General features: G+C 38.7%; 2 long non-coding RNA genes and 15 other non-coding genes across 22 annotated transcripts; 1 reads left to right on the plus strand and 16 right to left on the minus strand.

The window, feature by feature from the left end:
• The first annotated feature begins 7013 nt into the window (after window positions 1-7013).
• On the plus strand, window positions 7014-97860 carry LOC105373347 (periphilin-1). 6 transcript variants are annotated; one of them, XR_938514.3, is made up of 5 exons: window positions 7075-7206; window positions 44185-44259; window positions 54366-54523; window positions 94974-95074; window positions 96866-97860. It is a non-coding gene; the product is annotated as a periphilin-1 (long non-coding RNA). The 6 variants fall into 6 exon arrangements; XR_005647087.2 differs by lacking the exon at window positions 54366-54523 and having other exon boundaries at window positions 96848-97123; window positions 97419-97860; XR_005647084.2 differs by lacking the exon at window positions 54366-54523 and having other exon boundaries at window positions 7014-7095; window positions 96848-97860.
• Window positions 15669-15752, minus strand: MIR513C (microRNA 513c). Its single transcript, NR_031709.1, has one exon. It is a non-coding gene; the product is annotated as a microRNA 513c (primary transcript).
• Window positions 25009-25092, minus strand: MIR513B (microRNA 513b). The gene has a single exon (NR_031708.1). It is a non-coding gene; the product is annotated as a microRNA 513b (primary transcript).
• On the minus strand, window positions 39428-39556 carry MIR513A1 (microRNA 513a-1). The gene has a single exon (NR_030231.1). It is a non-coding gene; the product is annotated as a microRNA 513a-1 (primary transcript).
• Window positions 51791-51917, minus strand: MIR513A2 (microRNA 513a-2). Its single transcript, NR_030232.1, has one exon. It is a non-coding gene; the product is annotated as a microRNA 513a-2 (primary transcript).
• On the minus strand, window positions 56685-56808 carry MIR506 (microRNA 506). Its single transcript, NR_030233.1, has one exon. It is a non-coding gene; the product is annotated as a microRNA 506 (primary transcript).
• MIR507 (microRNA 507) lies at window positions 56949-57042 on the minus strand. Its single transcript, NR_030234.1, has one exon. It is a non-coding gene; the product is annotated as a microRNA 507 (primary transcript).
• On the minus strand, window positions 62878-62992 carry MIR508 (microRNA 508). The gene has a single exon (NR_030235.1). It is a non-coding gene; the product is annotated as a microRNA 508 (primary transcript).
• Window positions 76116-76195, minus strand: MIR514B (microRNA 514b). Its single transcript, NR_036173.1, has one exon. It is a non-coding gene; the product is annotated as a microRNA 514b (primary transcript).
• Window positions 84725-84815, minus strand: MIR509-2 (microRNA 509-2). Its single transcript, NR_030586.1, has one exon. It is a non-coding gene; the product is annotated as a microRNA 509-2 (primary transcript).
• On the minus strand, window positions 85617-85691 carry MIR509-3 (microRNA 509-3). The gene has a single exon (NR_030629.1). It is a non-coding gene; the product is annotated as a microRNA 509-3 (primary transcript).
• On the minus strand, window positions 86497-86590 carry MIR509-1 (microRNA 509-1). Its single transcript, NR_030236.1, has one exon. It is a non-coding gene; the product is annotated as a microRNA 509-1 (primary transcript).
• Window positions 97861-98299: 439 nt separating the features above from the next.
• MIR510 (microRNA 510) lies at window positions 98300-98373 on the minus strand. Its single transcript, NR_030237.1, has one exon. It is a non-coding gene; the product is annotated as a microRNA 510 (primary transcript).
• A 6838-nt stretch (window positions 98374-105211) lies between these two features.
• MIR514A1 (microRNA 514a-1) lies at window positions 105212-105309 on the minus strand. The gene has a single exon (NR_030238.1). It is a non-coding gene; the product is annotated as a microRNA 514a-1 (primary transcript).
• Window positions 105310-107907: 2598 nt separating this feature from the next.
• On the minus strand, window positions 107908-107995 carry MIR514A2 (microRNA 514a-2). The gene has a single exon (NR_030239.1). It is a non-coding gene; the product is annotated as a microRNA 514a-2 (primary transcript).
• A 354-nt stretch (window positions 107996-108349) lies between these two features.
• On the minus strand, window positions 108350-112567 carry LOC101928863 (uncharacterized). The gene is made up of 4 exons (XR_001755997.2): window positions 112339-112567; window positions 111049-111093; window positions 109640-109745; window positions 108350-108394 (listed from the first exon to the last, which is right to left on the minus strand). It is a non-coding gene; the product is annotated as an uncharacterized LOC101928863 (long non-coding RNA).
• MIR514A3 (microRNA 514a-3) lies at window positions 110606-110693 on the minus strand. Its single transcript, NR_030240.1, has one exon. It is a non-coding gene; the product is annotated as a microRNA 514a-3 (primary transcript).
• Window positions 112568-144179: the final 31612 nt, after the last annotated feature.

A 144179-nucleotide genomic window follows, 5' to 3' on the forward strand; every position in this document is an offset into this window, starting at 1 on the left:
TTTGGCTTCCCCATTTCCTCGTTTCCCACAACACTCTGACCTTAGCCCCCAAGTATCTATGATTACAGACATGTGCCACCTCACTTGGCTAATTTTATTTATTTATTTATTTTTGATATGGAGTCTCACTCTGTTGGCCAGGCTGGAGTGCAGTGACACAATCTTGGCTCACTGCAACCTCCGCCTCCCGGGCTTAAGTGACTTTCCTGCCTCAGCCTCCTAAGTAGCTGGGACCACAGGCGCCCGCCACTACATCCAGCTAATTTTTTGTATTTAGTAGAGACAGGGTTTCACCATGTTAGTCAGGCTGGTCTCGAAATACTGACCTTGTGATTTGCCTGCCTCAGCCTCCCAAAGTGCTGGGATTACAGGCATGAGCCACCATGCCCAGCCTATTTATTTATTTTTGTAGAGATGGGACCTCCCAATGTTGCCTATGCAGATCTCAAACTCCTGGCGTCAAATGATCCTCCCTCATCACTCTGCACCTTGTGATTTAGTGTTTAATTCTGTAATAATGTTGTAGGAAAATACAGGTTCTTGTCACATGACAAAAAAAAGATTAGGTATGCAGACAGTTTGAATGGGGAGCAGGGCAGGGTTTATTGGATGAAAAGGAAAAAAAAAAAAAAAAAAAGGAAACAGGGACTGTCAGCAAAAACGACAGTCCTGCCAGTAGGATTCCTGCCTCACATACTGAATTCCTGGTTACCACCCAAGAACAGGAGAAGCCAGGCTCCTCCCCACTGCAAGTGGCAGGAACTTCCCAAGGCTCCACCCCATCCTCCCAGTGAACAGGCCAGTTTGAGATTCTCTGGTACTGGCAGTCTGGTTTTTCAGCCTTCAGGCTGTTTTAGGCTTAAAGGAGGAGTTTTGCTGGGGGACCTTTGGCTGCCTCTTGTCTCTATCAATAATTTTGTCTTTTTCATCATTTTTATTGAGTTCAAGCAAATCTCTTTTCATTGGTCACAGTTTTTGTATATATCTATTCTTAGATACTGAATTTCAGAATCAAGGAAGTTTTTATTTTTCATATATCCAAGTGTTTGAGTATATTTAGTTCACTTGAAGATGTTATCTTGCAGGTTTTACTGCTTTATGGTTGTTTTGTTGAAAGAGGTTGCCTCTTAGTTTAAATTGAATCAAATATCAGCTTTTTGAGTTTAAAAATAAGTTTATATTGATTTTTTCAACTATATATAGTGTGTATGTGTGTGTGTGTGTGTGAGTGAGTGAGAGAGTGTGTGTCTTTATAGGACCATGTTCTATCAGCACAGCAAAATCCAAGTTCTGTTCCGAATTTTTGGAGATTTGTTGTGCTTCTTTCATTTATTCTTTTGCTTGTATTTGGCTAGCATGATCCTAAATTTCTCCTTTTTAAGTATTTTTCCTTTTCCAATGCACTTGTCAAAAGGCACCTCTTTCTTCCTTTTTGCTGTTTGCTCTCTCAAAATGTAAGTCTTTCCAAGACTGAAAATTCATATTACATACCTCTTTTACTCTCTTCCATATAGTTGATATTCTACCCAAACAAACAAAACACTTTTTTAGTATTTTGTCTGTCAGTATAAACTTATTTTTTCAGGCTATAGATCTTAATAAATTTTAGCTCTGTCACTAGTACCCCTTTTTCCTCATCCTCACAGCTTTTTTTTTTTTTTTTTTTTTCCCGGACTGTCTTCACTTATAAGATAGGTTTACAGTCTAGGATTTTATGTGTTTTTTGCCTGTTTGCTTGCTTAATATTATTCCAAACTATGAGAAATCTGTATCTCAAGTTATCCTGACAAGATTGGTTTGGGGCTAGTTTTCTTTCTTTGTTTTGTTGATTGCCACTAAAGTTTAGCAAATAATGGGAGAAGTAAAATTCTATATTGTCTTTAACTTCCCAATCCAACTAATTATCTTTCTTTGATTTGATTTAAACCGTACACCTTGCATGGCTTCAATTCTTCCAACCCTTCAAATAATAGAACACAGAGACTCTTGAGACAAGGATTTATTCACTTGCCCATGATAGGCAATCAGTTTACAATGTATTGTTGATTCTCTTCATAGTGGTCCATAATTATTGGTATTTATGTTCATTATACTTTCGTATCATTTTTGTTACTTTGTAGTGTAAACCAAAATGTATCTGAGACTGGTCTCAATCACTTTGGATGTTTGTTTTGCCAAGGTTAAGGAAAATAACCAGGAGAAAAATACACAATCACAGAAACAGTCTGTTGTCTGGGCCTTTCTCCAAAGATGAATTGAGGGCTTCAATATTTAAAGAGGAAAAGCATGCTGGAGGGGAAAGAGGAAGGGTATGGTAATCCACATGTTGCAAGAGAAAATGCGCAGGTAGGGGAATAGTCATATTCATCTCATGCTCAGTAAATTAGCACTTTACATGCAATGAGGTGAAGATAGAGTAGCTACCTGTGGGAAATTTTAACATTTCATCTTTATTAATAATCAGAATAACAACTTTTGATCAGAACTTGTCTAAATATATTTATTCAAACTAATATATAAGTAGATAGATATAGAAATAGATTTAATCTAGGTTTTGTAAAATAGTTCTGACTCAATGCTAAACATAAAAAAATTAAACTACATTTAGCCAGGTGTGGTGGCTCATGCCTATGATCCCAGCACTTTGGGAGGCCGAGGCGGGTGGATCCCCTGAAGTCAGGAGTTCAAGACCAGCCTGGACAACATGGTGAAACCCGTCTCTATTAAAAATACAAAAATTAGGCATGGTGGCATGCGCCTGTAATCCCAGCAACCCAGGAGGGTGAGGCAGCAGAATCATTGGAACCTGGGAGGCAGAGGCTGCAGTGAGCTGAGATTGCACCACTGAACTCCACCCTGGGCGGAAAAAAAAAATCAAAGTACATTTACCACTATATGTTTAGGTTTTACTTACATCTGGTATCTAAGGTGAACTCTTTCTGTGAATGCTCACACTCAGACTCAATGACTATATTCACGAAGCACTTTCATTAGATATACACTGATATAATTTTTACAGTCGGCCTCACAAAAGTGGTTTTTCTATCAATTGTTCATAGAGCACACATCTTTTAGAAACACAAACTTTGACATTTATAAGACCTAAATCTTAGTTCTGGGAGAAGAATAAGACCGTGATTTTACCTTTAAATTGTCAATAGCTGTAAGCTACAATATGTTTAAACCATATTGTTACAGGTAGTTATGCATTAACGGAGCAGGAGAAGGCTCTCCCCCCACCCAATAGAAGTGTCTGGTGATTTCAGGCAATTATTGCATTGTCTCTCTAAAAATAACAATTGGGCAGCACCAGGGAGAGGCCATTCCCTGGTGGTCCACACCTGTTAACATCAAAATGTTAACTGAATGCAGGCTCCAGGGAGAAGCAACTTCCTGAGCATGCATATTAAGAGACAAAAAGGGTGAACTATGATCTTGGGGCAGGCGAGGGCTCTCCCCCAACACTCATGCCTAACTAACTACCTGTAACAATATAAAGACCAACTTTTTTTTGTAAGACACATTCCTGAGAAGTAATTTATAGAATATAAAATAAGCAATTTAAAGTGCAATTCAAAAATGTTTAGTATATTCGTGGACTTATGCAAACATCCATAGAATATAAATATACAAAATTTTACTCAACTCATAAAAACACCCCAAATAGGGCTGGGCGCGGTGGCTCATAACTGTAATCCCAGGACTTTGGGAGGCTGAGGCAGGCAGATCACCTGAGGTCGGGAGTTCGAGACCAGTCTGACCAACACGGAGAAACCCTGTCTCTACTAAAAATACAAAATTAGCCGGGTGCATGCCTGTAATCCCAGCTACTCGGGAGGCTGAGGCCGGAGAACCCTTGAACCCGCGAGGCGGAGGTTGCGGAGAGCCGAGATTGCGCCATTGCACTCCAGCCTGGGCAACAAGAGCAAAACTCCGTCTCAAAAAAAAAAAAAAAAATTTATCAGTCTATTCTCAATCACCCCAACACAATCCTCCAGTCCTAGAAATACACTCATGTAGTTTTGGTCTCTACATATTTGTCAATTCTGGACATTTTCTATGCATGAAATGATACAATATGTGATCTTTTGCATCTTTCATTTACCATAATGTGGAAGACAGAGCAACAAACTAAAAAGGATTATTCTAAGACCTCAAGTTCTAACGGAATTTGCCTTGGTTAGTTTAGGACTTGCTTGGAACCCACTGCCCCTTCCTTCCCTACCAGTTCTCATTTTCAGGATGGAAATGTCTATCGCATACGTGTCCCATGATTGTATGCTGGAAGCACACATGTTGTCTGGCTTGACAGGTTCACAGCTGGAGAGGAAATTTGTCTCAGGATGAATCATACCTCAAGCCTCACCCACATCTAACTTAAATATTATTTACATGAGCCTTTGGATTTCAGACTTTGGAGTTGATGATAGAAAAAGTTAAGACTCTTTGTGTTGTTGGGATGGATTGGATGTATTTCGCATGCAAGAAGGACATACATTTTGAGGGGTCAGGCAGAATGCTACAGACCAAATCCTATATGATCAAAATTCATCTGTTGAAGCCTTAATCTTCAATGTGATTTTATTGGATGTGGGACCTTGGGAGATAATTAGGTATATATGAGGTCACAAGGGTGGGCCCCGGTGATGGGATTAGTGGTCTAATAAGAACAGGCACTAGAAAGCTTGCTGCTTGTCTCTCCATGCTTTGTAAGAACATGGAAGGGGGCAGCAATCTATAAGCCAGGAAGAGTGCTCTCATCAGAAAGAGACAATGCTGGAACCTTGATCATAGACTTCTAGACTCCATAACTGTGAGGTAATAAAATTTTGTCATTTAAGCCAACTAGTCTACGGTATTTTGTTGTGGCAGCCTAAGCTGACTAAGATACACTATGAGACCAATAATTACACTCCTGGTTATATAACCAACAGAAGTGAGTGTTTGTTTACATATGTACAGTACCACATCCAGCCGATTTTTTAATGTTTTCATAGAGATAGAGTCTCTCTATGTTTCCCAGGCTGGTCTCAAACTCTTAGCCTCAAGTGATTCTCCCACCTTGGCCTCCCAAAGCGAGAAATGAGTGTTTGCATTCAACAAAACACATGCACAAGAATGTCAATTTCACATTTACTCATAATGGCTAAAAACTGGAATGAACTAAAGGTACACCAAGTTTTGAATGAATAATTTCTGCTATATTCGTATAATGAAATACTGCAGAGCAATGAACAAGAGCAGATTACTGTTACATACAACAACTTATAACAACGTGTAACATATCACAGACAATGTAGCGAGAAAGATACCAGACTCAAAAAAGTATCTAGTGTGTGGCTCCATTTACATGAATGTCAAAAGCAGGTAAACTAGTCTATCCTGATAGAGTTCAGAATAATGGTTAATTTTGGAATATATTAGCTTGGAGAGGCATGAAGTTACCTTCTTTGGTGTTGGAAATACTCTGAGTACAATTAACATTTATGCACACTGCTATAAATATGTTTAATTCAATAAAAAATAAGGAAATTAAGGCCTATCAGGATCCACCCATCCCCAGCCAGTGGCTCACTTCATATTAACAAGTAATACTTTCCCATAATGCCCTATGAGAATGAACATGCAGCACCTAGCACGGTCCCTTTTCTAGAGAGAACAGGGCATTCAGTATTGGTTGAATGAGCGACACCATCCAGCCTTGCCTTTGAAATCTTTCACCTTCCCATTCCCTACTTCCACAGTTCCACCTGATCTCTAGCTTGTGTGATGCAAGCACCAAGGAATGTGGAGAAGCCTGAAGTTGAGGATTGGGCAGCACAAATGGAGAACAAGTGGGCAGACAGCAGACAACCTGAGAAATGAGAGGGAGAGGAAGAGGAAAGGAGGGAATAGCCTGCTCTGGAGGGAAGTGGGAGTCCCTTCATGCCCCTCTCAAGGGGTTGACATGGTGGTGGGAAATGCTGCTGAGATTGTGCCACCCATTTCAGAAGAGCTCTCTGGGCGGAATGTCAGCTGCATTAAAGTGGCTTCTGTATCAATCCCTCTTTAGGACTTGGTAATCATCTCCTTAGTACATCATCTCCCATTTTCTTACATATTACCTGGTTATATTTTTCTTTAACACAGAAAAGGAGGCAGGTACATTGTAATGAAAAGTTCCTCTTAATGAATAGACCTCTGAAAGAAAATCTGCATCAAGAAGAAAGGGGTTCCCTTCACTTCAGGACACCCTCAATGGTAGCTGTGCCACCTGAGGGAATATGCTTCAATCTCTTCTGGGAGTTAAGAGGTTGGGGCCGGGCGCGGTGGCTCACGCCTGTAATCCCAGCACTTTGGGAGGCTGAGGTGGGTGGATCACCTGAGGTTAGGAGTTTGAGACCAGCCTGGCCAACATGGAGAAACCTCATCTCTACTAAAAAAAATGCAAAAATTAGCTGGGCATGGTGGCATGCGCCTATAATCCCAGCTACTCTGGAGGCTGAGGCAGGAGAATCGCTTGAATCCAGGAGGTGGAGGTTGCAGTGAGCCGAGATCGTGCCACTGCACTCCAGCCTGGGCGACAGAGCAAGATCCTGTTTCAAAAAACAAACAAACAAACAACAACAACAACAAAAGAGAGAGGTTGGTGTGAATTCCCCGAGAAAACTATCCAGTGTAGATGCATCTTTCCCCTAAACCACTGAAGGTGACTCAGTTTGGCTGTTTTCTCTGTGGGTGTCTAAAGGAAGATGTAACATTCTGTAACACTTGTCTTCTGTCTTCAGGTATCTGCACAGCTTCACAGAAGATTATCTGGATCTGGAGAAGAGGTGGGTGTCTCTGGGAAAGAAGCAGAGAGGTGAGTGGCACAGAGGCTGTGGTGAGTGAATCTGAGGGTTTGTATCATCTCTTAGGCCTGAACACCAATGCCTTCACCTCAACACGTGAAGGGCGTGCTCACCGAGCAGCGGAGGAGAAAGGGCAAAGGGGAGGGTGAAGTCCAAGTTATTGCACAAAAGGCTGTGACCACTCCCAGGCTGATCATCCCTGGGGCTGGGAGGAAAGTTATTTGCAGAGGAGAACAAGATCAGGACTCTTCCTAACAAAGGCTGAGTAAGAAACTGGGTTTCTGACCTCTCTACCCCAGCAAGCTCAGAGTCCCCTGCCTTTCCTCTGTTCTGGCTCTGTGTGTTTGCATTACTCACTCTGTGGTTAGAAGTTCAGGTAAGTAATTCTGGAAAAGGAGCTTTTGGAAAAAGTTGCCTGGAAAACAGGACGCTGCTTGGAGTGTCATTTCTCCTTATCAATTGAATATGGACTTAGACAACTCAGCTCAGGTGAGGGGACACTCATTCTGGGTAAGGTGGAAGAGGGAGGGCAGGAGAGGGGGCCTGGCCAGGTTTTTGTAGACATTTTGATGTCAGCTTATAGGCTGATAGCAGCAGCACACTCGTCACCACACAATCAAGGTTCAACGGATTGCCTAGGACACAAATTGGTGAGTAGCTGCCACTTTGCTCATTTTTTAAAAATGTTTTAAAATTTTTCTCTACATAATTGTGTGAAGGAATGAAAGGAGGAGAGACAGGTCAGGCTTAGTGAGAATGGAGAAATGCCATTTTGACTTTCCTTTTTCAACTGTTTTTGTGTGCCTTTCCTTACACAGGGAAGAGAGAGAGAGAGAGAAAGATACAAGTACAGGATGTGCAGACATTGTGCTAAATAGCAATAGCAGTCCTCTGTGTCTGGGCAGCAGGTGATATATTTTTACATCCCTGAGTTTTGAATGGGGGGTTATCCTGATTCCTCCTACTCAGGTGAGTTTCCTTATAACATGTCAGGGAATTTCATGGGTAAATGGTGTTTATGGAGTTTTATTGCCAATCTCAAAATAGCTACACACCTCCCCAACTCCAGCCTCAAAATGTGTTTTACAACCTGAGAAAAGGAAATGGCTCTGAGTTGTGTCCTTACATGTCTAGCCATATCCAGCATTTGTTGACCTTTCATGGGGTCTGCTCATATCTTGCTTGAGCTCTGAGCCTTTCCCGTTTTAGAAAACCAGTTCAGGCCATGTAGCTATTATGTGTCGGCATGAGAACTCCGACCAAAGCCACCGTCCCTAGGAACTGTGTTCTTTTAACTCGTATGCTTTGTGGCCTCACCAGGTGAGGCCTGCCAGGAGAATAGGCAGTTGCAGAGGCTGGATCCTTTTTGTCATATAGCCACCTTCTTGGGACCTCAGTCAGGTGATGGAAGCAATCTAAAACTTCAGATTTCCTAAAGAGTGTGAGTAGGGTAATCTGATGGCCTAGGATAGTTGGAGAAGGCTCAGGAGCCTCAGGGTCTCCAAAGGACTGTGCAGGTAATTGAGTTTCATAAAATGTGGTATCATTTGTTCAGAGATGAGAAGTCTTTTTAAAATAGGCCTGACTGTTGCACGTTTGTTTGTGCTGGGTTCATTGGGATGAGGCCCCTCTCATTGAGTTTTGCTGGTTCTGGATTTAGAACACCAAATTCCCTGCTCCCTTCAGGCAGAATTTCCACCCAGAAAAAAGCACCATCTCAGAACCAAACAGTAGTGATCAAGGCATGAAAGCAGGTAAAGGGCAGTTGATTCTGAGTGCAGAAGGAAGGAGGTATGAGCTGGTCAAGTGGGATGCACGGCTTCCCTTTCCCCAGGCCCGGAGGTTTCATGGTTTTAATAAGTGACATGAACACACTATCCATACACCAAAATCATGGGTTTGCAATAGCATTTTATGCTATTTCCTGTGATTATAGATGTTTCATTTATCCATAATTTATGTTATTTAGGAGTTCTTAGTATTTTGGGGGGAGCTACCCTCCAGACATTTTTTATTTTCTTCACTTTGGGCATTTAGCAATAGTTTCCTCCAGAGGCAGCCCAGGTATTTGGAAGGCGTGATAATCCCCACAGGCTTTATTTTCATTTTTGGTGTAATGATAGATATTACTTAAGGAAAGGCACAGATCATAGGCCAGTCTGTTTATGCACTGCAAAAAAAATGCACACAGCTTCTTTTGTAGCAGGACTGGTCACAGACAAAACCTCTCGGACACCAGTTTAAGGAAGGAAGAGGCTTTAATCAGCTGGGAGCATCAGTAGACTCGCATCTCAAGGTCTGAGCTCCCCAAAGTGAAGATTCCTGTCCCTTTTAAGGGCTTACAACTCTAAGGGGTCCACGTGAAAGGGTCGTGATACATTGTGCAAGCGGGGGCTATGGGATTGAGGGCTACGTGCATCAGTAATGGGGGCTAGCAGAACAGAACAGAAAGTTTCACAGCGCTTCCTCATACGATGTCTGGCATCTACAGATAACACAAGCAGTTAGGTTAGGAGTTGATGTTTAACTACCAGGCCTGGTTTTTGGTGCCAAGCTGTCTGGCTGTTGACCTCACTTCTGCTTCTTTTTAACTTTCTGCTTCCTTTTTGAAACAGGAGACAATGGGAGAGGTGGTCTCCTTCCTTATTTTCACATTTATAATGAGCATTATAGCCTAGTGTCCGGCTAGGATTGAGACAAGCAGGGCACTGGTGACCTTTAGAGATGCTTTTGCTCATTCACAAGAATTTGATCCAGGCCTGTAAGGTGCAGGAATTGTGACTGTGATGCAGATGTAAAGCTGATGAGCAGTAAGACCTTTGCATTGAAGGCACATGCAGTCAGGTAGGGGACAGGGAGGATAGTACACAAATGGGCAACGAGAGGAGAACATGGCAGAGAGGGAGGTAAGAGTTCCTCCCCTTCCCACCCAAGAGGGTGCATGTGAATGGGGATCTCTGGACTTCAGGCCCTGGCTTCTCAACAAGATGAAGTGAAAACCACACCACTCTCTTTCTGTCTTTAGTCACCCGTTGCACCTGTGAAAAATAGTCAGGTCTTTATTTTTCTTCTTCCTTGCAGGATGCAGGGGACACAGGGCTTGGCTCAAAAGTGTTGACGTCCCTTCCTTCTCAGTGGCAAGGATAGTGTGTCTTATAGACCAGGGTGTCTGGGCTGCAGTGAGAAGTGGCCATCCTGGGGCAGCCCTGAGTGGGCCTCGGGCCCTTCCCTCCCAGACCCGGGAAGGGCACCACTGAAGAATCAAAACAGGTGAAGAGTCAGAAAGGGCCCCTATAGGAGCAAGAGGGAGACCAGCCCAGAGAACAAAGGAGTTATCTGGAAGAAAGGGTTGGTGGATGCTGGGCCCTGACTGCCCAGTGTTCCTCTGGTGCTTATCTCATCCCCTCCTGGTTCTCAAAGCAATCTCGCCATCAAGGAGTTTCCATGGTGACGGCAGTCATTCTTGATCCCTCCCACCGTCCAGCTGATTTTCGGAGGCATCTGGTGAGAGTGGGGAGGGGGTCGGAAAAGAATAACGCATTGGATTTTTGCCACCCTCTGTCTCTTGGTGTCCTTCTGAGGGGGACAGAGCAGGGGCAAGGCTGGCAGTGGTGTAGGCTGGGGTGGGGGATGAAGGCATTTGTGATACCCTTCACCTCCTGTGTTCTCCTGAGTCCCATGACTAGCATGGCAGCCGATTATTCTTACTACTCATTCCTGATTGTCTTTTTGTTCTTTTCCTTCCCATTGTTTAAGCCTCTGTTCTGAAATGTACCCTCTGATGCAGGCTGCAGGGAGAAGATGTCTCAGAGCAGCCAGGAATTTGCTGCAAGGTTTGAGTCAGGCAGCTCAGGCTCCTCTCCTCAAAACCATTCCAACTCCAAATTTGTCAATAAAAGGAAACCTGACAACTGTGGTTAATGACAGGAGCCTTAGTTGCTTTGTTCCTCTCTACCCATGAAGGTCACAGAGAACAGGGAGAGATTGGACCAGATGGTTCACAGGACAAGTGGTCTGTCTTGACCCAGAGTGGGCACACATAAAGGAATCTCTCAGTGTTCCCAAGCAATCAGCAGTCTCTTGACCCAGAATGGGTACACATAAATGAACAATTCCATGTTCCCAAGCAGTCAGCTCGGAAGTATCTCAGCAATCTAGCACTATTGGGTCAGCAAACCACCTGGGCTCCTTCCAACTCTAAGCAAAAAATGTGCCTAAAGAAGTGAAACATATCACTTGTGCCAGCGATGTTAAAGGTGCTCCATCCAGGCTAACACAAGTACAAAAATTCTTAATAATTCTTGGTATTTGTCAGAGAGCCCCCACCTTTTATCAATGTAACCCTGTGAAGTTTCACTTTACAAATAACAACAAAGACATATCCCGTAAACTAGAATGAAAATACTGTGTAGATTTTGTGTGTGCTTTGGTAACAATGACTCCCAATGAGTCAGGTGTTCCTGTGAAAACACCATTTTGCAATGAGACTTTTTGTCTCTCTCCTTTCAGGGTTTGAATTCATTTCCTTATGCGGTGATGCTGGCTTGGTTATTTTGATCAGTGAAATCTTTCTGATGTGACATTGCTCACTTTCCTAGGCTGAGTCCTAAGATGTTTCACAGTTTCTGTCTTTGCCCTTTTGGAGTCTTGAGCTCCCCACGCTGAGAACAATTCCAGAATGAAAGACCAGCTGGAGGGAGAGGCCCAGCCATGCTAGCTGTTCCTGCCATTCCAGTTGGAACTGCATCCTTGTGAGGGGGCATTCTAGACCACCCCAGAGTAGATGTCTGTAGTTGCATGTTTGAGCCCAGGTGAGCCTAAGCAGAAGAAACTCCCAGTGAACTCACTGAATCATAGAAAACTGTAATCACTGTTTTCTGGCACTGTGGTTCAGGATGGAATGCAGCCATAGGTTGAGTATCAGGTTTGATCCTCTTTAGTCTTGCGTGTAAGTATCCTTTCGTGTTACAGTATAACCCTAGGATCAGACTACGGACTTGGTTCACAGCATTAAACAACTTATTTAACTTCTCTAAGCTGCATTCTTTATCTGTAAGTTCATGATAAAAATAACTACTGCCTTCTGAGGGTTTTGAGTGGATTAAATGTGATAATACATGTATGTTCTTAATGAAAAAAATTATGGAACAAAATCTAAGAAAAAGAAAATACTATTTAAAATGGAATATTTTAGTAAATCTGAAAGTAGAAAACACTTAGAAAACATTTAAAATATTTAAAATGCTAAAAAAGTCAGAAATCAATCAGAAAAATATTGTATGATAGAATGAAACAGCACATAAAACCATGTTTCACAATTATTAGGCTAATGTTTTTATAAAACATTCATGATGCATTATTTGAAATCATTTATAAGAAAATGGCACAAAATTGTTGACCCCATCCTAAAACCTAAGTATAAATACAGATAAATGTGTGGAAAGATCCACATCTAAATTTTATCAAACACTGTATCCACATTATGATGTTACTGGAATTATTTCATTACTGCTATTCATGTTTTTCACACCTTGTATGTGCTTTCCACATTGTTCTGTAATAAATAGGAATTATCCTCATGGTCTGAAAAAGAAATACATCAATAAAAATGTAGTTTTCTTTGGCAGAATTCTGATATAAGAATAACTCGGACAGGTGTAAAAGTTGTTTTTGGCAGTTATTTTTCCTCTTTTGAGCTTCCTGAATCTATACATACTCAGCCTGTTCAGTTAGAGTTCTTGCCTTTCCATGTTCCTGACTCCTAAGCTGAACACATTTTAATTTATTATATATTATGAGGATAAACTAATATATTCACATTAACGAGGTGACGAAATTATAGTATAGCAAGGAAGGTCCAGAATGAATACGTAAACATTAAACCAGGGTTTTTCATGTGCTAGGACTACAACACAGATCAAAACAGCTTCAACACATGCTAACAGAACTGACATTTTAAAACACAGATAATTTTTACAAAGTAACTAGTAAAATACTTAGTATACACAGGAGTGCTAAATTATATGTAGTTATTTATGCTGGATATATGTTATATGTAATTCAATAATGTGATAAATATTTTTATTCTGTAATTTGCCTTTTTATTATCTCAGTGGTCTTATTTGAAGACGTCTTAATTTTTTCAAAGTCTATTTTATCAATTTATTTTTAATAAATTTTATTTTTATATTTTGATATCATATGTAATAATTTAATGGTCAAAAATATTTTCTCTCATTTTTTTCATGCAATTTGATAGTTTGACGTTTTGGCTTAAGATTGTGTTAATTTCTGTATGTGGTTTGAAATACGATCAAGGTTCATATTTTTTATATATCTCACATTTCCCAGCATCTTACTGTTTAAATACTATCATTTCTTCATTAGATTGACTTTACAGCTTAGTCAAAATGAATTGGTGACATATATGGATATTTCTGGTCCTTCTATTTGTCCATCCTTTCTTCAGTACCACAGTACATTGGGTAATCTAATTAGACAGTAAATCTGGAAATTACAAGTGTAAATTTTCCAGCTTTGTGATTCTCTTTCAGATTGTTTTGGATATTCTAGTTTATTCGCCTTTTATATCAGTTTTAGAATCATCTTGCTAATGTCTACAAATATTTTTCTGGGACATTGGTTGGAATTGTATTACTTCTAGAGATTAATGGAAGTCTAAAAGTCTATAGATTTGAATCCTTCAATCCATAAATATGATAGTCCTCGCCACTTAATTAGTATTTTTTTTTAGTATATTTACAGTTTTAGCATACAGATGTTTTGGGGTTTCTATTGATACTGTAATAAATTGCCACAGATTTAGTTGTTTACAACAACACAAATTTATTATATTAGAGTCTAAAGGTCAAAAATCTAAATTAGGTTTCTCTTGGCTAAAATGAAGGCATTGGCAGGGCTTTGTTCCTTCTGTTGGCTCTAGAGGAGAATCTACTTGATTGTCTTTAGAAGATTCTAGTTACTTTCTCCATTCTTTGGCTCATGGCCTTTACCTCTACCTCTAGTCAATACTATAGTATTTTGCAATGTTTCTCATTCTAACCACCTTTCTCCAACGTATAAGGGCCCTTGTGATAATGTTGGGCTCACCTAGATAATCTAGGATAATCCCAATCTCAAAATATTTAATAACATCTACAAATTTTCTTCTACAATAAAATATGATGCTTACGAGTTCAGGGGTTACATTGTGAACATTGTTTGGGCGGGGGCTGTTACTCTGCCTACCACAGAGATCTTGTAATTTTTTCTTAGAGTTTCAAATAAATATTTTATGTTCATATTTTATTTTTCAATTAGCTTGATTTAATCATTGCATAATGTACACATATATCAAAACGTCATGTTGTACACCTTAAATATGATTTTTATGTCAGTTAAACCTTAATAAATTGGAAGAAAAAAGGCTGAGTAATACAAAACAGTATTTCACTGAAAAAAAACACAAATACCAGTAAATATACTATTCTTTTGAGAAATCATAACAGAGGTATGATAACAACTAAATTCTCTTTTATTTCATTTTAAGATATCACTTAAAGTTATATAAGTAAACATGCATCACTATAATACAGTTTTAGAAATTATATACTAAAAACAGTTATCACTTTGGAAAATTCTATGTACATACAGTATTGCAAAGTGACAAAATTTTTTTACTGTTCAGAATGTTGCCCCCACCCCAAAAAGATTGTATGTATTCTATTATTACAATGTTTTTCATTATGGAAAAGATACTTCAACTGTTTTTTTTACTTTCAGACATTAATGGTCTTATACATATTCATACATTCTGAATCTAAAAAAACATAAACCAAAATCCTGCCTGTAACCATATAGTAATTGTTTTTTATAGTTTTTCCCTTTCGGTGTTTATGCTGTAGCCTCTGTTTCAGTTGGAATCAAAATTGTATTAATCACTTACTATTTATAACATTTTTTACACATTTCCACAATATAAATAGCTTATTTATAACCTACTTCCCAAACATGTATACTAGATTAATGCTGCAGATGGCCTTACATAGTCTGGTGCTTGTCTTTCTCTTGCATGTTCTCTCTCTCTCTCTCTCCTCTCTCTCTCTCTCTCTCTCTCTCTGTGTGTGTGTGTGTGTGTGTGTGTGTGTGTGTGTGTGTGTGTTTATTTCCCTCTATTTCTCTCCATTAGGTTAAGAGTTAAGCGTCACCAAAAGAAAATGGGGAGAGAAGCCTAGGAGATATCTCTTGAGTATCAATTCTGTCATACCCTTCCATTCTTCAAATATACTCTTAAAAAATGGGGAAAAAAGATAATTAAAAAGGGTGAAATATTCTTGGGTGGACTATGCTTAACCCTTCATAAATTGGTGACTGAAGGCTTTGAAAGGTATTTTAACAGTCAATGAGAAAATGTTTTAGTCTTTGACAGAAAATGGACACTGTGGATCAGCAATGAAGGGACCTGAGAGGCAGGAGAGCCTTTTGGGAGCACTAAAGGACAATCCTTGCAAATGATGACTAGTTGATCAGTGAAAAGAGTTTAGAGAATTGAGGAATCTGGAGTAAAATGTCTCAGCTGACGAAGAATGGCTGTGGCCTCTATACAACGTATTTCTTATTTGAGCCAAGCCTCATTTGGCAAAAGTAGATAAATTCTTAAGGAACCAAAGTGCATGCGTTTTCTCAGGAGTCCACAGTTCTTATGTGTAGTCGTCTAGAAGGCACAAAAAGTTCCTTGAAGTAGCCCAGCACTGAGGAGTGGGTGCACAGGATGCAAAACAGGCATCACCATGCTCGCAGCTACAGCCCCATCCCTAGGGACACCACATATGCAGTGCATGCTGTACATTACTCTTCTCAGAAAGGTGAAATTTATATTTTAGTTCACATAAACGACACCTCCTTGAGAAAGGCACTGTACGCTGAATGGCTGAATGTGGCATCCCAGACCAAATGTTCCCTATTCATGCCGTTTTTATTCAAGTCCCTATAGGTGTATGCCTTCGCATGGCCACCAAGATTTATGCCAAGTAACAATGCAACTTCTAGCCCCTAGCACTCCCCTTTTCACCCTGCCCTGAGTGAGATATTAACATGCAGATTTTTGTTTTGTTTTGAGACGGAATCTGGCCCAGACTGGCATGCATTGGCGTGATCTTGGCTCACTGCAACCTCCGCCTCCCGGGTTCAGGTGATTCTGCCTCAGCCTCCTGAGTAGCTGGGATTAAAGCTGTGCACCACCATGAACAGCTAATTAACACGCCGATTTTTAGGCTGAGCAATGATAGAGCTTTTCACTTCTCCTCTTTTTCAGAGGTGAGTTATCCTTGTCTGAATTATCCCATTGGTTTTCCTGTAATTTTGCTTGTCTCATTAAAAATCCTCAAAGTCTTTGCTATTGTGAATAATGCCGCAATAAACATACGTGTGCATGTGTCTTTATAGCAGCATGATTTATAGTCATTTGGGTTATATACCCAGTAATGGGATGGCTGGGTCAAATGGTATTTCTAGTTCTAGATCCCTGAGGAATCGCCACACTGACTTCCACAATGGTTGAAACCAACCCAAATGTCCAACAATGATAGACTGGATTAAGAAAATGTGGCACATATACACCATGGAATACTATGCAGCCATAAAAAATGATGAGTTCATGTCCTTTGTAGGGACATGGATGAAATTGGAAATCATTCTCAGTAAACTATCGCAAGAACAAAAAACCAAACACTGCATATTCTCACTCATAGGTGGGAATTGAACAATGAGATCACATGGACACAGGAAGGGGAATATCACACTCTGGGGACCGTGGTGGGGTGGGGGGAGGGGGGAGGGATAGCATTGGGAGATATACCTAATGCTAGATGACGAGTTAGTGGGTGCAGCGCACCAGCATGGCACATGTATACATATGTAACTAACCTGCACAATGTGCACATGTACCCTAAAACTTAAAGTGTAATAAAAAAAAAAAAATCCTCAAAGTCAGGCTAGGCTCGGTGGCTCACTCCTGTAATCCCAGCAATTTGGGAGGCCAAGGTGGGCAGATCATCTGAGGTTAGGAGTTCGAGACCATCCTGGACAACGTGGGAAAACTCCCATCTCTACTACAAATACAAAAGATTAGCCCGGCGTAGTGGTGGGCGCCGGTAATCCCAGCTACTCTGGAGGCTGAGGCAGAAGAATCACTTGAACCCAAGAGGCAAAGGTTGTAGTGAGCCAAGGTTGCACCTTTGCACTCCAGCCTGGGCAACAAGAGTGAAAATCTGTCTCAAAAAAATCTTCAGACTCAGCCGGGCATGGTGGCTCATGCCTGAATTCCCAGCTCTTAGGGTGGCCCAGGTGGGGAGATCACTTGAAGCCAGAAGTTTGAGACAATCCTGACCAACATGGTCAAACAAACATGGTAAAACACCATCTCTACTAGAAATACAAAAGTAGCCAGGTGTAGTGGCTTGCACCTGTAATCACAGCTACTCTAAGCTGAGGCAGGAGAATCACTTGAACCAGGAAGGCAGAGGTTGCAGTGAGCAGAGATGGTGCCAATGTACTCTAGCCTGGGTTACAGAGCGAGACCCTGTCTCAAAAAAACAAAAACAAAAAACCCTTAAAATTACAGTTAAGTACAAAGGACCAACCACTCACTAAAGCTTTCTGTTGTCCTAAAACTCCAGCTGTGCTGCACAGACCTAAATTCCAACAGAAAAACCACAGAATACAACCACCTGGATGCAGAGAAGTGCAGAAGAGTCAGAGAAAACTAGGTTAGAGAGAGCAGAAATTTAATTTCTTCTTCAGGCTATGCAGGGGGAAGAATCCATAGAAATTAATACGAGAGAGAGACGAGACAGATAATGGGCTGGAAGACAGGAAATGCTATTCTATTTCTCTTAGCTCCATGGTTCTTTATCGTTCATTTATTGGGGTGCTCTCTCTGTGTGTGTGTGTGTGTGGGCGGGGTGGTGTTATTAATAATTAATAAGATTTTTTAGCTTTAATATTTAGTGTTTGCATTAATATATTTTCCATCTTTTTACTTTTACCCAACTTTCACATAGGTCTTCATATTTAAAATGGGTTTGTTTGACATAGTATATTAGTGGTTTCTTATTTTTATGTAATTTGACAATCTCTGTCTTAATAGAAGCATTTATATCATTTATATTAATACAATTATTTATATATGTGCATTTAAATCTACCGGTTTTCTAGTTGTTTTCTATGTTTCATCCTTTTCTAATTCCTATTTTCCTGTTTTTCTGCCTGATGGCAGACTCAGTATTTTTATCATTCAGTTATATTTTCTGCACTCTTATTAGTTGGTCACTTAAAAAAAGATAGTGGTTGCTCTGGAGTTTCCAGTGTCCATATTTAATTCATCACAGTCTATCTTCAAAGAATATGATCCTACTTTTTGTATAGTTTAAAAATCTTATGATGGTATACTTACAATTCACCCCATCCTTTGTAATATATATGTTAATTACTTTCATTAATGTTCTAATTCCCACATACATATTTATTCACACTGTTATCTGTTACTGACTGATTGAAAATAATAAAATAACCCCTGTATGAACCCCAAAAATTTGAGGACAGGTCTCAGTTAATTTAGAAAGTTAATTTTTCCAAGGTTGAAGATGCACACCTGTGATCCAGCCTCAGGAGGTCCTGATGGCATGTGCCCGAGGTGATCAGAGCGCAGTTTGGTTTTATATATTTTAGGGAGTAATGAGACAGCGATAAAAATATGTAAAATGAACGTTGGTTTGGTCTGGTCCAAAAAGGTGGGAAAACTCGAAGTAAAAGTGGGACAACTCAAAGTAGGGAGGAGGCTTCCAGGTCACAAGTAGGTGAGAGACAAACGGTTGCATTCTTCTGACTTACTAACCTTTCCAAAGGAGGTACTCAGATACACATTTATCTCAGTGAGCAGAGGGGTGACTATGAGTAAAATGGGAAGCAGGTTTGTCCTAAGCCGTTCCCAGCTTGAATTTTCCCTTTAACTTAGTGATTTTGGGGCCCGAGATATTTCTGTTTCACATCCATATCGTCATCTTCATCATTTTCTGGGTTTTTAGTTTGTTCGTGTAGATTAGATTCATGTTTCTGCCCGGTATTTCTTTCTGCCTGAGGAAATGTGTTAACATGTCATGTAATGCATTTCTACTGGGGTGAATAATCTAAATTTTCTTTGTCTGAAAAAAATTGTCATTTGTGTTTATTATAGAGATAATGTGAGTCCATCAAAATCAGTATTTATCTCTCAAAATTGTTTGCTTTTTTCTAACTGTAAATTTCTAAGAAATTTACACTTCCTATCTCTGTGCTAAAATTCCTCATTTGCTCATCCATGATGTCTACTTTTTCCAATAGTGATGTGGTTTGGATCTGTGCTCCTGCCTAAACCTCATGTTGAATTATAATCCCTAATGTTGGAGGTGGGGCCTGGTGGGAGTTGTTTGGATCATGGGGGTGAAATTCTCATGAATGGTCTAGCACCATCCCTTTGGTGCTGTTCTCATGATCGTGAGTTCTCACGAGGTCTGGTTGTTAAAACGTGTGTAGCACCTCCCCAGCCTCTCTCTTCCTCCTGTTCTAGCCATGTGAGGTGCTAGCTCCTCCTTTGAATCTGCCATGGTTGAAAGTTTCCTGAGGCCTCCCAGCCATGCTTCCTGTACAGCCTAAAGAAGCATGAGCCAAATAAAGATACCTAAAAATGTGGAAACAGCTTTTGCATTGGGTAACAGGCAGAAGTTGAAACAGTTTGGAGGGCTCGGAGGGAGACAGGAAGATGAAGGAAAAGTTGAAATTTCCTAAAGAATTGTTAAATGGCAGTCATTAAATTGCTGATAGTGATATGGACACTAAAGGCCAGGCTGAGGAGGTCTCAGATGGAAATGAGGAACTTATGGGGAAGTGGAGTAAAGGTCACCTTTGTTATGGATTAGCAAAGAAACTAGTGGAATTGTGCCCCTGCCCTAGGGATCTGTGGAACTTTGAGAGTCATGATTTAGGGTTTCTGGTAGAAGAAATTTCTAAGCAGTATGGCATTCAAGATGGGGCCTGGTTCCTTCTAATAACCTATGCTCATGTGTGTCAACAAAAAAAGATAGAAAACTGGCACTTACTTACTTATATTTAAAAGGAAAGCAGAGTGTAAAGCTTTTGAAAATTTGCAGCCTGGCCAAATGGTAGAAAATAAAAACCCATTTTCTGGGGAGGAATTCAAGCCAGCTGCAGAAATCTCCTGAAGTTACAAGGAGCTGAATGTTAATAGCCAAGACAATGGGGAGGCCTGAAAGGCATTTCAGACACCTCTGCAGTAACCCCTCCTCCCATCACGGTCTGAGAGGTTTGGAGGGGAGAATGCTTTCGTGGGCCACACCCAGGGTCCCACTGCCCTGTGCAATGTCTGGACACTGCTTCCGATAGCCTGGGTGCTCCAGTGTCAGCCTCTGCCCAAAGGGCGCCCAATACAGCTTGAGCCACTGGTTCAGAGTGTGCAAACCATGAGCCTTGGTGGTTTCCACTTGGTGTTAAGCCTGTGGGTGCCCAGAGCAAGAGTTGAGTCTTGGGAGCCTTGGCCTAGATTTCAAAGGATGTATAAAAAAGCATGGATGTCCAGGCAGAAGCCTGCTGCAGGGGTGGAGTCCTCATGGAGAACCTTTACTAGGGCAGTTCAGAGGGGAAATGTGGGGTTGGAGCCCCCATGCAGAGTCCACAATGAAGTACTGCCTAGTGGAGCTGTGAGAAGAGGGCCACCATCCTCCAGACCCCAGAATGGTAGATCCACTGACAGCTTGTAATAGGGCCTGGAAAAAGCGTAGGTACTCAATGCCAGCCCATTGGGGGTTGAACCCTTCAAAGTCACAGGGTTTGAGCTACCCAAGGCTTTGGGAGCACTCCCCTTCTGCCAGTGTGCCCTGGATGTGGGACATGAATTGAAGGAGATTATTTTGGAGCTTTAAGATTTAATGACTTCCTTGCTGGGTTTCAGATTTGCGCAGGACCTGTAGCCCCTTTCTTTTGGCTGTTTTCTCCCAAGTATTTACCCAATGCTTATACCTCCATTGTATCTTAGAAGAAGTTAACTTGTTTTTTATTTTACAGGCCCATAGGCGGAAGGAATTAGCCTTGTCTCAGATGAGACTTTGTACTGTGGACTTTTGAGTTAATGCTTCAGTGAGTTAAGACTTTGGGGGAATGCTGGGATTGTAGTTTGCAAAGTGAGAAGGACATAAGATTTTGGAGAGGGAAGGGCAGTATTATAAGGTTTGGATCTGTGTCCCCACCACAATCTCAGGTTGAACTCTAATCTCCAGTGTTGGAGGTGGGGCCTGGTGGGAGGTGATTGGATCATGGAGGTGGAATTCTGGTGGAAATAAATAGCAAAAAAGCCCACTATTTAAAATGGAATATTGTAGTAAATCTGAGAGAAACTAGACAAGACTTAGAAAACATTTAAAATATTTAAAATGCTATAAAAGCAATTCAGAAATCAATCAGAAAAAAAATTGTATGATAGAATGAAACATGGCATCTAAAATGATTTTTCAAAATTATTTACCTGGTAACTCAATGTTTTTATAAAATATTCATGATGCATTACAAAATTGTGGACCCCAACCTGAAACCTAAGTAAGTGTAAATATAGATAGATGTGTGGAAAGATCTACATCTAAATTTTATCAACAACTGTATCCATATTATATGATGTTACTGGTATTATGGTATTATTTCATTACTGCTATTCAAGTTTTTCATACCTTTTATGTGTTTTCCAAGTTGTTCTGCAATAAACAGGAATTGTGCTCGTGGTCCAAAAAGGAAAGATATCAATAAAAATGTAGTTTTCTTTGACAGAATTCGGATATAAGAATAACTTGGAAAAATGTAGAATTTGTTTTTGGCAGTTACTTTCCCTCTTTCGAGCTCCCTAAATCTATATATACTCAGCCTATTCAGTTAGAGTTCTTGCCTTTCCATGTTCCTGACTCCTAACTCTAATAAATGTTGTTAACGCATTATAAATTATGAGGATAAACTAATATATTCACATTAATGATGTGACAAAATTATAGTATAGCAAGGAAGGTCCAGAATGAATACGTAGCCATTAAACCAGGTTTTTTTCATGTGCTAGGACTACAACACAGATCAAAACAGCCTCATAGAACTGACATTTTATTGAAAAACACAGATACTTTTTAAAAAGTAACTAGTAAAATTCTTGGTATACACAGGAGTGTTAAATTATATGTAGTTATTTATGCTGGATATATGTTATTTATCACATTATTAAATTACATATATTTTTAGTATTCTGTAGATTGCCTTTTTATTATCTCAGTGGTCTGATTTGAAGACAAATTTTAATTTTTTCAAAGTCTATTTTATCAACTTATTTTTAATTTTACTTTTATATTTTGATATCATATATAATAATTGATAGGATGCCTATGGTATATTATCGGGGGAAAAAAGTTACTGAAAGGTAAAGAAGATTAAAAATAAATATCTATATAAATAAAAAAATATATATATATTCTGCCTTTTATTCATAAAATTTTATACTTGGACATTTTGGCCTAAAATTGTGTTATTTTCCGTATATGGTTTGAAATATGGATCGAGGTTCATATTTTTCATATATATATATATATATATCACATTTTCCAGTATCTTGTTTAAATACTATCATTTCTTCATTAGACTGACTTTACAGCTTAGTCTAAATGAATTGGTGACATATATGTATATTTCTGGTCCTTCTATTTGTCCATCCTTTCTTCAGTACCACACTATATTGGCTAATCTAGTTAGACAGTAAATCTGGAAATTACAAGTGTAAATTCTCCAACTTTGTGATTCTCTTTCAGACTCTTTTGGATATTCTAGTTTATTTGCCTTTTATATCAGTTTTAGAATCATCATGGTAATGTCTACAAATATTTTTCTGCGACATTGGTTGGAATTGCATTACCTCTAGAGATCAATAGAACTCTATAAGTCTATAGATTTGAATCCTTCGATCCATAAATATGATACTCCTCTCCACTTAATTAGGAATTATTTGATTTCCTAGTGTATTTACACTTTTAGCATACAGATGTGTTTGGTTTTCTATTGATACTGAATCAAATTGCCACAAATTTAGTTGTTTCCAACAACACAAATTTATTATATTAGGGTCTAAAGGTCAGAAATCTAAATTAGGTTTCTCTTGGCTAAAATGAAGGCATTGGCAGGGCTTTGTTCCTTCTGTTGGCTCTAGAGGAGAATCTACTTGATTGTCTTTAGAAGAAGATGCTACTTGCTTTCTCCGTTCTTTGGCTCATGGACTTTACCTCCACCTCTAGTCAATACTATAGCCTTTTCCAATGTTTCTCTTATTCTAACCGCCTTTCTCCTACTTATAAGGACCCTTGTGATAATGTTGGGCTCACCTAGATAATCTAGGATAATCCCAATCTCAAAATATTTAATTTAATCACATGCACAAATTTTCTTCTGCAATAAAATGTGTTGTTTACAAGTTCAGGGGTTACTCTGTAAACATTGTTTTGAGGGGGCTGTTATTCTGCCTACCACAGAGATCTTGTAATTTTTTTCTTAGAATTTCACCTAAATATTTTATGTTCATATTATTTTATTTTTCAATTAGCTTGATTTAATCATTTCCTAATGTACACATATATCAAAACATCATGGTGTATACCTTAAATATATACAACTTTTATGTCAGTTAAACCTTAATAAATTGGTAGAAACATGGATGAATAATACAAAACAGAATTTCTCTGAAAGAAAACATAAATACCAGTGAATATACTATTCTTTTTGAGTAAATCATAAAAGAGATACGATAACAACTAAATTTTCTTACTTTCATTTTAGGATATCACTTAAAGTTATATAAGTAACATGCTTTCACTATAATACAGTTTTAGAAACTATATACTAAGAGGAGTTATCACTTTGGAAAATTCTACGTACATACAGTATTTCAAACTGACAGAATTTTTTTACTGTTCAGAATGTTCCCCCCGACCCACACACACATACAAAGATTCTTTGTATTCTATTAGTGCAATTGTTTCATTATGGAAAAGATACATCAACAGATTTTTTTTTTTACTTTCAGTTACTAATGGTCTTACACATATTCATCCATTCTGAATCTAAAAAAAAAAACATAAACTAAAATCCTCCCTGTAACCATATAGTAATTTTTTAACAGTTTTTCCCTTTCAGTGTATATGCTGTAGCCTCTATTTCAGTTGGAATCAAAATTGTATTAATCACTTACTATTTCTAAAACATTTTTTACACATTTCCACAATATAAGTAGCTTATTTATAACCTACTTCCCAAACATGCATACTGGTTTCATGCTGCAGAAGGCATCACACAGTCTGGCGCTTGTCTCTCTCTCTCCCTCTCCCTCCTTTTCTCTCTCTCTCTCTGTGTGTGTGTGTGTGTGTGTGTGTATTTATTTCCCTCTCTCTCTCTCTCCATTGGGTTAAAAGTTAAGAAGTGTCACCAGAAGAAAATGGAGAGAGAAGCCTGGGAGACATCTCCTGAGTATCAGTTCTGTCACACCCTTTCATTCTTCAAGTGTATTCTTAAAAAATGGGGAAAAAGATAATGAAAAAGAATGAAATATTCTTGGATGGACTATGCTTAACCCATTGTAAACTGGTGACATATAGCTTTGAAAGGTAATTTAAAAGTCAATGAAAAACATTTTAGTCTTTGAGAGACAAATGGACACTGTGGATCAACAATGAAGGGACCTGAGAGGCAGGAGAGTCTTTTGGGAGCTCTAAAGGAGAAGCCTTGCAAATGATGACTAGTTGACAAGAGAGAAAAGTTTAGAGAATTTAGGAATCTGGAGTACAACCTTCCAGCTGACGAAGAATGGCTGTGGCCTCTATACAATGTATTTCTTATTTGAGCCAAGCCTCATTTGGCAAAAATAGTTAAATTCTTAAAGAACTTGAGTGCATGCGTTTTCTCAGGAGTCCACAGTTCCTATGTCTAGTCGTCTAGAAGGCACAAAAAGTTCCTTGAAGTAGCCCAGCACTGAGGAGTGGGTGCACAGGATCCAAAACAGGCATCACCATGCTCGCAGCTACAGCCCCATCCCTAGGGACACCACATATGCAGTGCATGCTGTACATTACTCCTCTCAAAAAGGTGACATTTATATTTTAGTTCACATAAATGACACCTCCTTGTGAAAGGCACTGTACACTGAATGGCTGAATGTGGCATCCCAGACCAAATGCTCCCTATTCATGCCATTTTTATTCAAGTCCCTATATAGGTGTATACATTAGCATGGCCACCAAGATTTATGCCAAGGAATTATGCAAATCCTAGCCCCCAGTGCTCCCCTTTCATCCTGCCCTGAGTGAGATTTTAACATGCAGATTTTTGTTTTATTTTGTTATAATCCCAGCCACCCAGGAGCTGAGGCAGGAGTACACCTTGACCCTGGGAGTCAGGTTTCAGTGAGAGGAGATCAGGCCACTATACTCAAGCCTGGGTTACAGAGTGAGACCCTGTCTCAAAACAAAAACAAAATGTAATAGAAAAAAAAAAAAAAAAAAAAACATAAAATTACTGGTTAAGTAGAAAGGACCAACCACTCACCAAAGCTTTCTGTTGTCCTAAACTCCAGCTGTGCTGCACACACCTAAAGTCCATCAGAAAAACCACAGAATACAACAACCTGGATGCAAAGAAGTGGAGAAGAGTCAGAGGGTAACAGGTTGGAGAGAGTAGAAATTTCATTTCTTCTTCAGGCTATGGAGCAGGAAGAACCCATAGAAATTAATACAAGATACACACAAGACAGATAATGGGCTGGAAGACAGGAAATGCTATTTTATTTCTCTTAGCTCCATGGTTCTTTATAGTTCATTTATTTGAGTGCCTGCTCACTCGCTCTGTGTGTGTGTGTGTGTGTGTGTGTGTGTTATTAAATAGTAATAGCTGTAAGATTTTTAGTTCTAAGATTCTTTGCATTAATATATTTTCCATCCTTTTACTTTTACCCAACTTTCACGTAGGTCTTCATATTTAAAATGGCTTTGTTTTAGAAAGTATATAGTTGTTTCTTATTTTTATATAAATTGACAATCTCTGTCTTAATAGAAGCATTTATATCATTTATATTAATACAATTATTTACATACATGCATTTAAATCTACTGGCTTTCTGATTGTTTTCTATGTTTCATCCTTTTCTTATTCCAAATTTTCCTCTTTTCTGCCTGATGGTGGATTTAGTATTTTTAGCATTCAGTTATATTTTCTCTACTCTTGGCGTATTAGTTAGGTCACTTTAAAAAATATAGTGGTTGCTCTAGGGTTTACAAAGTTCATATTTAATTCATCACAGTCTATCTTCAAAGAATATTATACTACTTTTTGGCTGAATAGGAACAGCTCCAGTCTGCAGCTCCCAGTGTGATCAATGCAGAAGACGGGTGATTTCTGCATTTCCAACTGAGGTACCTGGTTCATCTCATTGGGACTGGTTGGACAGTGGCTGCAGCCAATGGAGGGTGAGCTGAAGCAGGGTGGGGTGTCGCCTTACCCGGGAAACACAAGGGTTTGGGGGATTTCCCTTTACTAGCGAAGGGAAGCCGTGACAGACTACCTGGAAAAAAGGACACTTCCGCCTAAATACTATGATTTTCCCAAGGTCTTAGCAACCGGCAGACAAGGTGATTCTCTCCTGTGTCTGGCTCAGCGGGTCCCATGCCCACGGAGCCTTGCTCACTGCTAGCACAGCAATCTGAGATCGATCTGTGAGGCAGGCGGCAGCCTGGCTTGGGGAGGCGCATCCGCCATTGCTGAGGCTTGAGTAGGTAAACAAAGCAGCCAGGAAGCTCAAACTGGGTGGAGCCCACAGCAGATCAACAAGGCCTACTGCCTCTAAACTCCACCTCTGTGGACTGGGCATAGCTGAACGAAAGGCAGCAGACAACTTCTGCAGACTTAAACATCCCTGTCTGACAGCTCTGAAGAGAGCAGTGGTTCTCCCAGCATGGCGTTTGAGCTCTGAGAAAGGACAGATTGCCTCCTCAAGTGGGTCCCTGACCCCCCATGTAGCCTAACTGGGAGACACCTCCCAGTAGGGGCCAACAGACACCTCATACAGGTGGCTGCCTCTCTGGGACGAAGCTTCCAGAGGAAGGATCAGGCAGCAATATTTGCTGTTCTGCAATATTTGCTATTCTGCAGCCTCCACTGGTGATACCCAGGCAAACATGGTCTGTAGTGGAACTCCAGCAAACTCCAGCAGATCTGCAGCTGAGGGACCTGACTGTTATAAGGAAAACTAACAAACAGAAAGAAATAGCATCAACATCAACAAAAAGGTCATCTGCACCAAAACCCCATCTGTAGATCACCAACATCAAAGACCAAAGGTAGATAAAACCACAAAGATGGGGAGAAACCAGAGCACCTCTTCTGCTCCAAAGGATCGCAGCTCCTCGCCAGCAACAGAACAAAGCTGGATGGAGAATGACTTTGACGAGTTGACAGAAGTAGGCTTCAGAAGGTCGGTAATAACAAACTTCTCCGAGCTAAAGGATGATGTTTGAACCCATCGCAAGGAAGCTAAAAACCTTGAAAAAATATTAGACGAATGGCTAACTAGAATAAACAGTGTAGAGAAGACTTCAATGACCTGATGGAGCTGAAAACCATGGCACGAGAACTACATGATGCATGCACAAGCTTCAGTAGCCAATGCGATCAAGTGGAAGAAAGGGTATCAGTGATTGAAGATCAAATTAATGAAATAAAGCAAGAAGACAAAGTTAGAGAAAGAAGAGTAAAAAGAAACAAACAAAGCATCCAAGAAATATGGGACTATGTGAATAGACCAAATCTACGTTTGATCGGTGTACCTGAAAGTGATGGGGAGAATGGAACCAAGTTGGAAAACACTCTTCAGGATATTAGCCAGGAGAACTTCCCCAACGTAGCAAGGCAGGCCAACATTCAAATTCAGGAAATACAGAGAAGGCCACAAAGGTACGCCTTGAAAAGAGCAACCACAAGACACATAATTGTCAGATTCACCAAGGTTGAAATGAAGGAAAAAGTGTTAAGGGCAGCCAGAGAGAAAGGTCGAGTTACCCACAAAGGGAAGCCCATGAGACTAACAGCGGATCTCTCAGCAGAAACCCTACTAGCCAGAAGGGAGTGGGGGTCAATATTCAGTATTCTTAAAGAAAAGAATTTTCAACCCAGAATTTCATATCCAGCCAAACTAAGCTTCATAAGTGAAGGAGAAATAAAATCCTTTACAGACCAGCAAATGCTGAGAGATTTTGTCACTACCAGGCCTGCCTTACAAGAGCTCCTGAAGGAAGCACTAAACATGGAAAGATACAACTGGTACCAGCCACAGCAAAAGCATGCCTAATTGTAAAGACCATCGATGCTATGAAGAAGCTGCATCTATTAACGGGCAAAATAACCAGCTAACATCATAATGACAGGATCAAATTCACACATAACAATATTAAGCTTAAATGTAAATGGACTAAATGCCCCAATTAAAAGACACAGACTGGCAAATTGGATAAAGAGTCAAGACCCATCAGTGTGCTGTATTCAGGAGACCCATCTCATGTGCAAAGACACATATAGGCTCTAAATAAAGGACTGGAGGAAGATCTACCAAGCAAAAAAACAAAACAACAACAACAACAAAAAAAACAGCAGGGGTTGCAATCCTAGTCTCTGATAAAACAGACTTTAAACCAACAAAGATCAAAAGAGACAAAGAAGGCCATTACATAGTGGTAAAGGGATCAATTCAACGAGAAGAGCTAACTATCCTAAATATATATGCACCCAATACAGGAGCATCCAGATTCATAAAACAAGTACTGAGAGACCTACAAAGAGACTTAGACTCCCACACAATAATAATGGGAGACTTTTTAACACCCCACTGTCCATATTAGACAGATCAAGGAGACAGAAAGTTAACAAGGATATCCAGGACTTGAACTCAGCTCTGCAACAAGGAGACCTAATAGACATCTACAAAACTCTCCACCCCAAATCAACAGAATATACATTTTTCTCAGCACCACATTGCACTTATTCTAAAATTGACCACATAGTTGGAAGTAAAGCACTCCTCAGCAAATGTAAAAGAACAGAAATCACAACAAACTGTCTCTCAGAACACAGTGCAATCAAATTAGAACTTAGGATTAAGAAACTCACTCAAAACCGCACAAGTACATGGAAACTGAACAACTTGCTCCTGAATGACTACTGGGTAAATAACAAAATGAAGGCAGAAATAAAGATGTTCTTTGAAACCAATGAGAACAAAACACAATGTACCAGAATCTCTGGGACACATTTAAACCAGTGTGGAGAGGGAAATTTATAGCACTAAAAGACCATAAGAGAAAGCAGGAAAGATCTAAAATCGACACCCTAACAAACGTCATAAAAGAACTAGAGAAGCAAGAGCAAACACATTCAAAAGCTAGCAGAAGGCAAGAAATAACTAAGATCAGAGCAGAACTAAAAGAGATAGAGACACAAAAACCCCTTCAAAAAATCAATGAATCCAGGAGCTGCTTTTTTGAAAAGATCAGCAAAGTTGATAGACCACTAGCAAGACTAATAAAGAAGAAAAAAGAGAAGAATCAAATAGACACAATAAAAAATGATAAAGGGGATATCACCACTGATCCCACAGAAATACAAACCACCATCAGAGAATACTATAAACACAGGTATACAAATAAACTAGAAAATCTAGAAGAAATGGATAAACTCCTGGACACATACTCCCAAGACTAAACCAGGAAGAAGTTCAACCTCTGAATAGACCAATAACTAACAGGCTCTGAAATTGAGGCAATAATTAATAACCTAACGACCAAAAAGAGTCCAGGACCAGATGGATTCACAGCCGAATTCTACCAGAGGTACAAATAGGAGCTGGTATCATTCCTTCTGAAAGTATTCCAATCAATAGAAAAGGAGGGAATCCTCCGCAACTCATTTTATGAGGCCAGTATCATCCTGATATCAAAGCCTGGCAGAGACACACACAAAAAGAGAATTTTAGACCAATATCCCTGATGAACATCAATGCAAAAATCCTCAATAAAATACTGGTAAACTAAATCTGTCAGCACATCAGAAAGCTTATCCACCAAAATCAAGTCAGCTTCATCCCTGGGATGCAAGGCTTGTTCAACATACGCAAATCAATAAATGTAATAACCACATAAACAGAACCAAGGACAAAAACCCTATGATTATCTGAATAGATGCAGAAAAGGCCTTCAATAAAATTTAACAGCCCTCCATGCTAAAAAACACTCAATAAACTAGGTATTGATGGAACATATCTCAAAATAATAAGAGCTATTTATGACAGACCCACAGCCAATATCATACTGAATGGGCAAAAACTGGAAGCATTCCCTTTGAAAACTGGCACAAGACAAGGATGCCCACTCTCACCACTCCTATTCAACATAGTGTTGGAAGTTCTGGTCAGGGCATTCAGATAAGAGAAAGAAATAAAGGGTATTCAATGAGGAAATGAGGAAGTCAAATTGTCCCTGTTTGCAGATGACATGATTGTATATTTAGAAAACCCCATCGTCTCAACCCTAAATCTCTTTAAGCTGATAAGCAGCTTCAGCAAAGTCTCAGGATACAGAATCAATGTGCCAAAATCACAACCATTCCTATACACCAATAAAAGACAAACAGAGAGCCGAATCATGAGTGAACTCCCATTCACAATTGCTACAAAGGGAATAAAATACCTAGGAATCCAACTTACAAGGGATGTGAAGGACCTCTTCAAGTAGGACTACAAACCACTGCTCAATGAAATAAAAGAGGACACAAACAAATGGAAGAATATTCCATGCTCATGGATAGGAAGAATCAATATCATGAAAATGGCCATACTGCCCAAGGTAATTTATAGATTCAATGTCATCCCCATCAAGCTACCAATGACTTTCTTCACAGAATTGGGAAAAACTACTTTAAAGTTCATATGGAACCAAAAAAGAGCCCACATTGCCAAGACAATCCTAAGCCAAAAGAACAAAGCTGGAGGCATCATGCTACCTGACTTCAAACTATACTACAAGGCTACAGTAACCAAAACAGCATGGTACTGGTACCAAAACAGAGATATAGACCAATGGAACAGAGCAGAGGCCTCAGAAATAACGCCACACACCTAAAACCATCTGATCTTTGACAAACCTGACAAAAACCAGAAATGGGGAAAGTATTCCGTATTTAATAATGGTGCTGGGAAAACTGGCTAGCCATATATAGAAAGCTGAAACTGGATCCCTTCCTTACACCTTATACAAAAATTAATTCAAGATGGATTAAAGACTTAAGTTTTAGACCTAAAACCATGAAAACCCTAGAAGAACACCTAGGCAATACCATTCAGGATATAGGCATGGGCAAGGACTTTGTGACTAAAGCACTAAAAGCAATGGCAACAAAAGCCACAATAGACAAACGGGATCTAATTAAACTAAAGAGTTTCTGCATGGCAAAAGAAACTACCATCAGAGTGAACAGGCAACCTACAGAGTGGGAGAAAATTTCTGCAATCTACTCATCTGACAAAGGGCTAATATCCAGAATCTACAAAGAAACAAGTTTACAAGAAAAAAACAACCCCCCCAAAAAGTGGGCAAAGGATATGAACAGACACTTCTCAAAAGAAGACATTTATGCAGCCAACAGACACATGAAAAAATGCTCATCATCACTGTTCATCAGAGAAATGCAAATCAAAAACACAATGAGATACCATCTCAGGCCAATGAGAATGGTGATCATTAAAAAGTCCATCCCACGCCAGTTAGAATGGCAATCATTAAAAAGTCAGGAAACAACAGATGCTGGAGAGGTTGTGGAGAAATAGGAATGCTTTTACACTGTTGGTGGGAGTGTAAATTAGTTCAACGATTGTGGAAGACAGTGTGGTGAATCCTCAAGGATCTAGAACTAGAAATACCATTTGACCCAGCAATCCCATGACTGGGTATATACCCAAAGGATTATAAATCATGCCACTATAAAGATACATGCACATGTATGTTTATTGTGGCACTATTCACAATAGCAAAGAATTGGAACCAACCCAAATGTCCATCAATGATAGACTGAATTAAGAAAATGTGGCACATATACACCATGGAATACTGTGCAGCCCTAAAAAAGGATGAGTTCATGTCTTTTGCAGGGACACAGATGAAGCTGGAAACCATCATTCTCAGCAAACTATCCCAAGGACAGAAAACCAAGCACCGCATGTTCTCACTCATAGGTGGGAATTGAACAATGAGATCACTTGGACACATGGCAGGGAACATCACACACCAGGGCCTGTCAGGGGTTGGGGGGCTGGGGGAAGGATAGCATTAGGAGAAATACCTCATGTAAATGATGAGTTGATGTGTGCAGCAAACCAACATGGCACATGTATACCTGTGTATCAAACCTGCACGTTGTGCACATGTACCCTAGAACTTAAAGTATAATAAAAAAATGCAATGAAAAAAGCAAAAAAAACTCATTGATTGTAGTGTCTTGTGTGTGCGTTACCAAAAAAAAGAGTATTATACTAGTTTATGTACAGTTTAAAAATCTTATAATATGCATACAATTCACCCCATCCTTTGTCATATTTTTAATTACATTTATTAATGTTCTAATCCCCACACACATATTTGTTTACACTGTTATTATTGACTGATGAATAAAATAATAAAATGCCCTCTGTGTGAAGCCCCAAAATTTGAGACAGGTCTCAGGTAATTTAAAAAGTTAATTTTGCTAAGGTTGAGGATGCGCATCCATGACACAGACTCAGGAGGTCCTGGTGACATTATGTCCAAGGTGGTGAGAGCACAGGATGGTTTTATACATTTGGGGAGACATGATACATCGGTCAACATATGTAAGATAAACATTTGTTCAGTCTGCTCCAGAAAGGAGGAACAACTCAAAGCAAAAGTGGGACAACTCAAAGTGGGGAGGAGGCTTCCAGGCCACAGGTAGGTGAGAGACAAACGATTGCATTCTTTTGAGTTACTGATTCACCTTTCCAAAGGAGGCAGTCAGACACGCATTTATCTCTGAGCAGAGGGATGACTATGAATAGAATGGGAGGCAGGTTTGCCCTAAGCAGTGCCCAGCTTGAATATTTCCTTTAGCTTAGTGTTTTTCGGGCCCTGAGATATTTCCTTGTCACATCCTTATCTTCATCTTTACCATTTTCTGGATTTTTGTTTGTGCAGATTCATGTTTCTGCTTGGTATTTTCTCTGCCTGAGGAAATGTGTTATGATGTCTTGTAATGCATTTTTACTGGGATGAATAATCTAAATGTTCTTTGTCTGAAAAAATTATGTCATTTTTGTGTTTATTATAGAGATAATTGTGAGCCCATTAAAAGAAAAATTCATCTCTCAAAATAGTTTGCTGTTTTCTAACACAACCATTTCTTACAGTTCCTATCTCTGTGCTAAAATTCCTCATTTGATCATCCGTAATGTCTCCTTTTTCCAATAGTGATATTGTTTGGATCTGTGTTCCCACCTAAATCTCAAGTTGAATTGTAATCCTCAGTGTTGGAGGTGGGCCCCAGTGGGAAGTGATTGGATCATGGGGGTGGAACATTCATGAATGGTCTAGCACCATCCCTTTGGTGCTGTTCTCATGATAGTGAGTTCTCAGGAGATGTGGTTGTTAAAAAGAATGTAGCACCTCCCCCATCTCTCTTCCTCTTGTATTGGCCATGTGAGGAGCTAGATTCTCCCTTGCCTATTCGATGATTGAAAGTTTCCTAAGGCCACCTAGCTATGCTTCCTGTACAGCCTACAGAACCATGAGCCATTTAAAGTTACCTAAAAATGTGCAACCAGCTTTTGCATTGGGTAACAGGCAGAGGTTGAAACAGCTTGGAAGGCTCAAAGGAAGACAGGAAGATGAAGGAAGAGTTAAAATTTCCTAAATAAGTGTTTAATGGGTTGTCACTAGATTGCTAATAGTGATATGGACACTGAAGAACAGGTTGAGGAGGTCTCAGATGGAAATGAGGAACTTATGGGGAAGTGGAGCAAAGGTCACCTTTGTTATGGATTAGCAAAAAACTGGTGGCATTTTGCCCCTGCTCTAGGGATCTGTGGAACTTTTGAAATTGAGAGCGATGGTTTCGGATTTTTAGTAGAAGAAATTTCTAAGCATCATAACATTCAAGATGGGGCTTGGTGGCTTCTAATAGCCTATGCTCATGTGTGTCAACAACAAAAAATTATGTAAAACTGGCCCTTATATTTAAAAGAAAAGCAGGGTATGAAAGTTTTGATAATTTGTAGCCTGGCCACATGGTAGAAAATAAAAACTCATTTTGTGGTGAGGAATTCAAGCCAGCTGTGCAAATCTGCTTAAGCAACAAGGAGCTGAATGTTAATATCCAAGAGAATGGGGAGGCCTCAAAGTCATCTCAGAGACCTCTGCAGTAATCCCTCCTCCCATCACAGGCCGAGAAGACTAGGAGGGGAGAATGCTTTCATGGACCACACCCAGGGCCCCACTGCCCTGTGCAGTGTCTGGACACTGCTCCCGGTAGCCTGGGTGCCCCAGTGCCAGCCTTGGCCCAAAGGACCCCAATATAGCTTGAGCCACTGGTTCAGAGGGTGCAAACCATGAGCTTTGGTAGCTTCCACTTGGTGTTAAGCCTGTGGGTGCACAGAGAAAGTGTTGAGGCCTCGGAGCCTCGGACTAGATTTCAGAGGATGTATAAAAAAGCATGGATGTCCAGGCAGAAGCCTGCTGCAGGGGTGGAGTCTTCATGGAGAACCTTTACTAGGGCAGTGCAGAGGGGAAATGTGTGATTGGCACCCCCACACAGAGTCCACCCTGAGCACTGCCTAGTGGAGCTCTGAGAAGAGTGCCACCATCCTCCAGACCCCAGAATCATAGATCCACTGACCGCTTGTAGTTAGGCCTGGAAAACGCGTAAGCACTCAGTGGCAGCCCACTGGGGGCTAAACCATGTAAAGTCACAGGGTTGGAGCTGCCCAAGGCTTTGGGAGCCCAACCCTTGCAGCAGTGTGCCCTGGATGTGGGACATGAAATCGAAGGAAATCATTTTGGAGCTTTAAGATTTAATGACTTCCCTGCTGAGTTTCAGACTTGCACAGGACCTGTAGCCCCTTTCTATTGCTGATTTCTCCCAAGTATTTACCCAAAACTTATGCCTCCATTGTATTTTAGAAGTAATTAACTTTTTTTTTTATTTTACATGCTGATGGGCAGAAGGGATTAGCCTTGTCTCAGATGAGACTTTGGATTGTGGACTTTTAGGTTAATGCTTCAATTAGGTTAATGCTTGGGGGACTGTTGGGATTGTATTTTGCAACGTAAGAAGGACATGAGATTTGGGAGGGGCCAGAGCAGAATTATAAGGTTTGGATCTGTGTCCCCACCCCAATGTCAGGTTGGATTGTTCCCCAATGTTGGAGGTAAGGCCTGGTGGGAGGTGATTGGATCATGGGGGTGGAATTAAATAGTGGAAAACAATGACTATTTAAAGTGGAATATGTTAGTAAATCTGAGAGAAAGTAGAAAACACTTAGAAAACATTTCAAATATTTAAAATGCTATAAAAGCAAGTCAAAAATCAGAAAAAAAATTGTATGCTAGAATGAAACATGGCATGTAAAATTATGTTTCAAAATTATTTACTAGGCTACTGCATGTTTTTACAAAATATTCATGATGCATTATTTGAAATCATTTATAAGAGAATGGCACAAAATTGTTGACCTCAACCTAAAACCTAAGTATAAATACAGATAAATATGTGGAAAGATCCACCTATAAATTTTATCAAGTATTATATCCACATTATGATGTTACTGGTATTATGGTATTATTTCATTACTGCTATTCAAGTTTTTCATACCTTTTATGTGTTTTCCAAGTTATTCTGCAATAAATAGGAATTATGCTCATGGTCAGAAAAAAAAAGATATCAACAAAAATGTATTTTTCTTTGGCAGAATTCTGATAAGAATAACTTGGAAAAGTGTAAAATTTGTTTTTGGCAGTTATTTTTCCTCTTTTGACTCCCTAAATCTATATATACTCAGCCTGTTCAGTTACACTTCTTGCCTTTCCATGTTCCTGACTACTAACCATAATAAATGTTAACTTATTATAAATTATGAGGATAAACAGATATATTCACATTAACGATGTGACAGATTACAGTATAGCAAGGAAGGTCCAGAATGAATGCATTAAATGCGATTTTTTTCATGTGCAGGGACTACAATACAGATCAAAACATCCTCAACACATGCTAACAGAACTGACATTTTATTGAAAAACACAGATAATTTTTTAAAACTGGTAAAATTCTTAGTATACACAGGAGTGCTAAATTATATGTATTTATGCTGATATATGTTATTACATTATATATTAAATGTTATTTACCATATTATTAAATAACATATATTTTTAGTCTTCTATAGATTGACTTTTATTATCTCAATGGTCTTCTTTGAAGACCAATTTTAATTTTTTCAAAGTCTATTTTATCAACTTATTTTTAATCAATTTTATGTTTATATTTTGATATCATATATAATTTAATGGTCAAAAATATTTTCTGTCATTTTTTTTTCATAGAATTTTATAGCTTGACATTTTGGCCTAAGAGTGTGTTAATTTCTGTATATGGTTTGAAATATGGATCAAAGTTCATGTTTTTCATATGTGTATCACATTTTCCCAGCATCATATTGTTTAAATACTATCATTTCTTCATTAGATTGACTTTACAATTTAGTCAAAATGAATTGGTGACATGTATGGGTAATTCTGGTCCTTCTATTTCTATTCATCCATCCTTTCTTGAGGCTCACACTACATTGGCTAAACTAGTTACAGAGTAAATCTGGAAATTACCAGTGTAGATTCTCCAAGTTTGAGATTCTCTTTCAGATTGTTTTGCATATTCTAGTTTATTCACCTTTTATATTAGCTTTGGAATCATCATGCTAATGTCTACAAATATTTTTCTGGGACATTGGCTGGAATTGCATTAACTCTATAGATCAATAAGACTCTATAAATCTATAGATTTGAATCCTTCAATCCGTAAATATGATACTCCTCTCCACTTAATAATTATTTACTTTTTAAGTGTGTTTACTTGCACTCTTAGCATACAGATATTTTTGGTTTTTAATTGATAACTGTAACAAACTGCCACAAATTTAGTTGTTTACACAACACAAATATATTAGAGTCTAAAGGTCAGAAATCTAAATTAGGTTTATCTCAGCTAAAATGAAGGCATTGGCAGGGCTTTGTTCCTTCTGTTGGCTCCAGAGGAGAATCTACTTGATTGTCTTTAGAAGATCATTCTTTGGCTCATGGACTTTACCTCCACCTCTATTGAATACTGTAGCATTTTCCAATGTTTCTCTTATTCTAACCACCTTCCTTCTACTTATAAGAACCCTTGTGATTATGTTGGACTCACCTAGATAATCTAGGATAATCCCAATCTCAAAATATTTAGTCATATCTGCAAATTTCCTTCTACCATAAAATGTGATGTTTTTGAGTTCAGGGGTTGCTCTGTAAACATCTTTTGGAGGGGGACTGTTATTCTGCATACCACAGAGATCCTATAATTTGTATTTAGAGTTTCACCTAAATATGTTATGTTTATATTATTTTATGTTTTAATTAGGTGGATTTAATCATTGTATAATATATACATATATCCAAACATCATGTTGTACACCTTAAATATATACAAAAGTTATGTCAGTTAAACCTTAATAAATTGGTAGAAACACGGATGAATGATACAAAAAAGTATTTCACTGAAAGAAAAACCACAAATAACAGTGAATAGAGTACTCTTTTGAGAAATCATAAAAGAGATATGATACTAACTAAATTCTCTTCTTTCGTTTTAGGATATGACTTAAAATTATATAAGTACACATGCATTCACTATAATACAGTTTTAGAAATTATATACTAAAAAGTGTTATCACTTTGGAAATTTCTATGTACATACAGCATTTCCAACTGACAGAATTTTTTTACTGTTCAGAATGTTCCCCCGCCCCCAATGAAAAAGATGCTATGTAATCTATTAGAGCAATTGTTTTAATATTGAAAAAGATACTTCAACTGATTGTTTTTTTACTTCCAGACATTAATGGTCTTAAACATATTCATCCATTCTGAACGTAACAAAACAAACTAAAATCCTGCCTGTAACCATATAGTAATTGTTTTTTATACTTTCTCCCTTTTGATGTATATGCTATAACCTCTATTTCCATTGGAATCAAATTTGTATTAATAACTTACTATTTATAACATTTTTAACACATTTCTGCAATATAAGTAGCTTATTTATAACCTACTTCTCAAAAATGCATACTAGTTTCATGCTGCAGATGGCCTCACACCATCCGGCACTTGTCTTACTCTTTTGCCCTCTCTCTCTTTTTTTGTGTGTTTGTGTGTGTGTGTATTTCCCTCTATCTCTCTCCATTAGGTTAAGAGTTAAGAAGTGTCAACACAAGAAAATGGGACCAGGCGTGGTGGCTCACGCCTGTGATCTCAGCCATTTGGGAGGCTTAGGTGGGTGGATCAGGAGGTCAGCAGTTCGAGACCAGCCTCATCAACATGGTGAAACCCCATCTCTACTAAAAATACAAAAAGTAGCCAGGTGTGTTGGGGCACACCTGTAATCCCAACTACTCGGGAGGCTGAGGAAGGAGAATCCCTTGAACCTGGGAGATAGATAGAGGTTGCAGTGAGCCCAGATCACACCGCTGCACTCCAGCCTGGGCGAAAGAGCAAGACTCTGTCACACACACACACACACAAAGAAAATGGGGAGAGAAGACTAGGAGATATCTCTTGAGTATCAATTCCATCATACCCTTCCATTGTTCATACATATTCTTAAAAAACGGGGAAAAAAGATAATGAAAAAGAGTGAAATATTCTTGGGTGGACTATGCTTAATCCTTCATAAATTGGTGACTTAAGGCTTTGAAAGGTATTTTAAAAGTCAATGAGAAAATGTTTTAGTCTTTGACAGAAAATGGACGCTGTGGATCAGCAATGAAGGGACCTGAGAGGCAGGAGAGTCTTTTGGGAGCGCTAAAGGAGAATCCTTGCAAATGATGACTAGTTGATAAGTGAAAAAAGTTTAGAGAATTTAGGAATCTGGAGTAAAGCATTCCAGCTGACGAAGAATGGCTGTGGCCTCTATCCAATGTATTTCCTATTTGAGCCAAGCCTCATTTGGCAAAAATAAATTCTTAAGGAACCTAAGTGCATGCGTTTTCTCAGGAGTCCACAATTCCTATGTACAGTCGTCTAGAAGGCACAAAAAGTTCCTTGAAGTGTAGCCCAGCACTGAGGAGTGGGTGCACAGGATGCAAAACAGGCATCACCATGCTCGCAGCTACACCCCCATCCTCAGGGACACCACATATGCAGTGCATGCTGTACATTACCCTTCTCAGAAAGGTGAAATTTATATTTTAGTTCACATAAATGACACCTCCCTGTGAAAGGCACTGTACGCTGAATGGCTGAATGTGGCATCCCAGACCAAATGCTCCCTTTTCATGCTGTTTTTATTCAAGTCCCTATAGGTGTATGCCTTCGCATGGCCACCAAGATTTATGCCAAGGGACAATGCAACTTGTAACCCCCAGCACTCCCCTTTTCATCCTGCCCCGAGTGAGATTTTGACATGCAGATTTTTGTTTTGTTTTTGTTTTCAGATGAAGTCTGGCTCTGTCACCCAGTCTGGCATGCATTGGCGTGATCTCAGCTCACTGCAACCTCCGCTTCCTGGGTTCAAGCACTTCTCCTGCCTCAGCCTCCCGAGTAGCTTAGGTTAAAGGCACACACCACCTCGAATGGCTAATTAACACGCAGATTTTTAGACTGATCAAGAATAGAGCTTTTCACTTCATCTCTTCCCCAAAGGCGAGTAATCCTTGTCTGAATTATCCCATTAGTTTTCACGTTAATTTGCTTGTCTCATTAAAAATCCTCAAAATCAGGCCAGGCACAGTGGCTCATGCCTGTTATCCCAGCACTTTGGTAGGCCAAGGCTGGTAGATCATCTGAGGTCAGGAGTTTGAGACCAGCCTGGACAACGTGGTGAAACTCCATCTCAACTACAAATACAAAAAATCAGCCGGGTGTGGTGGTGGGTGACTGTAACCCCAGCTAATCTGGATGCTGAGGCAGGAGAATCATTTGAACCCAGGAGACAGAGGTTGCAGTGAGCCGAGGTTGTGCCGTTGTGCTCCAGCCTGGGCAACAAAAGTGAAAATCCATCTAAAAAAAAAAAAAAAAAATCTTCAGAGTCGGCCGGGCATGGTGGCTCATGCCTGTAATCCCAGTACTTTGGGTGGTCCAGGTGTGCATATCACTTAAGGCCAGGAGTTTGAGACCACCCTGGCCAACATGGTCAAACACCATCTCTACTAATAATACAAACTTAGCGGGGTGTGGTGGCTCGCGCCTGTAATCACAGCTACTCAGGAGGATCACTTGAACCTGGGAGGCAGAGGTTGCAGTGAGCGGAGATAGTGCCAATATACTCCAGCCCGGGTTACAGAGTGAGACCCTGTCTCAAAAAAAAAACAACAAACAAACAAAAAAACCCCAAAAACTTTTAAAATTACAGTTAAGTAGGCAGGGCCAACCACTCACCAAAGCTCTCTATGGTCCTAAAACTCCAGCTGTGCTGCACAGACCCTAATTCCAATGGAAAAACCACAGAATACAACCACCTGGATCCAAACTACTAGAGAAGAGTCAGACAGTACCAGGTTGGAGAGAGCAGAAATTTAATTTCTTCTTCAGGCTATGCAGTGGGAAGAACCCATAGAAATTAATACGAGAGACAGACAAGACAGATAATGGGCTGGAAGACAAGAAATGCTATTTAATTTTTCTTAGTTCCATGGTTCTTTATAGTACATTTATTTGGGCTCAGTCTCTCTCTCTCGCTGTGTGATTAACAATTAATAGTGCTAGGATTTTTTAGCTTTAATATTTACTGTTTGCATTAATATATTTTCCATCCTTTTACCCAACTTTCACGTAGGTCTTCATATTTAAAATGGTTTCGTTTTAGAAAGTGTACAGCTGTTTCTTATTTTTACATAATTTGACAGTGTCTCTCTTAATTGAAGCATTTATATCATTTATTATAATTATTTATGTACATGCGTTTAAATCTACTGGCTTTCTAGTTGTTTTCTGTACTTCATCCTTTTGTAATTCCTAATTTTCCTGTTTTTCTGCCTGATGGTAGATTTAGTATTTTTATCATTCAGTTATATTTTCTGCACTCTTGGCTTATTAGTTGGTCACTTTAAAAGAATAGCGGTTGCTCTGGAGTTTTCAGTGTTCATATTTAATTCATCACAGTCTATCTATCTTCAAAGAATATTTTACTAGTTTATGAACCCTGAACATTTGAGACAGGTCTCAGTTAATTTCAGAAGTTAATTTTTCCAAGGTTGAGGATGCACACCCATTACCCAGCCTCAGGAGGTCCTGAGGGCGTGTGCCCAAGGTGGTCAGAGCACAGTTTGGTTTTAAATATTTTAGGGAGACATGAGACATCAGTCAAAATATGTAAAATGAATGTTGGTTAGGTCCGGTCCAAAAAGGTGGGACAATTCAAAGTAGGGAGGAGGCTTCCAGGTCACAGGTAGATGAGAGAGAAATGGTTGCATTCTTTTGAGTTTACTGATGAAGGTTTCCAAAGAAGGCAATCAGATAAACATTTATCTCTGTGAGCAGAGGGATGACTCTGAATAAAATGGGAGGCAGCTTGAATTTTCCCTTTAACTTAGCGATTTTGGGACTGAGATATTTCCCTTTCACATCCATATCTTCATCTTTACCATTTTCTGGGTTTCGAATTTTTATGTGGTGATTCATGTTTCTGCCTGGTATTTTATCTGCCTGAGGAAATGTGTTAACATTGTTATATTTATAATGGGGTGAAGAATCTAAATGTCCTTTGTCCAAAAAAATTATCTTGTCATTTTTGTGTTTATTATAGAGATAATTGTGAGCCCATCAAATGAAATATTTATCTCTCAAAATAGTTTGTTTTGCTTTTTTCTAATTGTAAATTTCTAAGAAATTTACAGTTCCTATCTCTGTGGTAAATTTCCTCATTTGCTTGTAATCGACTAATGTTTGAAGTGGCTCCTTGTGGGAGTTGTTTGGATCATGGGGGTGAAATTCTCATGAATGGTCTGGCACCATCCCTTTGGTGCTGTTCTCATGATAGTGAGTTCTCACGAGGTCTGCTTGTTAAAAACTGTGTAACAGCCGGGTGCAGTGGCTCACGCCTGTAATCCCAACACTTTGAGAGGCCAAGGCAGGCAGATCATGAGGTCAGAACATCGAGACCATCCTGACCAACATCTTGAAACCCCCTCTCTACTAAAAATAACAAAAATATTAGCTGGGTGTGGTGGTGTGCGCCTGTAGTCCTAGCTACTCAGGAGCCTGAGGCAGGAGAACCACTTGAGCCTGGGAGGTGGAGGTTGCAGTGAGCCGAGATCGCACCACTGCACTCCAGCCTGGCGACAGAGTGAGACTCCGTCTCAAAAAAAAAAAAAAAAAAAAAAAAAGTGTGTAGCAACTACCCAACCTCTGTTTTCCTCCTGTTCTAGCCATGTGAGGTGTTAGCTCCTCTTTTGAATCTGCCATGGTTGAAAGTTTCCTGAGGCCTCCCAGCCATGCTTCCTGTACAGCCTAAAGAACCATGAGCCAAATAAAGATACCTAAAAATGTGGCAACAGCTTTTGAATTGGGTAACGGGCAAAAGTTGACACAGTTTGGAAGGCTCGGAGGGAGACAGGAAGATGAAGGAAAAGTTGAAATTTCCTAAAGAATTGTTAAATGGCAGTCATTAAATTGCTGATAGTGATATGGACACTAAAGGCCAGGCTGAGGAGGTCTCAGATGGAAATGAGGAACTTGTTGGGAAGTGGATTAAAAGTCACCTTTGTTATGGATTAGCCAAGAAACTGGTGGCATTGTGCCCCTGCCCTAGGGATCAGTGGAACTTTTGAACTTGAGAGTGATGATTTAGGGTTTCTGGTAGAAGAAATTTCTAAGCAGCATGGCATTCAAGATGGGGCCTGGTTCCTTCTAATAGCCTATGTTCAATTATGTCAACAACAACAAAAAAAATGATGTAAAACTGGCACTTAAAAGGAAAGCAGAGTGTAAAACTTTTGAAAATTTGCAGCCTGGCCACATGGTAGAAAATAAAAACTCATTTTCTTGTGAGGCATTGGAGCCAGCTGCGGAAATCTGCATAAGTAACAAAGAGCTGAATGTTAATACCCAGGACAATGGGGAAGTCACTGAGGCATTTCAGAGACCTCTGCAAGTAGCCCTTCCTCTCATCACAGGGCAATAAGCCTTGGAGGGGAAAATGCTTTCATGGGGCACACCCAGGGCCCCACTGCCCCGTGTAGCCTCGGAACACTGCTCCCCATATCCTGGGTGCTCAAGCGCCAGCCTCAGCCCAAAGTGTCCCTGATACAGCTTCAGCCACTAGTTCAGAGGGTGCCAACCATGAGCCTTGGTGGCTTCCACCTGGTGTTAAGCCTGTGGTACACAGTAAAGAGTTGAGACTTGGGAGCCTCAGCCTAGATTTTAGAGGATGTATGAAAAAGCAAGGATGTCCAGGCAGAGGCCTGCTGCCGAGGTGATGCCCTCATGGAGAACCTTCACTAGGGCAGTGCAGAGGGGAAATGTGGGGTTGGAGCCCCCATGCTGAGTCCACACTGGAGCACTGCCTAGTGGAGCTATGAGAAGAGGGCCACCATCCTCTAGACCCCAGAAGGGTAGATCCACTGACAGCTTGTAATTGGGCCTGGAAAAAGCATAGGAACTCAATGCCAGCCCATTGAAGGTTGAACCCTGCAAAGTGACAGGATTGGAGCTGCCCAAGGCTTTGGGAGCCCACTCCTTGTGCCAGTGTACCCTGGATGTGGGACATGAAATCGAAGGAGATCATTTTGGAGCTTTAAGAAGATTTAATGACTTCCCTGCTGGGTTTCAGACTTACACAGGACCTGTAGCCCCTTTCTATTGGCTGATTTCTCCCAATTATTTAACTACATTGTGTCTTAGAAGTAATTAACTGTTTTTTGTTTGTTTGTTTTTCTTTTTTACAGGCCCACAGACAGAAGGGATTAGCCTTATCTCAGATGAGATTTTGGACTTGGACTTTTGAATTAATCCTTCAATGAGTGAGTTAAAGCTTTGAGGGACTGTTAGGATTGTATTTTGCAATGTGAGAAGGACATGAGATTTGGGAGAGGCCAGGGCATTATTATAAGGTTTGGCTCTGTGTGTGTCCTCACCCAAATCTCAGGTTGAATTGTAATCCCCAGTGTTGGAGGTGGGGCCTGGTGGGAGGTGGTTGGACCATGGGGGTGGAATTCTGGTGGAATTAAATACTGGAAAAAAAAAAACACTAAAATGGAATTGTTTAGTGAATCTGAGAAAAAGTAGAAAAGACTTAGAAAACATTTAAAATATTTAAAATGCTATAAAAGTCAGAAATCAATCAGAAAAAAATGTATGATATAATGAAACGTGGTACATAAAATCATTTTTCATAAAATATTCATGATGCATTATTTGAAATCATTTATAGGAAAATAGCACAAAATTGTTGACCACACCTAAAACATAAGTATAAATACAGATAAATATGTGGAAAGATCCACATCTTAATTTTATCAAACACTGTATCCACATTATGATGTTAATGGTATTATGCTATTATTTCATTACTGCTTTTCATGCTTTTCATACCTTGTATGTGTTTTCCAAGTTGTTCTTCAATAAATAGGAATTACCCTCATGGTCAGAAAGATATCAATAAAAATATAATTTGCTCTGACAGAATTCTGATATAAGAATAACTTGGAAAGATGTAAAATTTGTTTTTGGCAGTCATTTTGCCTCTTTTGAGTTCCCTAAATCTATATACTCAGCCTGTTCAGTTAGAGTTCTTGCCTTTCCATGTTCCTACTAACCAAAATAAATGTTAATTTATTATAAATTATGAGGATAAACTAATATATTCACATTAACGATGTGACACAATTATAGTATAGCAAGGAAGGTCCAGAATGAATATGTAACCATTAAACCAGATTTGTTCATGTGTTGGGACAACACAGATCAAAACCATCTCAACCCATGCTAACAGAACTGACATTTTATTGAAAAACAGATAATTTTTAAAAAGTAAGTAGAAAAATTCTTGGTATACACAAGAGTGTTAAATTATATGTTCTTATTTATGCTGATATATGTTATTTATTATATTATTAAATTACATGCATTTTTAGTATTCTGTAGTTTGCATTTTTGTTATCTCAGTGGTCTTATTTGAAGACAAAGTTTGACTTTTTAAAAAAGTCTATTTTTAATCAATTTTATTTTTATATTTTGATATCATAGATAATAATTTAATGGCCAAAAATATTTTCTCTCATTTATTTTAATGAAATATGATAGTTTGACCTTTTGGCCTAAGATTGTGTTAATTTAATTTCTGTATATGGTTTGAAATATGGATCAAGATTCATATTCTTCATATATATATCACATTTCCCAGCATCTCGTTGTGTAAATATTAATATTATTATTTCATTTCTTCATTAGATTGACTTTACAGCTTAGTCAAAATGAATTGGTGACATACATAGATATTTCTGGTCTTTCCATTCAATTTGTCCATCCTTCAGTACCACACTATATTGGCTAATCTAGTTAGACAGTAAAGCTGAAAATTACAAGTGTAAATTCTCCAGCTTTGTGATTCTCTTTCAGATTGTTTGTTTTGGATATTTCAGATTGTTTGTTTTGGATATTCTAGTTTATTTGCTTTTATATCAGTTTTAGAATCATCATGCTAATGTCTACAAATGTCCTTCTAGGACATTGGCTGGAATTTCATTAACTCTATAGAGCAATAGAACTCTGTAAATTTATAGATTTGAATCCTTCAATCGATAAATATGATACTCCTCTCCACTTACTTAGTAATTATTTGATTCTCTTAGTATATTTACAGATGTTTTTGGTTTTCTACTGATACTGTAAGAAATTGCCACAAATTTAGTTGTTTACAACAACACAAATTTATTATGTTAGAGTCTAAAGGTCAGAAATAATATAAATTAGCTTTACCTCGGCTAAAATGAAGGCATTGGCAGGGCTTTGTTCCTTCTGTTGGCTCTAGAGGAGAATCTACTTGATTGTCTTTAGAAGATTCTACTTGCTTCCTCCATTCTTTGGCTCATGGCCTTTATACCTTTTCCAATGTTTCTCTTATTCTAACCACCTTCCTTCTACTTATAAGGAACCCTGTGATTATGTTGGGCTCACCTAGATAATCTAGGATAATCCCAATCTCAAAATATTTAATCATATCTACAAATTTCTTTCTACCACAAAATGTGATGTTTTTGAGTTCAGGGGTTACTCTGTAAACATCTTTTGGAGGGGGACTGTTTGTTTGTTATTCTGCATACCACAGAGATCTTGTAATTTGTATTTAGACTTTCACCTAAATATTTTATGTTGTGTTTTAATTAGCTTGATTTAATCATTGTATAATATATACATATATCCAAACATCATGTTGTACACCTTAAATATATACAAAGTTGGTAGAAACACGGATGAATGATACAAAAAAGTATTTCTTTTTTTTGTTATTATTTTTTTATTATACTTTTTAAGTTTTAGGGTACATGTGCACATTGTGCAGGTTAGTTACATATGTATACATGTGCCATGCTGGTGCGCTGCACCCACTAACTCATCATCTAGCATTAGGTATATCTCCCATTGCTATCCCTCCCCCCACCCCACCACAGTCCCCAGAGTGTGATATTCCCCTTCCTGTGTCCATGTGATCTCATTGTTCAATTCCCACCTATGAGTGAGAATATGCGGTGTTTGGTTTTTTGTTCTTGCGATAGTTTACGGAGAATGATGATTTCCAAATTTCATCCATGTCCCTACAAAGGACATGAACTCATCCTTTTTTATGGCTGCATAGTATTCCATGGTGTATATGTGCCACATTCTCTTAATCCAGTCTATCATTGTTGGACATTTGGGTTGGTTCCAAGTCTTTGCTATTGTGAATAATGCCGCAATAAACATACGTGTGCATGTGTCTTTATAGCAGCATGATTTATAGTCCTTTGGGTATATACCCAGTAATGGGATGGCTGGGTCAAATGGTATTTCTAGTTCTAGATCCCTGAGGAATCGCCACACTGACTTCCACAATGGTTGAACTAGTTTACAGTCCCACCAACAGTGTAAAAGTGTTCCTATTTCTCCACATCCTCTCCAGCACCTGTTGTTTCCTGACTTTTTAATGATTGCCATTCTAACTGGTGTGAGATGGTATCTCATTGTGGTTTTCATTTGCATTTCTCTGATGGCCAGTGATGGTGAGCATTTTTTCACGTGTTTTTGGCTGCATAAATGTCTTCTTTTGAGAAGTGTCTGTTCATGTCCTTTGCCCACTTTTTGATGGGGTTGTTTGTTTTTTTCTTGTAAATTTGTTTGAGTTCATTGTAGATTCTGGATATTAGCCCTTTGTCAGATGAGTAGGTTGCCTGTTCACTCTGATGGTAGTTTCTTTTGCTGTGCAGAAGCTCTTTAGTTTAATTAGATCCCATTTGTCAATTTTGGCTTTTGTTGCCATTGCTTTTGGTGTTTTAGACATGAAGTCCTTGCCCATGCCTATGTCCTGAATGGTATTGCCTAGGTTTTCTTCTAGGGTTTTTATGGTTTTAGGTCTAACGTTTAAATCTTTAATCCATCTTGAATTGATTTTTGTATAAGGTGTAAGGAAGGGATCCAGTTTCAGCTTTCTACATATGGCTAGCCAGTTTTCCCAGCACCATTTATTAAACAGGGAATCCTTTCCCCATTGCTTGTTTTTCTCAGGTTTGTCAAAGATCAGATAGTTGTAGATATGCGGCATATGCGGCATTATTTCTGAGGGCTCTGTTCTGTTCCATTGATCTAGATCTCTGTTTTGGTACCAGTACCATGCTGTTTTGGTTACTGTAGCCTTGTAGTATAGTTTGAAGTCAGGTAGTGTGAAGCCTCCAGCTTTGTTCTTTTGGCTTAGGATTGACTTGGCGATGCGGGCTCTTTTTTGGTTCCATATGAACTTTAAAGTAGTTTTTTCCAGTTCTGTGAAGAAAGTCATTGGTAGCTTTATGGGGATGGCATTGAATCTGTAAATTACCTTGGGCAGTATGGCCATTTTCACGATATTGATTCTTCCTACCCATGAGCATGGAATGTTCTTCCATTTGTTTGTATCCTCTTTTATTTCCTTGAGCAGTGGTTTGTAGTTCTCCTTGAAGAGGTCCTTCACATCCCTTGTAAGTTGGATTCCTAGGTATTTTATTCTCTTTGAAGCAATTGTGAATGGGAGTTCACTCATGATTTGGCTCTCTCTCTGTTTGTCTGTTGTTGGTGTATAAGAATGACAAACTATCTCTCGGACCACAGTGCAATCAAACTAGAACTCAGGATTAAGAATCTCACTCAAAGCCGCTCAACTACATGGAAACTGAACAACCTGCTCCTGGATGACTACTGGGTACATAACGAAATGAAGGCAGAAATAAAGATGTTCTTTGAAACCAACGAGAACAAAGACACAACATACCAGAATCTCTGGGACACATTCAAAGCAGTGTGTAGAGGGAAATTTATAGCACTAAATGCCCACAAGAGAAAGCAGGAAAGATCCAAAATTGACACCCTAACAACACAATTAAAAGAACTAGAAAAGCAAGAGCAAACACATTCAAAAGCTAGCAGAAGGCAAGAAATAACTAAAATCAGAGCAGAACTGAAGGAAATAGAGACACAAAAAACCCTTCAAAAAATCAATGAATCCAGGAGCTGGTTTTTTGAAAGGATCAGCAAAATTGATAGACCACTAGCAAGACTAATAAAGAAAAAAAGAGACAAGAATCAAATAGACACAATAAAAAAATGATAAAGGGGATATCACCACCCATCCCACAGAAATACAAACTACCATCAGAGAACACTACAAACGCCTCTACGCAAATAAACTAAACTAGAAAATCTAGAAGAAATGGACACATTCCTCGACACATACACTCTCCCGAGACTAAACCAGGAAGAAGTTGAATCTCTGAATAGACCACCAGGAAGAAGTTGAATCTCTGAATAGACCAATAACTAACAGGAGCTGAAATTGTGGCAATAATCAATAGTTTACCAACCAAAAAGAGTCCAGGACCAGATGGATTCACAACCGAATTCTACCAGAGGTACAAGGAGGAACTGGTACCATTCCTTCTGAAACTATTCCAATCAATAGAAAAAGAGGGAATCCTCCCTAACTCATTGTATGAGGCCAGCATCATTCTGATACCAAAGCCGGGCAGAGACACAACCAAAAAAGAGAATTTTAGACCAATATCCTTGATGATCATTGATGCAAAAATCCTCAATAAAATACTGGCAAAACGAATCCAGCAGAACATCAAAAAGCTTATCCACCATGATCGAGTGGGCTTCATCCCTGGGATGCAAGGCTGGTTCAATATACGCAAATCAATAAATGTAATCCAGCATATAAACGGAGCCAAAGACAAAAACCACATGATTATCTCAATAGATGCAGAAAAAGCCTTTGACAAAATTCAACAACCCTTCATGCTAAAAACTCTCAATAAATTAGGTATTGATGGGACGTATTTCAAAATAATAAGAGCTATCTATGACAAACCCACAGCCAATATCATACTGAATGGGCAAAAAGTGGAAGCATTCCCTTTGAAAACTGGCACAAGACAGGGATGCCCTCTCTCACCACTCCTATTCAAGATAGTGTTGGAAGTTCTGGCCAGGGCAACCAGGCAGGAGAAGGAAATAAAGGGTATTCAATTAGGAAAAGAGGAAGTCAAATTGTCCCTGTTTGCAGACGACATGACTGTATATCTAGAAAACCCCATTGTCTCAGCCCAAAATCTCCTTAAGCTGATAAGCAACTTCGGCAAAGTCTCAGGATACAAAATCAATGTACAAAAATCACAAGCATTCTTATACAAAAAAGTATTTCACTGAAAGAAAAACCATAAATACCAGTGAATATAGTACTCTTTTTGAGAAATCCTAAAAGAGATAGTACTCTTTTTGAGAAATCCTAAAAGAGATATAACTAAATTCTCTGTCTTTGTTTCATTTTACGATATCACTTATTTAAGTACACATGAATTCTCTCTAATACAGTTTTAGAAATTATATGCTAAAAAGAGTTATCACTTTGGAAATTTCTACACACATACAGTATTTCCAACGGACAGAATTTTTTTTTATTATTCAGAATGTCCCCCCGCCTCCAATGAAAAAAGTTCTATATATTCTATTAGTACAATTGTTTTAATATTGAAAAAGATACTTCAACTGATTTTTTTTACTTCCAGACATTAATGGTCTTATACATATTCATCCATTCTGAACCTAAAAAAACAAACATAAACTAAAATCCTGCCTGTAACCATATAGTAATTGTTTTTTTATAGTTTCTCTCTTTCGGTGTATATGCTGTAACCTCTATTTCCGTTGGAATCAAAATTGTATTAATCAATCACTTACTATTTATAACATTTTTAAACACATTTCCCCAATATAAGTAGCTTATTTATATATAACCTACTTCTAAAAAATGCATACTAGTTTCATGCTGCAGATGGCCTCACACCATCTGGCACTTGTCTTACTCTTGTGCACGTGCGTATTTGCCTCTTTCTCTCTCCATTAGGTTGAGTTAAGAAGTGTCAACACAAGAAAATGGGGCCGGGCATGGTGGTTCACGCCTGTAATCCCAGCAATTTGGGAGGGTGAGGTGGGTGGATCACGAGGTCAGCAGTTCGACACCAGTCTGACCAACGTGGTGAAACCTGGTCTCTACTAAAAATACAAAAATTAGCCAGGTGTGTTGGCGCACGCCTGTAATCCCAGCTACTTGGGAGGCTGAGGCAGAAGAATCGCTTGAACCCGGGAGACAGAGGTTGCAGTGAGCTGAGATGGCGCCACTGCACTCCAGCCTGTGTGAAAGAGTAAGAAAGACTCCATCTCAAAAAAAAAAAAGACAGAAAATGGGGAGAGAAGACTAGGAGATATCTCTTGAGTAACAACTCTATCATACGCTTCCATTGTTCAAACATAAAAAACAGGGAAAAAAGATAATGGAAAAGGGTGAAATATTCTTGGGTGGACTACGCTTAACCCTCCATAAATTGGTGACTGAAGGCTTTGAAAGGTATTTTAAAAGTCTATGAGAAAATGTTTTAGTCTTTGACAGAAAATGGACACTGTGGATCAGCAATGAAGGGACCTGAGAGGCAGGAGAGTCTTTTGGGAGCGCTAAAGGAGAATCCTTGCAAATGATGACTTCTTGATAAGTGAGAAAAGTTTAGGAATCTGGAATATAGCCTTCCAGCTGACGAAGAATGGCTGTGGCCTCTATCCAATGTATTTCTTATTTGAGCCAAGCCTCATTTGGCAAAAATAGATAAATTCTTAAGGAACCGAAGTGCATGCGTTTTCTCAGGAGTCCACAGTTCCTATGTATAGTCATTTAGAAGGCACAAAAAGTTCCCTGAAGTAGCCCAGCACTGAAGAGTGGGTGCACAGGATGCAAAACAGGCATCACCATGCTCGCAGCTACACCCCCATCCTCAGGGACACCACATATGCAGTGCATGCTGTACATTACCCTTCTCAGAAAGGTGAAATTTATATTTTAGTTCACATAAATGACACCTCCCTGTGAAAGGCACTGCACACTGAATGGCTGAATGTGGCATCCAAGAACAAATGCTCCCTATTCATGCCGTTTTTTTTCAAGTCCCTATAGGTGTATGCCTTGGCATGGCCACCAAGATTTATGCCAAGGGACAATGCAACTTGTAGCCCCCGGCGCTCCCCTTTTCATCCTGCCCCAAGTGAGATTTTAACATGCAGATTTTTGTTTTGTTTTTGTTTTTGTTTTCAGATGAAGTCTGGCTCTGTCGCCCAGACTGGCATGCATTGGTGTGATCTCGGCTCACTGCAACCTCCCCCTTCTGTGTCTAAGCACTTCTCCTGCCTCAGCCTCCCAAGTAGCTGGGATTAAAGGCACATACCACCGCGAATGGCTAATTAACACACAAATTTTAGGCTTAGCCAGAATATAACATTTCACTTCATCTCTTCCCCAGAGATGTGTAATCCTTGTCTGGATTATCCCATTAGTTTTCGCGTTAATTTGCTTGTCTCATTAAAAATCCTCAATATCAGGCCAGGTGCAGTGGGTCACACATATAATCTCATCACTCTGGTAGGCTGAGGCTGGTGGATCATCAGAGGTCAGGATTTTGAGACCAGCCTGGACAACGTGGTGAAATTCCATCTCTACTACAAATACAAAAAATTAGCCGGGTGTGGTGGTGGGCAACTGTAACCGCAGCTGCTGAGGCAGGAGAATCACTTGAACCCGGGAGGTGGAGGTTGCAGTGAGCCGAGATCATGCCACTGAATCACTTGAACCCGGGAGGTGGAGGTTGCAGTGAGCCGAGATCATGCCACTGCACCCCAGCCTGGGCAACAGAGTTAGTTAGACTCTTTCTCAAAAAAAAAAAACAAAAAAAAACTATATATATATATATGTGTGTGTGTGTGTGTGTGTGTGTGTGTGTGTGTGTGTGTGTGTGATGTACACAAATAATCATGAGCTGAGGCAAATTAAAAGACCTGGATTCTTCTAGCTCTGGCCCTTGATAGCATGTAGAAGTCAGACCACATGATCGTCAAGACCGAGTGTTTCTATGTACCATTCTCATTCATCTACTAAACATAACCCCTGAAAGACAGACAGAGAAGCACATAGCTCAGTGTTAGTGCTGAGTCACGGTCAAGGAGCCATAGTTCACTGAACAGAATGATTCTAAATATCTCAAGCATTTTACTGCATTTTTTGAATTCCATGAAAAGCAACCAAAGTTAGATTCTACAGAAATATTTATATATATCAATCAATCAATCAATCAATTTAGCTTTTCTCTTAAGTATTTGGGCCCTTGAGCTATCTCCCCAAAAAGTTCTCAAGGGGAAAAAAATACACAGACACAATACTCCCTCCTTCAAACACCAGTACAGGTACTACTTCTCTTCCTCTGCATCACCCACCCCTCAGTAGCTTCAAAGGAGTCTTTCCAGCAACCTGGCACATCATAGCAGGAGATTCTAAGACCCACTGCTCCATGAAACCACATACACAGACACATATACGCCCAAGTAAACAATATTAAAAAGAATGAGAATACAACAAAATATGAATACAAAAAAACTAACCATAAACAGAATTGATAAGCCATCGAAAGAACCCTAGCAATACACAATGCAAAGTTCCAACAACATATGTGCAAATTAATATGCAAATTAAAATATAACCGAAATCACACAGTGAAATCCAAATAACAACAAAAAGAAAATACAAAATTGCAAGCAATGTACGTAAAGAAATACCAATCAAAACACCAATGACCAAGAGCATGGCAAATCTGAAAACAAATTCAAACAAACACATATAATCCCAAAGGAGCCAAAGTCAAACAAACAAAGCAAAACCATACACATGAAATAAACTGATAAGAATAGCAAAAGCAAAACAAAAACAAAACAGAGATCCAACCTCAAACAAAAACAACATAACAAAATCCTCATGCTACATGCCCCGTGCACACACAAATGTATGGGCACATACACCAAAGTGCACACAGATACATGTATTACTCCCCCCATCACCATATAAACACAAACAAATGTGCTAGAACACATGCTAAAAACTCACAATCACCAACAAATATATCAGGGTATCTGAGCCTCAAAGCCCAAGGAAATCCTATGAGTGCAAGAAGGATGGAAATAGATACGATGAAGGGTAGCCACATGTAGTTGAATGGTAATACTATTAGGAAAGAAAGTAGAGTAGTTTTCTTCTATTTCATTGTAACCTACATTTCCCATCAAGTTCTTGAGTTGGGGAGGGGCATGTGGTTGTTTGGAGATGGGAAACAAACTCAAATTACACAACCCATATTTGCCAACACTTGACTATAATTTGATAGGGTTTACCTGAAAGGAGGCATCAAGCTCTCTCACATTTTTCAGCACAGAAGTGTAAAAGACTCACTGCTCCAGTCGTGTCTGTCTGTCTCTTTCAGTCTGGCTCTGCTTGATTGTCTTTCTCTTTCTCTTTCTCTTTCTCTCGTAACAGCCATAGTTTAAGAAGAGATATCTTGAAAACACGGAAAGAGAAAAGTCAATACAATATTTCCTAATTTTTTAAGAGGTCAGAGAAGGGAGTTACTGTGTGGCCTGGAGCAGGTGATTCTGACTACCAAGGGAAAATTGGAGTACTACTCCACAATGGAGGTAAGGAAGAATATTTCTGAAATACATAAGATGTCTCTTAGTATTACTATGCCTTGTGATTAAGGTCAGTAGAAAACTACAACAACCCAATCCTGGCAGGACTACTAATGGCCCAGACCCTTCAGAAATGAAAGTTTGGGTCACTCTACCAGGTAAAATATAATGGCTGAGGTGCTTGCTGAAGGCAAAGGGAATACAAAATGGGTAGTGAAGAAAAGTAGTTGTAAATACCAGCTAACACCAGATGACAGTTACAGAAATGAGAATTGTAGTTCCCATGAGTATTTTCTACTTATATTTTTATTAATATACTTCTGTGTTTTCTTGTCTCTCTTATCCCCTTATCATGTAACGTAAGGTGTACTGATATTATATCATAGTTATTAACCGTTGTTAACTTTAAATAATCATAGTATTGATGTTATGGAACACCAAGGAGAAGAGTAAACAAACAACACTCCAGGACTTTATCTCCTCTTCTGGTGAAGTGGTTCATGAATTCTGGGTTGTATAAATGGTAGTTGTATCTTATTAAATGAAATTATGACCTTGGTATTTTTCTCATTTGATGATTAAATATAATTTAAGGAGATGCGTATAAGTGACAACATGACAAGGAGTGAACTTGTGATGATTAATTCTATATTTCAACCTGACTGGGTCATGGAGTGCCCAGACATTTGGTCAGTCATTATTCTGGGTGTTTCTGTGAAGGTCTTTTTGGATGACATTAGCATTTAAATCAGTAGAATGAGTAAAGCAGACCACCCTCCCTAATGTGGATGGATGGGCCTGCACCAATCAGATGAAGGTTTAAATGGAACAAAAAGGCTGACTCTCCCCTAAGTTAGAGAGAATTCCTCCTGCCTGACTGCCTCCAAACTGGGGCATCTCATTTTTTTCTGGCATTGTACTCAAATTAAAACATTAGCTCTTCCTGGGTCTCAAACCTGCTGGCCTTTGGACTGGAACTACAAAATGGTTTGTTCTACTGCTTCTTTGGCCTCTGGACTTGGACTGCAACTATACCATCAGTTCTCCTGGGTCCCCAGCTTGCTGACCCATCCCCCTGCAGATCTAGGAACTCACCAGCCTCCATAGTTGCCTGAGGTTATTCCTTGCAGTATCCTTATAATAAATATCTTAAGGGATTTATTTTAAAAATAGACTTCTATAATAATTATATACATATATATTTGCTCAATCATTGTCCTGGGTGTTTCTTTGAAGGTCTTATAAGACCTGATCCAGAATCTGAGGGTGCCTGGGGTACCTGTGAAAAGTATGTCCTGTAGGTTTTTTAAGCATTTATTCCTTTTTCTCCACAAAAGGACTACAAAACACTGGGAACAAGATTTGAGGTAGGAACATGATCCTTTTTCTGCATCCTTTTCCTTTTTCTGTGAATGTCATATGTATGTGTGTGTGTGTGTGTGTGTGTGTGTATATATATATATATATATATATATATATATATATATAAAGGGATATATAAACCCCTTTGTATATGTAAAGTTTCCAGAAGTATATGTACACACATGTTCATACATATATGTTCTCATCACTTCATCCGTTCCCATAATAGTTAAGACCAGCTAAAAACATATAAATAGTTCAAATGAAAGCAAATTTGGGGTATCATATCAAACTCCACTGATATGAGATTATCATCACGGATACACAGGAATATTAAAGGGAATTTGAGTGTATCTAAGCCTTGAGGAGATCACTTCATAAGAAAGATGGTTCATGGAGTTTGGAGTTCAGCAGGGAAGGGCAGGAGGATATTTGTGCTCCCTAAAAAGAAGGCTTAAATATTGTGAGGAAAGAAGATCAGTGTAAACTTCTCAGGGGTTTATAAGGCAAGAAGTGTATTTGGGTTGTTATAGAGAGAAAAGACTAAGAGGTACAAGAGAAAAAGAAGTATCATGTTCCTACCTCAAATCTTGTTTCCAGTGTAGTCAGTCATTTTGTGGAGAAAAAGCAATAAATAATTGAAAAACCTACATGAGAGACTTTTCCCAGGCACCCTCAGATTCTGGAGCAGATCTCTCAAGAGGTACTTCAGAGAGTACCTGGAAATGGCTCATCACTAAAGGTTGGGTACCAAGGCTCAAGGGAGGGCAGTATTGTCACTGAAATTCCACTCGTCATTACCAATGCCACCACAAATGTTGTCCATGTTGCACATTACTCTACTCAGAAGGGTGCCTTACAAATATTAATCTATTAAGTAACACCTTCCTGAATAAGGCACTACACATAGTATGGCTGATGGTGGTGGCACTGACCATCTTAATAGTAACACGGGGAAACTACAGATGAGGCTATTCCCAGAGAACCTCATCCTCTAGGTTTTACCCCACAGAATTCTCTTTAAAGGGTTGTATGAGTTGACCCATCACTGAGTGGGTAGTTCTGACTTGTATCTGTTGTGCATTATTTCACTCCAAAAGGTGCAAAACATATTTCTAGACACATGCATGGCACTTCTTGAAGTGAAGCACTACACACAGCACAGCGGAAAATGTCCCTCACTCCGCCATTTCAGTCAGAATCCCAACACTCTCAGTCCACTAGGAATAAGCAGAATATAGTCAATAGATTAAAAAAAAAACAAACCCTTTTTCCTCTCCCTTTTGTCTCCTATGTCTTTCACTGAATGCTTATTAATTACTTCACCTGCTGCACATTTAATGAGACAGATTTTAGGAGAGAGAAAATTTTCCCTCTTCCTCCCAGACTTAGCATACTTCACTAAATTGTTCTGCTAATTTTCAATTTAATATAGTTGGCACATGAACAACTACTTCATATGCCTCAAAAGCCAGTCATTACATAGAAAGGACCACTCAAGTGACTCATCATATCTAGCGATTGCAGGCCAGATAGAGCTCAGTTGAAGCAGTGCTGGAGAGTTCTCTTCTTTCCAATTTGAATCTTCTTTATATCATTGGGGCCTTGGTTTGGCATCCTCTGTTCAGAGATGAAGGCCTACAGCAGCAGAAGCAGTAGTCACCACAGTCATGCACTTGCAAACCAGTGTTTAGACCAAGAAATATCTGCAACACATGTGAACACATGCATGCCACACATGCAAATAAACATGTGAACAATGAAACAAACAACCCCAAAACGAATGCTCACAAAATAGGGCAATGCAAACACAAAGACAAACACTGCATGATCTGACTCATACGCAGAGTCTAAGAAAGTTGATCTCATAGGAGTAGAGAGTAGAATGATGGTTACCAGAGTCTGGGGAAGGGAAGGGAAAGGGGGGTTGGGGAAAAATTGGTTTATGGGTACAGAGTCACAGTTAGGAGGGCTAAAAGTTCTGATGTGTTATTGTGCAGAAGAGTGATTGATTATAGTTAGTTAACAATATTTTATGGTATATTCCAAAATCACTAGAAGAGAGGGTTTTGAATGTTCTTCCCACAAAGAAGTGATGGACGTTTGAGGTAATGAAAATACTAAATCCCTGATTTGATTATTACACAATGCATGTATGTATCAAAACATCTCACTATATCTCATCAATATTTACAAATTATTATGTGTCAACTAAAAAAACAATAAAGGAGTAACAATTTTTTTTTTGAGACAGAGTTTTGCTTTTGTTGCCCAGGCTGGAGGGCAATGGCACAATCTCAGCTCACTGCAACCTCCGCCTCCTGGGTTCAAGCGATTCTCCTGCCTCAGCCTCCCACGTAGCTGGGATTACAGGCATGTGCCACCAGACCCAGCTAATTTTCTGTATTTTCTGTAGAAGCAGGGTTTCACCGTGTTGACCAGGCTGGTCTTGAACTCCTGGCCTCAGGAGATCCACTGGCCTCGGCCTCCCAAAGTGCTGGGATTACAGGCATGAGCCACCGTGCCCAGCCGGGAGTAACAATTTTTAAGAATGTAAAAATACTACTGAAAATTCTAATTAACACACATTTAAAAACACCATTCAAAATCGGAATAAAAAAAAACACACAAAATATACAAAACACATCCAAATATACAAAATTCTACAGGAAACAAAAACCCTAAAAAAGCAAACAAGCAATACAATAACAAAAATCAAAAAGAACATACACAATACAAAAACCCCCAAAACATAAAAACAAATACACTAAAATGTAACTTTACTTTCCAATAATCCCAAACAAAACAGAGAACGAAGTTCAAAGGAAATCTAGCACGTATCAGGGATAGACGACACTGCACTGAGAAATGCTGCGAGTGTAGGAAGGAGAGCAGTGGACACTGAGAAGTAAACAGATGAGGTATCATAATAAACAATGATAGAAAACAAAGTAGAACAGTTTCCCACCTCTTCACTACAGCCTGTATTTCCTCATGACTTTGGGTGAAGTGAGGTATTTGGCCACTGCAAAAACAAAATCCACACACATCATCAGTTGCCAACTAGACACCAAGAAAGACATGATTTGAAAGAGCTTTCCTGGGAGATAATGTAGCAGCAGACTATCAAATTCTATCCCATCCTCTGATATGGACATGTAACATTTACACCTTGCTTCCCAGGTCGTGCTTCCTGTGGGCTCCAGGAATTGGTTCTCCCTCCCCCTCTACTTTCTCCTCCCCCTCCCTCCCCTTCTCCTTCTCTCTCCCTCTTCCACCCTCTCCCTTCTCCCCTTTCTCCTCTTCCCCTCCCCTCTCTTTCTCCTTCTCTCCTTCTGCCTCTCCATACAGATATTTTTATATCAAGGTTCATAGCTACGTCTTTTCTAGTAGTCAAAGCCAAAATAGCTATAAACTGGAGACAAATGGCCATTAACAGGTGAATGCATTTAAAAAAAACTGGAATATCCATACAGTGGAATACTACTCATCCATAAAAACAAATAAATTATTGATGCAAATAACAATGTGGACGAATTTCAAAATAATTATGCCAGGAGAAATAAGCTAGGCCAAAATAAACAGTATATACAGTATGATTCCATTTTAATAAAAAATTTTGGCCAGGCACCGTGGTTCATGCCTGTAATTCCAGCGCTTTGGGAGGCTGAGGTGGGAGGTTCAGTTGAGGTCAGGAGTTTGAGACCAGCCTGGCCAACATGGTGAAATCTCGTCTCTACTAAGAATACAAAAATTAGCTCAGCATGGTGGTGTGCGCCTGTAGTCCCAGGTACTCGGGAGGCTGAGGTAGGAGAATTGCTTGAACCTGGGATGCAGAATTTACAGTGAGCCGAAATCACGCCACTACACTCCAGCCTGAGTGACAGAGAGAGACTCCATCTCAAAAAATAAAAAATAAGAATCTGGAAAATAAAATCTAATCCATAGTGAATAAAAGCAGATTAGTGGCTGCATGGCTCTGTGGTTATGTGCAGAAGACCGAAAATGAGGATCACAAAGAGGCAGGAGGAATCTTTCAGGGAGGATGTATAATATTCCCTATTTATTTTGATTTAGGGGATGATTTCATGGGTGTATAAACAGAATATGTCAAAGCGCAAACTTTATGTCAGTCATGTATCAACGACGCTTTTTAAGAACTAAAGCTATCACAATACAAAAATCTCAAAATAACAAACACATGCTCATACACACAATTCAAAAAAACCATATAAGCTAAAAAAAAAAAATCAATCAACAAATAATGCAAATTATCCCTAACAAAAGAAAGAAATTTTAGCCTTATGTACCAAAACTTCTATAAATGATTTTTTAAAAAGTAATGAATCAGAAAAACAGGGCACAAATAAATAAAAACTAAAAAGTAAACCAATAATATATTTTTAAACCCCTATCAACAATCATCCCAAATTAGAAAAGCTCAACAAACAGGATTAAAATAAATAAATAAATCAACTACAACAAATTCCAAACAGAATCAATACATGAACTTATCAATTAGAAAGCATGTTGCAAATACCAAACCATGTAAGCATACACACAGATACTGAGGCAAAACATTTAAAATCCAAGCAAACTCCCACAACTTAAAAAAAAAAACACATCCCCAATAAAGCGCACATATATATGAAAGACAAAACTTTCTGAGCCCCACACAATTAAAGGGGAAAAAATAACTACAGCAACAAAACAAAATTCATACAAATTTAAATATCCCAAAACACAAGGAAAATGAAGAACCCCCCCCCCCCACACACACACACAAAATAAAACAATAAACACAAACTGAAACTAAAAATACATGGAAAATAACAAAATACTTTAAAGAAGTCAACATCATTCAAAAATAATCACAGAAATGCACGCATACACACCCACATCCATCCACCCACCCACCCACTCACATATACACACAAAAAGTCAGCTGAAAAGCAAATAGAAATACACTAGAGAATAAAACAAAGAAAGATATAGCAAAACAGCAGGAAAGAAACAAACATGTCTAAATACACAAAGGAAACTACAACTAAAACAACTCCCAAGCACCTCTCAGTACAAATCAAACCAAACGCATAAATTAAAACCAAATCAAAACCAAAGAAGAAAACTCAGATTGGAACCAACAACTAATAATTAAATCATGACAGCCCCCTCCCCCCGAAACAGGAATAAAACATTTGCTGAAACACAAACCACAATTCTAACTTAAAAAAAAAAAAAAACTTCAAGTATGCAACGAAACAACAAGCAGAGGTGCCATGAACACTGAATTGCAAACAATAAAAAATCACACTGTACCCCCAAAATATGTACAATGATTATGTGTCAGTTAAAAATAATAATACAAGCAAACAAAATAAACAAATAAACCTAAAAAGGAAGAACCAACTTTGAAAAATAAATGCACAGAGACTGGAAATGAAAGGACAATTATAAACAAAATAATATCACAAAAAACAAAAACAAAACCAAAATCAGACAGTTACCAATGTCTGGATAAACAATATTACTAAGCAAAAACAATTTGAAAAGTCCCCCCAAACCCAACCACAATATGCACATGAACGAATCAACTAACTAAATTAACTCATTTGTAAAAACCAACACACACATACTCACACACAAACTCACACCTTCTCAAAAATAAGCACAAATTTGAGAACAATTTGCAGTGGTGCCACTGTCACTGCCCCAGACACACATCTAGGGTGGTGAGACTTTCTGCCCAGGAAAACTCTTAGAGCTCATGAAATAGGGAAGAAGATACCATGAGCAGTAGACACTGGTTGTACACAGGCGATAATGTAGTAGTATTAGTGATATAAGAGAAGAATACCCTTCCTCTTGATTACAATCTAAATTTTTGCCAAGATTTGGAACGGAGTGAGACATGTCACTGACTCGAGATGACAACAAAATTCCATAAACTTCAACTTGCCCACTTAAGGTGCTTTATGAGAATTAATCCGGAAGGGGTCACCAGGATGATTACCCTCCAACCCCACTCCACCTCCATTTTTCCAGCACCGTAGTGTGTACAACCTGCTTCCTAGTCACTGCTCCAGTCTGAAGATGTTCTCCAGGGATCCGGCGCTGGCCATCTTTTGTCTGTGATTCTCAAGTTTTCTTTCTGAAGACCTTAGGTTAAGAAGGAGCAACTGAAGGGAAGTGGAAGGGAAAAGACAAATATATATGTTATCATTCTCAATAATCTGAGATGAATACCTTCACTTCTTTTTATTCCTTCATATAATTTTAAAAATAAAATGTTAAATATAATTCAAAGAAAACTAACAAAACAAATATTCTAGGCAACTTCTTAACCTTTTATAGATATGTTGAATTTAGAAAGGACTGATATACACATATTTTCAATAAATATTTTTTAAAATATACATATAAATATTTTTTAAAAATATATACATAAATATTTTATATATATATATATTTTTTTTTTAACCAACAGATAGATAATTTTGGAAATAATGTATTTTTCCAAGTAAGGAAGAACACACAAACTCTTAAGGAAAGGCTTGTCTTCAATCCTGAAAGAGCAAGAGCTTTTTGGTGCAGAGGGATGCTTCTGAGGCAGGAGGGAATTTGAAGAGCCCACTGGGAAATGAAAAGGCTTGGAAGCTAAAAGAAATGTTGTGAGGAAAAATACGTTGGAGGTTTTTCAAGGCAAAATGAATAGTTGGGCTCTGTAGCAGTAGAAGCTCTGAATATAAAAAGAGGAAAAGCCACATCCTCACTACAAATTTTCTTACCTGTGTGGGCATGCCTCCTTTGGACAAGGGTATATAAATCCCCGGAAAGCCTACATGGGTGATTTTTCCTGGGAGCCCTCAGTCCCTAGGATTTGCCTTTCAAGACCTGCCTATGGGAGTCCATTGAGTTAGCCCAGCAAGGGGAGGGTGGTGCTTGGACACAAGGGAGGGCAGCTCTGTGCATGCGGCTGTATACACTCACACCCATGGCCACCAAATATGCGTTACGTGATGTGTATTACTCTACTCCAAAAGGCTACAATCATGTTTTAGTTTACATGAGTGACGCCCTCTGGAGTAGGGCACTACACTCAGCTGAAGGTGGTGGCTCTACCCAAATATATACGTGAAGTTTAGATACGATGAAGAATTTCTAGTATGTTTGCCACTCCATTCCCATTCTCTAACCATCCTTTAGTGAGGATACTCTTACTTGCTGCATATTTCATGTGCTGATTTTGAGGACTTCTTCTCTTCAGTCGGCAACAAATAATCTCACCAACATTTTCCTATGTATTTTCAAGTCATTAGGAATGGCATATTAAAAATGATTTGTGTTCCACCAGTGTTAAAGGTCTCCCCACCCTCTGTGCCCCCAAATTCCTAGTCCCTTGGTTCAGAGTTATTTAACTTTTAACACCAAAACAACAGAGAGAACAAGGTAAACATGCAGAGAATTCAAGCAAAAGAGATAGATCATTTAGGCAGTGCCAGGATTCATAGGACAAAAATCTCATTTTCTCCACCATTCCTGGGGATTATACAGATCATTTACCTTGCCTGGAATCATTTCCAAGAGAGCAATTGGCTTAGAACCTAGTTATATCTTATTCTTCCTTCTCAGCCCTGGACTTTCTCAACATTTCCTAGAGTTCTTGTCAAGAGGGTCTCTTTCAAAATTTTCATTTGGAGACACAGGCCTCCCAGGAATCTATTTTTTCCTTTCAATACTGAGGCTGAAGAAAGGGGGAAGCAAGTAGGAGTAAGAGATCCACAGACCCCAAACTAGTTATATTTTAAGAGCTAGGGAGCCAAGTTAAACAAAAGACTGTAAAGAGAGAGGGAGGTGCACTGAATAAATTAAAGGATTAGCTAAATTACTTGCCATGGAGCAAGAGAAAGGGAGATTATGGTGTGGGACATTTAATCTGGACATGTCCAGGTCTCCCAGCATTCAGGAACCTCCACCAGTGTCAGTAGTCCAAAATGACCCAAGTCTACAGCTACACACCAATAAATCAAAACTCAAACAAAAATATTTCTAAAATCAATTCTACCTCATAAATAAGTGAAACAATGCTCAATATCACTAATTAGGGAAATGCAACCAAAACCACAATGTGATACGACTTCACACCCATTAGAATCAATATTATCAACAAGCAAACAAACAGAAAATAACAAGTGTTGACAAGTGAAGAAATTATAACCCCGTGCATTGCTGGTAGGAAAGTAAAATGGCACAGTCACCACAGAAAACACTATGGTGGTTCTTCAAAAAATTAAAGATATAATTACCATATTTCAGCAATTGCAGTATTGGGTATATACCCAAAAGAACTGAAATCAGTATTTCAAAGGGACATAGTGCCCCCATGTTCAAAGCAGCATTATTTATAATAGACAAAAGGTAGAAGCAATACAAGTGTTCATCAACAGATAAAGTGATATGCAAACTGTGGTATATGCATACAAGGAAATGTTATTTGCCCTACAAAAGGAAATAATTTTCTTTTTAAACTGGGTTTCCTTATGTTGTTCAGGCTAGAATCTAACTCTTGGACTCAAGCGATCTTCCTGCCTCAGCCTCTTGAGTAGCTGGGACTACAGTCATGTGCATACATGTCCAGCTTAGAAATAAAATTCTGACACATGCTATAACATGGATTAACCTTGAAGACAATATGCTGGGTAAAATAAAGCAGTCACAAAGGAATACTACTGTATGATTTTATTCTATTCAGTCCCTGGAATAGGCAAACTAGGAGAGACAGAAAGTAGAATAGAGGTTACCAAGAGCTGGGAATGGGGAGTCAGTGTTTAATGGTTACAGAGGTTTAGTTTGGGATAATGAATCATTTCTGGAGATGGATTGTGGTGATCATTGCACACCACTGTGGATTTACTTAATTCCACTGAATTTTACACTTAAAATGATTAAAATGGTAAATTTTATGTTTATATACATTTTACAATTAAAAAAAAATTAACCTCCAAATAATTCCAAATACCTCTGAAAATATAAGAACCCACCCCCAAAACAGATACCAAAACTAAAACAATCAGTAATAAAGCAAAAAAATACGGCCACGAAGCAAAATAAAACCACTCTAAGTAGATACATGTTGTACAGTGTTAGCAACACTAGTAGATAAAATAGAAGATACTTCCTCTTCTTGATATTAACCTAAATTCCCATTTAAGGTGGGCAACAAATTTCCTTTAAAAGAAGTTATGAAGTAAACCGCCTGGTGTGGATTAAAAGAAGAGATGCATCAGAAAGCCCCATTTCCTAACACAGGAAGGTAAAATATATAACCCGATTCCCAGACAAGGTTCCTATCTTGCTTATGGTCACCAGGCCTCTGAGACTTAAAGCTTACAGCTCTCTTTTGTGCTCTTTGTACTCTCTCACTCTCTCTCTCTCTCTCTCTCTCTCTCTCTCTCTCTCTCTCTCTCTCCCTCTCTCTCTCTCTCTTCTCCTTTCTGTCCCATCCACGAGGTTAAGTGGAGACATCAAACAGAAAATGTGATACAAAAACTCACTTAGCACTTCATCATTATAAGACTCTCTAAGGACTGATCCCACCTTGACATTATTCTTTTCACATATAAACCTGAGGGAAAAAGTAACAAAAGTACAAGTGTCAGAAAAGAATAACCGTTTTGGGAAAATTGAATTATTTGGTAATATCATATAAGATCCAAAGTATATCCAAAGGAACTGAACACTCGTAGGTCTATGAAGAAAGAAGTGGCTTCAACCCAGAGATTCAATAGAATTTTTAAAACAACAACTTTATTGCAGTATCACTGATAGATTGAAAACTGTATATATTTAATATATACAGTTGATAAGTTTGGACACACCAATGAAACCATCACTACAATCAAGGTAATAGATAGATACATTCATCATCTCCAAAAGTTTCCTTCTGACCCTTTGATTTTGATTTTGTTTTTCTGTGGTAAGAATGTAACATGAGATCTACACCTTAACATAATTTTAAGAACACAATACAATATAATTAATTATAGGTCCTGTGTTATACAGCAGATTTCTATAACTTTTTTTATCTTGCATAAGCAAAACTCTATATCCACTGAAAAACAATTACTCATTTCCCTCTTCTCCCAGTGTCTGGCAACCACCATTCTATTCTCTATTTCTATGTGCTTGACTGTTTCAGATGCCTCATATAAGTGGAATCATACAGTACTTGTCCATCTGTGACTGGCTTAATAAGTTGATTCAAAAATGGACAAGGTACGTGAATAGAAATTTCTCCAAAAAAGACACACAAATGTCCAACAGGTATATGAAAACAAACATACTCAGTATTAGGAATCATTAGGGAATGCAAATCAAAACCATAATGACGAATCATACTGCACCTGTTAAAATGGCTGTAATTCAAAAAAGATAAATGTTGGTGGGTGTGGAGAAAAAGTAATCCTTGTTGTGTTAGTCCATTTTCATACTGCTATAAAGAACTGCCCGAACTAGGTAATGTATAAAAGAAAGAGGTTTAATTGACTAACAGGTCCGCATGGCTGGGGAGGCTGTTTCCACTTTGCCTTCCACAATTATGGTGGAAGGGGAAGGGGAAGCAAGGCACGTTCTTCACAAGACGGCAAGAAGGAGAATGAATGCACGAGGAACTACCAAACACTTATAACACCAGCAGATCTCGTGAGAACTATCATGAGAACAGCATGGGGGAAACCACCCCCATGATTAAATTACCCCTTCCTGGTCTCTCCCTTGACTGACATAGTGGGATTATGGGGATTATAATTCAAGATGATATTTGGGTGGGGACACAAAGCCTAACCATATCCCTTGTACACTGTTGGTGGTAATGTAAATTAGTATAGTCATTTTTAAAAACACTATGGAAGTTCTTCAAAAAATTAAAAACAGCACAACTATACCAACCAACCAACAATCCGGCTCCTAGGTATATATCCAAAATAATTAAAATCAGAATCTTGAAGAGATGTTTGCATTCTTATATTTATTACAGCATCATTAACAATAGGCAAAATATAAAAGCAACCCAAATTTCCATCAACAACAGATGAGCAGATAAAGAAAATGTGGTACATACATACAAATTAAATATTATTCAGCCTTAGTAAACAAGTCAGTTCTACCATTTGCAACTACATGAATGAATCCAGAGGATATTAGGCTACATGAAATAATTCAGAGTTTTGGTGTACATATGGAGGAAGCTGAGCAGCTGGAGAAAATTTAGAAAGAAAGGAAAGTTTTGAAAAGAGTGAAAGGAACTGTCAGGTGACCAATGGTTAAGAGTTTGGGGGGAAAGAGAAAATTGGGTTCTACAGAGAAGACAAACAGTGATAAAACAAACAGGGGAGCTATGTTCTCCTAGCAAGTCTTTTTTTCTTTTTCTTTTTCTTTTTTAAGGGACAGGGTCTTGCTCTGTCACCCAGGATGGAGTGAGTGGCATGATCATAGCTCACTGCAGACTCAAACTCCTCGGCTCAAGCGATCCTCTCATCTTAGCCTACCAAGTAGCTGGGACTACAGACATGTCTGCCATGACTGGCTAATTTTTATTTATTTATTTTTTTTTTTTTCTGTAGAGGTGGGGTATCACTATGTTGCCCACGCTGGTCACAAACTCCTGGCCTCAAGTGATCCTCTAGCCTCAGCTTCCCAAAGCACTGGGCTTACAGGCATGACCCATCATGACTGGCCCTCTTAACAAGTTTTTTTTTTTTTTTTGAGACGGAGTTTCACTCCTGTCACCCAGGCTGGAGTGCAGTGGCGTGATCTCAGCTCACTGCAACCTCAACCTCCTGGGTTCAAGCGATCCTCCCACCTCAGCCTCCCAAGTAGCTGGGATTACAGGAGCCCACCACTACGCCCAGCTAATGTCTGTATTTTTAGTAGAGACAGGGTTTCACCATGTTGGCCAGGCTGGTCTCGAACTCCTGACCTCAGGTGATCCACCCACCTTGGCCTCCCAAAGTACTGGGATTATAGGCGTGGGCCACCGCACCTCGCCTTAACAAGTCTTATTTCTATTTGGTCAGGCCATTTTTGAAGAAAGAAATGTAAATCACCAAATCACCTACTTTGGAGGCTTCAACTATGGGATCTTAGTCTTGATGTTTTGCATCTTAGAAGGCACTTAAGAAAGTTTTTTGAGATAGACCGACCAGTATTGAAGTGGAGGAAGGGTGCCTAGGCTCCAAAGAAAGCAGCTCTCCGCATGCTAATAAACACCACCCAGTCTCAGTGCTACCATCCATGTGTATTTGTTGTGCATTTACAGCCAAAATGGGGTTATAGGAAACTAATTATCCTCAGACCTGAACCAATTAAAAAACTGACAAAATATAGGGAACAACAGTTTATAAGACTTTACCAGAAATCAGGCAGTGAAGGACAGTAATTCCTGAGAGATGGAAAATAAACTGTAAATATTATTTGTACATATTAGCAATGAACAATTGTAATAATTTTTAAATAATACCATTTAATCTAGAACAAAAATTACATAGTTAGCTGTAAATAAGTGGAGAAATATACTGTGCTTATGGATTGGAAGAAACAGTGTTGTAATATATCAAATCTTCCCATGGGGATCCAGAGATTCAGCACAATGTTAATCAAATTCTAACTAGAAATGTTTGTAAATATCAACAACTTTATTCGAAAATTTATATTTTTATTATGTAAGTTTAAGGTATAATTAAAATGTTTTGGTATAGATATATATAAAGTAAAATGATTACCACATGCAAACAATTTATAATATCTCACACAGTTGGCTTTTTGTGGCAAGAACACCCTAAAATGTTTATGGAAAGACAAAAAAATAAGAATAGCCTAATCAATTTAAGAAATAGGTACAAGGCCGGGCGCGGTGGCTCACGCCTGTAATCCCAGCACTTTGGGAGGCCGAGGCGGGCAGATCACAAGGTTAGGAGATCGAGACCATCCTGGCTAACACAGTAAAACCCCATCTCTACTAAAAATATAAAAAATTAATTAGCCGGGCGTAGTGGTGGGCGCCTGCAGTCCCAGTTCCTCGGGAGGCTGAGGCAGGAGAATGGCGTGAACCCGGGAGGCGGACCTTGCAGTGAGCCGAGATTGCGCCACTGCACTCCAGCAGCCTGGGCGAGAGTGCGAGACTCCATCTCAAAAAAAAAATAGGGACAAAGATGGACTAATATTTTGATTCAAGACTTAGCTATAGTAATCAAGACAATGTGGTATTGGCAAAAGGAGAGAGAGAAAGAGATTAATGGAACAGAATAAGGAGTCCAGATATAGACCCACAAAAATACAGTGAAAATGTTGGTTGTGGATTAGCTAGAGATATCACATATTTCCAGAGTGTGAAATAGTACAGCCACTTTGAATGTCTGACAGCTTCTAATAAAATTCAACATACATCTATGTAAGGCACAGCAATCCCACTCCCAGGTATTTATTTACCATAGAGAAATAAAAATGTGTGTTCACACACAAAAAAAACTCAATGTACTCAAATGTTAATAACAGTTAAATTTTTGATTGCTACACATTGGAAGCAATGCAAGTATCCTTCACCTGGTGAATAGATAAACAACACTTGTGATACATCCATATAATGGAATACTATATAGTAATAACAAGAAGCCCACAGAACTTCATGAATATCAAGTACATTATGCTATGTGAAAGCCAAATATAAAAAGACTACATTCTATATGATTTCACTTGTCTGAAGTTATTGGAAAGAAAACTATATGGGTAGAATGCAGATCAGTGGTTTCTAAGGTCTAAAGGTGAGGGAAGGCAATTGAATGCAAATGGACGTAAAGGAATTTGGGGGGGTGGCAGAAATATTGAAGTGTCAGCTACATTATTAAATATGTTTGTAAAAGCTCATTAAATCGTACAAATAATTATGATGAACTTTGCCGTATGTAAGTTGTACTTCCAAAAGCTGATTTTAAAAAAACTCTTCACAGGAAAATAATGGCAAAAACATGCAAAAATATTACTCTGCTTCAACCATCCCAAGCCCAAATGTCCTTCCTTCTTCTTTTTCTCCATCCTCTCTTTTAGTAACCTCAAAGTACTCATTTTAACAGTTTTATAGATTTCCAGAATATCTGAGACTCACTGCTGAGCAAAACCCTAAAGAAAATACTCACAAACAAGCAAACAACAAGTAAAATCAACAATAAAAAGAATAAAAGCAAACTCAAGCAAAAGAATCCCCAAAACATATAAAGAAAATTTAAAAAATACGAAAACAAATGACTCAGAGAATCTCTCTCTCTCTCTCTCTCACACACACACACACACACACACACACACACACAGAGTAAACCCAAACAATTATAACTACAACAAGAAAAAAAATACTGAAAATTCTAAACAATATAAAACCCTACATCAGTGAAAACAAAATAGCAAACCAACAAAAGCTGAACACACAAAATAAAGTGAGACAAGTGGCTGGGAATAAACAGGAAAAGTGACAAACATCAGTTGCCAACTCAATGCTCTTTTGTGATTTAAAGGCTGGGTACGTCTGGATATACCTAATTTCCCAGTATGAGAACACACAATACACAAAGTACTTCCCACTAACTTCTTCAATCCTGCAATGGTGTCCAGGACAGCGAAATGTTTGCTGTCTGTTATCTGTGTTTTTCTCTCTTTGCTAGTCTCTTAGGGGAAGCTGAATTAAGATAGGATTCCTTAAGAAGAGAAATAAAAGTCTATGAAATATTTATTCAGTTCCAAAAGTCTGAGAAGTAAAACCTCTCATCACTTCAACAAATTATGTTTGACACAAAATGTACTCAAAAAAAGTTAACACAATAGAGAACTCAGAAATAACTCAGCACACCTACAACTATCTGATCTTCGACAAACCTGACAAAAACAGCAATGGGGAAAGGATTCCCTATTTAGTAAATGGTGCTGGGAGAACTGGCTAGCCATATGCAGAAAACTAAAACTGGACCCCTACCTTACACCATATACAGAAATTAACTCAAGATAGTTTAAAGACTTAAATGTAAAACCCAAAACTATAAAAACCTTAGAAGAAATTCTAGGCAATACCATTTGGGACATAGGTACAGGCAAAGATTTCATGATGAAGATGCCAGAAGCAATTGCAACAAAAGCAAAAATTAACAAATGGGATCTAATTAAACTAAAGAGCTTTGGCAAAGCAAAAGGAACTATCACCAGGTGAACAGACAGCCTACAGAATGGAAGAAACTTTCTGCAATCTATACATCTGACAAAGATCTAATATCCAGAGTCTACAAGGAACTTAAACAAATTCACAAGAAAAAACCAAACAGCCCCATTAAGAAGTGACCAAAGGACATGAACAGACACTTCTCAAAAGAGGACATACATGTGGCCAACAGACATACGAAAAAAAGCTCAACATCACCCATCATTCAAAAAATGCGTATCAAAACCACAATGAGATATCATTTCACACCAGTCATAATGGCTATTACTAAAAAGTCCAAAAATAACAGATGCTGGCAAGGTTGCAGAGAAAAAGGAATGCTTCTACACTGTTGGTGGGAGTGTAAATTAGTTCAACCATCGTGGAAGACAGTGTGGTGATTCCTCAAAGATCCAGAGGCAGAAATACCATTTGACCCAGCAATCCCAATACTGGGTATATACCCAGAGGAATATATTCATATAAATCATTCTGTTATAAAGACACATGCACTCGTATGTTCACTGCAGCACTATTCACAATAGCAAAGACATAGAATCAACCTAAATGCCTATCAATGATAGACTGAATAAAGAAAATATGGTACATATACACCATGGAATACTATGCAGTCATAAAAAGGAATGAGATCATGTCCTTTTCAGGGACATGGATGGAGCTGGAAGCCGTTATCCTCAGCAAACTAACACAGTGAAAGAAAACCAAACAAAAAAAAAAATGAATCCTGAAACACCTAGAGGGATTAGAGGGGCCCTCAAATCCTAGGTCTGGACTCTCCAGAGGCACTTAAGAGTCTTCTGCAAGGATAGCAATTTGGCCAAAATGAGTACATCTATGTGTAGACGACAGCCACACCACCTCCCCACAGGGCCACCACATGTAGTTGTACATGTTGCGAATTAAAGTGACTATCATATTTTAGTACACCTGATAGCACCTTTTGGAGTGCAGTACTGCACAAAGCAGGATTAAATGTAGCAGCCCTGCCCAAATGCTCCCCAATCATATTACTTTCATACAGTTGCTTTATGCTTCCAGCACATATGTAGCCCTTCAGATTATATAAAAGACCTATGAAACATACACCCCTGTTACCCTCACTCTGTCATCCCTCCCTGCATTAGTATCTCCTCACCTGCTGCATGCATGATTTGCAGATTTTCCGGTTGAGAGAGAATAATTATTTTTTCTTCTCTCACTCAGGTTAGGTATATTCTCATCTGTGTTAATCTGTTGAATTTCATTAGAAGTGATATTTATGTATTATTTACTTTCCTCCAAAGTTGAAAGGATTCATCAACATACCTACATCATCCTTCTCTATTCCAAACTTCCACCTGAAATTTCCACAACCTTTTGTGAAAGGCAGAGTTCTAAGATAGTCCTGAAGATGAGCCCCATGCACATGCCCTGTATAATCTCCCCTTTAGGGAGAGCAGGAGCTTTGACTTTCACAGAATTTCACTCCCATGATTATGTTATGCTGTACAGCCAATGGAAAGTTACAGATGTAATTAAGGTCACTGGTCTTCTGAATTAGATTTAATCAAAGACAGAGTAGAGTATCTTGAGTGGCCCTGACCTAATCACATAAGCTGTTTAAAAGAGGATATAGAGACCAGCAATAAGAAAAAGCAGCCTTGAAGAATCAAATTGCCATATTGTGGATAGAGTGACATGATAAGCAATGGCAAGTGGCATTCTTGGAGCTGAGAGCCTCAGTCTTAGAGCTGCAAAGAAATACCTTTTTGCCAATTTTGAAGAAGTCCTTGAGCCCCAGATGAGATCACAAGCCTAGTTGAAATCTTGATTTCAGTCTTTCAAGACCTTAAGCCAAGGACCCTGCTAAACTATGTACAGACCCCTGACTCATGGCAACTGTGGGATGATAAATGTGTACTGTTTTAAGCTGCTTAAATTTGGAGTAATTTGTTATGCATATATTGAAAATTAATACACCCTTGGAGTTTCATACCTTAATGAAAGAACAAACTGCTAAGAAGCATAGAAAACGTGCAGGAATCTCACGCGAGAGAAGTAGTAGTCAGGAGTTGCCAACAGATAAAGGGCAGAGACCCCTGTACCTCTTCCTTCTCTAGAAAGGAAACAAAATATAAAGCTTACTTGGATTGCTCTTCAAAAAAGAAAATGGGCTGACAGCCTAGAGATGTCCTGTTTCTCCTCTCACCCTGGATTTTTAAGCCTTTTTTCAGAGGTCTGGTTATAGAGAGAATCTATCCAACTATTCATACTGAGTCACAGGCCTTCATGTGTTTTCATTTTCATTTTTCTGGCCTTGACAGATGCCCCCAGATAACATGGAAGGAAGAAGGTAAACTGATTCCAAGACCAAAAAACATTCTTGGTTTAAGAACACAAAAACCAGATTATGGAAAATTTTGTGGTTTGTGAAGTTGGGAAATTTGGAAAAATATGTACCTCTCCAAGTTACGCTCGGTGAAGAATGTTTAAGAGGTCAGTGCCACTTCAACTGGACTTCCCTAAGTTCTCCAGAATTTAGGGTCCCATCTTGCCTCTAGTAACCTAAAATATGAGTCAAGTCTGCATCTCACAGAACTATAAGAAGTCTCACATCATCCACAAATACAGGACTCTAAATATTTACATTCACCATATCATCTTTGGTCCTCAAATTGACTCCCCTTTGTGGTCATTGTCCATCATTCTTTATTTCCAGTAGGAATATTAACAGGAAAAACAGAGTAGACAAGAAATTTCTCCAGTATCTATAGACATTTCAGATCTGAAAGAGCTGGTAGGTAGAGAATTTGACATCGGCCCTTCCCACCCATCCCCACTCAACCCTTCTTTACATTCTACATATAAGCATAGCTTATTCATCTAATTTGTTAGGAACAGGGATGGATATTTTCATTAAGAAAGATAAAACACGGCAAAAACTGGATTTATCTTTATCCATCATCAAATACATAAGTAATGGCATGATGATGGTGGTTTCAATAACTAATACCTAGGTATAGCTTTCATCACTGACTGTAAAAGGAAAGAAGGCAGGGTTGAAGGCAGGCCTCCCTCTCTAGCAACGCAGAGAAAGGTGGGGTTTTCCTATTTTTTGAGATGAGGACTGCTACTTAATGTCAACCAACAACTAGAACGTATTGCTGGTTTTAACCCTCATAATAATGTAACCATGTAAAAATGGGGATATACTTTAGCCTCAAACCTGGATGTGGTCCAGTAAATGAAAATAATTTAAGTATCTATATGTACGTACAAAAATTTAAACCTGCTATCTAATTTTATACCCAGTGGCTCAACCTCAAGGAGACATTAGTAGACAAACATAACCAGACATCGTGATGTCCTCTGATGAGGGCTGAAGATCCTGGATGCAAGTGCACTGGATTCCAATCCAGATCCTTTTCACCCTTCCGACGTGAATACTTGTGTGTTTTGTCAGAGCCTCTTTGTTTTGTGAGCAGGGCCATTATCAAAGCTCTACATAAGGAACTGTGAGCTGTGAGCTGAATCAAATGTTTAATACATTCTAGTGCTGGATTTAGAAGAAAAGAAACTAAGGGAGGGCAGTGAGTTGATGTAAAAAAGGGGACACTGTAGAGTGGCTGCCTGGGCTCAAATACAAGCTCTGCTTCTTGATAGCTGTGTGATCATAAGGCATTTATTAAAATTATTTTTCTTGTCTTATTAGTAAAATGAGAGTGGATATAACAGCTCCTACTTCATAAGGTTCTTGTAAAGATTCACTGAATTCCTGTGCATTAAGAGCTTAGAATTCATCACATAAACAGAATAAAAACAAAAACTACATGAACGCTTCTACACTGCTGGTGGGAGTGTAAATTAGTTCAACCATTGTGGAAGACAGTGTGGCAATTCCTCAAAGACCTAGAACCAGAAATAGCATTTGACCCAGCAATCCCATTACTGGGTATATACCCAAAGGATTATCAACTGTTCTATTATAAAGATACATGCACGAGTATGTTCACTGCAGCACTAGTCACAATGGCAAAGACATGGAATTCACCTAAATGCCCATAAATGGTAGACTGGATAAAGAAAATGTGGTACATATGCACCATGAAATACTATGCAGCCATAAAAAAAGAATGAGATCATGTCCTTTACAGGGAAATAGATGGAACTGGAGACCATTACCTTCAGTAAACTAGCACAGGACCAGAAAACCAAATATGGCATGTTCTCATGCATAAGTAAGTGGGAGCTAAATGATGAGAACACATGGACACATAGAGGGGAACAACACACACTGGGACCTATCAAAGGGTGGAAGGTGGGAGGAAGGGTAGGATCGGGAAAAATAACTAATGGATACTAGGCTTAATACCTGGGTGATAAAATAATCTGTACAACAAACCTGCATGACACATGTTTACCTATATAACAAACCTGCACATCCTGCATATGTACAACTGAATTTAAAATAAAAGTTAAAAAAAAGACCAGAAAAGACCAGAAATAATTACCAAAAAAAAAAAAAAAAGGAGCTTTAATACCTGGGAGAAAAAAAATACTTTGGTCTTTAGTAGGGTAAGGATCTGAGAAGGGAGGGAACTGATGGATGCCTAAGGGGAAAATCTTAAAAATGAAGAGGAATGTCGATAGGTGGTAAGTTAAGAGATTTGCAGGCTACGGTTGGGAATAGGTTCTTACAAAAGAAAAAACACTTTATAGGTGACAGGAACACCATGAAGACAGTGAAAGGCTTGTTACCATTTTGGTCAAGCAACTTTGGCAAAAGGGATCTGAATCTCAGAAGAAACTCAATGGGAAGTTTTTCCTCAGACTTTCAGTTTCTAGGTCTTACGTCTGATAATTAATTTAGAGAATTAACTGAGCTAGTCCAGAACAGGGAGGGTGTCAGTAGAAATGTCTGCATTCTAGGGAAAGTATTATACTGCTTGCAACTTAACACGCCCCGTGTATCCACCATGCCATGTCATATGATGTATATATCATGTGTTACTCCACTCACAGAGGTGTCAATCATATCTAATTACACATGATTGCCTCCCTCTTGAGAAGAGTACCACATGAAGAATAGAACACTTAAGGATGGCAGCCCAGCCTAATGACTGACTCATGCACCTTTCTTTTTATATTTTAAAAATATGTAATTGACAAACAAAATTTGTATATATTCAAGGTGTGCAATGTGATTTGATATGTATATACATCGCGTACTGATTACCATAGTAAAATTAACTAACACATCATTCACCGCTCTTAGTTACCATTTGTGTGTGTGTTGTGGGGGTGTGGTGAGGACACTTAAAATCTGCTCTCTTATCAAATTTCCAGTAAACAATTACAGCATTATTATCACTATGCTATACATTAGATAGCCAGAGCTTATCTATTACGTAACTCAAAGTTTGTACTCTTTGACCAACATGCATCTTTCAAAAACACATCATTGTTTTCAATCTGATTGGTGACTGGTGTTCATACAAAGGGCCTCTGTAGCATGCACTACACTGTCTTTCTTCATCCATCCTTTCCTGTGTTGTCCAATCATGGTTTGGAGTTATGACATGGCAATTTTCAGAACTATGAACCATTAAGCTTTTCTGCTAGACTCTCTTGTGCACGGAAGAAAAATCCTTGCATGTCTTATCCTGTTTATTTTTTCCATTATTATAAAGTGTTAGAAAGCAGTTTACATTCCTCAGGTCTAATAGTTAACAGGAAAATATACTCTATGTCATCTATGCTCGTCACCTGAAGATGAGTCCCTCTACCTGAGTTACATCCCTCAACTCCTGAACCACAGAATAAGCAGGGAAAACACACAAGATTCTAGGATAGGATGGTAATCACTGATGTGATGGAGAGTAGAAATGTCTGTTTCTCCTTAAATCCTAGAGCAAAAATAAAAATATTTTACTTACCAGGAATGAACTGCAAAACAGAAAATGTTCTTGGCATCTATGGATGCCATTAAACTTCTTCCAGTTTGTGAGATTTCTGAGTCTTTCCCTCGAGCGTGGTCTTTTCAAGCATTTTTGTTTGCATTTTTCTCCATTTGGAAACATGCAACTATGTGTCTTCATTTTCCTGGATGAACTAAATCTGGGACACCAAAATATAGTAACACAAATATGGTAAATGGATGTCAGAGAACTGGGATGGAAGAAAGAGGTGATTGTAAGTAGCCTAAAATGTGAAGTTGCTACCAGTCAAAAATTATGGTATCTTAATGGAAGAAACAAGTTCCCAGCCTTTCTCATGCACCCTACCCTTAATTTTGTGTTGCTGTGGCTAAGCAACAGGTACAGATGTTAGGGGCACTGTTCGTACACTCAGCTCACTTTCGTAGGGTGTAGGCTTTAGTGTGGTTTTGGCAGGTTGAGAATATGGGGTCTCTGATCATCATCACCCCAGAATAATCATAAAACAGAGTTTCAACCCTGGAATGAGCAGGCTGAGAAGACCAAAATCTACGACTACCAATCTTCACTCTGTACATAAAGCAGGAGTGTTGTGAAAGAAGCAGGTCGCTGCACCTTCCCAAAGCTTGAGAGCAGTGAGTCAGAGATTCTTTTTCCCAGTGTGAGAAGTGAGTTTGAATAAAAGATGGTATTATAGCTCTCCTAAAAAAAAAAATAGGACTTTATTTATAGCAGAGTCAGGGAAAGCTCAGGCTTAACGATGCTCCAGGTAACAACACAGATTTTGGAGGTAAGTAAGTAAGATGGATTTGGTAGCTGTATGAGAGCAACAAGCTAAACCACAGGCCAGCTTATTTACCAGAGTATCCGATAAACTGACAGCTAATAAGAGCCTTCCTGTATCAGAACAAACCTGAAAGACTTGCCTTTAAAACAACGTGTTCCAAGTGGCTTAAATTATTTTGATCAAACTCTGATACGTTTTTCCCTTAAAATTCAAAAAAAACGATAGAGAAAGTCAGCATTCAGTGAGAAAACCTAACATCTCTGTGTGATACACAGAGACCACTAGCTGGACAGAGAGATCAGGAAAAGAAACAAAAAGAATGCTACTAAAATCACTGTCATCTTAGAGTTACTATGTGCATACAAAGGCTGTGCTCTCTAAAGAACAGTATAAGAAAATTCACAGCAGATAAGTAAATAAACTCCAGCCAATTCAATAAACAAATTAAAAACAGACAACAACAACAACAGTAAAAGCCAGGTGCGGTGGCTCACGTCTGTAAAGCCCAGCACTTTGGGAGGCTGAGGTGGGTAGATCACCAGGTCAGGAGATTGAGACCATCCTGGCCAACATGGTGAAACCCCGTCTCTACTAAAAATACAAAAATTAGCTGGGCGCGGTGGCGGGCGCCTGTAGTCCCAGGTACTCAGGAGGCTGAGGCAGGAGAATCGCTTGAACCCAGGAGGCAGAGGTCGCAGTGAGCCGCGATCACGCCACTGCACTCCAACCTGGGTGATAGAGCGAGACTCCATCTCAAAAACAAAACAAAGAAACAAAAAAAATATAATTCCTCAGAGGAAGTGGTTATTATCCAGAATACAATATTTGATCTTAACTATCCTGTTTTACAGAAAATCATAATATGTACAAAAAAAAGATAGTGTAGTCTTTACAGATAACAAAAATATATGACAGAAAATGCCCATGAGAGGGCACAGAAATCATGCTAACAGTTAAAGACTTTATCGCAACAATTAAAGATTTCAAAGAAATAAAAAAAATTTAGATGTAAAGGAAGTTATGATGGCAATGTCTCATCTAAAGTTTATAATAATAAAAATGTAGAAAACACTTTTTTTTTTTTTGAGACGGTGTCTCCTCTGTCACCCAGGCTGGAGCGCAATGGTACGATCTTGACTCACTACAACCTCCACCTCCCAGGTTCAAGTGATTCTCCTGCCTCAGCCTCCCAAGTAGAGAGGACTACAGGCACCTACCATCATGCCCGGCTAATTTTTGTATTTTTGTAGATATGGGGTTTCACTATGTTGGCCAGGCTGGTCTTGAACTCCTGACCTCAGATGATCTGCCTGTCTCAGCCTCCCAAAGTGCTGGGGAAAACACTTATTAAAAAAGGAAAATATGGATTTTAAAAGTACAATAACTTAAATATAAAAGTTCAATAGAGAATCTCAACAGTATATTTCAACTATCAGAATAAATAATACATCGCACATTAATAGTACTAATGCCTTATGAAGAACGCAGAGTAAAATGAATGAGGAAAAATGAACAGAGCATCAAGGAAGTAAAACACCAGAAAGGGCAAAAGATTTGCATTATGGAATTACCAGAATAAGAAGAGAGAGAAAAGGAAAAAAGAAACCTGCTCAAATATTCTTCGGAAGGAACACTTCCTAAATTTGATGAAAAATGTTACACATCCAAGAGGTAAAACAAATTTCAAGTAGAACAAATACAAAGAAACTCAGATTAACAGACATTACATGCAATCTGTTGATACCTATGGAAAATAGTTAATATTGACTGCTGCAGGAGAAAAGCGACTCATTGCATACGGGGATTTTTGTAAGATTAATAGCTGACTTTTCATAAGAAAGTATACAGACCAGAAAGCAGTGGGAGGTGACATTCAACATGCTAAAAGAAAAACATAGTCAAACAAGAATAATATAAGGCTAACAGCTGTTCACTATAGCACTAAAAGTACAACTCATAACATAAATATATCAATAAATTGCACTTTATTAAAATTGTAAACACTTGCTTTGTATGAAACAGTTAAGAGAATGAAAAGACAGATTGTGGACTGAGATACGCATGCAAATCACATTTTTCAAGGAGTTGTATTCAGAACATATAAGAACTCTTAAATATCATTAATAATAACTCAGCGCAATAAAATTTGTAAAAATTCCTCAATGGATACTTCATTAAGAAGATGTATGAATAGCAAATAAATATATTAAGAGACACTCAATACTTGTAGTCAATATGAATGTACGAATTAAAACTACAATGACAAAAATCTATACAAATATTACAGTGGCTAATAAAAACACAAAACAACACAAAAATTGCCAATAAAATACACTGATAAGAATATGAGTAACTGGAGATGTTAGACATTTTTCATGGCAGCAAAAAAGTTTAAAGCAGTTCTGGAATAAGTTATTTTTCTATTGCTTTTAAATTTAAAATTACATTTACCATAAGACCTACAAGTTTACACAAGTAAAATAAAACTTGTGTTTACACACATATCTGTATGCAACTGTGTACGGTACAATTATTGAAAAAAAAAAAAACCAACTTGAAAAAAAAAAACAAGATTGTCCATCACCTGACTTGTACCCAACTCAGTAATAAAAACAACACTGAAGCAATTGAGTCTTGTCTGCTTTTCTTGCATTCTCTCTCCCTGTCTCTGTTTCTCTCTCTGTGTGTGTCTTTTTTTCACACTCACTCTCTCACTCATCACAGTGTTAGGAAGTGACACCACATGAAAAATAAAAGGAAAACGAAAGACATGTAAGTTAAAATAAATAGTAATAGCAAAACAAAATGAAATAAATCAAAGAGTACAAGTTTCTGTGTGCTCTGCACAACCTCTTATAAATTGGTGGCTTATAAAGGATTCAAATGCTTTTCAAAGAATGAGTACCTCTTCAGCCAATGAAGAAAAAAATGAGCTTTCATATTTGAGACAGAAAATATGTTGTCAGCAGGTTGGGATCTGAGTAGTAGGAGGGGATTTGGAAAGGCCTAAAAAGAAGGCTTGAAAACGAGGAGGAGGGAATAATAAATAATAACTTGTAAACTGATATAAGCATCAAGAAAGAAAAAGGTTCTGTAAAAACTTAATACTCTGCAGCAGAGAATAAAAACATAGCCACACTGAAAACCTGGTTTTCATTTTTGTCAGGCAACTTTGTAAAAATAGGTATCAATCCCAGGAAAAGATATCCCAGGAAAAAATAAAAACAAGAAAAGGCGTTTTTCCAGGACCTTTAGTTCCTAGGACTTACCTCTGCAAATTTACATAAGATGATTCCATGAGATAGTCCAGCAGGGTGGCGGAGGTGTGTGAACAGCATAGATGTACTCTATGGAAAACAGCTCTCTGCATGCAACTAATCTTCCCTCAAGTGCACCCATAGTTATATTACATATGCTGCATATGTCACGTGTTACACCACTCGTAGAGGTTTCAATCATATGTCATTACCATATGTGATTGCTACTCTCTCGAGTAAGGCCCCGCAGACAGCATGTCTAAGGATGGAAGCCCTGCTTAAACACCCATTCATGTACCTTTTAAAAAGCTACGCAATGTTTTCAGGCTGTGAGTGGCTACCAGTATTTGTTCAAAGTACCTCTACAGTGAACACTCCACTGTTTTTTTTCCTCATCCATTCTTCCCTGAAGTGCTGTCCACTTGTGTGTTGAAGTTTTCACATGGTAGTTTTCAGAACTGAGGAGCAATAAGCCTCTTTGTTTGGTTGTTTGAGACGGAGTCTCACTCTGTTGCCCAGGCTGGAATGTGGTGGTGCAATCTTGGCCCACAGCAACCTCCGCCTCCCAGGTTCAAGCAATTCTCCTGCCTCAGCCTCCCGAGTGGCTGGGATTACAGGTGCCCACCACCACACCCAGCTAATTTTTGTATTTTTAGTAGAGACGGGGTTTCACTATGTTGGCTAGGCTGGTGTCCAACTCCTGACCTCAAGTGATCTCCCGCCTTTGCCTCCCAAAGTGCTGGGATCATTAAGCCTTTCTCTTATGTTCTCTTGCATATATAAGACGTACCCCTGTGTGTCTTGTCCTGGTTTTTTTTATCCATTATTATATATAAAGCATTAACAAATCATTTGTCTTCTTTAGACCCAATAATTAAGCAGTAAATACACTCCATCTCACCACTCTTGCCTTGTCACCCAAAGATCTGAGTCCTTTTATCTGAGTTATGTTCCTCAATTTCTGAATCACAGAATGAGCAGATAAAAAAGACCAGATTGGCCAGGCGAAGTGGCTCATGCCTGTAATCCCAGCACTTTGGGAGGCCGAGGTGGGCGGATCACGTGGTCAGGAGATCGAGACCATCCTGGCTAACACGGTGAGACCCAGTCTCTACTAAAAATACAAAAAAATGAGCCGGGCGTGGTGGGGGGCACCTGTAGTCCCAGCTACTCAGGAAGCTGAGGCAGGAGAATGGTGTCAACCCAGGACATGGAGCTTGCAGTGAGCCGAGATCGTGCCACTGCACTCCAGCCTGGGTGACAGAGCGAGACTCGGTCTCAAAAAAAAAAAAAAAAAAAAAAATTAGTGTGATGGCAGCTACCTGTAGTCCCAGCTGCTGGGGAGGCTGAGGCAGGAGAATGGCATGAACCCAGGAGGTGGAGCTTGCAGTGAGCCAAGATCGCGCCACTGTACTCTAGCCTGGGTGACAGAGCAAGACTCCATCTCAAAAAAAATGAAAAAAAAAAAAAAAAAAAGACCAGATCAACTAAGTAAATAACAAGATAATAATCAGTAGGTTCAGTAGGTAGTGGAATGGAAGGAGTAAAAACTCATTTTTCTTTCCAGACTCCGTAATCGAAAAAGCTCATTTTACATACCAGCAGTGATCAACGAGACAGAAAATGGTCTTGGTATCTTGGGATGTTCTTATATTTCTTTTTGTTCCTGAGTTTTCTGAGCATTTTCCTGGAACAAGATAGTTTAAAGTTTTTTTTTTTTTTACACTTTTCCATTCAGTAACATAGCATGAGCATGGCCTCAGAAAGGTGAAACACCAGAGTCATACCAAAATATGCCTAATGGAAATAGCATTAGGACAGGAGAGAGAAAACCAGAAAAAAATAGTGTTGAAAGAAATAATGCTAAAAACTTCAAATTTCATAAAAAACATAAATGTACACATCAAAAAAGTGAGATAAGCATGAAGATATCCAGACTTAAAGACATTGTATTCAATCTGTTAATGGAGAGAGAGAGAGAGAAAGAGAATGTGTAAAAGAAAGAATACCTTTATAGCTGCAAGAGAAAGGGAGCATATTTCATACAAGTGATTCTTACAAGATTTAACACTGACTTCTTTTGAGAAACCATGGAAGCTGGAATCAGTTGTAGAACATATTCAAAATGCTGAAAGAAAAACACAGTTAACCATGAATCTCACATCTAAGTCTAAAAGTTGTTAGATACAGCATTAAAAGCATAATGCATACATTGAAAAACTGTTAAGTCGTACTTTATCAAAATTGAAAACATTTGCTCTGCACAAAATACTGTTGAAAATGAAAAAAACAAAACAGATTGAGAGATAATATATGTAAATCATAATTCTGGCCAAGAAATTGTATGCAGTATACCTATATATCTCTATCTATATGTATATAGTAAACCTCAAAGATAAGTGAACAACTCGGTAAAGGTGAGAAAAATCCCAAAGGCACTTCACCAAGGAAGATACATGAATGGTAAGTAAGTACATGTACAGGTGCTCAACATTTTCCGTCAGTAAGGTGATGCAAATTAAAACCACAACTGACAAGGGAACTATACACATATTAAAATTGCTAATAAAAACAAAACAAAGGCTTTTCAATACAAAATGCTGATAAGAAGTTGGGTAATTGGATCACTAATACATTGCTTAATGCAGCACAAAATGGTAAAACCATTCTGGAAATTATTTTTTAATTAATTTTAAATGTAAACTTACACTTGCCATGTGACCTTCAAATCCTACTAGTAGCAGTTTACACAAGGAAAATGAAACTTGTGTTCATATATACATCTGTATGCAAATATACAAAGTAGCTTTATTTTTAGCCATGAATAACTGGAATAAAACCTAGATGTCCACCTGTGACTTCTACCCTACTTGATTAAAAAAAAAAAAAAAACAGATTATTCTTGCTCTAATTCTGACTCTCATTCTCTCTCCTTTACCCATTTTCTGCTTCCATACACCCTCTCTCATCACTGAATGAGAAAGAAACAACATAAAGGAAGTAAATGAAAACCTAGAGATAAAAAATGTTTTTAAGTAAATGCAAAAAAATCAAACAATAAAAAATTCTCAGCATTATTCACAATTCCTGATATATGACTTACTAATAATAGATTAAAATATATTTACAAAAGAACGAATATGTACTTTATTAGCACATGAAGAAAGAGGACATTTTATATCTGAGATAGAATATATTTTGATTTTCAGAAGGTTAAGTGTTTAAGAAGCAGGAGGGAATTTTGGAAAGCTTAAGAAGACTTGAAAATGAGAAAGGAAGCTAACAGTTAACAGATTTGGATGTTGGAGTAGGCAATAGTTTCTGCAAAAAGAATAATACTCTTAAGGCAGAAAGAAACTGTAAAATGGCAAGATAAACCTTGGTTCAATCAGGCAACATCATAGAAATGGAAATCAATCTCAGAAGAACTCAATGGGAGGCTTGTTGCAAGGACCTTAAATTCCTAGATCACGTGTCTGGTGGTCAGGCACCTGAGAGAGTTTTCTGAGGTAGTCCAGCATGGAAGTGGAGGGTTTGTGAGGGTAAAATACCTGCACTGTAAGGAAAGCATCCCTCTGCATGCAACTAAATGCCTCCAACACACACACAGTGTCATCATGTATGTTGCACGTGTCATGCAGTACTCTACCCACAGACGTACCAATCATTTTTAATTATACATGATTGCCACTGTCTGCAGTAGGGTACCACACACAGCATGTCTGAGGATGGCAGCCTTGCCTTAATACCCACCCATTCACCTTTAAAACAACCATTCAATATTTACAAGCTGTGCGTGGCCATTGGAATTTGGACGAAGGACTTCTGCAGAATTCAATCCACTATCTTTCCTTATATTTCCCGCTTTGAGTCCTGTCCACTCCCACGTTGCATCTTTCACATGACAGTTTTCAGAACTGAGAAATATTAAACATTTCTGTTAGGTTCTGTTACTCACAGAAGAAATATCCTTGCATGTCTTATCCTGTTCCTTATAATAGATTAAAATGTATTTACAAAAGAACGAATATGTACTTTATTAGCACATGAAGAAAGAGGACTTTGTATATCTGAGATAGAAAATATTTTGATTTTCAGAAAAGTTAAGTGTTTAAGAAGCAGGAGAGAATTTTGGAAGGCTTAAGAAGACTTGAAAATGAGAAAGGAAGCTAACCATTAATAGATTTGGATGTTGGAGCAGGAAACAGTTTCTGCAAAATGAATAATACTCTTAAGGCGTAAAGAAACTGTATAATGGCACAATAAACCTTGATTCAATCAGGCAGCATCATAGAAATGGAAATCAATCTCAGAAAAACTCAATGGGAGGCTTGTTGCAAGGACCTTAAATTCCTAGACCATGTGTCTGATTAGGCACCTAAGAGAGTTTTTTGAGGTAGTCCAGCATGGAAGTGGAGGGTTTGTGAGGGTAAAATACCTGCACTATAGGGAAAGCATCCCTCTGCATGCAACTAAATGCCTCCAACACACACACAGTGTCATCATGTATGTTGCACGTGTCATGCAGTACTCTACCCACAGACGTACCAATCATTTTTAATTATACATGATTGCCACGTCTGCAGTAGGGTACCACACACAGCATGTCTGAGGATGGCAGCCTTGCCTTAATACCCACCCATTCACCTTTGAAACAACCATTCAATATTTACAACCTGTGAGTGACCATTGGAATTTGGACAAAGGACTTCTGTAGAATCCAATCCACTATCTTTCCTTATGTTTCCTGCTTTGAGTGCTGTCCACTCCCATGTTGCAGCTTTCACATGACAGTTTTCAGAACTGAGAAATATTAAACATTTCTGCTAGGTCCTGTTACTCACAGAAGAAATATCCTTGCATGTCTTATCCTGTTCCTTATAATAGATTAAAATATATTTACAAAAGAACGAATATGTACTTTATTAGCACATGAAGAAAGAGGACTTTGTATATCTGAGACAGAAAATATTTTGATTTTCAGAAAGTTAAGTGTTTAAGAAGCAGGAGGGAATTTTGGAAGGCTTAAGAAGACTTGAAAATTAGAAAGGAAGCTAACCGTTAATAGATTTGGATGTTGGAGAAGGAAATAGTTTCTGCAAAATGAATAATACTCTTAAGGCAGAAAGAAACTGTAAAATGGCAAGATAAACCTTGGTTCAATCAGGCAACATCATAGAAATGGAAGTCAATCTCAGAAGAACTCAATGGGAGGCTTGTTGCAAGGACCTTAAATTCCTAGATCACGTGTCTGGTGGTCAGGCACCTGAGAGAGTTTTCTGAGGTAGTCCAGCATGGAAGTGGAGGGTTTGTGAGGGTAAAATACCTGCACTGTAAGGAAAGCATCCCTCTGCATGCAACTAAATGCCTCCAACACACACACAGTGTCATCATGTATGTTGCATGTGTCATGCAGTACTCTACCCACAGACGTACCAATCATTTTTAATTATACATGATTGCCACTGTCTGCAGTAGGGTACCACACACAGCATGTCTGAGGATGGCAGCCTTGCCTTAATACCCACCCATTCACCTTTAAAACAGCCATTCAATATTTACAAGTTGTGGGTGGCCATTGGAATTTGGACAAAGGACTTCTGCAGAATCCAATCCACTATCTTTCCTTATGTTTCCTGCTTTGAGTGCTGTCCACTCCCATGTTGCAGCTTTCACGTGACAGTTTTCAGAACTGAGAAATATTAAACATTTCTGTTAGGTTCTGTTACTCACAGAAGAAATATCCTTGCATGTCTTATCCTGTTCCTTTTCACATTGCTACTTGCAAAGCATTAACTACCAGTTTGCATTCTCCATATCCATTAATTAAGTAGTAAATAATCCTCCATCTCATCAATCTCATATGATAAGGTTTGGCTCTGTGTCCCCACCTAAATTTCATCTTGTAGCTCCCATGATTCCCATATGCTGTGGGAGGGACCCAGTGGAAGATGATTGAATCATGGGGGCAGGTCTTTCCTCTGCTGTTCTCATAATAGTGACTAAGTCTCATGAGATCTGATGGTTTTAAATATGGGAGTTTTCCTGCACAAGCTCTCTATCTTTGCCTGTCGCCATCCATGTAAGATGTGACATGCTCCTCCTTGCCTTCTAACATGATTGTGAGGCTTCCCCAGCCACATGGAACTATGAATTCTCCATTAAACCTCTTTCCTTTGTAAATTGCCCAGTCTTGGGTACGTCTTTATCAGCAATGTGAAAATGGGCTAATACAGTAAATTGGTACCAGTAGAGTGGGACACTGCTGAAAAGATACCTGAAAATATGGAAGCGACTTTCGAACTGGGTAACAGGCACGGGATGAAACACTTTGGAGAGCTCAGAAGAAGACAGGAAAATGTAGGAAAGTTTGGAACTCCCTAGAGACTTGACTTGTTGAATGGCTTTGCCCAAAATGCTGATAATGATATGGACAATGAAATCCAGGTTAAGGTAGTCTCAGATGGAGATGAGGAACTTGTTAGAAACTGCAGCAAAGGTGACTCTTTATGTTTTAGCAAAGAGACTGGCAGCATCTTGCCCCTGCCCTAGAGATCTGTGGAACTTTGAACTTGAGAGAGATGATTTAGGGTACCTGGCAGAAGAAATTTCTAAGCAGCAAAGCATTCAAGAGGTAACTTGCATGCAGTTAAAGGCATTCCATTTTATAAGGGAGGCAGAGCATAAAAGATTGGAAAATGTGCAGCCTGACAATGCTATAGAAAAGAAAAACCCACTTTCTGAGGAAAATCCAAGCCAGCTGTAGAAATTTGCATAAGTAATGAAGAGCCAAATGTTAGTCCCCAAGACAATGGGGAAAGTATCTCCATGGCATGTTAGAGGTCTTCGTGGCAGCCCCTCCCATCACAGGCCTGGAGGCCTAGGGGGATAATGTTGCTTTGAGGGCCAGGCCCAGGGTTCCTGTGCCGTGTGTAGTCTAGGGACTTGGTGCCCTGTGTCCCATCCACTCCAACTGTGGCTAAAAGGGGTCAAGGTATAGCTCAGGCTGTGGCTTTGGAGGGTACAAGCCCCAAGCCTTGGCAGCTTCCATAAGCTGTTGAGCCTGTGGGTTCACAGAAGTCAAGAACTGAGGTTTCGGAACCTCCACCTAGATTTCAGAGGATGAATAGAAATGCCTGGATCTCCAGGCAGAAGTTTGCTGGAGAGGCAAGGATCTCACGGAGAACCTCTGCTAGGACAGTGCAGAAGGAAAAGCTGAGATCACAGCCCCAACACAGAGTCCCTACTGAGGCACTGCCTAGTAGAGCTGTGAGAAGGCCACCATACGCCAGACCCCAGAATGGTAGATCCACTGACAGCTTGCACTGTGTGCCTACAAAAGCCACAGACACTCAACACTGGCCCATGAAGACAGCCAAGAAGGAGGCTGTACCCTGCAAAGCCACAGGGGAAGAGTTGCCCAAGACCTTGGGAACCTACCTTTTGCATCAGCATGACCTGGATGTGAGAAATGGAGTCAAAGGAGATCACTTTGGAGCTTTAAGATTTGACTGCCCCACCAGATTTTGGACTTGCATGGGACCTGTAGCCCGTTTGTTTTGGCCAATTTCTTCCATTTGGATTGGCTGTATCTTCCCAATGCCTGTACCCCCAACTATATCTAGGAAGTAACTAACCTGCTTTTGATTTTACAGGCTCTTAGGTTGAAGGGACTTGCCTTGTCTCAGACAAGACCTTGGATTGTGGACTTTTTAGTTAATGCTGAAATGAGTTAAGACTTTGGGGGACTGTTGGGAAGGAATGATTGTGTTTTGAAATATGAGAACATGAGATTTTGGAGGGGCCTGAGTGGAATGATATGGTTTGGCTCTGTGTCCCCACCCAGATCTCATCTTGTAGCTCCCCTGATTCCCATGTGTTGTGGGAGGGACCCGGTGGAAGATTGAATCATGGGGGCGGGTCTTCCCTGTGCTGTTCTTGTGATTGTGACTAAGTTTCACAAGATCTGATGGTTTTAAAAATGGGAGTATTCTAGTGCAAGCTCTCTCTCTCTTGGCCTGCCACCATCCTTGTAAGATGTGACTTGTTCCTCCTTGCCTTCTGCCATGATTGTGAGGTTCCCCCAGCCACATGGAACTGTGAGTTCTCCATTAAACCTCTTTCCTTTGTAAATTGCTTAGTCTTGGGTATGTCTTTATCAGCAGTGTGAAAACTGATTAATACACCATATCTGTCACCTGAAGATATGAGTCCCTCTAAGTCTTGAGTTATGCACCTCAACTACTGAGACACAGAATAAACAAGAAAAACACACATGATCCTGGAATTAAAGAATAGAATAATCAGTGAATGATGAGATAAAGAGAGCAGAAATTTCCTTTCTTCCTCAGCAAGTAATGTGTAAAAAGCCCATTTTACTTATCAGGAGTAATCTACAAGATTAAAACTATACCTGTTGCCTAAGGATGCCCTCAAATTCTTTCCTAGGTTTTCAGGGTCTTTTCTTGGAACAAGTTTGTTTTGAGCATGCTATTGTATTTTTCCATTCTGAGATATACTACATAGTGTATGCATCTCCGTGGAAAAACTGAACCTGGTACATCAAGCTATGGGTATATAAATATGATGAATGAATGCCAGAGGATGAGGATTGAGGAGTTTAGGTGACTGTGGCCTACAAAAGGAATTTCCTTCCAGCACCCAATAAGTGCTATGGTATATTCATGGAAGTCATAGGCTTTCGGCATTTCTCAACCATCCCACACACCCAGCTTAATGGCTCGGAGACAAAACACCATGTGTACGTGGTAAGAAGTCAGGGGCACTCTTCCAATGCTCAGACCACTATTCTAGAGTGTACTGCAGATGCAGCATATGAAAACGTGGTCTACAACCACTGATAAGCAACATGCTCATAAAGCAGAAGTGTCCCTGTGAGGGAAGGAAGCCACTGCCCTTAATGCCATCTCCGGCTCAGTGATTCTAAGATTTTGCCTAGTGTGAGATGCTGGCCTAATATAGAATATTAAAGCTCTCCCTAAAGTAGGGGTCCCCAACCCCCAGGCTGTGGACCAGTACCAGTCCATGACCTGTTAGGAACCAGGCCACACAGCAGGAGGTGAGTGGTGGGCAAGCAAGCCAGCATTACTGCCTGACCTCCACCTACTGTCAGTTCAGTGGTAGCATTAGATTCTCATAGAAGCAAGAACCCTATTGTGACCTGCCCACGTGAAAGATCTGGGTTGCACACTGCTTATGAGAATCTAATGCCTGATGATCTGAGATGAAACAGTCTCATCCCAAAACCATCCCCTCCAACCTGGTCTGTGGAAAAATTGTCTTCCATGAAACCAGTCCCTGGTGCCAGGAAGGTTGGCGACCACTGCCCTACAGAATCTGACTCTATTTGTAACAGAGTATGGGAAAGGTCAATCCTAATACATTCTCAAAAGCAATGTAGATTTTGGTGATTAGCAAATAAGATGATGCTCCCTGAGAGCAAGAAACCAGAGCGAACCAGGGAAAGAGATAAATAACGAAAGCCCTCTTGGTTTCCGTAAAAACTTAAAAACATTCCTCAAAAACTACCTATGGAAAAGCACCTAAATTATTTGAATAAAACTCTGGAACAGTTTTTGTCCATAGCGTTTAAGAAATATATAATAATTATCTAAAATTAGGGATCCTAAGGGCTCTGTGGAATCCACCCAAAGGCAGACAGCTTGACAAAGAGAGCAGGAACAAAAACAGTCAAAAAGAACCCCAATAAAACTGCTGTCTTTGGTTGGGCATGATGGCTCTCACCTATAATCCCAGTACATTGAGAGGCTGAGGTGGGAGGATTGCTTGAGGCTAGGAGTTCAAGACCAGCCTGGGCAACACAGTAAGGCCCCATCTCTACAAAATAAATACACACAAAAAAGCAAACGAAAAACCCCTGCTGTCTTCTTTGAATGACTAAGTGCATATTGAAGGCTATGCCCTACGAAGAGCAACATAAGAGGCTTCATGCTGCAGACAAATCTTTAATAGTACAGTATTTTAAATTTAATATGCCGTTAAACAAAAGACAAAAACAAAACAATCTCTAGGAGGGGAGAATATTATCTGGAATTGCTACAGTAAATCATCTAAAATGTCTAGCTTTCAATAACATTTCTAAGACATGAAAAGAAAAGGAAAATGTATCCTATACACAGGAGAAAAACAGACACTAGAATCCAAAGTATTCCTGTGATGAGGTCCAAATATCACAGTCATGGATAAATACGTTAAAGCAAGTATAAATATTTACAAAGATATAAACCATTATTTGAGAAATAAAGGAAGTTATTGTGACAATCTCTCATCAGACACATATATCAAAAAAGAGGTAGAAAATGTTTTAAATAGAATATTCTGGAGTTTAAAAGCACAACATCTGAAATGAAAAAAATCAACAGAGAGGTTCAACAGTAGATTTGAACTAGCAGAGGAAAGACTAGAAAACAGATTGATAATGATTATTCTTTACAGAGAATATACAGTAAAATGAATGAGTGTAAAAAGCAGAGCCTTAGATAAAAGTGGAACAGGAGAAGAAACAATAAAATATGTATTGGGAGTAACAGAAGGAGAGAGAAAAGGAAAAAGAGCAGTAAAAAATCTTTAAAATAATGGTTAAAAATTTCCCAAATGTAATAAAAAACAATAACCTACACATTAAAGACATGCAACAAATTCAAAGTAGAATAAACATAAGGAGGTCCAAATGGACAGATATTATATTTAATCTGTCGGTGATGATAAAAGGAATTTTGAAAGCTATAACAGAAAAACAGTTCATTGCGTAAAATAAATCCTCACTAAGATTAACACTGAACATTTCATCAGAAACCATGGAGGCCAGAAGACAGTGAGATGACATATTCAAAGTGCTGAAAAAATAATATGTCAACCAAGATTCTTATATCTAAGACTAAAAGCTCTTAGATTAGACATTAAAAGCACAATTCAGAAAGGAAAAAGAATGACCAATTACAATATATCAAAATAAATGTAATAACCTTTGTTCTGTGTAGCACAATGCTAATAGAGTGAAAAACAAAGACACCCTGTGAAAATATATGCGATTGACATTTCTGTAAAATGACTGAAAGTATGAATACAATAAAAACTCTTAAACTCAATAATAGTAAATCAAACAACTCAATAAAAATGGAAAAAGTATCCACATCTCCACGGACAGTTTGCCAGAGAAGATATGTGAATGGCAAGTAAGTGTATGAGGCAATTTCCAACATTTTCAGACAATGAGGAGATGCAAACTAAAACCATGACTGTGTGTACTAAAACAGCTAATAAAAAATAAGCCACAAAACTGCTGATACCAAGTGCTGGTAGGGATTTGGTTAACTGGAACTCTGCCACATTGTTCATGGCAGCATAAAATATTAAAGCCATTCTGGAAAACAGTTCTTATGAATGTCTTTTTTTTTCCTTTCTTTTGTATTTAGTTGTCTTTAAAACTAGTAGATAAAATGGTATGTACTTACCATGTACAACATGATGTTTTGAAGAATATATACATAGTGCAATAGTTAAATCTAGCTAATTAACAGATGTGTTACCTCACATAGTTATCTTTTTGGAGTGAGAACACTAAACATTTACCATCTTTGGATTTTTCAAGAATACAATATGTCATTATTAATTATAGTCACCATGCTGTGCAATAGATCTCTTGAACTTATTACTACTATCTATCTCTAATTATGTATTATTTGACCAATATTTCCTTATCTTCACCCTGAACACCTCAGCCTCTGGTAATCCCCATTCTACTCTCTATTTCTATGAGATCAACATTTTTAGATTCCACATATGAGTGAGATCATGAAATACTGATGAAAGAAATTGGAAAAGACACAAATAAATGGAAAGACATCCCATGTTCATGAATTTTAAGAAATACATTGTTTTTGCATGTGGTGGCTCATGCCTGTAGTCCCAGCACTTTGGGAGGCTGAGGTGGGTGAATTACTTGCACTCACAAGTATGAGACCAGCCTGGGCAACAAAGTGAGACCCCATCACATCACTACAAAAAACATTAACACAAAAATTAGCTGCATGTAGTGGCGTGCACCTGTAGTCCCAGCAACTCATGAGGCTGAAGTGGGAGCATGGCTTGAGCCTGGGAGGCAGAAGTGGCAGTAAGCTGAGATTGCCCCACTGCACTACAGCTTGGGCAACAGAACCAGACTCTGTCTCAATAAATATGTATTTAACATTTCCATGCTTCCCAAAAACAATTTACAGGTTCCATGCAATCCTTATCAAAATGCCAATGACATTCTTCATATAAATCCAAAAACAGGTGGATCACACTTTTGTAATCCTAGCACTTTGGGAGGCAGAGGCCTGAGGATTGCTTGAGCCCAAAAGTTTGAGACCAGCCTGGGCAACATCAGGAGACTTCTGCTTTACCAAAAAAAAAAAAAAAAAAAAAAAAAAAATCAGAAAATTAGCCAGGCATGGTGGCTCATGCCTGTAGTCCCAGCTACTTGTGAGGCTGAGGTGGGAGGATCACTTGAGTCCAGGAGGTCAAGGCTTCAGTGAACTATGATTGCACCACTGCATTCCATCCTGGATGACAGAGTGAGACCCTGCCTCACTCTAAAACAAAAGGAAATAGAAAAAATGATCTAAAATTCATATGGAAATACAAATGACCTCAGATAGCCAGAGTAAACTTTAGCAAAAAGAATGAAGCTGGAGGCACAGCACTACCTCATTACAAAATATATTACAAAGCAATAGGAATTAAAATAGCATGGTACTGGAATAAAAACAGAAGTATAGACTAGTAAAACAGACTAGAGAGACCAGAAATAAATCCACATATCTATACCCAACTGATTTCTAACAAAGGTGTCAAGAAGACACAATGGGTTAAAGACAGACTCTTCAATAGTAGTAGGAAAACTGAATACCTACATGCAGAGGAATGAAATTGGACCCTTATTTCATGCCATATACAAAAATCAACTCAAAATGGATTAAAGGCTTAAAGGTAAGACCCCAAACTATGAAACTACTAGAAGAAAGCATAGAGGGAAAGCTCCATTACATTGTTTTGAGCAAAAACATATTTAGATATCACCTCAAAAGCATGGGCAGCAAAAGCAGAAATAGACAAATGAGATTACATCAAAATAAAAAAAGTTTCTGCACAGCAAAGGAAACAATCAACTGGGCAAAAACACAACTGAAGAATGAGAAAACTATTTTCCTAAAGAATGAATACCTTCTAGGTCAGTGAATAAAAGAAAGGCCTTCAATAAATGAGAGTAAAACATTTGAAATTCATTATGGTAAGAGATTTAGGAGGGTATTTGAGAAGGCCTAATGAAAAAGCCTTGAAAATGGTGAGAGGAGCTAATATGTGAGAACGTTTTATCACATTTGGAGTCTGGGGTAAGGTAAGTGTGGGAGATCAGTCAGAGTGGTGGGAGATCAGTCAGAGTTGTGGGAGAAGGTATAGGGAAAGGAGCAGGCCTTCTGAAAGATCAGAAGGCTCTGTATAGCTTCAGGAATGAATAAGCTGAAGGCAGCTGTTCTCTTACCCTGAGGCAGAGGGCAAGGAGTTGGTACAAGGAAGTGTAGGGGAATTTGGCATAAACAGGCTGGTTTACTTATGTTGTCTGGAACCGACCTTTGATCATCAGGGCAGGAGACTGCTCCCTGAAACTGGGAACAATGTTAATTACCCACAGACTGTGTTGGCTCCAGGCTTTCATTATTTTGTCTGTACTGAATAAAAGCAAGCAGCTCCAACTGTTCGAGACTGCTCACTCTTCAGCCATTAGGGCAGTCCCTGGCTGCTCTTAGACTGCATACCTGTGTCTGAGTACTCCTTTCATCCGTCGCTTGGCCAGGGTCTGCAGGATGGACCCGGCAGCTGGTGCCCTGTGTGAGGAACGCTGCAACGGACTGCGACAGAACCCTCGAAAACGAAGGTGAAGAGACTGTGCAGTCAGTAAGTCATTGGTGCCCCCTCGGGATTTCCAAGTTCGAGGGAATTTTCAAGCTAGGGTTTCATCATGGGACAACAGTTATCAGCTCAACAGTATATAAAAGTATTGAAACTGCTGCTTAAAGCTAGCAGAGCCTTGGTTTCACAGGCTCAGTTAAGGGACCTAATGCAAACTGCTGCTTCCCATAACCCATGGTTCCTGGAAGAAGGCACACTAGATGTAGAGCTCTGGGAACAAGTTGGGGGAAATCATAAACAACATCATGCACAAGGGCAACGGGTCCCAGTAACATCTTTAACATTATGGGCCTTAGTCAGGGCTGCTTTGGCCCCTCTCTGCACAGAAGAGCCTAAAAAGGGAAGGGAGGAGGAGGAACCATCACCTACCTTACCGCCTCCTCCTCCTCCCTCAGCCCCACTATTACCAGGTAAAGCTGCCAGAGAGGAGACACAGATTTTCCCTGAGCACCCCCCGCCCCCACCCCAATAAATTGCAAAAAAGACAAAGGATACACTACAGTCCTAGGCAAGTGGCATTAGAAGGGGAACTCTTGGCCTGCCCGGTGATGCAAGATCAACAAGGCAACTGGGTACGTGAATCCATTAGTTTCAACACTTATAAAGAAATAACAAAAAAGCATTAGAGAAAACAGAGCCGCTAGCCCATTTACACGAGGATTAATCGAGGCCATAGCAAACAACTTCCATATGGCCCCTTTCTAATAATGGCCACTGTTGTTATTCTTCCCCGACCCCTGACATGGCTCTTTCAAGATCCTATTTGGGTTGAACAGTGGCCTTTAAAGGGAGAGAAATCACAAACAGCCCATGAATTAGTTGAAGAACAATTAAAAGCCAGCCATATAGAACCGTCAAACGGCCCTTGGAATCACTCATTTTCATCATTCCCAAAAGGTCTGCTAGATGGAAACTTTTGCATGACTTACCTGCCATCAATGCTAATTTGCAACCTATGGGGCCCCTTCAACAGGGGATCCCTTCCCCCATGGTGATTCCTCAAGGTTGGCCCATATTGACTCAAAAGACTGTTTTATTGACTTTAAAGACTGCTTTTACACTATTCCCCTTGCAAAACAGGACAGAGAAAAATTTGCATTTACAATACCAGCTATCATTAATGAAAGGCCAGCTCAGAGGCATGTCCCCTCCATCAACACGTGTTAACCCTAGAGGACTAGAACCTAATCAGTTATGGCAAACAGACGTTACGCACATCCCTGAATTTGGAAAACTAAAATATGTACATATATCCATTGATACCAATTCCCACCTAATTAGCACTCATGCTCTTCCCGGAGAGTTTGCCCAGTATGTCATTAAACATATTCTCTTAAGTTTTGCGTTTATGGGGCGGCCCACAAAAATTAAAACTACTAATGGTCCAGCTTACACCAGCTCACAATTTCACCAATTTTGTCACACATGGATGTCCAATATGTGACATCCACAGGCATCCCGTACAAATCCCAAGGACAAGTCATAGTAGAACATGCCCATTCCACCCTTAAAAATATGCTCAGAAAACAAGGGGGAATATGAGTAAGGATGCTGCAACACTACTAGCATAAGCCTTATTTACCCTTAATTTTTTTAATTTAGATAAATTTCAATCAGCCATAGAAAAGCATTTTGCAAAAGCCCCTCAAGACATAAAACCCATGGTTTTATGGAAAGAAGTTAATAGTAATCTATGGTGTGGTCCAAATGATTTGCTGACCTGGGGAAGAGAATATGCTTGTGTTCACACGCCCTCAGGTCCTCTTTGTATTCCAGTGTGACAGACACATCAAACCATACCATGGCGTGGCTAAGACCCAAGCTGGTATCAAAAATAAAGGAAACGACGCTGCAGGACCCGCAGCCCCAGACGATGTGGCTTCCTCCGATGACACAGGCCCCAGACATTACCTGGGGGAAGCTGAAGAAGACAACTCAGGAGGCCGAGTGAATCCTTCTCTGGACACAGACACCATCACTCCAGATAATCTGTTCCTTGCTATGCTCTCTATTGTACCTTGCAACTCTCATAGGGTATTCACCTTTCTTATTCTCTCACTTTGCCTGCAACTCATACCTGCTACATTCTATTGGGCCCATCTTCTAAGATCTGCCTTTCTTCCAACCTGTTACCTTGGCAGACACCCCCTTCCCATCCTCTAATAATGTAACTGCTTAGCTGGGAGGGGTTGACATGCCCCCAGTGGGGTTCCTTAATAATGGCACACATTGAACTGAGGTGCCAAGTAACACTACATATCTCTCCTTGATTGGAAAAGAATAATAGTGACTATACTAATGTTTGACTTATGTTATTTACTAATTCTAGGATGCAAAGCCGGAACACGAGCTGTAACCGCTGCGCCTGTCAAATCTGTCACTGCACACATCTGTACTATTCAATCAACAAAACCCGATGCTAAAAACAGAAAAGGGGGAGACGCGGGAGATCGGTCAGAGTGGTAGGAGAAGGTATAGGGAAAGGAACAGACCTTCTGAAAGGCGGGAAGGCTCTGGATAGCTTCAGGGATGAATAAGCTGAAGGCAGCTGTTCTCTTACCCTGAGGCAGAGGGCAAGGGGTAGGTAAGGAAGTATAGGGGAATTTGGCATAAACAGGCTTGTTTACTTACATTGTCCGGAAACCGACTTTGATCATCAGGGCAGGAGACTGCTCCCTGAAAGGGGGAATAATAATGTTAATTACCCACAGATTGTGTTGGCTCCAGGCTTTCATTATTTTGTCTGTACTGAATAAAAGCAAGCAGCTCCAGCTGTTCGAGACTGCTCACTCTTCAGCCATTAGTGCTGGGCATTCCTGTAGCTGCTCTTACACTGCATGCCTGTGGCTGAGTACTCCTTTCATCCGTTGCTTGGCCAGGGTCTGTGGGATGGACCCCGCAGGTAAGGGTTATCAAAAAAAAAAAAAATTCACAGGCAGATAGGAACACCATGACCATACTAAAAGGCTTTTTTCCCATTTTAGTCTTGCAAGTTTGTAAAGAAGGATATGAAGCCCCTAAGAAATCAGTGAAACACTTTTTCCCAAAACCTTTATTTCCTATGTCTTGTCTTCAGAAGTTTATCTAGAAACTCCCCAGCTAGTTTAGTATTGAGGAGGGTACCAGATGGACTATCTATGTGCTAAGAAAAGCATACCACTGCATGCAACTAAATATCTGCAATATCATTGCATATGTAGTACATGTCATGTGTTACTCCACTCTTAGAGGTTTCAATCACACCTAATTACATGTGATTGCCACTCTCCTGAGTAGGACACCACACACATACACAGCATTCCTGAAAATGGGAGCACAGCCTAAATACTTAATCACACACTTTTCAAACAACCTCTCAAATGTTTTCAGTCTGTAAGTGGCCGTTGGCATTTATGTAAATGATTCCTGAAGAACCTACATCATTTTTTATTCACTCATTCCCCCTTGAGTGTTGTCCACTCATGGTTTGGAGTTTTCACATGGCAGTTTTCAGGACTAAGAACCTTCCTGCTAGGCTCTCCTGCTAACGGGAAAAATCTCATTCGATGCCTTATTCTATTTCTTTTCCCATTGTTTTATATAAAGTATTAATGAGTAGATTGCATTCCCCAGATTCAGTAGCTACCCAGACACTACACTCTATCTCACCAATCTGTGCCTATCATCCAAAGATCTGAGTTCTTCTACCTGAGTTCCTTACTACAACTCCTCACTACAGAATAAGCAAGGACATCACACAGGATCCTGGAAGCAAAGAAGAGAGAATAATCAGTGAGTGGTAAGATGGAGAGAGTAGAATTTCTTTTATCCTCATCAAATTTTGAAGTGAAAAAAAAAATCCCATTTTACTTACCAGGAGTGATCTACAAAACAGAAATTGTGCTAGGCACCCAGACACTCTTAGAGATTTTTCAGTTTCTGGGTTTTCTTCGTCTTTTCTGGGAGCAAGGTTCTTTTTAGCATGTGTTTGCATTTTTCCAATCTGAGACACATGCTACTAGGTGACTGTGTTTCCCTGCAAAACTAAAATTAGCACACACAAAAATATGGACACAATTTTGGTGACTGGATTTCAGAGACTGAGAACTGAGAATTTAAAGTGACTGTGGCTTACAAAATTACCTGTTCCCCTATCTCCTAATCAAGAGCAACAATATACTTGTGGGTTTAAGAAGCCTCCAGAATTTCTCATCCACTCCACAAACCCAGTTTAGTGTTTCAGAGGCTAAATACTAGGCATGTGAGGTTAGAGGTCAGGGGCCTGCTACTATAGCCATTCTTCATCACAGGGTTTAGGCTCTATACCAGGTGCAGCCGGCGGAGATAATTGAGTACGTAATACTCCTCATCTCAGCTTAATCATCAGGGGGAGCTTCCACTTTGGGTGAGGCAAACCAGAACACTAGAATCCACTGCTATCACTCATCACCCTGGTTGTAAAGCAGGGGTGTCAGTGTACAAGAAGCAGGACACTGCCTTATTCTCAGCTTGGGGCAACTGCTCAGGGATTTGTCCATTGAGAGAGGCTAGCCCTAAGAGAAAAAGCATTAAAGCTTTCCTTCTCAAAAGAAAATGACTTCAGTTGTAACAGAAGACAAGAAAGGTCTCACAAATAATGTAGACTGTGGTGCCAAGTAATTAGGATGGAACTGGAATCAGGAAACAGACAGCTAATAAGAGCCTTTCTGGTAGGAGAATAGCCTTTAGAGACCTGCCCCAAAAATTATCTGCAAAGTATTTGGATAAGACTCTAAAGCAATTTTTGCCCATGGTATTCTCAAAAGCTACAAAATAATCCACCTGCAAACACTGAAGCTTATTACCTGTGTGTGATACCGCAGAGGCAGGCAGCTTAACAGAAAGAGCAGCAAAAGAACAAAGAACTCTACTAAAATCACGACAGTTTAGAGTGACTGTGTACATATCCAAAGTTATACCTTGCAAGGAACAACATTAGGTTTTCACAATAAAAAGAATATAGATTTTACTAAAACAGCACAGCCAAGTAAATCAACAAATAAAAAAATCAGACAACAACAATCCCCAGAAGCAAGATCTGCATCCAAAACTTCTATAATATATTAATAAAATATCCAGTTCTCAACTGGACATTCTCAGACATACAGAGAAAATAAAAATATAACACACAGGACAAAAGTAGATTACAGAAAATGCTGGCAACAGAGCCTAATGTTATACTTAACAACAACCTTAAAGCATCCACTGTAAGTATTTTCAAAACACTAAACAAATGGTGCTTGGAAGAGTAAAGGCAGCTATGTTGACAATGCCTCATCAAAAGAGTCTATCAATAAAGAGGTAGAAATATTTAAAGAAAAGGAATTTATGGAGTATAAAAGTAAAATAATTGAAGTGAAAAATTCACTAGAAGGACTCAGGAGAAAAAAGAATCAGTGAACTTTAAGATACCTTGAAAGTGATAATTCTATAAAAATAAAAGAATAAAATGAGTGAAGAAAATGAACAGTGCCTCAGAGAAAGGCAGAACACCAGCATGCACATCAAAATACGCATATTAAGGTAGCAGAAGTGAAAGATAGAAAGGAGCAAAAAAGTATTTTTTAAAAATGGCTGTGAATATCTAAATTTGATGAAAAACATTTTTTATTATACCTAAGAAGTGCAAAACACTACAGGTAGCATAAACAAAAGAAATCCAAGCTGAGAGACATATCTACTTTTTGGTGACAAAAAAAGAGAATATTGAAATCTACTAGAAAAAATAAACTTAATGCATACAAGGGATCCTCTACAATATATTTCGCTGACTTTTCATTAGAAACCATAGAGGCCGGAAGACACTGGAATAACATTTATAGTGCTAAAAGGAAAACAGTCAACCAAGAATCACGTACCTAAATTTAGACACTCTAAGATATGGCATTAAAATGTAAACCATAAAATAACAAATGGTGAATCATCCTTTATGAAAATACAAAAAAAAAAAAGTTTGCTCTGTACAACACATGGTTAAGGGAATGCAAAAGTAAACCACAGACTAAGAAAAAATATTTGAAAATCACATATCTGGGCCGGGGACGGTGGCTCATGCCTGTAATCCCAGCACGTTGGGAAGCCAAGGCAGGCGGATCATGAGGTCAGGAGATTGAGACCATCCTGGCCAACATGGTGAAACCCTGTCTCTACTAAAAATACAAAAAATTAGCTGGGCATGGTGGCACACGCCTGTAATCCCAGCTAGTCAGGAGGCTGAGGCAGGAGACTCACTTGAACCAGGGAGTCAGAGGCTGCAGTGAGCCGAGATCGTGCCACTGCACTCCAGCCTGGTGACAGAGTGAGACTCCGTCTCAAAAAAAAACAGAAAAAAAGAAAGAAAGAAAAAAAATCACATATCTGACAAATAAATTGAATTCAGAATGCATAAAAACTCTCCCAACTCAATAAATATGGGGAAAATACCTTAACAGACAATTCAACAAAGCAGATATATGAATGGCAAATAAGTATATGAAGAGATGCTTAACATTTCGTCAACAAAGAGATGCAAGCTGAAACTATATTGACAAAACACACGTATTAGAATAGCCTATAAAAATAAAAACACTCAAAAACCATGCTCATACCAAGTGCAGATAAGTATTTGGGTAAGTGGATCACTGATACATTGTTCATGACAGTACAACATAGTAATTAATGCCATTCTTGAAGAGTTTTTTTCTATTTCTCTTAAATTTAACTTAGAGTTAACATACTTAACATAAATCCCACTTTGAGCTATTAACACAAAATAAAACTTGTGTTTGCACATATATCTGTATGCAAACATATACCCTAGCATTATTCATAATCACTAACAATTGGAAACAACCCAGATGTCCTTCACTTATGACTAATATTCTATTCAGTAATAAAAATAAGCAGGCTATTGATTCTCTTCCTGACTCCTCCCTCTGTTTTTCTGTCTTTCTCTATGCCCTTCTCCCTCTATGTATGTCTCTCTGTCTCTGTTTGACTCCATCTCTCTCTCACCTCACTGCATTAGGAAGGGACACCAAAAGGAAAATATAACTACATCCCTTTTTTTAAAAAAAAGTGACAAAATCAAAGAGTATAAATTTCTCAGTGTGATACACAAACTGTAATAAATTGGTAATTTTCATTATATTCAAGCATGCTTTCAAAAGAATGAGCATTTTCCAGGTCCCTGAAAAAGCCCAATAAAAGACACTGGGCTTCAAGCAGATTAGGACCTGGGAAGCAGGAAGGAATTTGGGAAGAACCATGGAGAAGCTTTGAAGATAATGAGGGCAACTGAAAAGTGAGAATGGGTTAACAGACCTGGATGTAGGGGCAGGAAATAGGTTGTGCAAAATTAATCATACTCTTTATGAAGAGAAGAATCACATAACCACACTGAAAGACTGTTCCTATTTTAGTCAGGCAATTTTGGAAAAATGTGTACAAATCCCAGGGGGGGAAATAAAAACAAACAAAAAAAAACAAGCAAAACAACAACAACAACAAACCTCAACAGGAGAATTTTTTCTCAGTTTCTTGTAGTCCTCAGACTTGCCTCAGAGAATTCACTTAATTGGTTTATCTAAAGTAGACCAGCAAGAGGGACAGAGAGGTATACGGGGTGGCATATATGTACTCTAGGGAAACCATCTCTCTGCATGCAACTAAATACCTCTAAATTCACCCACAGTGTCATCACATATGTTGTACATGATGTGTGTTACTCCACTTGTAGAGGTGTCAATCATATTTAATTATGCATGATTATCACTGTCTGGAGCAAGGTACCATACACAGCATTTCACTATCAGTATTGAAAATATTTGCTCTGTAAATAAAGACAAACTTGAGAGAATTCAAACAAGAAATTAGAGACTGGGAGAAAATATATACAAATCACATTTCTGCCAAAGGATTTGTAATCAGAATACACAATAAACAAAAAATTCCACAATAAGAAATCAAAAAATCCAATAAAATAAAATAAAAAATCTCAATAGACACTTAATCATAGAAGACTGTGGATGGCCAATAAGCACATGAAAAATTGATCAACATCATTAGTCAATTAAAAAAATGCAAGTAGCATTAGGAGATATACCTAATGTTAAATGGTGAGTTAATGGGTGCAGCACACCAACATGGCACATGTATACATATGTAACAAACCTGCATGTTGTGCACATGTACCCTAAAACTTAAAGTATAATTAAAAAATGCAAGTTTGAACAACAATATAATAAGTCAATAAGCCATAGAGAATGGTTATGAATATTTGTCAATACCAAGTTTTGGTGATGATTTGGGCAACTGTAACTATGATGCATTGTTCACAGAAACACAATATGTAAAGCCATTCTGGAAAATAGTCTTCTTAGGTTTCTTAAAAAAATCAATTTAAACAAACTTTTCATAGACCTAGCAATCCCACTCTAGCTATTTATAAATGTGAAATGAAACTTGTCTTCTCACATACGTCTGTATGCAAACTTTACAGTAGCTTTATGCATAATCACCAACAACTGGAAACAACTCATTTCATTCACATTTGACTGTAATACTACTTAGCAATTACAACAGAATATTAGTTCCTACAGAAACATGGATGAATTTTGAATGCATTTTAAGTGAAAGGAACCAGACCAAAGACCAACATAGCATGAGACTGCAATTATGCAGTCTGGAAAAAGACAGACTATAAAGGTGGAAAACAGAGCAGTGGTTACCAGATGTTAGGCTGGGCTGGGGATTTACTACCCAAAAGGCAGAATGAGGTAATTTTGGGGGCAATGTAACTTTTCTCTATCATGATCATAGTAATAGATACAGAACTACAAGTATTTTTTTAAAACCCATAGAACACCCCACCACCATTGAAGAGTCTTATTTTTTTTAAATGCTTATTTCTCACAATCAGTGTCCCAAGAACAGAATTCTCTCTCTGACACACTCTGGAATTCAGGGAGAGCATCAGGGCATGGGACATTTTATGTCCTAGATGTTTTAAAGATCAGAGAAATCAACAGCAACTAAATGAAAAAACACATTTTAAAAATTTCACCAAAAGCCATACATAAAACATCCAAAAACCTTGTGTCCCCAATAACACATAGCAAAAAATAAATCAGAAGACAATAAATGAAAGAAAACAACACAAAATCTGATCACAATTAATGAACTGTGATCAGAAGATATTTGCGGTGTGGCCATGATAAGAAATAAAAGAGACATTTCTCCTGTCTTGGTAAGTAAATGTTCACAAAGGATTGAAGTATGGTGATACATATGCCTTATTGATGCAGACAAAATATCACAAAGAGCCATTTCCAACTCAACTCCCTGATCAGAATTAAAGGAAAAACACACCAGCTTATTTTCTTTTGTCCAACACAAAGAAGTAAGATTTGTGTCTTGCTCCTTAGACACTTTTCCAGTCCAGCTGACAGCACCCAAGCCTATGGTACTTAGCATCCCCAACTCTCTCTGTAGAAAACCAAAAGATATCGAACTTTTTGTGAAGAAACAAATAAAATTATATCAAACAGCAAAATTATTTGGGTACTACGCATAAGCCCTAATAAACTGATGACTTGTAGAGGATTCAAAGATATTTTCAAAAGAACTACCATCTGTTGGGCCCACGAAGAAAGCAGATTCAACATCAGAAAGTCAAAAAACTGAGCTTCAGCAGAGTAGATAACTTAAAAGTGGGAGGCCATTTGGAGAGGGCTAAAGGAGAAGACTTTAAAATCATGAGGGGAACTGTTATGGGAGAACAGGTTAAAGGATTTGAGGGATAACATAGGCAAAAGCTTTTACAAAAAGAAAAAGAAAAAGAAAAAGAAAAACAAAAACAAAAATCTACCACAAAGGCAACGAGGCACACTGTCATCACACTGAAAGTCTTTTTCTCATTTCCATCAAGCAACTTGGGAAAAGGAATATGACTCACAGAAGAACCATGGGAGTTCCTAGGACTTGCCTCTGAAAGGCACTTAAGAGGCTTCCCTTGAGGGAGGCCAGCACTAGGGGTTTGAAGAGGTATTATACGTGCATTTTAGAGAAAGCTTCCCTCTGTGTACAATAAAACACCCTCAATGCACCCACAGTGCCATTGTCTGTCGTACGTGTCATGCGTTACTCTACTCACAGAAGTGTCAATCAAATTTAATTATACATGATTGTCACTCTCCAGAGTAGGGTACCACAGACAACATGTTTAAGGATGGAAGCCCTCCCTAAGCACCCATTTGTGCACTTTTGAAACAACTTCTCAATGCTTTCAGGCTGTGAGTAGACACTGACAGTTGTCCAAATAACCTATGCAATACCCACTCGTCTTTCTTCATTCATCCCTCGAGTGCTATCCCCTCATGTGTCATGGGTTTTACATGGCAGTTTTCAGAACTTTTTGTCTAGGTTCTCTTGCTCATGAAAGAAATATTCTTGCATGCTTTTATCGCAATGAATCAGCAGTATGCAGTCCTCAGATCCAACAGTTAAGCAGAAAATGCTTAACTCCAGTCTTAAAAGATCTGAGGCCCTTTACCTAAGTTACTTACCTCTACTCTGGAACCACAAAGTAAGTGGTGAAAACACACAAGATCCTGAAAGCAAAAAGAAGGAAAATAATCTGTGATTGCTGTGGTGGAGATAATAGAAATTTATTTTCTTTCTTAGACCCTGGAGTAAAAAGAAGCCCATTTTACTTACTGGAAGTGATCTATAAGACAGATATGAGCTTGTGGTCTAGAGATGCCCTCATATAACTCGCAACTTAGAAATTTTCTTAGTCTATTCCTGGAGCAAGGTTGTTTAGAGCATGTTTTTGCATTTTGTTATCCAACACACATGCTATTTGGTGTCTGCATTTCCCTAGGACTACTGAACCTGGTACAACAAATTACAGAAGAACAAATATTTCTAGAGTCCAGGGACTGAAAGAAGTTTTAACTCCAGCACATCTTGTAGGCTTCTTAAAAATTGAATTTTTATTGTTATACAAATTTCATATTCATCTAAACTCACACAAGTGTGCACTAAAAAGCAGCTGTATTATGTATATGCATGTTAATTACATATATATGTAATTGCATCTATATTATGTATATGCATATGTATTTACATGTTAATTACACGTATATATGTAATTGGCATTAAGGGGTTAGAAGGAAATTCAAGTAAAAAGATTCACAGCCTTAAATTGGAGTTTCTTTTAGAACTTAGCAGCTACAGGCTGAAAGTATTTTTAAATATGGAAGTGGGAAAGTTTGAGAAACATCAACCCTAGTTTATAAGTTTTTATTGAAACAACAATGAATACTAAAGGAAATCATCTCAATGCCTGAACATCTTGAAATCTTCCTTCTTTAATATGAAAAATACGAAGCCTATATTTATAGCTGCAGGAAGCCCAGCATCTTTCCAAAAAGTACTAGTATTTCTAAGAAGATGTCAACTCTTCTCAGCATTATTAACCCCCATATTCCTCATCTTAGCTGAATGCCTTAAGGCCCACTGGCCACTTTTTGCCTCTATTTTCTCTGTGAAGCTTACCAAAAAGAAAGAAACACCACCTTCCCCTCCATTTCTCAAGGGAGAGAAAAAAGGTTATAGTAGAGGAAGCCCCAATCTCCTGTGGACACTGACAAGTTTTGTTATCAGAGAGCTTGACTGTAATCTGCCTGTCCAATTCACCCTTCTCTCTTCTCTTGCCACCATGTTGTCTTGTGCTGGGCCATTCTCTATTCCATCCAGTAAACATGCAGAAGCACATACATCAGTCATCATAGCCATGTGCTGGCTTTAGGCTGATAGAGGATAAGAATTTAGATTCATTCTTTCAGACATACCTGTGCACAGTCACAATCAGTTTAACAGGCAGCTGCAACATTTTAAGACAAGAAACTCATGTTCCAGTCTCTGATCCGTTTTCCTTGTGGTCAAGGATATTCAGTGCTGGCAAAAGAATACATTAAAATATCTTCAATTTCTTACTGGCACTTTTTGGAAACCTCCCAGGGAGAGAAAACCCCCTCCACCTAAAACATCATGGCAACAGTCACTGTCTTCTTTTTCTCTTCACCTCATATTCCACTGCCTTGGGATTATACTACACAGCTTGACAGAGTCTTTGTCTGTATGTTGTTCTTTCCTTTTCACCTCTAAAACCAAAGTGCCTCAACAGTCCCCTGAATTTGTGACATAAAATCCCTTGGAACAGGATGCAACTGTAGTGGGCTGCAGATGGGTATGGACATCAAAAAAGATAGACAGGAAAAACTGAGATTCCCTTTCACTGCCAGGGAAGAAGGACTGTCTTAGAAGCATTGAGAGATTAGAGATTGGTTCGACTCCTTAACTTAATACAAAACTTTGCTCCATAGTGCTTTCCTAGAGTAGTCTTCTCTGACCACCTCATTTGAAATTGCACACCTCTTCCTCTCTGCCATACTGCCCAAACCTCAATTCGTTTTATTGTTTCTCTATAGTACTTAAAGCTATAACACATAGTTAACATTCTATTCAGTTATTACTTCTTGTATATTTGTACCAATAGCATATCAGCTTTTTGAAGACAGAAAGTTTTGCCTCTCCCTTTACACTACTGTATTTGCAGCACTGATATACAGTATGATGTGCTTGATGATTTCCTGTTGAACAAATCAGTGGCCTCTGAAAGGCACTTAAGAGGCTTCCCTTGAGGGAGGCCAGCACTAGGGGTTTGAAGAGGTGTTATACCTGCACTTTAGAGAAAGCTTCCCTCTGTGTACAATAAAACACCCTCAATGCACCCACAGTGCCATTGTCTGTCGTAAGTGTCATGCGTTACTCTACTCACAGAAGTGTCAATCAAATTTAGTTATACATGATTGTCACTCTCCAGAGTAGGGTACCACAGACAACATGTTTAAGGATGGAAGCCCTCCCTAAGCACCCATTTGTGCACTTTTGAAACAACTTCTCAATGCTTTCAGGCTGTGAGTAGACGCTGACAGTTGTCCAAATAACCTATGCAATACCCACTCCGCTTGTCTTTCTTCATTCATCCCTCTTGAGTGCTATCCCCTCATGTGTCATGGGTTTTACATGGCAGTTTTCAGAACTTTTTGTCTAGGTTCTCTTGCTCATGAAAGAAATATTCTTGCATGCTTTTCTTGCAATGAATCAGCAGTATGCAGTCCTCAGATCCAACAGTTAAGCAGAAAATGCTTAACTCCAGTCTTAAAAGATCTGAGGCCCTTTACCTAAGTTACTTACCTCTACTCTGGAACCACAAAGTAAGTGGTGAAAACACACAAGATCCTGAAAGCAAAAAGAAGGAAAATAATCTGTGATTGCTGTGGTGGAGATAATAGAAATTTATTTTCTTTCTTAGACTCTGGAGTAAAAAGAAGCCCATTTTACTTACTGGAAGTGATCTATAAGACAGATATGAGCTTGTGGTCTAGAGATGCCCTCATATAACTCGCAACTTAGAAATTTTCTTAGTCTATTCCTGGAGCAAGGTTGTTTAGAGCATGTTTTTGCATTTTGTTATCCAACACACATGCTATTTGGTGTCTGCATTTCCCTAGGACTACTGAACCTGGTACAACAAATTACAGAAGAACAAATATTTCTAGAGTCCAGGGACTGAAAGAAGTTTTAACTCCAGCACATCTTGTAGGCTTCTTAAAAATTGAATTTTTATTGTTATACAAATTTCACATTCATCTAAACTCACACAAGTGTGCACTAAAAAGCAGCTGTATTATGTATATGCATGTTAATTACATATATATGTAATTGCATCTATATTATGTATATGCATATGTATTTACATGTTACTTACACGTATATATGTAATTGGCATTAAGGGGTTAGAAGGAAAGTCAAGTAAAAAGATTCACAGCCTTAAATTGGAGTTTGTTTTAGAACTTAGCAGCTACAGGCTGAAAGTATTTTTAAATATGGAAGTGGGAAAGTTTGAGAAACATCATCCCTAGTTTATAAGTTTTTATTGAAACAACAATGAATACTAAAGGAAATCATCTCAATGCCTGAACATCTTGAAATCTTCCTTCTTTTATTTGAAAAATACGAAGCCTATATTTATAGCTTCAGGAAGCCCAGCATCTTTCCAAAAAGTACTAGTATTTCTAAGAAGATGTCAACTCTTCTCAGCATTATTAACCCCCACATTCCTCATCTTAACTGAATGCCTTAAGGCCCACTGGCCACTTTTCGCCTCTATTTTCTCTGTGAAGCTTGCCAAAAGTGAAGAAACACCACCTTCCCCTCCATTTCTCAAGGGAGAGAAAATAGGTTATAGTAGAGGAAGCCCCAATCTCCTGTGGACACTGATAAGTTTTGTTATCGGAGAGCTTGACTGTAATCTGCCTGTCCAATTCACCCTTCTCTCTTCTCTTACCACCATGTTGTCTTGTGCTGGGCCATTCTCTATTCCATCCAGTAAACATGCAGAAGCACATACATCAGTCATCATAGCCATGTGCTGGCTTTAGGCTGATAGAGGATAAGAATTTAGATTCATTCTTTCAGACATACCTGTGCACAGCCACAATCAGTTTAACAGGCAGCTGCAACTTTTTAAGACAAGAAACTCATGTTTCAGTCTCTGATCCGTTTTCCTCGTGGTCAAGGATATTCAGTGCTGGCAAAAGAATACATTAAAATATCTTCAATTTCTTACTGGCATTTTTTGGAAACTTCCCAGGGAGAGAAAACCCCCTCCACCTAAAACATCATGGCAACACCCACTGTCTTCTTATTCTCTTCACCTCATATTCCACTGCCTTGGGATTATGCTACACAGCTTGACAGAGTCTTTGTCTGTATGTTGTTCTTTCCTTTTCACCTCTAAAACCAAAGTGCCTCAACAGTCCCCTGAATTTGTGACATAAAATCCCTTGGAACAGGATGCAACTGTAGTGGGCTGCAGATGGGTATGGACATCAAAAAAGATAGACAGGAAAAACTGAGATTCCCTTTCACTGCCAGGGAAGAAGGACTGTCTTAGAAGCATTGAGAGATTAGAGATTGGTTCGACTCCTTAACTTAATACAAAACTTTGCTCCATAGTGCTTTCCTAGAGTAGTCTTCTCTGACCACCTCATTTGAAATTGCACACCTCTTCCTCTCTGCCGTACTGCCCAAACCTCAATTCGTTTTATTGTTTCTCTATAGTACTTAAAGCTATAACACATAGTTAACATTCTATTCAGTTATTACTTCTTGTATATTTGTACCAATAGCATATCAGCTTTTTGAAGACAGAAAGTTTTGCCTCTCCCGTTACACTACTGTATTTGCAGCACTGATATACAGTATGATGTGCTTGATGATTTTCTGTTGAACAAATCAGTGGCCTCTGAAAGGCACTTAAGAGGCTTCCCTTGAGGGAGGCCAGCACTAGGGGTTTGAAGAGGTGTTATACCTGCACTTTAGAGAAAGCTTCCCTCTGTGTACAATAAAACACCCTCAATGCACCCACAGTGCCATTGTCTGTCGTAAGTGTCATGCGTTACTCTACTCACAGAAGTGTCAATCAAATTTAGTTATACATGATTGTCACTCTCCAGAGTAGGGTACCACAGACAACATGTTTAAGGATGGAAGCCCTCCCTAAGCACCCATTTGTGCACTTTTGAAACAACTTCTCAATGCTTTCAGGATGTGAGTAGACGCTGACAGTTGTCCAAATAACCTATGCAATACCCACTCCGCTTGTCTTTCTTCATTCATCCCTCTTGAGTGCTATCCCCTCATGTGTCATGGGTTTTACATGGCAGTTTTCAGAACTTTTTGTCTAGGTTCTCTTGCTCATGAAAGAAATATTCTTGCATGCTTTTCTCACAATGAATCAGCAGTATGCAGTCCTCAGATCCAACAGTTAAGCAGAAAATGCTTAACTCCAGTCTTAAAAGATCTGAGGCCCTTTACCTAAGTTTACTTACCTCTACTCTGGAACCACAAAGTAAGTGGTGAAAACACACAAGATCCTGAAAGCAAAAAGAAGGAAAATAATCTGTGATTGCTGTGGTGGAGATAATAGAAATTTATTTTCTTTCTTAGACTCTGGAGTAAAAAGAAGCCCATTTTACTTACTGGAAGTGATCTATAAGACAGATATGAGCTTGTGGTCTAGAGATGCCCTCATATAACTCGCAACTTAGAAATTTTCTTAGTCTATTCCTGGAGCAAGGTTGTTTAGAGCATGTTTTTGCATTTTGTTATCCAACACACATGCTATTTGGTGTCTGCATTTCCCTAGGACTACTGAACCTGGTACAACAAATTACAGAAGAACAAATATTTCTAGAGTCCAGGGACTGAAAGAAGTTTTAACTCCAGCACATCTTGTAGGCTTCTTAAAAATTGAATTTTTATTGTTATACAAATTTCATATTCATCTAAACTCACACAAGTGTGCACTAAAAAGCAGCTGTATTATGTATATGCATGTTAATTACATATATATGTAATTGCATCTATATTATGTATATGCATATGTATTTACATGTTAATTACACGTATATATGTAATTGGCATTAAGGGGTTAGAAGGAAATTCAAGTAAAAAGATTCACAGCCTTAAATTGGAGTTTGTTTTAGAACTTAGCAGCTACAGGCTGAAAGTATTTTTAAATATGGAAGTGGGAAAGTTTGAGAAACATCATCCCTAGTTTATAAATTTTTATTGAAACAACAATGAATACTAAAGGAAATCATCTCAATGCCTGAACATCTTGAAATCTTCCTTCTTTAATATGAAAAATACGAAGCCTATATTTATAGCTTCAGGAAGCCCAGCATCTTTCCAAAAAGTACTAGTATTTCTAAGAAGATGTCATCTCTTCTCAGCATTATTAACCCCCACATTCCTCATCTTAACTGAATGCCTTAAGGCCCACTGGCCACTTTTCGCCTCTATTTTCTCTGTGAAGCTTGCCAAAAGTGAAGAAACACCACCTTCCCCTCCATTTCTCAAGGGAGAGAAAATAGGTTATAGTAGAGGAAGCCCCAATCTCCTGTGGACACTGATAAGTTTTGTTATCGGAGAGCTTGACTGTAATCTGCCTGTCCAATTCACCCTTCTCTCTTCTCTTACCACCATGTTGTCTTGTGCTGGGCCATTCTCTATTCCATCCAGTAAACATGCAGAAGCACATACATCAGTCATCATAGCCATGTGCTGGCTTTAGGCTGATAGAGGATAAGAATTTAGATTCATTCTTTCAGACATACCTGTGCACAGCCACAATCAGTTTAACAGGCAGCTGCAACTTTTTAAGACAAGAAACTCATGTTTCAGTCTCTGATCCGTTTTCCTCGTGGTCAAGGATATTCAGTGCTGGCAAAAGAATACATTAAAATATCTTCAATTTCTTACTGGCATTTTTTGGAAACTTCCCAGGGAGAGAAAACCCCCTCCACCTAAAACATCATGGCAACACCCACTGTCTTCTTATTCTCTTCACCTCATATTCCACTGCCTTGGGATTATGCTACACAGCTTGACAGAGTCTTTGTCTGTATGTTGTTCTTTCCTTTTCACCTCTAAAACCAAAGTGCCTCAACAGTCCCCTGAATTTGTGACATAAAATCCCTTGGAACAGGATGCAACTGTAGTGGGCTGCAGATGGGTATGGACATCAAGAAAGATAGATAGGAAAAACTGAGATTCCCCTTCATTGCCAGGGAATAAGGAATGTCTTAGAAGCATTGAGAGATTAGAGATTGGTTCAACTCCTTAACTTAATACAAAACTTTGCTCCATAGTGCTTTCCTAGAGTAGTCTTCTCTGACCAGCTCATTTGAAATTGCACACCTCTTCCTCTCTGCCATACTGCCCAAACCTCAATTCGTTTCATTGTTTCTCTATAGTACTTAAAGCTATAACACATAGTTAACATTCTATTCAGTTATTACTTCTTGTATATTTGTACCAATAGCATATCAGCTTTTTGAAGACAGAAAGTTTTGCCTCTCCCGTTACACTACTGTATTTGCAGCAGTGATATACAGTATGATGTGCTTGATGGTTTTCTGCTGAACAAATCAGTGGATATTTCATCTACTCTCAGCTGTTAGTTTCATGTATAATCTGGAGTTTTCAGACGACCTGTCTAAAATCATGTTGAAATCCCAACAGAGTCCACCAGGGAACTCTGATGCTCCTGTGAAGCACATGGGATTCAACTTGCTGAGTATAGAAAGTGCTAACTTGACAGAGTCTCAATATTGTCTAAATTGGAGTTTCACTTTGCCAAATTTAAGAAAGGCCGTATCTCCAGTGCAAGTCTGCGACTCTTTGGCCACACCTTCTTAGACTAAAGTGTTATAGACCACTAAAGGCATTATTTGGGACAAATTTTCCTTAAGGACTTCAATCACTACAAAAGTTGTACTTGTTGAGCATTACTATACTCAGAAAAGTACAGTTTGTAACTCAGTATATATGAATGGTACTTTCCTAAGTTAGGATACTCCACACAGCATAACCAAGGTTGCTTCTCTGGCCAATCCAACCTACTTCTTGTTCCTACCCAATCCCCCCAATCCATGGCATGACATTCATCATTTTTTCATAAGACATGGCATTGCCCACTCTATTGCCCTCCCACTTTCACTTGTCCCTGAGTAAAAGTCCCCTCGCTTGCTCTTTGAATTCTTATACAATTTTCATGCCCAAGAAAGAATAAACCTCTTTCTGTTTTTTCTTCCTCATGTAATAAATATATTCTTCCTCTCTAACTTGTTGTTTTACAAATTATTAGGAAGGAAGCATTGAAAATATTTGCTTTACCACAAAGTAAACCAAACCCAACCAAAAGAAAACAAAACAGCAACAACAAAATATTTCCAACATAATCCCATACTCAGTACTCCAAAATTCATTCATTTCAAATCTACATGAAAGTAGTCAAAACACACTAAGACATTTAATAAGAAAAGATTAGTCAAAGGGTGCAAATACTGAGTGGGCATAAACCCCATTTCCTGTATCTATTGAAAGGAAATTAACTTTTAAATTTATGACTGTTCAATTCCGAGAGAGAGAGAGAGAGATGAGCTTAAATCCAAGAGTTGTCTTCTTTTTCTCCTCTCAGCCCTTGATCAGAAGTCTAGCTGTTGACAATATGTTTTTCCATTCTGCGACACTGGCCATCAACAGTTTAACTTTTCTGTGACCAGCTGAATCTGATAGAAGATGAAAGAGAGTGTGTGAAGGAGATAGAGGTTACAAATCAGTCATAGTCAAGCAGAATAGGAACAGGATTATGCAAAATTCTGCAGAGAGAGAATAAAAAGGATTTGGAAACACACGTCTTGGCTATGTTACTTGCCATGGAGAGAGAAAGAAAGGCTCAAGGTTGAAATGTTTAAACCAGACTTCCCTAAGTCATTTTTTCTTTCAATAGGCTAAAAAAAACAAGTAAAGTTCTCATCTCATAAAACTGTTAGAACTTTCACAAATTCAGTAAGTATGCCTGAGCCATCTGTGACCCAAGTATCTAATCTATAAGAAGTTTGCTATGGGCAAAATCTTCATACTTTTTTTTTTTTAATCTGACAGTCTTCTGACTGGTACTCATTTCTGCTTCAGCTGTATCCTGCAGCCAATTGTATGGAAGTGTAATGGGGCAGAGAGAAATCTCCTACCTGGAGAACAAAGAAAAAGACAGTTGTATCTCCTCATGTTTGCCTTTAGGAAGGAAAGTATGAACTCAGAAGGTTACTTGAAGTGGGCAGTTAAGAACTAAACTCAACTGTATCATAGACTTGGTTGCTTGGGGTCTTTTAAAGACATAGGATGAAAGACTAAAGTAATACATTGACGGGTTTCTAAGTCCCTGGACTAACTATTCTCCTTGTCTTTGTGGAGTCAAAGGGTGCCTACCTGTACCTCTCAAACCCACTGTTGACCCTAGCTAGCTCTCATCTTTGACTTTTCTGAAATGGTATCCACAAGAACCAGACTATGTCTGTTATACCCCTCACTTGTTGTTTAATGTCTTTATGATATGGTAAATGTAGAATTAAATAGCATTTCCCTAAACACACATCCCCATTGCCCTTGCACTCATAAGAAATCCATTCCCTAATCCTTCCCTATGTGCTCACTTACTCTTCCTCTCAAATGCTCCCTCTGCTGCCCCTAAATGAATCACAGAGGCCACTCGATAGCTAAGTCTCTAAAATATTTTTAAATAATTAAAATTGGATCCTTTGCTCAATGGGTCCTTTAAAATGGGTTATTGCCTCCAGAACCTACTTCCAATCAAACTGAGATGATTTCTAAGATATCCTGGTCCATGATCAAATCGAAAAGCAATGTGCAGCAGTAAATTTTTATCATTGCCTGGCACATAATTCTACTTAGAAGCTGTACTGTAGCCATGCTTGGAATGAGTATATCATGTGTGTCAGCTTTCTCCACATATCTTTCATGAGACAAAGTCTCCTGAAAACCATCTAAGGCCACATTGGCCTCAAATCAGAATCTCAACATATTCCAGAATAATTACACACACACACACACACACACACACACACACACTCTCTCTCTCTCTCTCTCTCTCTCTCCACCTTTTCAGAATTAAATATACAATTAAATTTGAGAACGATCTTTAATGATGTCACTGCTATTGGCTATGCATATCTGGAGTAGTGAGACCTTTTGTCCAGTGCAAACATTAGAACTTATGAAGAAGGGGAGAAGACAACCTATGCAGTAGACACAGACTGTTCATGACAAGTAATGTTTGGAGATAAAATAGAAACTTCCTTTGTTTTGATCACAACTGAAATTTTCACCAAGGATTGAAGTAGGGATGTAATCTGTGATGGTCTGAGATGAAGGAATACCAGAAAGCCTAATTTTCCATAATCAATAATTTGGTTAAAGGGGGCTTTCCTGGTGGGAGCAATATGATTCTACCTAGTTCCCACAAAAGAATGCAAAACTTACAGCTTGCTTCCCAAGCACTGCTTCAGTTCCTCAGAAAATCTTCAACAGTTGGCTATCTTCTCTCTGTCCTTCAGTGTACGAAGTTAAGAATAAAAATCCAAAGGTAAATAAGAGGGGGGGGAAAAAGGCAATATAATATTTTATCATTACCCAAAGTTCTGAACTGTGGTTCTTCTTGCCCATGCATCATTGACATAATAACTAAAAAGTAAGTGATAGGTAATACATGCTAATAATACATTAATAAATACGAATTGAAACTGTGTAAGAGTATCATCTAGCTTAACCATGCTTAACTCTTAATAATTTGATGACTTAAAACATGATTCAAGGTGAGTCTTAAAAAGAGGAAATTTTGGTGCTAAACAGAGGAAAATCAGTGGGAAGACAGAGAGAGGCATGTTAACCACACCTCATGCTGTAGTCTCACCTGCTCAGACCCCTTTTCAAAAAGTGATATAAATCCCTGAAGAACATGTACATAAACATTTTCCCACGGGCCCTCATTCTCTATACCTAATTCCTTAGAAGGCACTTATTAGGGTCCCCTGATGTGTGTCAGCACTAAAAGTTTGGCACCTTGACTCAAGGAAGGGCAGCTGTGAGGAGATTGCCATACTTCTTCCCCCGGGGCCACTACTGATGTTGTACCTGTTGCACATTACCTCACTCCAAGAGGTGCATATTATGTTTTTAGCCACATAGATGGCACTTGCTGAGATGAGGTACTGCATACAGCATGGCTAAAATATCAGTCCTACCCAAACCCCAACACCCTTCACCATGCCGTTTCAATCAATATCCCAAGACTGCCAATGTGTGAGGGATCTGCAGGATATACTCAAACCACATGGAAAACAATCATCCCACTTCCCTCTATCTTTCACCATTTCCTGAGTGTGTACCTTCTACCTGCTGTGTATGTAATGAGACAGATTTTAGGACTTAAAGAGAATAAACTTTCCTCAACTTCCTTCTTCCTTTGGTACTTACGGTATCTGCCTACATTATTCTATTAAGTTTAAACTTAATATAGCTGACACATGAAAAATTAGTTTGCATTTCCCAGAAGTCAGTTATTAAGTAGAACAAACCTCTCAACTCATCCATCACATCTACATATTGCAGGCTAGAAAAAGCTCTACCGGAAGACAGCTGAACAGAATTCTCTGCTTATTCCCAACTTGAATATTCCGCATACTATTACATGGGCCTGACTTGGGCATCCTCTGGCCATGTGCTTCATTTAAGAGAGCAAGAAAGTTTCTCTCTTCTATTCATTCCCATGTCCAGACTCCATCGGTCTAGCAGGTTGCTTTGACAACTTCAACATAGAATTTAGAATTAAAACATTGTCAAGTAAACGTTGTCTAGCCAATAAAATTATTCAAAAATTTCAAATCCTTCAGTTGAATTTCTCAATATTAATTAAAGGAATCAAAGTTGCATTATACCATAACATTTAAATATACTACCTTCTCTTTCTATTGAAAGAAGAACCCAAACATGCCAAACATGCAATTCTTGTAAATCCTGTATAACCCAACATTGCAAACATGGACATGGGAATGAATAGAAGAGAGAAACTTTCTTGCTCTCTTAAATGAAGTACATGGCCAGAGGATGCCCAAGTCAGGCCCATGTAATAGTATGAGGAAAATTCAAGTTGGGAATAAGCAGAGAATTCTGTTCAGCTGTCTTCCGGTAGAGCTTTTTCTAGCCTGCAATATGTAGATGTGATGGGTGACTTGAGAGGTTTGTTCTACTATATTAAGAACCCAAACCCCAACCCCTTTCACCATGCCATTTCAATCAATATCCCAACACTGTCAATGTTGAGGGACGTGCAGGATATACAAGAACATGCCAAAGTTCTTCCTTCAACTACCACATCAATCACCCCAATTAAATCCAAATACCCAATAATAAAACAAATGTCTCTATCTGTCAACCACCAACCCAAGTGCTATTTCTTCTTCTCTTCCCCTGTCTCCTCTTTCGATTAACTTCAAAGGAATCATGACCACAGCATGGTATACATAAGAGGGTGCTGAACCTAAGGGCTCAGAGAAGCCCCCAAAACACAACTATTCTCCATTTCCATAATATGCAGGATCCAACCAGAGGAGAGAAACAACACAGTCATTTGAATAGGAAATATCTGATACAATGAATTATTAACTGAACATGGAGATTCAAGTAATAAGGATTGTCTAGCACAAAGTAATGTTAAATTTTTTAAAAATACAGTAATACCAGATATATAATAGCAGACATAACATCATGTAAAATTATACATAGTAGCCATTAACCCTCAGGTAACATAGGATTCATCTCAGTGTTGGTGTCCATTCTCCATATTTCCAGAGTTGGAGATATCACTATGAACTTGTGTTTGGCTTAACATGGAAAGAGATAATCACATATAGAAACTATCTTGCATGTATCACCAAATTGATTTTAAACTTCATAAGAAAAAGATCTATTGTAAACAACATATAGACACCTGTACGTACATGGGTTAGCATACACACGTACATGGGTTAGCATACACATATATTTTTACTTAAAAAGATAATACAATGATTTTATGAATATGCTGTTAAATTTGACATCTTGCATAAAATATACAAATTCTTTGAAATAAAAACCAAAGATCAGGAAAAAAAGATAATCTGAATAGTTCTTTTTTAATAAAGATATAGAGTCTTTGGGGAAAAAGGTAACCTTCCAACAAAACAAACTTTTTGCCTATGATGGTCTTTTTGATGTATAAACTTGGCTAGGTTACAGTTTCCAGATATTCATATGCTAATCTAGGCATTGTTTTGAAAATATTGTAGATGTGACTAAAGTTTGTAAGAGTTGAATTTAGTAAGGGAGATTATCCTAAGTAATCTGGATGGACTAGATTCATCAATAGAATTTTTTAAGAGCAGAGCCGATGATTGCATGAAGAAGAAGAAATTCTACCTATGGATATTAGCTTCAGCTTGGGTCCAAGGGTTACAGCATGCCCTTCCTGATGACTTGGCCTATGAATTTCAGACTCGTCTAGTTATCTCCAACAACTGCATAAGTCAATTCTTTGCAACACACACACACACACACACACACACACACACACACACACACACTACTTATATTCCCTGAAACAATTCTATTAATATAATATATATGTCCTACAGGACCCATATAGCTCCACTAGCATATTCTACCATACATTAAAGAAACAATATCAAATCTACTCAATCTCTTACAGACAATAAAGAGAAATAACATTTTCAACTCATTTTTGAAGCTGCTATTATCTTGTTTCTGAAACCAGACAACTGACTCAAAAGAAAAGTGAACCACATATTGATATTTTCCATAAATATCAGCACACATCTTTTTAAAAACAATTTATAGCAAACCAATCAAGCAATATATAAAAGGGTAATGCATTATAGTCCAACGAGGTTTGTTCCAGGAATGTAGGGCAGGTATAACATCCAAATACTGATGCAATTTACCTCATTAAAAAAATGACAAAAGCCAGATAATCATCTTGAATGATACCGAAAAGTATTTGAAAAAATCAGCCCCTATGAATAAATTCCTCAGTAAACTATAAGAGGTAACTTCTTCCTGATAAAGGAGAACAACAAAAAACAAAACTAACAACAAAACAATGCAAATATCCTACTTTGTGGAAGAAAAAAATGTTCTCTTCCTTAGTATTTGAGAGAAAATAAGGACATCTGCACTCATTGATTACATTTATTTTTTATGTATTTATTATTATTTTTTTGAAATGGAGTCTCACTCTGTCACCCAGGCTGGAGTCCAGTGTCACGATCTTGGCTCACTGCAACCTCCACCTCCCGGGTTCAAGAATTCTCCTGCCTCAACCTCCTGAGTAGCTGGGATTACAGGTGCATGCCACCATGCCCAGCTAATTTTTTGTATTTTCAATAGAGATGGGTTTTCACCATGTTGGCCAGACTGGTTGATTACATTTAATATTATACTGTAGGTCTTAGCTAGAGTAATAATTCAAAATAAATAAATTTATTAATAAAGGTACATAAATGATTGAGGAGGAAGTAAAGCTGTATTTGGAGATGGCATGAATAGTCCACGTGGAAAACCTAGGGCATGTACCAAAAAGTTACTAGAACTAGCAAGTGACTTTATCATGTTTGCAGAATAGAAAGTACAGAAAAATCACTTGCATTCTTCCGTGCTGGCAACGAACAGTTGAAAATGTGAAAAATAAGGCCACTTACAATAGCACCCAAAAATGGGCAGTGTTTAGGCTACTTTAGCTATTATATTTTGGTTCAAATAGGGATATACTTTTGTTATACCTTTTCCTAGGAAATTAATCTTGAAGTTTTCCTGTCTTTACATTTGAGGAAAATATAAACTTATTGTTAACCTCATGCCTTATAAACATTGCCTTACACATACTTTTTACTCTCTAAGCCTTTCATTAACCATTAGTCAGAAGAAGTATATTTTTGACCTTCAGTACAATTCAGTTAAATGAAAATTACTGACATTTATTAATATGTACAGACTTAGTGGGGTTCAAACCTAAGTGTGGTGTTTACCTGACTTTGAGCTCATACACTCAAGAAAAAGGGAAATTCAAATGCTTCTTTAACGACTTTTATGTAAAATTATAGGTAATTCTATCATCTCAAAGAAGGTTTATGAAATCATCTGTTTACCAGAGCTATATTCATATGATTGTTTTACCTTTCTGAGCAAACTGAGTTAAGGTCCTTGAATCAATATTAATATACTATGGGAAAGTAATTAAAAACAAAATATCAGAACAGAGTATTCTGAAAATAATTATGTATAAAATAGGACACTTTTGCATGTTTCATCAAAGTCTTTGCCACCAAGATTTGAGTGGATGAGATGCTTTCTACTGAAATATTTAATAGTGTGCAGAATGTAAATCTCATGAGGGCAGTGACTTGATTTTCTTCACTGCTGTATTTATAGATCCTACCACAATGTCTGCCAAACAGTAAAAATCAAAGAAGCCAGTGAATGACAGCTTTCTTTGCATTTAACTCTGTTGACTTTCAATAAAGCTAGAGATTTCTAATTCAAATGAAAAAGGAAAGTACTTGTCAAGAAGGAGGGAGTAACAGTAGCTCTTTAAATCATGACCACTTATATTATATTAATATGAAACAAAATAATACAGCATGGTAAAAGTTATGGAATAACTTGTATTTTTATTGCAATAAAAAAGGAAAAGGACACTTCCTGAAAAAGAAAATTAATATACCTCATAATATACAGGGAATCATTATTTCAAGAAATAATATATAGGATTCAATAAGATATACAGTGCCTAGTATAGTGTTGATACCTACTATGGGCTCAATAAATTATGGTCACTATGAAGACACAGGTAGCATAAAGAAAACAGAGAATCAGAATCAAAAGAAATACAGGATGAAGAAATTCTTCAACAACTAGCTTCTGGGAGACATTTTGGGCATTATTTACACCACCCTGAAACCTCCTTCTCTGTACCACCTCCTAGTCTTATGGCTGGTATCTTAAGAAGTAAGTCCCCACCAACTTACCACTCATTAGTCTAACCATGCCTCAAAGCCACATGTTCTAACACACAGGTCCAAGAACATTACATTGGTTATCTTTCCTCTTGCACATTTTTATTAGTATAATTATCTGTAATTCCTTTCCTTGTACCCAACTGATGATTATCATCTCTCTCCTAACCCCTGTGCCCTCTGTTTCTTCTCTGTTAGCAGTAAAATTCTCTAGATCCTGTTCCATTTTACCAGTTGCTGCCTCTTATTCCCATAATAACTGATACCTGGCTTTCCTCCAAGGATTATCTTACCCCCGTATCTTTTGCAGTGGAAACTACTTTTTCTGCCATGTACTAAAGCTCTCATGATCAGAGACCATTCAGAATTCACCTAGGTCCCCAGCAACTGCATGTTATACATGCTCTTTTCTCTTTCCACTATTTCCACCCTTTAGCTCAATGCTTAGTAAGAAGCCATATGACAGTGCAAGGATTTAGAGGATGGACTCGTAAACTTGTACACATTCAGCTATTTACTAGCTGAAAGATTCTGGACAAATTCTATAACCCTCTTGTCCTGTTCCAACTTCCTCATTTTTCTCATCTGAAGTAAGATGCTCATGCCCTTATTATGAGTTGAACTAAGCAGCACATATATATAAACTACAAAGGACAGTGCTTATCACCGAGTGAACGTTCAATAATTGTCACATGTTTTAATGACTCATTTCTGAAAACTTGTATGTTCGAATTTCCTATCTAATAAATTGTAATTGATCTAATGTTGTAGTTATTCTTAAAATTTTATGTTGCCTCACCGTTCTTTTTGAATGTAAGTTTAACTTTCCAATATCAGAAGCAAGGCTTAGTCCCCTTTGCCCCCGTTTCCGGTTCTCCATCTCCTCCCAGTTTCTCAATGTGGTCTCTCCAGGTATCTGCCTTATAAAACTGCATTCTGATGACGAGCTCTCTTTGGGACATATAAATACAACCTACTTGACTCACCCCAGTGACCCCCTCATCCTGCATGGATGTTGCAGGTATGGTAGAGATATGCTCCAATGACCACCTCTCAGTCACAGAGTGACCCCACAGAAGTCACACCTGCTTCCTCTAACCCCATCAATTAGAATTCCCTATGGGAAACCTGCTTGGGTAACTAACATCCTGGACCCCAATCAAAGCCTGAGGCCACAGGACCATCCCTTTCTCTGGCTGCCCACCTGTGGGTTAAGCACATAGCCCCTGCAACCTTCACATCAGCCCTCATCGGTACCTCCTGTTTTGGATCTATGAGGAATGAAGTGCTCCTGTTATTTCCTGTGTTTTTGTTGTGTTGTCTTTTTTGTGACTTACCCAACTGACACACCTAGACCTAACTTTCCTCCCCGGCAAAGAGAGCGCCTATCTTGGCAGGATTAGCCTGGTCATGTGTCAGACAAGGGGCACGAGAGCATCTGCCAGTGTAAACAGGTTGCCTGCAAGAGGGAAACACGTTGGACACTTAAGCATTAGACAATACACCAGGATAAAGAATTATTCCATGGAAGTCACAGCGTAAGCATCTACGCCCAAATCCTCTGGAGTCCCGTCAGGGAAGGGCTAGAATTTATACTCCCTTTGCAGACAGAGGCCTTAAAACCAAATTAGAAAAAGACAACACAAGTCATCCTCCAGTATATGTCTCTATTTCTCCCAGCCTTGATAGCCAAACTTCTTGAAAACATTGTCTATATTTGCTGTCTCCATTTTATTCAAAACTACTGACTTCAATTAGATTTATTCCCACAGTTCCACTACAACTACTTACTCCAAAGTCCCCCAGTGATTTTAAACTGCTTCTCTGCAATGTTCAGTTCAAAATATCTGATGATGTGTTCAAACTTAGAAGAAAAAAAAAGTATTTTTTATTTTTAAAATTCTTATTTCAATAGCTTTTGGGGTACAAGTAGATTGTTGTTATAAGTGAATTCTATGGTGGGGAATTCTGAGATCTTAGCGCACCTGTCACCTGAGTAGTATACATTGTATATAATGTGTAGTTTTTTTATCCAGAGTCTCCCTCCCACCCTCCCCCCAAGTCTCTAAAGTCTAGTATATCATTCTCTATGCCTCTGCATACTCATAGCTTAACTCCCACTTACAAGTGAGAAAATGCAGCTTTTGGTTTTACACTCCTGTGCTACTTCACTTAAAATAATGGCCTTTAGCTCCATCCAAGTTACTGCAAAAATACATTATTTTGTTCCTTTTAAAGGATAAGTAGTATTCCACAGTATACACACACCACATTTTCTTTAGCCACTCATTACTTGATGGGCACTTAGGTTAGTTCCACATCTGAGCGATTGTGAATTGTGCTGCTATAAACACATGTGTGCAAGTATCTTTTTCATATAATGACTTCAAAAAGGTACTTTTTTGATTAGTTATGTCTGTAAAGGACACAGAATGCATATTGTCTATATTTGTTAAACCTGTCCTACTTTTTATTGTCTCCAAGTATATACCTGTGTAAAATGTTTTGACTTCGTTACTTAATTTGTCTGCTACTACTATTTCAAATATTAATTCTGCTGGGTGTGGTAGCTCATACCTGTAATCCCAGGACTTTGGGAGGTCGAGGCAGGAGAATCACCTGGGCTCAGGAGTTCGAGGCCAGCCTGGACAACATGGTAAAATCCCATCTCTATACACACACATACACACACAAAAAAGCAAAAAATTAGGCAGGTGTGGCAACACATGCCTATAGTCCCAGCTACTTGGGAGGCTGAGGTGGGCGAATCACCTGAACCCAGGGAGGTTGAGGCTGCAGTGAGCCATGATTGTGCCACTGCACTCCAGCCTGGGTGACAGTGAGACCTTGTCTCAAAAACTATATATATATATGTATACACACACACACTATATATATATAGTATATATATATACACACTATATATATATAGTATATATATACACACTATATATATATAGTATATATATACACACTATATATATAGTATATATATATACACACTATATATATAGTATATATATACATACTATATATATAGTATATATATATATATATACACACTATATATATATATAGTATATATATATATACACAAACACACACAGAACAGAATTGGGGAAAGAGAGGTCTATTACCCACTATTATGAGACCACAGCTCTTCACATACAAAAGAAACCTCCAATCATTTTTGGAGTTCTTAGCATGTTTTAAAATGTTTTATAAATCCTCTTTAGATACCATATGCTGTCTTCCTTTTTTTTTAATTTTCTTGTTCCTTTCCCAGATCCCCATCATAATGTCTGCTGTGGGAGTTATTTCCAAAGAAAACTTTTAGTCTATCCCCCCCACCTCACGTTCTACTAAAACATATTCCCTACCCACTTTCCCAGCTGCAGTAAATGGCAACAACATTATTCAGTCATTCAGAGAAACTAGGAGTCATTCTTGAATCTTCTATTTGTGTCACCTTGACTGACAGACATATCCAATCCATAAGCAAGTTCTTTTATCTTTATTTCCAAATTAAAGCTCAATGTATCCACTCCTCTCCATCTCCACCACTACCATTCTCATTCAAGGAGATGTTGTCTGTTACCTGAACTTCTCTCCATCTCCACCACTACCATTCTCATTCAAGGAGATGTTGTGTGTTACCTGAACTTCTCTCCATCTCCACCACTACCATTCTCATTCAAGGAGATATTGTGTGTTACCTGAACTTCTCTCCATCTCCACCACTACCATTCTCATTCAAGGAGATGTTGTCTGTTACCTGAACTTCTCTCCATCTCCACCACTACCATTCTCATTCAAGGAGATGTTGTGTGTTACCTGAACTTCTCTCCATCTCCACCACTACCATTCTCATTCAAGGAGATGTTGTCTGTTACCTGAACTTCTACAACACCCTCTAAACAAGGTATCTTTCTTACCATGTTTCCTCTTTCTACTCTTATCCACAGAATAAACAGAGTAATCTTTTATAAACAAAAATCAAAACATATCACTCCTCACCAACTTTTTTTTTTACACATGGAACAAAATTGAAAACACTAACTCTGGCCTACAATGGCTCTATGAGTTCTCTCTCTCTCTCTTTTTTTTTTTCCTGTCAATGCTTTTTTCCATGTCGTCTTGTACTGTACCCCTTGTTCACCCTGTTCTAACCACAGTGGCCCCCTTTTTGTTATTGTTCCTAGAATATGACAAACAATTTCTGTTTCAAGGCAACTGTACTATCTTTCCCTCTACTTGGAATGCTCTCCTCAGACTTTAGCACGGCTGTCCCCTTCAGGTCATTCAAATCTCAACTCAAATATTCACTCCTTAGGGAGATGTCCCTTGATCATCTTTATTTAAAGCATCTCATTTCCCCATAACTCAGTATCATAGAACTCTTATTATCTTTATAATATATCTTTATGTGGATGATGTTATGTATCATACACTTTATGTCTTCCCTCCACCAGCTTTTAAGTTTCTTGATAGCAGGGGACCATTTTTCTCAAGTAAGTGGTACATAAAAGATTTAAAATATTGTCTGTATGGTCAAAATTCTATTGGTTTGACCAGTATCGAATATTTTCTTACATGTACTTATTAGAGTTACTAATAATTAAAGTGAAATATCCCAAAACACTTTCCGTATAGACAGAAAATAACTTTTTAGATTAAAATGCAATAAAGAAAAAATAGGAATGTGTACATGTAGTATATCCCCTTGTGCATATTTTCACGAATTTTCTTAGGTAAATTGCATTAAGGAGTTATGTTTTCATTTCTTAAACCTCTAGAAATATGTAAAACAGGAAAACACTCTTATTATGATGTTATTTTTATAATTTTAATTAACATATTATATGACACCGATTCAGCCTTAAGCATGTAGACAGCAAATAGACATGGAATTCCTAGTAGGTATCTATGTGCAAATCATCATCCATTAACAAAATTTGGGACTAAATATTCCTTTGCAATTCAAACCTAATTCTCTCCTCACCTCACTGGGAACCCCAGTAATTGGAGCAATTTTGATCCTCTCTGAAACTTTCCCCTTCGTTTGCCAGGAATCCACTTCCTATGTCCTTTCATCCTTCAATAGACATTTTGAACCTGTTTTTGCATACCAATTGTGTCATGCCATTTTGGCCATCCTTGAAATCTAGGATTCCTGTCATTGCTGCTCTTGGCCTTCATAACTCTGTCAAACTCCTCTGATTTATGTATTTCTTGGCAAATTTTCATTGAGTGCCTACGGCATGCAAAACACTGATGATACAGCAAGGCTATACAAATTACATACAGAAGGAGGGTTCTTGAAAGTATGTATTGATATTGCTGGCAGCTTTGGAAGAGCAGGGATTCTATCTTTCCTATCCTGCCATCCACTATTCCAGTACTTTAACAGCTGTGTGAACTAGATCTAGGCTATACCGCTATGATCTGGGCCTTCTCACTCACCTGCACTCTCGGTCACCGGCACTAGAATTGTAAACATTTAGTATGTTTTTATCTTTGGCTGGTCTGTATCTGTCTGTGGGTGAGGGTAAGTATTGTTAGCAGTTTTGTCACTTTACTTATTTTACAAGTCTGTGACTATGAAAATGATGTTAAGATGATGTTGATGAATTCTCAATATGTGCCTGAAGTGGGTTCTCAAATTTGATGCTGAAATGTTACACATTGCAATTTATTCTTTCATTCGTAAAAATATTATTGAGTGCCTATTGTGTGCCAAGCACTGTCCTATAGAAACTGATATAACTCAGTTCTCAAGGGCACTGAAGACATGGAACAGTATATGACCATAAAGGAGACTGTAAACAATTGTGTAAGTGAGACCATTTCTCAGCAGCACAATACCAGAAATTATCTCATTCTTTCCTGTTTCCTTTTATTACTGGAAATCAAATCAAGATCATTTCATATTCAAAATCCAGCAGACCATGTGCTGCTGCAAAATCCAGATGTTTCTGACTTTATTATCTGAAATTCATTTCAGTTATAATTCACTGATAAAAGTGGACACATAGTTAATGCCAGTGCATATATGCAGACAAGAAAATATAATAAACTAACAATTTGAACTGAGGAATTATTCTCTACATATTACTATTCTAAAATTATCCTTTTATTTATCTTATTTTCATCTGCAATTGTTTTTGTTTGGTTTTATACTTTATGCAGACTTGTAATAGCAATATACATTATATTTAGATACCTGGTTTACATCATATATATCGTGGTGGAATTTATTCTTTCCATTTTTTAAGAGATGATAAATCCTTTTTGAGGTACATCATGGGAACACTATTGTAGACACATGCAAATTAACTCAAAGCTTTACATAAAGCCTTATTTGTCCTGCTAAGTTTCCCCAAATCAAACTAGAACACCATTTCGAAGAGAGGAGAGTATTAGAAACTTGAAGAAAAAATCACACAAAGCTGTTACAGTGCATTACACATGGCAGACTCTCACTAAATATTTGTTGATTTGATTAAATGAAAGTTTACTTAACCTAACCAATGATATGGCTCATGTGCCTGTTATGTAGTATATATTTAAGCCACTGAGAAAAGTCACAAGAATAATGATGGCTATTTTTTTTTTCTGCACTTCAAGATACAAAGGTAGCAGGAATATTATTTGCAAGTTTTTTTTTGACACAAACTCTAAATATGGTAATACACTTACATTAACAATAACAAAATGGCTTTAGGTCAACACCAATCAGATCTTAGCATATTAGAAGAGTTTAGATTATAGCTAAGAATAAACCTGTCCTTGGAAATAGGGAATAGTCATCTCATTTCTTGGAATTATGCAAGAAATTACAATATATTACCTCTAATTAATGAGAAATTATTAACAACCCCATGGATATGCAATTCCTACTTTCAGAAGATTTTTCCAACTAGATATGTAGTTGACATATCTGTTTTTTTTTTTTTTTTTTTTTTGAGATGGATTCTTGCTCTTATTGCCCAGGTTGGAGTGCAGTGGGGCAATCTTGGCTCACTGCAACCTCTGCCTTCCCGGGTTCAAGTGATTCTCCTGTCTCAGCCTCCCAAGTAGCTGGGATTACAGGCACCCGCCACCATGTCCAGCTAATTTTTTTTGTGTGTGTGTTTTTAGTAGAGACGGGTTTTCACCATGTTGGTCAGGCTGGTCTCAAACTCCTGACCTCATGATCCACCTGCCTTGGCCTCCCAAAATGCTGGCAATACAGGCATGAGCCACCGCACCCAGCCGATATCTTTTTTTAAGAAGATTTGATCCTTTGACTAGTTTTCTCTCAGAAGAAAGCATTCTCTTGTGAAGATAAAAAATTCTTTCTTATGTCATAGGCCTGATTCTCATATATATTTACTGACGAATACCAGTCCTGCTTCTTTCCTGAACTCTAGACTTTTATAATTTTATTCATTTGCTTATTCATTTTCATCCATTTCTGCATCAAATAATTACTGAGCACCTACTGTGTGCAAGGCTTTGCCTTGGGCACTTATACATGTACTCTGCCATGTGCCATCCAAACATTACAGAAGTGTGATATTTTAGTCACCAAGTTTGTGGTAACACTGTTGCATAACAGTAAATAACTAATGCACCAACTCTTCCATTTTAGCATTTTTCATCAGCTCTACTTTTCTTCATACTTTCTTTAAATATACATGTTCCAAATTTACACACCTCACAGATCTAGTTTTCTCTTCCTAATTTTGGTGCTATTTATGTAATGCCATCATTTATTGCTTTTATCTAATAGTTTCCATTTGGATTCCTTAACAACATCTAGTCCTTTTGTTCCAACTTCTACCCTGTTTCCAGAATTGTTACTTCAAAGATCAGATTATGCCATTTCTCACCTTTAAAAAAAAACTACAATTTTCTTCCCAACTCATTTTATGAGATCAGTATTACTCTGATACCTAATCCAGACCAATGCAATGCATAAAGGGATAAGACTAGAGACCAATAAATCTCATGAACTTGGATTAGAAAACCCTTTACCTAATTTTAGAAAATAAAATCAATGTACAAAAATAATTATACAGTATGATCATGACTAAGTAGTTTCATTCCAGATTTGCAAGTCTGGTTCAATATTTTAAAATTAATATAATATACTGCATTAACAATTAAACAAAAATAATATAATCATATCAATTTATACAGAAAAAATTTTTTTAAAAATCCAACACATGTTCATGATAAAGACTCTTATCAAGTTAGGGGTAAAGAGGAATTACCTCAACTTGATACAAAAGCATCTTCAAAAAACTTCTACCTAATTTCATACTTAATGGTGAGAAAGTAAACACTTTCTCTTTAAAATTGGGAACAAGGCAAAGATGTCAACTCTCACCACTCGTACTCAACATAGCTCTAAAAGATTCTGCCATTGCAATAAGGCAAGAAAAATAAACAAAAGGCATACAAACTGGAAAGGAATAAATGAAATGATTTCTATTCACAGATAACATGATTGCCAAGGTAGAAAATCCCAAGGAATCTACAAAACAAAACAAAAACAAAATAAAATTTAAAAATCCTAAATGTAAAAAATTAGTTCAGCAGGGTTGCAGGATACAAGTTCAACATCTAAGAATCAATCATTTTTCTATATACTAACAAGGAATATTTATAAGCTGAAATGTAAAACATGGTATCTTTTACAATGACATTTAGCAAACGTGCACATCTGAATGCTAAAAATTACATATGTTAATGAAAGAAGTCAAAGAAAACATGAACAAGTGGAGAGGTGGTACACTGTGTTTATGAATTGGAAGACAACAAAGTAAGGACATTACCTTTCTCCACATTTACTTAAAGGCTTAAATTTCTATCCAAATCAAAGCAAGGTTTGCTGTAGATCAACCCTGTCCAACCCACAGGCCACAGGCCACAGGCCACAGGCAGCCCGGGACAGCTTTGAATATGGCCCAACACAAATTTATAAGCTTTTTAAAAACATTATGAGATTGGTGATTTTTTTTTTTTTTTTTTTTTTTTTTAGTTCATCAGCTATTGTTAGCATTAGTGTATTTTATGTGTGGCCCAAGACAACTCTTTCAATGTGGCCCAGGGAAGCCAAAAGATTGGACACCCCTGTTGTAGATATATATAAGCATATTCTAAAATTAATGGGAGAAAACATAGGTCCTCCAATAGCTATCACTACCCTAATAAAGCAGCATAAACTGAGAAGAATCAGTCTATCATCCTAAAGATTATTTTACAGATACATTAACCAAGACAGTGTGGTATTGGCAGAGGGATAGACACATAGATCAATGGAGCAGAACAGAGAACCCAGAAGTAGGCTCACACAAATGTACCCCACAAATTTTAGACAAAGTTGCAAGGGCAATTCAACTGAGGAAGTCTTTTCAACAAATGATGCCAGAGTAATTGGACACCCATAAACCACCTCCCAAGGATTAGCTGAGCAGTACCTCACATATCTAACCTACAATAGATCACAGCCTTCAATATACCATGCAAAACCATATTTAAAAAAAATATATATACAACTTAGGAGAAAATCTTTGAGATTTAAGACAAGGCAAAAGAGTTAATAGGCTTGATATCAAAAGAGTAATTCATAAAATGCAAAGTAAATAAATTGGAACTTATCGAAAATTTTTAAAAAGCATATTTTTCTCTCGGAAAGTTTATTTGAAGAGGATGAAAAAGCAAGCTAGAAACTGGGAGAAAATACTTGCAAACTGTATATTCAACAAATACCTGTGTATAGAATATATAAAGAATTATCAAAAATCAACAGAAGGAGGTGGAGCAAGATGATGGAATAGAAGCTTACACTGTTCATCCCCCCTGCCGAACACCACATTTTAACACCTATCTGCATGCAGGAAAGCACCATCACAAGAACCAAAAATCAGATGAGCAATCACAGTACCTAGTTTTAAATCTATATCACAGAAAGAGGCATTAAGGAGGGTAGGAGAGACAGTCTTGAATTGCTGATGCCACCCCTCCCCCATCCCCCAGCAACAGCTGTGCACTTGGGGAAGGACAGTGCAGTGACTTGGGGCCTTTACAGTGAACTCAGTGCTTCCCTGTCACAGCCGAGAATAAAGCCATGCTGGATGCAGCCAGGGCCCATGTACAAAAGAAGCATTTGGACCAGACCTAGCCAGAGGAGAATAGCCCACCCCCATCAGTCAGAACTCAAGTTTCTCAGGAAGCCTTGCCACAGTGGGCTGAAGTGTTCTTGGGTTCTAGGTAAACCTGAAAGACAGCCTAGGACACAAGGGTTGCAACTCTTAGGAAAATCCTAGTGCCGAGTTGGGCTAAGAGCCAGGGTGGCATTTGACCTAAGGAGACACCAGATAGGCAGCTGAGGGAGTTCTTGTGCCATCCCTTCCCCAACCCCAGGCAGTGATGCTCACAGCAATAAAAAAGTTACCCTTTCCTTCTACTTGAAGAGAGGAGAGGGAAGAATAAAGAGGACTTTGTCTTGCATCTTGGATACCAGCTCAGCCACAGTAGGATAGGGCACTGGGCAGAGTTGTGAGGGTCCCATTCTGAGCTCTACCTCCAAGATGACATTTCTAGATGCACCCTGGGCCAGAAGGGAACCTACTGCCTTGAAGGAAAAGACCCAGTCCTGCCAGCATTCCTCATCTGCTAACTGAAGGGCCCTTAGGCCCTAATAACCAGGAGTGACACCCAAGGAGCATTCTGTGGACCTTGGCTTCTGAAGCATGGTAGCTTCAAGTATGACCAAGCACATTCCCAGCTGAGGAAGTTATGGTCAAAGACTCCATCTGATTGAGAAAAGCACAGGAAAAAGTAAAGAGGATTTGTCTTGTACCTTAGTTACCAGCTTGTATTAGGCTGTTCTTGCGTTGCTATAAAAAAAAAAGTGTGAGACTAGGTAATTTATAAAGAAAATACAGTTTAATTGCCTCATGGTTCTGCGGACTTTACAGGAAGCATGGAGCTGGCATCTGCTTGGTTTCTGGTGAAGCCTCAGAGAGCTTTCGGTCATGGCAGACAGTGAAGAGAAAACAGGCACGTCACATAGTGAAAGCAGAAACAAGCAAGAGAGGGTTGAGGGGGAAGGTGCCTCACACTTTTAAATGACCCAGTCTTGCAAAAACTCATTCACTATCACAAAAACAGTACCAAACCGTTAGAGATCCTCCCCCATGACCCTAACATCTACCACCAAGTCCCACCTCCAACACTGAGGATTAGAATTCATCACGGGATTTGGGCGGTGACAGATATCCAAACTATATCATTCTGCCCTGGCTGCTCCTAAATCTCATTCCCTTCTCACATTAAAAAAATATAATCATGCTTTCTCAACAGTCCCTTTAAAGTCTTAACTCATTCCAGCATTAACTCAAAAGTCCCAAGTTCCAAATCTGAAGTCGTATCTGGAAATGAGTTATTTCACCTATGAGCCTATAAAATCAAAACAAGTTGTTTACTTCCAAGTTACAATGGGGGTATTAGCATTGGGTAAGGATTCTCATTCTGAAAGGGATAAATTGGATAAAAAGAAGTGGGGCGGAGGATACAGGCCCCATGCATGTCTGAATCTCAGCAGGGCAGTCATTACATATTAAATCTTCAAAATATAATCACTTTTGTTTCCATGTCCCACATCCAGGACACACTGGTGCAAGCGGTGGGCTCCCAAGGCCTGGGGCAACTCCACTCTTACAGCTTTTCAGGGTTCAGGTTCCATGGCTGCTCTTGCAGGTTGAGAGTTTGTGGCTTTTCCACACTGAGGTTGCAGGTCTGGTGGATCTACCATTCTGGGGTCTGGAGAATGGTGTCTCCCTTCTCACAGCTCCATGAGGAACTGTCCCAAATAAGGACTCTATGTGGGGGCTCCAAACCCACAAATCCCCTCTTCACAGCCTTCCCTGGGGAAGCATCAGGGAGATTTCAGTCATGATAGAAAGTGAAGAGAGAACAGGCACGTCACATAGTGAAAGCAGAAAGAAGCAAGAGAGTTCCCTTCTGCTTGGGAACTCAGGCCTTCTCATACATCCTCTGAAATTTAGGCATTGGCTGCCAAGCCTCATTCACTCTTGTCTTCTATGTACCTACAGGCTTAACACCATGTGGAAGCTGCCAAGGCTTACAGCTTGTGACCGCCAATGTGGTGGCATGAGCAGTATCTGGGGCCCTTGAGCTGAGGCTGGAGCCAGAGTTGCTGGGATGTGGGGAGCAGTCTTCCAAGGCTGTGCAGAACAGTGGGGACCTGAGCCTGGGCCATGAAACCATTCTTCCCTCATAGGCCTCCAGGTCTGTGATGGGAGTGGCTGCTGTGAAGGTCTGTGAAACACCTAGGAGGCTTTTTCCCTATTGTCTTGGATATTAGCACTTAGTTCTTTTTTATTATTCAAATTTATCTAGCAACTGGTCGCTCCATAGCTTGCTTGAATTCCTCTCCCCAAAAAGCTTTTTCTTTCTCTGCCACATGGCTAGGCTGCAAATTTTTCAAACTTTTATGCTCTGCTTCTCTTCTAATTATAAGTTCCAAACTTAAGTCATTCCTCTGCTCTCACATCTGAGTGCAGGCTGTTAGAAGTTGCCAGACCACATCTTCAATGCTTTGCTGCCTAGAAATTTCTTCTATCAGATACTCTAAATTAACATTATAAAGTTCATACTTCCACAAACCCCTAGGGCATGAACAGAATGCAGCCAAGCTCTTTGTCCGTATAAAACACCTGACCTTTTCTCCAGTTCCCAATGGGTCCCTTATTTCCATCTGAGGTCTCTTCAGCCTGGACTTCACTGTCTATATCAGTATCGGCATGTTGGACACAACCATTTCAGCAGTCTTGAAGAAAATCTAAACTTTCCTTTATCTTCATGTCTGCTTCTGACCCCTCCAAACTCTTCCAAACTCTGCTCATTACCTGGTTCCAAAGTTGCTTCCTCATTTTCAGGTAACTTTATAGCAATACTCCACTACTGGTACCAATTTTTTGTATTAGGCCATTTTTGCATTGTTATAGAGAAATACCTAAGACTGGGTAATTTAAAAAGATAGGTGGTTTCACTGGCTCACAGGACCTCAGGCTTTATAGGAAGCCATGTTGCTGGCATCTGCCTGGTTTCTGGTGAAACCTCAGTGAGCTTTCAATCACGGGGCAAGGCAAAGAGGGAAAAACCATGTTACCCGGTAAAGCAGGAAAGCAGGAGCAAGTGAGAGAAAGAGTTGGGTGAAGGGGAGGTGCCACACACTTTTAAACAACCAAAGCTCATTGTCAGAGGTGTCTCAACCAGAGCGACTCCATCTTGAGTGAGGGCTAGGAAAATGAGGCTGGGACTTGCCTGGCTGCATTCTCAGAAAGTCAGGCATTCTTAGCTTCTAGATGTTTATGGTTAAGGGAACAAATTAAAAATGTTTACTCAACAGACCCAGACTTGGGAGTGTCCAGATATTCCGATATCTGGAGAACAAAGGCATTCCTCATTTTGCCTTAAAGATAATAATATCAATTCTTGCAAAATATAGTAATTAAGAAAATTTATGCTTTATCACAAACCCTCGTAGCAGAGCACAACTCCCAATATGTACAAGCATTGTACCTAGGGTGGACGCGTTCCTCCTCTTACTTTCGGGAACGTCCTACTCTGTCTATGGAGTAGCTATTGTTTCACTACTTTACTCTTAATAAACTTGCTTTTACTTTGCACTGCAGACTCTCCCTGAATTCATTCTTGCGTGAGATCCAAGAACCCACCCTTGGGGTCTTGATCAGGACCCCTTTCCTGTAACATATCTCTGGCAAACAACAGAAGGGACTATAGTGTGAAAACCCTGACCCAACAGCTACCTATGGGTAAGTGGTGAGGTCCTGTAACATCCTGAGAACTCACTCACTATCACAAAGACAGTACCAAGCCATGAAGGATCTACCCCCACTACTGAAACACATCCCATCAGGCCCCACTTCCAACATTGGAGATTACAATTCAACATGATATTTGGCTGGGGACAAATATCCAAACTATGTCACAGCTCAACCACAGTAGGGTAGAGCAACAAGCAGGCCCGTAGGGTCCACGAGTCCAAGCCTAGGCCCTTGGATAGCATTTCTGCACCTGCCCTGGGCCAGAGGGGAGCGCACTGCCTTCAAGGGTAAGTCCTAGGCCTGGCAGCATTCACCATGAGCTGACAGAAGAACTCTTGGACTTTAAGTGAACATCAGAAGTGGCCCGGCAGAAAACCTGTGGACTGGTGGTGGTAGTTGCCAAAGAGAGAGGTTCTTCTGCCTGTGAAATGTGGAGGGAAGAGCAGGAAGGACCTTGTATTGTAGCGTGAGTGTCAGCTTAGCCACAGTAGAATAGAACATCAGGTAAACTGCTGTGGTTTTTCTACTCCAATCACTGGCTCCCAGACAGCATCTCTGGACATGCCTGGGGAATGAGGGAAACTGACATCCTAAAGGCAAGGGCCGTGGGCAAGACCCAGTGTTGTGCTGGCTTCAGGTCTGACACGGTACAGTCCCAGTTGTGGTGGCCACAGTGTTGCTTGCATCACCACACTTCCAACTCCAGGTGGCTCAGCACAGAGAAAGATATGTCATTTGTTTAAGAGAAGTAAGAGAAAAGAACTAGAGTATATGCTGATAATTCAAAGAATTCTTTTGGATCTAATTTGAGACCACCAAGGTGGTACATCTATGAGTCTGCAAAAACCACAGAGATATTAGGCTTGAGGCCCAACTCCCTTCAAATACCTGGAAAACCTTCTCAAGAAGGACAGGCACAAAAAAGCCCAGGCTGTGAAGACTATAATAAATACTTAACTCTTCAATGCCCAGATACCAAGAAACAGCTTCAGGCATCAACATTCAAGGACGAGGAGGTTATAGAATATCAAGCAGACTCAACCCAAAAAAGACTACCAAAAAGCAGAGGGTCAATGAGGGAATCAAGAAGAAAATTGAAAAACGACTTGAAACAAATGATAATGAAAACACAGTATGTATCAACTTGTGGTATACAGTGAAAGCAGTACTAAGGAAATGTATAGCTATTATTGTCTACATTATAAAAGAAGAAAAACCTCAAATAAATGACCTCATGATGCATCTTAAAGAAACAGAAAAGCAAGAGCAAACTGAACCCAACGTTAAGAGAAGAAAAGAAATAATAAGGATCAGATCAGAAATAAGTAAATTTCAAATGAATAATACAACAGATCAAGGAAACGAAAGTTGGCTTTTTGAAAAGATAAACAAAATTGACAAGCCCTTAGCCAGACTAAGAAAAAAAAGAGGGAAGACTCACATAAATAAAATCAGAAATTAAAAAAGAGACATTACAACTGATACTGAAGAAACTGAAAAGATCATTAGTGGCTACTATGAGCAACAGCATGCCAATACATTGGAAAACATACAAGAAATAGACAAATTCCTAGACACATGCAACCTACCAAGATAGAACCAGAAAGAAATCCAAAACCTGAACAGACCAATAACAAGTAACCAGATTGGGTTGTTTGTAACATAAAGGATAAGTGCTTGAAGGAAGGGATACCCAATTTTCCATGATGTGATTATCATGCTTTGCATGCCACTGCCAAAATATTTCACATACCCCATAAATATATACATCTACTATGTACCCACAATAATTAAAAATTAAAAATAATTCAACAGAAAAAAAGTATTTAAAAAATGTGCCATATACATCAAACAAACATTTCACCAAAGAAGATCTATATATAGATGGCAAAAAACACAAGATGATCAAAATCTTTAGCTGTCAGGGAATTTCAAATTAAACTACAATGATATATCATAACACATTTTTCAGAATGGCCATAAAAATAGAGAAAATACCAAATGCTAGCGAGGATGTGGAATAACTGAGTCACTCATACATTGCTTCTAGAAATATAAAATGTTACAGCCACTCTGGAAAACAGTTTGGCAATTTCTTTTAAAACTAAGCATGTGAAGAGCGGCCAAGATTGCTGACTAGAAGCAGCTAATATGCATGGTTCTTACAGAGAGGAAGCGAAGGGGCGAGTAAATACAGCACCTTCAACTAAAACATCCAGGTACTCACATTTGGACTAATCAAGGAAACAACTCAAACCATGAAGAAAGGAGAAAAGCAAGGCAGGATGACAGCCCACCCAAGAGTGACACGGAGCCAAGGGAAGCTCCTCCACCCATAGAACCTGTGAGAGAATGTGTGACTCCAGGATCCCACGCTTTCCCAATAGATTTTTGCAACCTTGGGTCAGGAGATCGCCTCATGAACCCATTCCACGAGGGCCTTCAGTCTGACACACACAGCTACACGGAGTCTTCACAGAGCAGCCGCTCAGGAGTGCACAGAGATCCAGGAGCTTTAGATACCCTGGCTTTCTGGGAGTCCTAGCAAAAGTAACTGCAACTCCGGAGAAGCGGGAGGTTAGATCCCTGTCCATACTCCTAGGAAAAAGGCTGAATCCAGAGGGCTGAGCAGTGACGATCTCTGAGCCCCACTTTCATGGCACCTCACAGGATAAGAACCACTGGCTTGGAATTCCAGCCAGCAACCAGTAGCAGTGTTGCACCTTCCTGGGACAAAGCTGCTGGGGAGAGGGGCAGACCACCACCTCTGCTGTTTGGGAGAGTCCTAACCAACTGGCGGTGAAAGCGATCCCCCAGCATAGCACAGCTACTCTACAAAAACGTGGTGAGACTACTTCTTTAAGTGAGTCCCTGATCCCGTTCCTCCTCACTGGGCAGAACATCCCAAACAGAGCCTCCGGCCACCCTACCAGTGTTCTCCACCCGTCGGTTGTATGAAAACTCCGTGGAACAGAGCTCAGAATTGTATCAGACGGCGGGCTGCCAGGTTTGCTGTTTGGGTGACTTAGCTGTTCTAGCCTTTGGGCTCTGGAGAGTCCAAGCAGATTGGGGGCAGAAGTGGTACCCCAGCACAGCAAAACTGCCCTATGAAACGTGGCCAGACTGCCTTTTGAAGCAGATTCCTGATCTCCTTCCTCATCATTGGGTGCAGCATCCCAACTGGGGTCTCCAGCTAACCCCACCAGTGTTCACCCGTTGACAAAGGTTTCAGGATTCCCTGGGACAGAGCTCCCAGAGGGAGGGGTGGGCTGCCATCTTGGCTGTTTGCACGACTTAACCATAACAGCCTTCTGGCTTCAGAGTTTCCGAGGCAACTGGGGGCTGACGTGGAGCCCCAGCACATCGCAGATGCTCTAAGAAAACGTGGCCAGACAATTGTGAGGAGCATCTTTGTGTTTTTCTCTGTATTCTCCAATGATCTAATGTCTTTCATTTTCTCTTGATTTTTTACACTTTTTTATTTCAAAATTTTGCCCTCAAATGTGTGGGTATTTTTAATCGTGGGTCAGACTTCTATGTGTAAACATGTATGACAGAGGGATCTCCTCTGTCGTAACATGTATGACGGAGGGACTCCATGTCTCCATGGAGAATACATCAGCAATACTCAAATTTTAAGAAACTCTGCAGGACAAATGACTCAATTTTTAAAATAAATACATTACAATAAAAATGAGATGGAAGTGAAACTTATACATTAAAGCACACGTAAGAGGTATTAGCCAACCACAGTTGCGGATCTTCTTTGGATCCTGATTCAAATAAACACTTCAAAAACATATGCCATTTGTGAGCAAAGTTTCAATTTGGATCCTAAGTGGGTATTTAATGATATTAAGGAATTATTACTTTAAAGTATGATAATCGTATTGCAGTTATGCTTATAAAAAGTGTTAACTAAATGTGATGTGGTATGGTGGAACACAAAAGTAAAAATCTAGTCGAATCCAAAGTCTGGAGTTTAGGAGTAACGTATTAATGTTAGCTTCTCAGTTTTGACAACTGCGTTACGGTAATATAAAATGTTAACAATGTAAGAAACTGAGTTAGTATACAGAAAATCTATGTACTATTTGTCATCTTTTTTTGTAAATCAAAAATTATTGCAAAATAAAAAAGTTTACTAAGAAAAGGAGGGTTTATCTCCATAAAGGCATTTACTGAGACACTTATGAGTAACATTATACGATTTAGAGATTTTTCTTCAAAATACCATGTGGGGCAGAGAAATAGGTGAGATTATAGATTAAACAAGATTGGTCATAGACTGTTATGCATTGAAGCTGCGTTATGGTTGCATTTGAGTTCATTCTATTATTCTCTTTACTTTTGTGTATGTTTAAAGGGTTCCATAATAAAAATAAAATTTGAAGTTATATACGTTAATTTATATAACTTTAAGTTACATACATAATTATAGTTATACATTATATAACTACAATTATTTAAATCAATACGAGCCTTTCCAAAAGGGAAATGTACAAATTTCCAAAAGGGTTGTATCGATTTACATCCTTTACACTTTCCTTTAGAAAATAGCATCTACTGGCTGGGAATCTGGTAATGGCTGACTAATTCACATCAACTTGCCATCTGAGAACAATTACAAGGGTGTTGAAACGGAGGACATTTTAAAGATCCTAAGAGGCTACTTTGAAAAACCCTGTGCAAATAATTCGAAAAACTAGATTATGTGGGTATGTTTCTAGGAAAATAAAAGTTTTTAAAATTGGTCTCAGTAGGAACAGAAAATCTAAACAAACCAACTACCACAGAGGAAATGGAGAAAGTATCAAAAGAGTTTCTCCAGCATGAAAACAAGATGTTTTTACAGGGAAATTCTATCAAACATTTAATGGTTAGATTATTCCAACATTATTAAAAATATTCCAGAGTTCATAAAAGAAGAAAAACTTCCAAATTTGTTTTCTGATGTGTTTTAACATTAGCCAGGCAAATAACACAACAAAGAATTCACTAGTTCTGTACATTAAAAAAATACATCATTTCCAAACAGGTATTACTGCAGATATGCAAATCTATTAATAATTCAATATTGGAAAATACAGTAAGAGAACACAGCATTTTAAAACAGCTAATGAAAAAAATATATAATCACCATAGATACATGAATGGTTTTGATACACCCATTCATTTTGAAAGCTGTCAGTAAAAGAGCAATGGATGGGATTGCAATAAAAAAGATGAGATAGAAGGGAAACCTATACATTAACCTATATATTTTCATATGTATCAACGATACCTATGTGTATATATACATACACAGACATGCATATATGTATATATGTGTATATATATACGTGTGTGTGCATAACACTCATATAATACATGTACATATACATATTTGTCCAACATCTTACTTATCATTGGGGAAAAAAATCAGAAACATTTTCACTAAAGTCAGGAAGAAGATGAGAAGCCCACTATCTACACTACTATTTAACATTGTTTTTGATACTTAGTAATTTAGGAATATGTTTTAAAGTTTCCAGATGGATTATTTTCTGATGTGTTATTGATTTCTAATTCTATTGCATTATGGTGAGAGAATTATGATATATAATATATATATATTTTTTAATTTATTAGGGTTTTCTTTTTGGCTTCAGATATAGTCAGTTGTAGACAATGTCTACATTAGTTGAAAGTAAAGTGAACTCCTGTTAATGGAGTTCTAAGTGCTATATATAAATGAATTTCTACTCTATTGATAACATAGCTTAGGTCTTTTATGTTACTTAGTAAGTATAAGCAGTCTCGAACTCCTGACCTTAAGTGATCCGCCTGCCTCGGCCTCCCAAAGTGCTGGAATTACAGGCATGAGCCACCTCGCCTGGCCTGCAATTTAATCTTATTAATTAATTTTTCCTTTGGGATTTTATTGTATGTATATTTTCAGTAGCAAAATTTTATATCAGAAGACAATGGAGCAACTAATTTTAAAAACTCAAGAAATATGAATCAAGAATTTTATATCGAGTCAAAGGAAACAGAAGAAAGTGAAGGGCTCTTTGCTAAGCATATTTCCTAATACCTAAGAAAAGGCAAATCCTGAAGTAGCTTGGGAAATGTGCAAACAGCAGCTGAAACTAGAAGGGATTTTTGCACAATCCACTTTGTGGGTAAGTTCAAGGAGCTTGTTTTAAGGTCAGAAATGAATAAAGCAGTCAGGGTCCTATTAACTCTCCAAACTAACCAGCTGAACTTTCTTCTGAATCTTTTTTATCTTTTTCTTTGCTTCTTTTTAAAGTTTATTCTTTTCAAATTTTATTTTCCTTCAGAAGCATTATTCCATGTTTAATTAATCTTGTAATCCTTTTAGTATAATCTTTATTTCTAAAATTACTTAATAATTATTTTCATGGTATAATCACATCATTCTAAATTTGTGCAATTCACATTTACATTATGTATCTTATATTATTTTGTTAATTCCTTTTACCTTGTTTTGAAATCTTAGGTAACATATTTGTTTTGTGGATGTGCCTTTCTATGAAAGCTTTTATTGCCTATACTGATATTATTCTGTTTATGTATCACACATAAATGTATTATTCTATTCTTATTATTTTTTTTGTTTTTGAGACAGAGTCTCACTCTGTCACCCAGGCTAGAGTGCAGTGGCACCATCTCGGCTCACTGCAACCTCCCCCTCCTGGGTTCAAGCGAATTCTCCTGCCTCAGCCTCCCAAGTAGCTGGGATTACAGGCATGTGCTACCACGCCCAGCTAATTTTAGTATTTCTAGTAGAGACGGGGTTTTGCCGTATTGGCCAGGCTGGTCTCAATCTCCTGACCTCAGGTGATCCACTCACCTTGGCCTCCCCAAGTGCCAGGATTACAGGCGTGAGCCACTGCGCCCAGCCTCTATTTTTAAATAATACATTCCTGTAATATTCTCTCATGATAATCTGCTGTTTTGTTTTTATGTGGAATTCATTTTCTTAAACTTTTAGGAAGGTGGCGTAGATTAGATTTTCTGGCTTCATGGCTATAAAGTTCCCTTTCTTTGATTTTTGCAATCTATTCCAAAAAAATGACCATATACTTACTGTGATCTCCTGGCTCTCTTCCCTCACTGCTATATTAACTACCTGCTTCCTTTGTCTCTGGAGTCCCTGTTTTTCTGGATTGGGATACTACTGCCAGGGATTGCTCTTCAATCTAGGGTTTTGGACCGATTGATACATTGTGGATGTATTTTTAAGTTATATCCAGCAAGATTTACTAATAATTAACAGAAGAGAAATCTTAAATTACAAATGTAGGAATATACAGAAATAATTATTTGAGCAACATGGAAAAACAGATTATAATTAAAAATAAAACACTACCATTTGGGAACTTTTTAAAAAAAACCTGCTAATCATTAGGTATAGGGTGTAAAAGAAAGAGAGGATTAATGATGATGCCAAGGGATTTGTCCTGAGCAGTGGAAAGACTGTTTCCTTTAACGAGTGTGAGGGAGGTGAATTGAGGAGCAAGTTGGAGTAGAGGAGGGGCAGGGATTGAACGTGAAAATTTAGGCATGTAAATTTTGAGCAATACATTAGACATGAAAGTGGAGATACCAAGTTAAAAACGTACATGAAATTCAGAGAAGCTATCAAGGCTGAAGATATACCTTTATTTAGGCAATGTAAATAAATATATGGCCTTAAAATTATGATACTAGATGAAATCACCAAGGGGATAAAAGGAACGTATGCTAATAAGAGATCTAAGGAGTAATCTTGAGTCTCTCCAGATAAAGAAAACTAAGAAGGAGGGCTAGTGAAACAAGGGAAAATTAAGAGTAAGATGCCTTGGAATGCCTTAGAAGTTAATGGAAGAAAATGTTTCCAGGAGGAGGAAGTAATCACCACCTATGACGAATGCTACTGATACCTACATCAAATAAAATGTACTAGTCCATCTCACCAAGGTACAGATGGAGAAACTGAACCCCAGAGAATGCACGGAATTGTTTCGACATCTCAGAGCTAAAGGCAGGCCTAGTGTTAGCACTCATGTCACCTTAACCCCAATCTCATGCTGTTGTTGTTTCTCACTAATCTTCAGTATTCAATCCAGCAGCTTTCCATCCCAAGAAGTTTTGAATTATATTAACAAGTTGATATATCCAAAACTATAAAATCTTTAGTCAATATGAATGATTATGTCTACTTTTAACACTGTTAATTTAAATCTAGAGAGGGCTTTCATAAAAAGCCCTCCTTAAGAAGTAGAAAGATACTTACCAGATCATCTGAAATCTCGTAACACCAGATAGCCAGAAGACCAGGGTACAGTGGATTACAATAAGCAATTCTAAAAATAAGAAGATAAAACATTAATTAACCACATTACATCTTTTTTTTTGAGCAGGGAGTATCATCTGGTGATACTGTCAAGACGGTGGAAGTAGGTGCTAGTGTCAGCTCTAACATAGTTATCCACCTATAGACACCAAGGGGATAGTGCTCCAACATAGATTTTGTAATTCTAACATGAAAAATAATAAAGTTGGCCTGGCACAGTGGCTCACGCCTGTAATCCTAGCACTTTGGGAGGCCAAGATGAGCAGATCACTTGAGGTCAGGAGTTCGAGACCAGCCTGGTCAACATGGTGAAACTCCATCTC

The sequence above is a fragment of the Homo sapiens genome, chromosome X (assembly GCF_000001405.40).
Source record: "Homo sapiens chromosome X, GRCh38.p14 Primary Assembly".
Classification (NCBI taxonomy): domain Eukaryota; kingdom Metazoa; phylum Chordata; class Mammalia; order Primates; family Hominidae; genus Homo; species Homo sapiens.